We start from the raw sequence: 144,179 nt of genomic DNA on the forward strand, positions 1-144,179 counted from the left end.
TAACTTAGCTATTGCTTAGTTCTAAATAGAGCACACTTCTTTCATTGTTTTTAAAGTTAACAAAGTAATTACTCGTTCATCTTCGTTAAAGTAAAATATATTTTAAGCTGCTCTTCAGTCTAATTAAAGAGCATGTCTTATGACAGTGAATATTTTGCTTAATCAACTACTTAATCTAGAATAAACAGTAAGTATTTTTGATGACTTTCATACATTAATCTGTGAAGTTGTCCTCTTTATGTATTCGAATATAAATACTATGCTCAGGCTTTAAACATTTCTTGCTGTGATATTCCTGACTTCACCCCCCCCATTGTTTATGATAGATGTAATCATAATCTCAAAGCACATTTTCCTGCTAAAAACTTTGACTTATTTCTTAGCATTCTCTACATACAAACTAGAAATCAACAGGTATCTTACATTTTCCTCACTGTAGCATTGTTTCTACCACAGTTAAAAAAAATTGCCATTATAATCTAAATAAAATATATGGCTAGCTTGTTTCAATTTTAAACAATGTTAAAAAAATGATTTTTTTAAATGCGTAATTGTTCCGGGGGAAAAAAAAAAAAACAACCCACAATAAGCAGAAATGAGTATAATTGCCATTCCCATAATCAATGATTTATATGGTTTCCTTCCCAAATTCCCAGAAATGTGTTATCACACATTATCATTAGCAGCAGAAGCCCCTGTGTGGGCATAATAGACTCTCCAGGAGGTGGTTTCTTACTTAACTGTTTCCTAGCTGATTCTGATAAGCTTCCCTCCCAGAGGACAGGGGCACCTGTACATAGTGCTTTTCAAACTTGAACATGAACAAATTGTGGCTCTTGTTATAACGTAGATTCTGGTTCAGTAGGTTTGGGGTGGGGCCTGAGATTCTGCATTTCCAAAGAGCTCCTGGGAAATGCCAATGCTGCTGGTCTACAGACCATACTTTTCAGGACAAGGTTTTAACTACTTCTCAGCTCCTAATTGCCAATAGACACTGCACATTTGTGAACCCAATTATGGGTTTGATGCATTTGTCTTTATCTTGTCTGTGATTGGGTTCTGTTCTGCTTTTAGAGAATTTCCTCCAATCAAAGGGGGAAATTAAAGAATTTATAGATCTATTTGCCACAATTATAAAACTAGTGTTTCCTGAAAATCTCTTTCCTATAATTAGAAAATCAGGAATGATGGCAAGAAGAGAACTGGTCTCACATGCTGATCAGCTGTGGCAGTGATAACTCCTGCAGAGACTCTATGGTGGAACAAATGAAGTCGTAGAAGAATCCCTCTAACTCCCTGTGAACTTTTATTCTTCAGTGGGACCTAATCCCTAGATACCTGGTACATAGTGGTGCTGCTTCATATCTGCCTTATTTTCTCTTGCTTGTCCTCCCTTCCCTTTCTTAATTTCCCTTTAAAACCAGCTTTCATGTTTCAACGTACAAATTTTTCGGATCACCTATTTTGTGCAAAGTGGTCTAAGCACTGAAGAAATATGAAGGACCACAGTTTTAAAGCTATTTAATATTTATTTAGAAAAAAAGACATGAAAATAAGTAGTAAAGGAATTCCATAATAACTTTGTATTTTATGGAACTAGGTAGTAGACTAGGTACTGCAGGACACAATGCAGTACCTAGAAGCTTGGCATTTGGGGAGAACTTGAAGATCATCAAGTTCAATTTCAGAACATGAGCTGCTCCGACCACATTGTGGGCAATAGTTTGTCCAGCTTCTAAATTTTTTCAGGCACAGAAGGCTCACTGAGTTCTAGGGTAGCCCATGACAACAACAGTTAGAAAGTTCTTACTTATGCTGGATTATTCCTTCTGTTAATTGTCAGATATATACTCACTGTCTTACAGAAGAAGAAATGTTATGGCCTGACTGGTGGCTGGCCTCACTGCTGCCCTTTGTCATGGGGTTGTTTTTGGCTCTGAGGCCACAGCATTCATGATGAACTTACTTCAGTTTGTGTATGACGACTGAGTACATATACTTGTCCTTATGGGATATGTCTTTGGAAGGCAGAGATGCTCACCACTATATCACCAACACAATATGTCTTTGGATACTATCTAGATAGACAGAAAGAATGATAAAAAGTTAACTGCCTTCTGAAACAAGAGTCTATCATTTAAAAGGGATTTTGCATCCAATGAAGTTGCTTGGAAGAAAAGGCTATAGCTGAATTACAGCTTTTTTTTTTTCCTGCATGCATAGCATATGGAAGTTCCTGGGCCAGCTGCTATCTACGCCACAGCTGTGGCAATGCTGGGTCCTTAATCTGCTGTGCCACAGTGGAAACTCCACGTTCACACTTTTTTTTTTTAATTATGAGAGAAATAAAAACACATTCCTTATTTTAAAAATGAAAAGAAAGTTATTGTCTACTGGAAAAAGCTAGGAGGAACTCTCAGAGAAGGAGGCATTTGGGCAAAATCATAAGTGCTGCTAGAATTTAGGGAGATGGAGAAACGTGGGGAGGGTAGAATTCTCATTCCCTTAGAGTTATACTTTCATTTATTTATGTATTTATTTATTTATGGCCACACCCATAGCATTTGGAAGTTCCTGGGCCAGGCATTGAACCTGTACCATACTAGTAACCAGAGCTGCAGCAGTGACAACACAGGATACTTACGAGTCACCAGGGAACTTCCTAGAGTTACACTTTCTAATTGTTAATTTGTTTTTGTTTTTCTATTTTTAGGACTGCACTGGCAGCATATGGAGGTTCCTAGGCGAGAGGTTGAATTGGAGCTATTGCTGCTGGCCTATGCCACAGCCACAACAACGCCAGATCCCAGCCACATCTGTAACCTATGCCACAGCTTGCCACACCACTAGATCCTTAACCCGCTGAACAAGGCCAGGGATCGAACCTGTGTTCTCATGGATAATAGTCAAATTCATTTCTGCTGAGCCATGATGGAACTCCTCTAATTGTTGAATTGGATATTCTAAGGAATGCCCCAGCGTTAGGGGATGTCTCTATTTTTAAAACAAGTAGAGCAATCAACAATATGTCAGATACCATGTATCATTTATACATTTGAGAAAAGGAGTGGACTTTTCAGATTCCCCACTCTTATAAAGCAGATGATTATCCACCCACTATAGGTGGGCCTGCTGTAATCTAATTCTAAAAGGCCAGCTTTATCGAGAGTGCAAAGGAAATAGGCAGATAGCTGTTATTTGGAGAATAGTACAGGAGTTGAGGTAAAAAATTACAATGGCTAGAAATACACAATAGGGGCCTTTGGGAGCACAGCTCTAAGTCATGAGTGTTTCTTGGGAAACCACAGATGGAGCTAGTCCTTCTGTTACTCATTTGGATGGAACAGCTGCTATTTATGACATGAACCCATGCAAGGCAGAAGTCTTCTGAGCTTCTGTTTTTATGGAGAGTGAAGTCATTGAAAGTGCAATTCAGAATATCAATGACAGAGTACACATATGTAAGGAAATGGAAAAATATGGATGTGCTGACAACTTCCACCTGAACCCTTTGTAGGATGAGAATTGCATTTGTGTTGAAAATAATATAATGACAAGTTATGGGGTAAAGTGGAAAACAGGTCTTCTAGAGCCTTTGGGATGCTGGGACCTCACTGAGGATGTCAGAGAGAACTATCTGCTTGTTAATATGGAGAAAGTGGAAAATAAGGGGTAAAGGAGGAACTTAGGAGGTGAAGCCTAAAGTTGGTTGAAGGCCATGCTCCAGGATGTGACCCCTCCTCCTAAGCACTCTAAATTTTTAAAAGGTGGAAAAACAATACAATATACATACAATGCTTGATAGGAAGAGATTTTATGGGAATTATTGAAGGAAATGTGTTTTACATCTGGAGTATGGAGTTTTTCAGACACAGAGCAAAAGAACACAGGTTTACAGTAGCACAGAGAAGCAGGAGAAAGTAAGTCAGAATACTTTATCAAAATTATGGAATAGGCTCTTGAATATGGAATGGGGTTTAAGATCAAGTTTAACCATTTCACTTGAGGGTAAGGTGTCCTTAGCTGGCATTTAGGTTATACATTTAGAATCATCTGTTCCAAGGAAAATTTCCACCTGAAGCTAATATTTAAAAAATTTCTTAATCTATTGTTTAGAATGTCTACTTTGAAAGGTTAGATTGTCCTCTAATAGGCAGCATCTGTGTTTGTACAATTGAGTAGCCCCTTCTATAAAAATAGGGTTTCCTAAGCCCTATTTTTCTAAATGTTTAAAGTTAATTTCCTTTCTTGTCTAGTCTTACAGCTTTTAAAACAAATCTACATTAGTTTTGAAATGCTTTGAAACACAGAGCACATAAAACCCTAGTTCATATCACTCAACTTGCAGTTTGTCTATGTCTCGCACATGGAGAAACAACAGTTACAAGGTGTAACTTAGAAATTTAAGACTTTACAAAAATGCAAAATTGTGTAAGAAAAGTCAGAAGTCACTCAAAGGCTGCTGTTCTGGGATACAATAATCTTTCTTTTTTTCTTAGAAGATGCTTTACCATTTTTTTTCTCCCAGAATCTAAAGACTTAAAGAACAATACTGTTACTAGAGGGACCAGACAGTAAGAAGACTGGATTGGATTCATTTTTCTGGAATTGGCTGTATTGTCCTCTGGCAAAACAAAATTTAAAAATAATAAATACGCAGCCACCAATGTGCCTTGGAAATAAAATTTTTCAGTCTTTCAAATTTTATTTTTTATTTTTTAATTTTTTTGTCTTTTTAGAGCCACACCCGCGGCATATGGAGGTTCCCAAGCTAGGGGTCTAATTGGAGCTGTTGCCGCTGGCGTACACCACAGCCACAGCAACGCCAGATCTGAGCTGTGTCTGTGACCTACACCACAGCTCAGGGCAATGCCGGATCCTTAACTCACTGATCAAGGCCAGGGATCGAACCTGTAACCTCATGGTTCCTAGTCAGATTCGTTTCCACTGTGCCAAGACAGGAACTCCAGTCTTTCAAATTTTAAACTGCAAACTCATGTTGCCTGGGGTGTTTTTCTTAAGTTGTTGCCTGCATGTTCCCAAACCATCTCTTCATTTCAGTGTTCTATCAAATTACTGAGCTGTCTATTGAGATTAAACACACTGATAATTGTATCTGAACCATAAACATATTCTGTTTTAAAATTTTGACTTTTTTAAGAAATAGTATTAAATGAGGTAGTTAATGTAAGTTTTCCTGGTAAATTATAAATTTTAGTTAAATACATGTAAATTATGTAAATTCAAGCCAATAAATATTTATCAAGCATCTTGAATGAGTAAGATATATGAGTAAACACTGGCAAAAGTAAAACTGAATATGACATAGTCTTAGATCTCAGAGAGCTAATAATTAAGAAAAGGACAAGTAAATTTTTATTTAGCAGTCAAAAAAGTAAAAAGATATGTGCTGATTGGTATGCATTTAAAGAGTCCCTTTAAGAATATTTCAAACAATTTCTCTAAAGGTTCTATGTATAATAAACCAAGAAACTCAATTATCTAAATCAGCTTGTTGGATGAATGAAACTCAATTATCTAAATCAGCTTGTTGCATCACATTAACCTGCTACTTAATGACAACCATTATAGCTGGAAAAATCCAACAAAAGAATACATATGGCTGTTGGTATAATCAGCCATCTTCCCTAACACACCATGTATCTTACTTCGAAAACTCGTCTTTACTACATTCAAGGCACTGTGCCATGGGCAATGAAGAATAAAAAGAGGCTTAAAACACACTGTCCTCAAAGAGCTTTTAGTCTGGTTGGCTGGACATGGTTTCTTCATATAACAAAACTGTAAGAATTATGGATGAGGAAGAACTAACTTGAACCTAGAGAGTCAGGGATGGCACAGAGAGAAGATTGAAAGATTGACAGACTTTTGATGGAGGTAAGGGAGGAGAGTTTGGATATTTCACATGAGAGAATGGCAAGATTTCAAAGGCAATGGCAAAAGGGACAGCAATTTTAGTGTAAAGCAATATTTTAGTTATGTTAAAAAAAAAAGCTTCCTTCCTGCAGTCATGGGAAATGAGGCCAGAATGACATGTTGAGGCCATATTATAAAATCTTTGAATACAGATCATGGAGTTTGTGCTTTGTCCTATAAGTATAAGAGTCTCATGGAAAGATTTTGAGCAAGCATTTGGTGATATCAAAGCAACAATTTAATAAGAGGATTCTTGGAGTGATGCACAAATCTTCTTGAAGGGAGGAGAGCCTGAAGGCAGAAAGCTCAGGTACAAGGCCATGGTAGTAGTCTGGGTGTGAGTTGGTAAGGGCCAGAATCAAGTAGGTGTCAGGAATGAAGGGCAGACTAAATCTGTATATGCCTTTTATTTATTTATTTTTAGTGAAACATTTAGCATATCACTCTAAATGAACAATTATAATAAACATTTTAAAGCTAAATTTACTGATAGTCTTCATTGTCAATGAGAAAACATTACTGGAGTGATTATTGAAGTGTCTTGTAAAAGATAGCTACATGAGTTCTTTATCTGCATGGTGTTATTATGAGTATAACTGAGTTTTATTTGTGTTCGAATAAGGTTTTTTCCACGTGAGACAATATTGAGTTTAACCAAACTCATTTAGAAAAACTTGACATACTTTTGAGGAACCGTGTCCTCCTTCTCATAAGAGCTCTGAAGCTCACACAGTCTTCCCTGAATGCATCTAGGTTCCAAACCAGACTTTCAGCTTAACCACAGCAGCTGTGCTGACTTTAGACCATAATCTGTTTTCTTCTTCCCCCCCACCCCCAGCTCGGTGTCATTACTCTTCACTAATCTTACTGTCTTGGTTTCTCTTCTCCCCTCGGTAAGCTTCTCCAAGTGACTTTTCAAAGAGACAAAGGATAAGTACATTTAACGTGCCAATAGCTCTCCTCCTGGCTCCACTCTGTTTCTACCCTGACTCCAATGTGGTATTTCTGCACCTTGCTTTAATTTTGCTCAGGCTCTAAACAGACAGCCCCATCCAGCATCTCTCTTATGTCCAACTTCCATCCTTAGTCAAATGTGATCTTCGAATCAACAGCAGCTGCATCACTTTTCAAAAAATGCAAATTCTCAGGCCTTACCCCAGAGTACTGAACCAGAAACTCTGCAGATGGGGCCCAGTGATCTGTGTTTTACAAGGCCTCCAATGATTCCGACCCAAGTTGGTATCTACTCTGTTATCCTGGCAAATTCCTTATAAACTTTTGAGAATAATTACAAATTCTTAAAGAAGCTTATCTGATTGGTATAGCTAATTATTACCTCTACTAAAGTCATTTAAGCATTTATGGCTACCTTACCTGAAGGTTCCTGGCTGATCCATGCTTGAGAATGCCTGGTAGCTACCTGGTTCTGTTGGTGGCCAGCTCTACTAAAAAACAGACTAGCACCGCTTCCCTGAGAAGATTGGAAAAGATAAACCAGAAGGCCTGCTCTGTCCAATGAACTAACTTTTAATTAAGTAGACGTGTGCAGCATGATTCCAGCGGAGAACAAATTGGGATTTTCCTAGTTGGAAACCTGGATTTCAGATCCTTTTAGGAAAGACAAGAGGCAACAATTATTGCTTGGCACCACTGAAGCCAGTCAGAGGCAAGGCAGTCTACCTGTTCTGGTATTTGAAGATGGTCCAAGTCAGGGTTGAGATAAAAGATCCTATTATAAGTGACATGCACAAGGATACAATTTGTGAGTTATGCAGATGCCATCCAATCTATTTCCTTAAAGGAAATGTATTGCTAGATGTCTGTAGTAGTGTGTAAAAATACTATTCCCTCCCCTCTTTTTTAAATTAAGAACTTTATAGGGTAAAATGTAGAGACAACTTCAAAAACTGGATTAAATATTCAATTTGCTTTGTTAGGGGCAAGAAGTAGCAGGGGAGGAATGAGTTTCAGTGGTAATCTCATTAAATTGAGGCAGGAAATAGATGGAGGTAGTCCTTGAAGTTCTTCATGTTGGCAAAATAAACAGATAAGTATTCTTATGAAATAGATATGAGTTTCTAACATTTTATTCTATCATAAGTTAAAAGATGTGGATAATCCTTTTGAAAGATGTTGGTAACAACTGGGTCCAAGGCAATCTTGTTCTACAGTTGATCTGGAAAATACACACACACACAAACACACACACACACACACACACACACACACAAGCAAAACCAGAGCAAATATTTATTCAGCATTAATGCAGCACTTGGTTCCTACCCGGAGCTTTTCACCTATTTGATTCAAGGTTAGCGTATCTGAAGCAATACCAGAAGTGCAAGATAATAGAAGGTTAAGTATTAAATTACGTTATCCTTGACGTACTTCTCTTTATAAACCCTTGGAAATCTCATTTCTCATGACTTTATCTAACAAATATGTAGGTCAGTGTTTCTCCATCCTGAGTAATGCAGGGATGAACTGCTGCAAAAGTTTCTTACCCACCCTCAGTAGGGAATAAAAGTATTTTTATTATTACTTTACCAAAACATGTATTGATCTAAAAATGGACACAAATCACTTAACCTTATGATCCTTAACTAACTATAAAAAACAACTCTACAAATCAAATACAGAAAAGCTATATAGCCAATAGAATTTAAATTAATTCAGTAGCATGGATGATATTTTGCTGAAGCAAATACTACCACTCAAAGTCTGAGCATAGTCTTGCCAGTTAAGGTGCAGCCTCCTTTGTTTTCAATAGGCCTTTCTTATTATGAGTCACATAACGACTCAGCTCTTTATTCAAACTGCTATGAAACTATGCCTTATACACTTCCTGTGGGATTTTTTTTTTTTTTTTTTGCCTGTGATTTGTTTACATCAGTTCTGCATGTGATATTTTCTCTCTATTTGACAATAATTAATACAGCACTATGGATTGTCAACTCGACTGAAATACAAATGAAAAGGTGAGAAATGAAATCTTGGGTGATACTTGATTTAAAGGAGCCATCTAGATGGTCCCATCTTTTCTTGTTACTTTTAAAAGACTGTCATAGCTATGAAAACATGAAATTCTTATTACAAGACATTAAAAACTCCTCATTCAAAACTGAGGCCCGCTGTGGAAGAAACAGCTGCGCCTCCCAGATCCCCTGTGAGGAAGCATTAGTGTCCCGGCCACCTGCAGACCACCTCCAACTCTCAGTTCCCCTATGGTTTGCTCAGCTGCAAAGAGCTGCCCACATTTAAGGACTGATGGAGGCAGTGGATTTAAAACTTGGCTATTTCACTTGAACCACGACAACTCTGATGGGCCACGTAAACTCCACACTCCTTGTGGACTTGGCTGAGGCTTTATCAGCCTGCATTTCAGTTCCATTTCACCCATCTCATTCTGCTTTCCCTCTCTCTCCTGTTAGTTATAATCCCTAATAAATACTCCACAGGCCAACCTCCATCTTAAAGTCTGCTTCTGGAGAATCTAGTCAACATAAGCTCCCAAGAATCTCTCTGAGGACCCTCTGGAGTAGTGAGACTGCTTCTTTTGTAGCCCTGATTCTCAAGATTCCAGTCTGAAAGTTCAGCTTCAAGTCCTTTATTCCTGCCAGCACTTCACATTCAATAGGTCCAAAGCTGATGCCTAACTGATCTCTTGAGCTTGAGCCTCAGAACAACTTGTGGTTTTTCCCTGTTTTATAATTTATTTAATAGCACTACCATCATATTCCCACAGGATAAAAACTTAAGAGGTAATTTTGATTCTTCACACTCCTTGCTCTGTACACTCAGTCTATTATTCATGCTTCATAACATGGGAAGGACTTTACTCATTTCTCCAGGGATTCACTTCCTTCTAAATAAGGGATGCTGATAAAATTATAATGGAGAGCCTCACTTTGCTCTTGGGATATGTAGTTTCTGTAATAGTTCTGAGTTTTCCTTCCCTTTGATTCCGTAGACTTTAAAAGACAAAAGAAATGTATTTTTCCCATAAAGGACACATACACAAAATTCCAACCCACGATCATCTACTTATTTTAGAGCACAAGATATAACCTATAGCTCACATATTAAGTAAGAGAATAATGCTTTGAGAGGATGGAAGCACTTTTCCATCTGCATTTAAGATTAGTGCAGACAGTCATCAAAACAAAACATTTATTTTGTCCCAGTTTAAGATATAATATATTCAATTTCCTTTTCCTTTTTATCTTTCATACTGTACTAAAGAGTAAAGAAAACCAAGTCTTGATAAATGTCAAAGGGATAATTTTTATAATATAGAGATTAAAACATATGAATGTTATGTGTTTAGAAGTCTATGAAAAATACATATTTCTTAAAGCAGTTCAACTCATTGAAAGATACTGATGTTTAAAATTGAAAGTTGTGTTGTCAGTTGAAAATGAGAAATTGAGATGTTTGTGAGGGAGAAATTGTCAGAAAAGCAGTAGAACATTTCCTGCCCATGGGTGCAGTCTTGAGGATTTGTAATGGCCATGACGAATCCCACAACCATCACCACAGCACCAATGGGAAGCATGACACAGGACATAATCTTATCTGAGTGCGTCCTTGGTTCTTCAGACAGTTTCAGATAACAGGCTGATGGGATGATAAAAATTAGGGGAGCTGCGCAGAGCACACCCTGCGTAATGAAAACAAGAAACAAGATAATGTTATCAAATGGAGCATTCCTTGGACAGTTTTTAAAAAGCATTTACAAAATGCATTTGTTGTCACACATGCTAAAAGTTTCATAGCTGCAGTTAAATCAAACGAAGAAAAATAATTCCAAGAAAGACTTAGGAACAAGTTTTTACCTTACTGATGGTATATTTACACATGAGAAAATAAAATAATAGTATATCAGACTTAAGAAATATTAATCAGAAAACAATATAGAAAATAGAGTGGATGGTAAGACTGACTTGGCGAACTCTTAACATTGCCCATATTTTCAGTTGCATCGTATTTATTTACTCTGCGTTTCAAACTGCTGTGTCTACTATGTCATTCAAATCTGAGATGTCTGTCAGCTGTGTACAAAGAGGACGGTTAGGAGGTGAATATAGGGCACGCATCATATTGTTCTTTAAGTTTATGTGTAAATCAGTGCCTGTCTGTATGAGAAAGGAAAACTTTAACCCTGAGGGTACTTAGCATGAAATAGCATTTCTAAATCCTCTTTCAAATAAAACTAAGCACATTAATTACCCTAGAAAATTGACAGCAGAACTAAATAACTATGACTCATTCAACTTCCCCCACACTAGCTTATGGATAAATCCAACCTGAGGGGGAATGTCAGATTGAAAATCATGGGGAGTAGTGTTGTCTATTATAAAAAGACCAAGAGTTACTGACTTCAAAGGAAATAGACATTCCTCTTGAGGAAGCCATATCTGCACTAGTAACTTTGCAAATACAGTAAGGTTAAAATTTAATGTATTTAAGGTGATATATTTTTTAATCATGTTAGATATTAATTATGTATTAAACAAAACATAACCCATATTATTAACAAAATACATTAAATACAATTCTATAAAAAATTCTAACAAAATTTTTTTAAAACAGATACTCAATAACAAATATGATATGGTTTAGAATTAAAAGGAAGCTTTATATGAAACACATGTTTTCCAAATTTGAAAAAATTATTCTGGAAATTGGTAAATATATAGAAAGAATAGTATAATGAAATCCTATACACTATCGCCTATGGTTTGAAAGCATTTGACACTTTATTTTGGTAACTGTGCCCAGAGAAAAATCATAGAAAGCTTATTTTGAAAGTGGATGATGTTAAAAAAAAACAATTATGCCTTTAAAATAGTCTTAGAGTTGCCATGTGGCTCAGCAGAAACGCATCCGACTAGGATCCATGAGGATGCAGGTTCCACCCTGGGGCTTGCTCAGTGGGTTAAGGATCCTGTGTTGCCGTGAGCTGTGGTGTAGGTCGCAGACACAGCTTAGATCCCTCCTTGTGGTGGCTCTGGCATAGGCCAGCGGCTACAGCTCCGATTCGACCCCTAGCCTGGGAACTTCCATTTGCTGTGGGTACAGCACTAAGATGCGAAAAACAAACAAACAAAAAGCAAATAAACAAACGGAGTTCCGTCGTGGCGCAGTGGTTAACGAATCCGACTATCCGACTAGGAACCATGAGGTTGCGGGTTCGGTCCCTGCCCTTGCTCAGTGGGTTAATGATCCGGCGTTGCCGTGAGCTGTGGTGTAGGTTGCAGACGCGGCTGGGATCCCGCGTTGCTGTGGCTCTGGTGTAGGCCAGTGGCTACGGCTCCGATTGGACCCCTAGCCTGGGAACCTCCATATGCCGCGGGAGCAGCCCAAGAAACAGCAAAAAGACAAAAAAATAAAAAAATAAATAAAATAAAATATTTAAAAAAAATAAAATAAAATAGTCTTAAAAGTTTTCTCAGTATCCCCATTTACTGTGTTTTATACTAAGTACTATTCTCAAACCAGAAATATATAACCATGATTTTAAAAATATAATTTTTTAAAATTTTTTGCAAAGCCCCAAAAGTCTGGAGAAGTGTCAGTTAAGGGGTGGCATTATGAAGTCAAATAGACAGGTGGTATCTAAAAATCTGGGGAAGAATAGGAGGGCCCGCACTTCATGGAAACTATTTCTATAGTCAAGAGTCATAGGAATGAGAAAATACCAAGATGTGCCATATTCTAATTTAAAATATATAGATAATATAATTTTGCTATTAATAGCACCTGAACACCTATAAAAGTTCATAGGATATAAAGGATTAGTATTCATATGGCCAGAATCAAATAAATCATGGATTCCTTAGGCTCCATCATGACACTTGAAACTGACAATGTTTTTTGTTTTGTTTTGTTTTGTTTTTTGCTTTTTAGGGCCACACCTGCAGCATATGGAAGTTCCCGGGCTAGGGGTCGAATTGGAGCTCCATCTGCCAGCCTACACCACAGCCACAGCAATACGGGATCCAAGCCATGTCTGCAACCTACACCACAGCTCACAGCAACCCACTGAGCGAGAGATCAAACCCTTATCCTCAAGGATCCTAGTTGGGTTTGTTAACTGCTGAGCCATGAAGGGAACTCCCTGAAATGTTTTTTAAGTTATAAAAAAACTTTAGAACTCAAGCTGTGCTTATAATTATTATCTTTTGATTTCTAGGAACTAATTTTTGAAATACACACATACTTTGTGCGCGCACGCGCATGCGTGTGTGTGGGGGGGTGTCTCTTCAAAGGAACAAACATGTGAAGCTACTTATCTGGAACTGTCGAGTGTGAAAGTGCTATCAGGATGAAAACTGCCACCAGCTGCTGCTAAGAAGCTGTCATCAGTCAGCATTTTGGGACTCTTCCAAACCTAACTTGCTGGGCAGTGCAAAGCAATGGGTGTTCTGTTTATGCCACAATTCTTAAGAGTTGAGAAAGTAGCAATTAGTGGGAAAACTGTATAGCTGCTGTTTGTACTGGACGATGTCCAGCTGAGTATCTTGTCTAGATAGTGGTTACTTTCTTAATATTTGAAAGCTCTGTCTTGCTACAGATTGTTGTTAGGACCCAAGATCATCAGTAAAATGACAGAACAGTTCCATCTGTTCTATTCCCTATAAATTAGTCCAGCTGATTTGATTTATCTATTATAGCCTTACCTGAGGATACACCACTGGCTTTGGGATCATTTTTGAAATTTCTTGATAGGACATAAATACCGTAACTGTTTATAAAATGGACAATGAAATATAGCCTTCTTTATAATGGCGGGGCAGCACTAATCTTTGATAATAACACTTTTGAAGCCAAGGCATTTTATGGTTTTGCAGGAAGAAATAATAGAAGGTGTTAAGAAGATTTTTAGTGGTAGTGCAGTTTGGAAAAGTATCCGAATTCTCCTACCCGAACAGAAAACACTCATTAGATGCAAGGAAGCTGAAAACTAAATAAAAGAATACACGTCTTTAAAATTTCTACTTTGTAATCAGTTTGGACTCATGTAATGTGTTCCTGTAACTTAAAAAGAAATCTAGCTCAGAGGTCTTTGACAGCTTGGACTATGGCTTGCTCAATGTGTGTACCCTTTCTGGGTAACTGGTTTGCTTTCTTCCTTCTGCTGTTAAATTGCACACAGTGATTGTTGGGCTGGTTACTCTGCCACAGACACATGAAGCTTCATCTTTTTTCTTTATACTACTGCAAGTAAAAATCTGGAGGGCTCAATTACTGTAGATGCCTCTCTTCTCTAATAGCAACATCGCTACTGAGATGCTAAATTCTTATTACCAAGAATGGAATTTTATTTTATTTGTTTCTAAAATAAATCCTTTAAAATCAAGGGTGAATTTGCCTTGGAAAATATGTCATTGTTGTCTACTGCCATGAAAATAATGAAGGGAAGCTTAAGTTTTAAATGGGGTTTTGCTTTTTATTAAATAACTAATATAACCCTGAACAATTTATTCTACATTATTTCAGTTATACTAAGTAACAGCATTTCCTTAACTTTGGAAATTGAAGGCCTGATTCTATTACACAGCTCATCTGTAAAGATCCTTACTCAGTGATGACTCAGAAGCCACGATAAAAAAAATTGCTTAAGTACTACAATTATGAACTAAGTTAAAAGTTATTGGCTAAAAATTATGAACTTAGATGAAAAACTTTTAATTTCATCTCTTGGTATTTATTTTAACCCATTATTAGATACATACAATCCATACATATTATGGGTTATGCTTAATCTCACTTACAGGTAAACTCAATGCATAGATATTTAACTTAAAAAATGGGGAGAAAAAATGGATAGAGAAATGACATAATTTAAAGTCTTACACTTAGGAAACCTCATACTAGTATAATGATTAAAAATATGGGCTATAGGTTTTGGAAACCTGTGTTCATCTTTTGATTCTACCGCTTAAAACTAGTGTGACCTATTTAAGTGTCCATTAACAGATGAATGGATAAAGAAGGTGTGGTATGCTGGTATGTGCTTGTGTGAGTGCATGCATATGCGTGCACATACACACACAAACACACACACCCTGGAATATTTCTCTTTTTTTTTGGCCATGCTTCTGGCATGTGGATGTTCCTAGGCCAGAGAATGAACATGCACTACAGTAGGGAACCAAGCTGCTGCAGTGACATCACTTGATCCTTAATGCACTGTGCCTCAGAAGATTTCCCAGAATATTACTCAGCCAAAAATAAGAATAAAATTCTGCCATTTGCAACAATGTAGATGGACCAAGAGAACATTATGATCAGTGAAATAAGTCAGAGAATGACAAATACTGTATGTTATCACTTACATGTGGAATCTAAAAAATAAAACAAAATAAAATAGTGAATATAGCAAAAAAGAAAGAGACACAGATATAAGAGAACAAACTAGTGGTTACCAGTAGGGAGTTAGGGGGAATGAAGGGGCAGGAGGGGGAAGGGGATGGAGAGGTAGAAATTACCATGTATAAAATGAATAAGTTACAAGGATGTATTTTACAGCATAGAGAAATATAGCCTTTCTGTTACAATAACTTTAGAATGGAATATAATCTATAAAAATATTGAATCACAAAGTTGTATACCTGGAAGAAATATAATATTGTAAATCAACTATAATTCAATTAAAAAAACTAGTGTGACGTATTTAGCTGCTCTAATCACTCTGTGCCTCAGTTTCTTCATCTTTAAAATTAATACAGATTAAGGAAGATAATGCCTGCAAAACACTTGGCACAGAGTAAATACATGTTAGCTCACATTGTTGCTTGGAGGTGGAACAGCACATGCTTTAGTTACTTCTAAAGTGTTTCAGGATCTAGTTGTGTTACTGACAGAAATGATGCTTAAACTGGCTTCATTAAATATGACAAATGCCCACACAACAGAGTTGAATAAAGACCTGAATATGATATTGTGCATACTAAAAGATTTTGTTAATTGGAAAAATATACACTCATGTGGTCTGGAAGAGAATGGAGAGCTTTAGATTTTATTCCTACAAAGTGCTTTAAGACTAGTATGATTGAGTTATTAGATCACGGCAGTTTAGCACTATAATTTTTTTTTTTCTCTTTAGGACCACAGTTACAGCACATGCAAGTTCCTAGGCTAGGGGTCAAATAGGAGCTGCAGCTGCTGGCCTGCACCACAGCCACAGCAATGACAGATCTGAGCCTTATCTGTAAACTGTGTCCTGGCTTGCAGCAATGCCAGATCCTTAACCCACCGACTGAGGCTAGGGATCAAACCCACATTCCTCATTGATATTAGCTGGGGTCTTAACCTGCTGATCCACAAATGGGAACCCCCTCTAATTTTTTTTTCATGAATGTTTATATAACCAGGTTTTTTAAAATTCTAAGGATCTAGAATCATATTTTAAAAATTTTAAAAATAGTCCTCCAAGCCAGCCAGCTCAGATTTTGACTTTATAACAAATATTCACCAAATAGTATTATTTGATGACTTGACAATCCCAGAATCCATTAACCACAAAAGAATTCCAATGTAGGTACAACGGGGAATATTTAATATGATTACGTGCTTATAATTTTATTATGGAAGTGTTGGGGAAATTCAAAATTAACAGAAACTAATGGTCAAATTCACAAAAACATATTCTTGGATATTCCTTTGTGGTACAGTGGGTTAAGGATCTTGCGTTGCTGTAGCTGTGGTGCAGGTCACAAATGCAGTGCAGTTTGATCCCTGGCCCAGGAACTTCCATATGCATGAGTGCAGCCAAAAACTTCAAAAAATACAGCATTCCTGAAAAAGATAAGCAATATGTGTATGCTTGGTTAACTTAAAGGGAGCAAAAAATTGTCAGGCTATCAAAATAGTGAATGGTAAGGCAGTTGATAAACATGTTCTGTCACATCACAATCCTACAGTTTTCAAACAAACATTCAAACTCAAATGAGACAAAACAAGAATTAACAGAGATGGGAATCATGCTTATCATCTCTTCAGTGTAATTAAAGGATTACCATTACTGTCAACACCAACAATTTTTTGGTAACACTTAATTTCCCAGTGTTACACTAAAGAATGTCTCTTATGTCCAAGAGCATTTGAAGAAATCAGTCCTCAACTGTGTTCCCAAGGGGCATCACCACACAGTAATTTGAGCACTATAAGCTTAGCACTGTGCTATATACTGTGGAGGATGGAGAAGGCAGCTGAGTATCATTCTTATCTTCAAACAATTCATACTTTGGTAAGGAAGGCAAGCTTATGGATAGTCCAAACAATACATGATACAAGGTAATGCATAAATCAAGTTAGTGCATTAAGATAGCAGTGATCCATTTGCAAAGTAGATTAAGGTTGGAATATGAAATGATTTTGAGTGAAACTTCTAGCCCTTGGCCTGTGCAAAATTAGGAACTAGTTACCTTTAATAATTTTCCATCTCTCCTGTGAGCTTTCTTTCCATTGCTGGTGGAATAGATATTTCCAGAGTCGCTTGTGGTTTGAAGGCCTACTACCTACTTTCCACATACTCTGAACACACTTCCCAATAGGGTGTACCTGACTGAATCTCCCATTGGCTTTGTGTGGAACTTCAAATTTAAATGGTACCTGGAGGGAACAGTGCCTTGGGCACTGACAATAATACCTTCACCTTCCCCTTAACTCTCAACGGAGTGTAAATGATGACTTGGGATCCTATCTGTAAAAGCCTACCCTCCCTGTGGTGCATGATTAATAAATGCTAAGTGGTGCGTTTCTGAGTAGAAATTCCATAAGGATTGTAGAAGGGAAGATTAAAGACTCTATAAAGTCGTAGATTCTCTTCTATTCATGTTTTACCAAATGATACCATTAGCTTATTTCCACGAAATAGAATGGAGTCATTCTTTTTGGGGGGGGAGTGACATTTTAAAATATAAATATAGTTAACATACAATATTACATTAGCTTCAGGAATACTACATAGTAATTTGCCATTTATATGTGTTACAAAATGATCACCATGATAAGTCTAGGGACCATCTGTCCCAGAGCAAAGTTATTACAACATTATTGATCATATTCCTTATGCTGTACATTACATACACATGGCTTATTTATTTTATAATTGGGGGTTTGTACCTCTTAGTCTCCTTGACGTACTTCATCTCCCCCCCCACCCCTCCAGCAAACACTCATTTGTTCTATGAATCTGTTTTCATTTTAATTTTTTAAACTTTTTTAGATTCTACATATAAGTAAGATAACACACTATTTGTCTTTGTCTGACTTATTTCTCTTAGCATAATACCCTCGGGGTCCAACCATGTTGCTGCAAATGGAAGGATTTCATTTTTTTTCATGCCTGAGTGGTATTCCATTGTGTATACACACCACATCTTCTTTATCCATTATCCTCAATGGACACAAATTATTTCCTTGTCTTGGGTACTGTAAATAATTTTGCAATGAACTTCAGGGTACATATATATTTTCAAATTAGTGTTTAATTTTCTTTAGATAAATACCTAGAAGAGGAATTGCTGAATCCCAGGAAGTCATTCCTGATTTGTCCCTCCATCCCCCTGTCCTCCCAATTGAATCAGTTACCAAATTCTGTCAATCTTTTCTCAAAAGTGTCTTTTAGAAGTCCACACACATCATTTTCTGTTTATCACTGCCTATACAGCAGCTGAAAATTTAAGTTTATTTGTGAGATATTAAGCTCCATGAAAGCATGGATCCTTTCTAATTTACTCCCATCCTTGTATCTCTATTGTGTGACATATAGTACAATTGACCCTTGAATAAAATGGGTGTTAGGGGGCTTCTGAGCCATTGAAAATCCATGTATAACTTATAGTTGGCTCCCTACACACTCAGTTCATCCATATCTGCAAATTCAACCAACTGAAGATCAAATAGTACATATTTATTGAAAAAAATCTGTGTATAAGTGGACCTGTGAAGTTCAAATCTGTGTTGTTCAAGGGTCAATTGTAATTATTCAATATATCTGATCAACAAATAAAGTTATAAGTTGCACTCGATTTTAAATCTTTATAAGATTTGGACAGAAATTAAAGGAAAATAATAAAATACAGAAAAAGGATAAAAGAAAGAATTAATATGTCTTACTTATAGGTCAAAAATAAGATTAACTAGAGCTGAAGGTAGATTTTGGAAAGTAAATGGTAAATAACTTTCCATAGTAGGCATGGAGTCAGATTACAGAGGCAATAGAGTTTGTGCTTGTTGGTAGGAAAGTGGAGATTTTTAAAGCAGGATAGCAATAAACTGGAAGCAGAACTTAAATATGTGCAAGTTGAAGCAAAATGCCAGTATTAATTCAGATGTGATATGGTAAGGACCCAGATCTGGGAGGTAACAATAGAGAATATAAGGGAAAGGTCTAGGGAGAGAAAAAAAATATTTTAAAGAAAAAGAACATGTACCAGGAAAAGTGAATGTGTGGTATGGATATAACTCTCTTCTTCACATATTTTAATGACTAGTTCTAGACCTATATTCACTCTGTAAAAGAATTTCCAGATCCATTTAATTTATAGTTATTTTCAGTAATACCTATGTACTATAGAAAATAAAACATGAAAAAAGTGCTTTAAACCAGTATCTCAAACTCAGCACTACTGACATTTTGCTTTGGATAATTTTTTGTGGTAGGGGTTACCCTGTCCATTGTGGGATGTTTAGACACATCCTTCTCCTCTACCCATTCACTAGCACCAGCTTACCCAGTTGTGACAACCCCAAATGTCTTTAGACATTGCTAAATGTCCCATGGGGGTGGAGAGGGAAGGGAAATATTTCCCTCACTGGAGAACCACTGCTCTAAAAAATATAGTCTTATAAAGTACATAATGTTATCATTATAAATATTGCATATTTTCATTCCACTTTAGAAAGTGACATATTTATTAAGGAAAAAAACACATCTGATTTTAAATGTAATTATTTTATTATTATTATTATTTTGTTTTGGCCACGCCAGCAGCATATGGAAGTTCCCAGGCTAGGGATTGAACCTGCGCCACAGCAGCAACCAAGCCGCTGCAGTGACAGCATCGGATCTTTAAACAACTGTGCTATGAGAGAATCCCTGTAAACGTTTTAAGACATTTTTAAAATGAAAGGAGTAAATCTTTAAATGTACTTACATTGAGCTCTAAAACTATTCCAAGGCAATCAACCAGCAATGACACAAGTGTGGCTACAGTAATGATAGCCACTGTTATGATAATGTGGAGAACTGATGAAAGATTCCCACTGAAAAACACATTGGCAATTACCTGCCAAATATAAACAGATTATTTAGAAAGTGATTCTCAGAGTTTGCAGAACTTATTAAAAGAGTATTTTATATTTTAGTAATTAGGACTGTATAAAATACTACCAACAAGGCAATCAATCAAATCTTAAGCCATATGAATGAATGTTCTAACTTTTCCAAAGTATTTACACATAGACACACACACACATATCAATAACAAGTATTTCTGTTCAACTATTAGGCAGTAGATTACTTTATAGACTCAGAACATGGCATACTAATGTGTGAAAAAATATATTTCTCAAGTGTAAGAAAGACCTTGGGAAGTTACCTTATCTTATAAGGTTACCACTAACACAAATTACAGATGCTGTTTAGATTATTTCAATAACTTTTTTTTTTTTTTTGTCTTTTTGCCTTTTCCAGGGCTGTTCCCGCAGCATATGGAGGTTCCCAGGCTAGGGGTCTAATCAGAGCTGTAGCCGCCAGCCTACGCCAGAGCCACAGTAACTTGGGATCCGAGCCACGTCTGCCACCCGCACCACAGCTCATGGCAACGCCGGATCCTTAACCCACTGAACAAGGCCAGGGATCAAACCTCCAACTTCATGGTTCCTAGTTGGATTCGTTAACCACTGAGCCATGACGGGAACTCCTTGAATAACTTCTAAGAAAGGAGTTATCATAATATATTTTAATACTAATGGATATGTAATATTCTTTATTAATAGGAAATTAATTTCATATATCTAAATCCTATTTCATATAAGCTAAGTATTTTATCTTGCCATTCCTCAATAAAAATGGAGAAGAATTGATTATCATTTTCCATTGATACTCAGACTAGGTACCTATTTAATGTGTTCCACACAGTGTTATGGTTTGCTAGGAGAAAAGGTCTGGGAGATGATTCCTATTCTCAAGAATTAACATCCTAATTGAAGAGATCCAACCAATCTAATGAGACAGTGATCAATTTTTGACAGAAGAAAAAAGAGCAAATTTAAAATTAGAAGGTGATTTAGGTATCTAGATCTGTCTCCCTGAGAGTAATCAGCTTTGCAGCATTCCTGAAATGTACTCATCCTACCTTGGTTTGATGCAGAGCTTGAAACATGGGTGTGATTTAGAGAAGATCTATAGACGGAGGAAACTGAAAAAGAGCAAAGAGATAAGAACAGAAAAGGTAACTATCGGAGACAAGGAGGCGATAGCTTGATATGGTGGAACCATGAGACAAGAACTGGAAATGGTAGGAGAAGTTCAGATGCTGGAGGATCTCAGTGTAGCCAACTCCCCAACCTGTGATAAGTAACATTCCTAAATGAGTAACATTCCCCCATCCAGTGGATATACCATAACTCTGTGAATAATTTAATGGAGATACTAATCACTTTTACTCATTTGTGGTTTTACAATTGGTAATGTCCTTCCCAGTATTATCTCATTTAAAGTTCATACCTATAGATGACTCTAAGATAGGACTGTAATAGTGGAAAATCACTTAGTGTGGCAGGCTAGTGAAAGATATTTACTAGGGATAAACAGGCTTTATGCCATCCTTGTACATGGCTGGCTACTTTACCTTTGAATAGAAATGACTTTGATTATCCTGGGAGTTCCTGTAATGGCTCAGCAGTTAAAGAACCCAACTAGTATCCATGAAAACATGAGGTCGATCCCTGGCCTTGCTCAGTGGGTTAAGGATCTGGCATTGCCATGAGCTGTGGTGTAGGTTGCAGACACATTTCGGATCTGGCATTGCTGTTGTGGCATAGGCCAACAGGTGTAGCTCTGATTCAACCCCTAGCCTAGGAACTTCCATATACCAAAGGCACAGCCCTAAAAAGACAAAAAAATAAAAAAAATAAAAAAATGAAAAAAAGAAAAATGACTTTGATTACCTTTATGCCAAGTGTTTATTGTGTTATTGTGTGTGTGTGCGTGTGTGTGCGCGCTGGCTCACAGAAAAGAGAGAAAGGAAAAGGAAGTGAATGGGTGAGGTATATACAAAGTTCCTCTATCTAGTTCTAGCATAGCAGAAATCTTGATTCACTTCATCTTCCTGTCATGATAGCTAGAAAGGAAACACAAGTTCTAAGTACTGAAGGCATAAGCTGTGCAGGTGGAATGACTCAGACCATAAGCAGTTCACCAGAAACCACAGGAGAATGTACCATCTGTTATTGCTGATCTAGAAATCAGATTTGAACCTAAAGTACTGGGCAGAAGCTAAAATAAAACCATTTCCTGCATCCCACAGCCAGCAAAATTTTTAGGGGATCTTAGATTTTCAAAATGTTGATGAAGTTCAGTCTACTTCTCCCTGTGTTCAAGAGGAGAGTTAGCCTGTGAGTTATACATTTGTAAGGCAAGTCCTAATGGTAAAGGATATGCATAGGGCAGAACATGTCCTTATTCCTTTTCCCTATGCAGTTCCTTATGCCCAGAATTGGCATGAGGTAAGCACTAGTCTGCCTCTAGAAGCTTGCCCATTAGTTAGTGTATTTGAAGCGCTATAGGCATTTTGCCTCACACATTAGACCCATTGATATGGTGCACTGTGTAAACTGCCTCTAGGAGTAGATCCTAAGACTAAGCCTTTTCAGTGTGATTCCTGAAAGAACCACTATGAAACAGGATCATATTTTTCTGCTAACTGGTACAGTGGATTTTTAGCTTATTGCATAAGATATTCCTGACAAGCCATGTTATCCAATTTTACACAAAAAGAATTAGTTCTCTTTTCAGTCTTCCTTCACAAATCCAGGTGGACTTTGTAAGTGAAATATATCTACATATAGACACAGATACAAACAAGTAATATACTCTCTATCCTTTTATATAGAATTTATTTATATGAACATAAACATGTATAAAACATAAATAAATATAGATGAAATATATCTGTAAACTATGGTTTAAGTTGAATTTTGGTTTCTTGTGAAAAATCAGATATATTAGTTTTTTAAAAACAATAAAACTGATCAGAATCTGTCCTATGATGTCTTGAATACATGCTGAATTATAAAACATCTTAGCAAAAAGACAATTTTGTAAAACATGCTTTAAACCTTAGTACTTAATTTCTTTGTAAGAATGCTTTTTTAAAAAATCTTGGTTTGACTTTATTAAAGGCTGGCATTCAGTTTGGAATGCAGTTGAATAAATATTTATACTTATGTAAATATAAACTTAACTACCAAACACTATTCTCAAATCCACTCTTGAAAAAATATCTTGTAAACATCTGAATATAAATTTATCTTTAAACTCATTAAAAGAGAAATTTTTATAAATTACATTACTTGTGCACCTAGAAATTTGCAAAATCAAATTATTTATAAATATTCCTAAGTTAATGTAGTAGAGAGATCACCTATGTAAAGTGTTGGAAAGAAACTGTGCTTACCTCTCTAGTCACAAAGCATTCAATCGGGTATGTCAAAATGACAGTGATGCCATAACAAAACCTTCCAAATGTCACCAGGTCATCATTTCTACAATAATTTTCAAATAAGTCTCCTAGGAAAATAATGTAAAATAGATTTATTTAATAGGTACTGGGTCTTTGGGATAAATAATTAACACACGTTCCGCTTGAAAGTGAATTCATCACTAAAAGTTTTTCTCTTACTCTCATTGTTTGTTTTTAATTGAGTAGCCTAAAATTTGTATCGACTTCTGAAAAATGCTTTATCCATTGTCTTCTTACTCACACCAGAATCAACTCCTTAAATTCTTGTGCACTGGTTTTATAATCTTGCTTCTGGTCTTTGTTTCTGGTAAGCAAGTGATTTCATTATTAAAAAAAAAAAAAAAGTCTGTTAAAATAAACAAATTTCCTTTTGAAATGTTATTCTTAGATCAAGGACAATCCTGAAAGGAAGAGTAGACTAGTACATGTGGGGAGTAGAATTTCCTGTATATCATGCTATAGAGTTTAATTATAAACTCAGTACCACAGCAAGGAATCCCAAATATATCTTCTGTACTATCTGATGAACCCAAGTGTAAATGCACTAATTCAGAACTGTGAAGATACGGTTATTTCACAGGCAAAGTATTGTATTTAATTAGTTCCAACTAAATGATGGACCATATATATATATACCTTGAGCCAATTTTTATTTAGAGACTGTATTTTCTTAGACACTTATGAGGAAATACAGGGATCTAATGACGATACAGACATCATTCAGCCAAAATTTCCCAGTATAGAAACAAAGAATACTTGAGATTGTTTATTTCCTAAATGTAACATGCTAACATCTTAAAAATGGTGGTCACATTTTTCAATTAAACTGAATAGAAAATAAAATAAAAGTTACACACTACTGCACTGTTTGGAAAGGAAGCAAAAAAAATAATACTTCTGTACTTTTTTTCATTAAAAGACTAAACAACCTGCCTCTTCCCAAGACTTATTTTAAGTGATTCTTTTCCCCTCCCCCTATTAATTGGAATAAATTTTCATTATTTTCTAGTGTCTCTTCTGGGCAGGAGATTAAACCACAAAACAGTAGTGGTAGAGAACTGCTTCAAGGTTGATCAAAAGGGTTCCAACATTGAGAAAAAAGGACTGAAGCTCCCTGTTCACTAACCTCCACTAAAAATGTCTTGAAAATCTTCAAAAGTTACTGGGAAATTCAAGAACAATCTAGAGTTCTTACTGACTCACAAACTGGAATTTATGTAATGAAAGGGAAAAGAAGCATGCAGTTTGCATAAGCAAAATTAGATTTGCCTAAGGGAAAATAGCCTGAAGAAACAAAGTCAACTTATTCTAGCTTGAATCTAAATGTATTTTAGGGAATTATAGCTAGGAAAAAATAATAAGACAACCAAAACCAAAACCAACCTGTCAGCTTTGTTATATAAAGACTTAATTATATTTGAACAATTACTACTGATAAAAACACCAGGAAGGTGTGACTAAGAAAAAGGGTTTATGTCTTACAGAAAAAGTATTTAAAAGGTTCTGTACAGACGGTAGCCTATGGGCCATTTTGTCTTTGCAATCTATGTAACAATAGGGATATGGCAATGTTTGGAAAATTTTTTCCTTTTTTTTGGCTTTTTAGGGCCACACCTGTGGCACATGGAGGTTCCCAGGCTAGGGGTCCAAACGGAGTTGTAGCCCCTGCCCTAAGCCACAGCCACAGCAATGCCAGATCTTAGCCACGTCTTCGACCAACACCACAGCTCACAGTAATACCGGATCCTTAACCCACTGAGGGAGGACAAGGGTCAAACATGCAACCTCATGGTTTCTAGTTGAATTTGTTTCCACTGTGCCACAATGGGAACTCCCGGAAACAGTTTTTATCAAGACTTTTTTTTTTTTTGGCTTTTCAGGGCCGCACGTACGGCACATGGAGGTTCCCAGGCTAGGGTCTAATCGGAGAGCTGCAGCTGCCAGCCTACACCACAGCCTATGGCAATGCTGGATCCTTAACCCACTGAGCAAGGCCAGGGATCAAACCTGCAACCTCATGGTTCCTAGTCGGATTTGTTAACCACTGAGACACAACAGGAACTCCTTGTCAAGACTTTCAAAGTCACTTCATTACTGGCCTCAAATAGCACACACATGTATCATATTCGTATATATATATATATATATATTTTCTTAGGGCCACACCTGTGGCATATGGAAGTTCCTGGGCTAAGGATTGAATAAGAGCTGCAGCTGCCAGCCTATACCACAGCCACAGCAACACAGAATCTGAGCTGTGTCTGTGACCTACACCACCCCTCAGGGTAACATGGGATCCTTAACCCACTGAGCAAGGACAGGGATCTAACCCGCATGGATCTAACCCTCATGGATATTAGTTGGGTTCGTTACTGCTGAGCCACAATGGGAAATTCTGTATTGTATTGTGTGTGTGTGTGTGTGTGCGTGTGTCTTTTTTGTCTTTTTAGGGCTGCACCTGCGGCATACAGAGGTACCTAGGCGAGGGGTCTAATCAGAGCTGTAGCCACAGGCCTCCATCACAGCCACAGCAACGCTAGATCCGAGCCATGTCTGCAGCCTACACCACAGCTCACAGCAACGCCAGATCCTTAACCCACTGAGTAAGGCCAGAGATGGAACCCGCATCCTCATGGACGCTAGTCAGATTCATTTCCACTGAACCACAATGGGAACTCCCTGTATTGTACTTTTGATGGCACTGGAATTATGTTATTTATCACTCTTTTTGAAGCCATCTTTATTTCTTGAGAAAGCTCTCCCTATAATCACAGGCACCTGTAACCTCCATTTGGAACAATGCATTGCCAATACAAGAGTACCTCAATGTCATTTGGAAAGTAAGCTAAGAAGAACTAGAGGCTAAGAGACAGTTTTTAATGGGTCATATGTGACCAAAATGAGGTAGACAGCAAGGTGAAACAGAAAGAAAATGAGGCTGCAAGTTAGAAGATCTGTTTGTCACCAGCCAGCTTGGGCAAGTTACTTCACCTCTTTGTGTTTTAAGCAGGGGGTAAAACTAGTTATTCCACTTACTTTCTTGGGGTTGTCTGAAGGTCAAATGAGAAAATAGACCTGCAAAAGCTGTGAAATGCATGAATCACAGCACTTAGCAGACTGTCAGAATACCCTATCACACTACATAGGTGAGTGAAGGTAAGGGTCAAGGACGTAAAAGAGATGACCACTCAGTTGCTGGGCTGAATGAACAGTAGAAAAAGAAATAAACTCAGTGTGGGGCAGTGGGGTGAGAGTGGGAGCATGGAGGGAAGGGACTGGTTTTGTGGGAAAGATGATGTTTTGTGTTAAGGCAAGAGTGGAACGACTAAGTAGAAATGTCTGCAGGCAAGTGGCTGGAGATGAAAAGAACAATCTGGACTGGAGTTGAAACAATGAAAATCTCCAGAGAATTTGTTAAGAGAAAAGAAGCCCACTTGCCAGAGCCAGTTAATGGGGGTAGAGGAGAGGGGAGAGGAGAAAGCAAAGACAAGACAAATCACTCAGAGACAAAAAAAAAAAAAAAAAAAAAAAATCAAGGGAGTGAATGATGGTATGGTAGTGCTTTTTTCCCTGCAAGAGGAAAGCAAGAATGTTCAGAACTGTTAAGGGATTCAGAGAGGTCCATGAGACTCAGAACCAAGAAGAAGACTGTTAGCTTTGAAGAGTGGGAGGGCATTAGTGTCTTTGATGGTGAAACTGCAGTGGACTAGTAGAGAGGAAAGCCAGAATTCTTGTGCTTTGAAGTGAAAGTGTGAAAGGAGAGAGAATGGACTACAGAAAAAAGCTTAGCAGTTCAAAAAGGAGAAAATCAGGAAAATTAGGAGAAGCAGGAATGTAGAGGAGGGAAGGAGTTCTACTTTGAAGTAGAATATTGGGTATAATTGTACTTAAAGTGAGAAGTGAAAGCACCACTCCACATGAACACGAAACTATAGCAAGACCAAATCTCTCATTTTACCTTGGGTGAAGCCAGTAAATGTCAGGTATCCACATGTAGCAAAGAGAATACTGATAAATACAGAAATCGATGTGGACACATGGATGATGTGGGACCACTTAGTTACTGTGGGTTCTTCCAAAGAACCATAAACTAAGAAGCAGTTATGGTGGCAAATAAATGCTGCAATACAAGAAAAAAAGAAAAAAGCATTATTTAAAGCAAGCACCAAGGTTCTCTTTTTACTTCTGAAAATTCAGAGATGTATGCTACTTTGAAATAAGAATGAACTGAAATTCAAATATGCTAATTTACTAGATATGTCAGAAATAATCTTCCTAATAGCTGAAGGAATGAAAAATTTCACTCACATTAGGCTTATGTGATCTCTTCATGTCACTCTTGATATAAACCAGGCCTATCCAACTTCCTCTCCTATTTTCCATTTCCTAGTGGCCTTTCTAATCTTAAAGGAAATCTAAACACCACCATATTTTCAGTCTAGGGCTTCCCTTCCCATCTGGGATACAACGGAATTGCTTTAGACATCACTGGCCAATTCATAACACATTGTGTGCAAGGTTTTGAAGAACTCCATAACACTTGATAGATTTCAAGTTAAGAAACAAGACTTTAATGAATTCTTTGCATGAGAAAGAGACTTGTCCAAATTGAAGCAAATTTTAGTGATGAGTGAGGAAAGTTTGAGCCTAGTTTTATGTTGGCACAAATCAGATCATATGCTGCTAATAGGAAGTATGAAACTTAGGACATCTGCTTTCCAGACACAAATATGAAACATAAGTACTTTTTTTTTTATTGTGCAGAAGGCTCCATATTGAGAAAAGGCCTTTGAAACCATGTACTCACCAAATGACATCACACCAACAGCCTGAATGGCATTGGGCTTTGCAAATATCCAGGCATCTTCTGTTTTTGGTCTAGAAGAAAAATCAGTTAACTTGATGAATGATTAAACAAATGCAAGTATAAGCACATAAGAGAACAATAAATGATGCGCAATATGAATTGAATACCTTTAGGTTAGAAATTAATAAGGGGAGTTCCTGTTGTGGCTCGGGGGTAACGAACCCATATAGTATCCATGAAGATGTGGATTCCATCCCTGGCCTTGCTCAGTGGGTCGGGTATCCGGCATTGCCCTGAACTGTGGTGTAGGTCACAGACATAGCTCCAGTTGGGTGTTTCTGGGGCTGTGGTATAGGCAGGTAGCTGTAGCTCCAGTTGGACCCCTTGCCAGAAAACTTCCCTATGCCACAGGTGTGGCCCTAAAAAAGACAAAAAAAAAAAAAAAAGTTAATAAGGGACCCCTTTTGAATCTTTTTTAATTATAAATTAAAATATCAGGAATATCGACGTTATCTGTTAATCCCAGTCCTCCAAAATGCATGCCAAATACTTGGAAAGACTCTAGTTGTACATATTTAAAACTGACTACTTAATTTTGTGACTTTATTTGCTTATTGATTTGTTGATAACAACAAACATTTGTTATACACTTACCATTTGAGATACTCATTAAGGGAGAGACAAAAATTAATAATGCAATGTTCTTCCTCAAATAATCAATGCTGCCCTTTATTTTTCTTTAATTCATTCTTCCAGGCCCAACCTAACTAAATGCAATTGGCACTACACTTTATTGAGAAGGTGGACTTGAACTAATATTAATTGAAGAGGTATTTAACTATGTTCCAGGAAATATCCTATGCTATCTCACTCTTCACAACAGCACTTAAGTATTATTATCACCCATTTAATGCATTAGGAAAGTCAAGCTCTGGGTGGTGACATATCTTGTAAAGCTTCTGCAAATAAGAAGTAAAGAAGTTGAGATTTGTCTCTATGGTCTGTCCCTCTTTTCCGTACTGAACTGTCAGTCGCCTCAAATTCCCATCTGTGGATACACTTCTCAAACAGGTTTTGGAAATACATACACTTTAAATGGCTTGAATAACCCTCTATCTTAGTGGAATTAAAATATTTGCCAACCTGTCTATAGACAGGGATGGGTTTCCTTGAGTAATTGTGAAGAATAGAGGCTCCAAGTTCAGACAGCTTCTGTGTTGGTCTTCTGGCCCCATCCACTTACTAGCTGTGTGCTCTAAGGCTAATTATTTAACTTTTCTGTGTTTCAGTTTCAATATCTATAAAATGGGGATAATAATAATAGTACCTAATTCATTGAGTTATTGTGTAAATTAAATGAAAAAAAATTGTCAAACTTTGGAATAGAATCGAGCATAGAGTAAGGGTTCAATAAATGGTCACTAGTATTATCTGCTTATGTATTGATATTATATTATCCAGTGTTAAGTAACAGAAGGTAGCAAAATGTCCAAAAGTATGGCCAGCTTCTCTGAAAAGTAAAGGCTTGAGCGAGACCCAAACATATGACATATGAAGATAGAAGAGGGAGACAGGGAAGAAAGGATTGGTGTAAACCTATCTATTTCTTAAGCTGCTCTTCATTCTCAGTGTAGACACAAAAAAGTCTCATTTGTTTTGTCAAAGTGGGATTTATGTCTTTTATCATTTCTTTCCATATTTGAAATGAACAGTTACAGACGCAAAGGAACTGAATAAGCCTACAAGAGAGGCCTCCTGCTGTTAACAAGGCTTGTTCATATTCCCATAGTTTTTTGAGTGGGAGCTGCTGCCACCTGCTGCCTCCACTACTCTTATCGCAATGAACATTACCCATAGTAGCATACCCGTCAAATTCCAATGTTAATATGGAAAAATACAAATCTTGTCCTCAATCCTTAAACTTTTTTTTTTTTTTTTTTAAAGGTAGCATTAACAATTGTAGAAGCTTGAAGCTTTTTAACTTTCTAGTATGTTTTAAATTACCTACTTTCCCTTTTAGGGTATTTGCATATGAATAATATTCATTTTTTCCCTTCAGTACAGATTGTGGTGGTGCCCTCCTTTTTAATGCTTATATTAGTAATGAAAAGATAGGAGTTTTATTTTCATTTTTATTCTTTTATTTATGTTGAAAAATTTTTTTCCTGGTCCATATGGTTCCTTGATATTCCCAGGTAAGATGGAGTATGAAATAGTACCTACAGATAATTTTGGATTTTCTGTGTTCATCTTAATGATGCTGATTTTACAAGATGGAAAATACCAACAATATGTTACAATAGGAAAAAAAATGTGTAAAGAGAAGGAAAGAGCACTGAATATGGCTTTCCAATCTATTATAGACTGCTCTGACTTTAGAATATAGATGCTAAAATAGAAAATGAAATATCATCAAATGCAAAAAATTATAACTAAAAGAGTTTTTCCTATTATGAAAGAGTAGTTCGATAATAGAAAAATCTATTAGTATAATTTATAACAGATTAATGGAGGAAAAGGGCTTATGACCATTTCAAAATATGGGGAAAAGCCTATAATCCAGTATTTATCTTGACAAGCATGCTAAGCAAGCTATTACAACCTCATAAGGAATATCTACCAAAACCTATAGCTAATGATATATTTGAAGGCGAAAAGTTAGAAATATTATTGCAATTAAAGGCAGAACCTAAAGATGTTCACTATCACTGCTCCCAGAATACATTATTGAAATTCCTAGCTAATGCAATAAGGCTTAGTGATAAGATATGTAATCACTGGAAAGTGATAAATTATTTGGACACAATATAATTATGTATAGAGAAAATTCAGGGGAATCTACTGACAAGCTATCGGACTTATTAAGAGCATTCAGCAACGTCACTGGATACAAGCTCAATACATATAAATCAATTAGAGTTGATGTACATAAATAACCAATTAAAATGTTTTCTAAGTGGCAGTGGCAACAAAAACACTAAATATTTAAAAATGATATGCATACTATTAATGCATGACAATTTTTTGAAAGACAAATAAATGGAGAGATATACCATTTCCATATTTATGAATGGGAAGACTCAATATCATGTAGATGTCAGTTATCTTCAAGTTAATATTTAATTTCAGACTAAAATATAATATTGGTGGAGGAGAGAATTTTTTAAAACCTATAAAAGCAAAAATCATAAAGGTAAAAATTGATAAACCTTGTGAAATCAATGGAAGATAAATACAATATGTATAATATAATAATCCATAGTTGAAGTTAAAAAATAAGGAAAAGCTAAAAATTGGGAGTTGAGATTTGTCTTGCACATAACCTAGAAAGGGTTATTATCCAGTATATATTAAATGCTGCAAATAAAAAAAAGAGCAATAATCAACAGTTAATTGCTAGAAAAGGAAATGAGAATGGCCAAAAATATACTATAAGTTGCTCTTCCTTCTTAATAATTAGAGAAACTCAAATGAAATACAATAAAAGAAACATTTCACACCAAATTCAATAATGGCAATGTTGAGAAGTTATTAGAAAAGATACAATTATTATGGAAGGAATTGTAAACAGTAAAACACTTTGGAAAAGATTCTGGCAATATCTAGTAAAGTTGAAGGGACTCAGAGTTTGTAAGCAAGGGAAGTGCACAAAGAGAAATGGATAAGGATATTCACAGTTGCATTGTTTATAATAGCCAAACTTTGGAAACAACCTCTGTGTCCAGCAATAGAAAGTTGAAGGGACTCAGAGTTTGTAAGCTAGGGAAGTGCACAAAGAGAAATGGATAAGGATATTCACAGTTGCATTGTTTATAATAGCCAAACTTTGGAAACAACCTCAGTGTCCAGCAATAGAATTGATAAATAAATCCATAAGTAAAATGTGAAACAATCATCAGATTGTGTGCTGTAATTAAAAAGAATCACCAGATGCTAATTGTATCAAAATGGAAATATACAGAATACAATACTGAGGGGAAAATAGTGAGTTATATTAGAGAATGCACTTTTTTTTTTTTTTACTACAGTGAGTATTTATGTATATTTTACAACATTCTAATCAATACTACACATTATTGCCTATACATAAGTGTATAGTATAAGTATAAAAGCATGAACAGGAATGATTCAAACCAACTTAAGGATAACAGTTATGTCTGGGAAAAAAGATATGAATCCAGCATAAGAATAAGCAATGTAATTGCTTACCTCCAGGGAAAGAGAAATAAATTAACTTTTAAATATGGCAGTCTTGCTGATAGAGATTGGAACAAAATACAGAAAATCATTTCAAAAAGATTTAGCCTAATTAACTGGTTCCTGAACTTTACATAATCATACAATATTTTCTACATGAGATCTTTATGGATCTGTACTTAATTTTTAACCTTAAATTTCCATATAGTCTCTAATTAAAATTTCATTCTTCCTGCTCTCCACTTATTCAATTCATTAAATTTTCAACAGATTTTTGCTGAACACTACCAATGTGGCAATCACTGTTATGATCACTGGGAATACTACAGAGAAAGACAAAGAGGTCAAATATTTTTTTTCTACATCATAATCTAGAATATCATGGTACAATAGTGTGTCTGGGAGGAAGAAATTTTCCTCTATTCTATGTTCTTCTAGCTGGTCTAAGAATTAAACTGACATAAGACAGATTAAGAGGAGAAAAATAAAAAAAAAAGTTCAATGACCTGTATACATGGAAGAGACTTCCAGAAAATTGTGTAACTCAACTGGTAAAAGCCCTCACCTTAACTTGTCTTGAGCTAAAAACAAAAGAGAATGTTGGGGGTAGCAGTTTGGGACTTTACAAGGGAGGAAGTCAATTCACATGGAGATGGAAAAGTAAATGTTTGGTAAACAAATGTTTGCTGACACTTAGTGGACTCTGATCTCTAGCCCCTGGAGTTTCTCCACCACACCCAAGTGTCTCTGGTGATAGCTCTATTCCAGGAACAGGCCTCTTACTAAATTCTTCTAGGCATCGAGGAAGGTCAAAGGTACTTTCTGAGTCTTTGGGGGTCTTCATTGTTTACAGCTCGAAATGACCCATCTGCCAAAGAAACACTAGTCATGTGTGTCTGGCTGCTACTGCATTGGACAACACAGATCTAAAAGTAGTCATACAGGTAATTTTTGTTGTAGAAAACCTAATCATCTTCTAATGGTCTGGAAGAGTTGAAGAAATTACCTAAAGAGGTTTCATTTTTCCTGTAGTGTACCTTATGCCGTAAGTTTCAGCTACTATTTATTACTATTTACTATGGACTTTCTGAGAGGCAAGTAGAAGAATAGAGGAGATAAGTGTAACAAAAACCAAAAGAATACTTTGTTAACTTATAAAGAACCATGGCTATATGAGAATTTGCACACACAAAAAAAAAAAAATGAAAAAGAAGAAAAAAGCAAAAAAAAATAACTGGAAGAAGCAAGTCAAAACTGCCATTATGAATAGAGACATATGGGGAAAACATAGTACACAGTAGTCATATTGAAATATAAAATATGAATCAAGTAAAAACTTAATCTTTTATTATAAAATGATTAAATTATAAGATGAGCACTTTCCCTTTTTTTTTTAATTTTGAAGAATAATTCACAATAAATAACCTCTAAATGGGAAATGGTTTTCAAATGATTTTTCAAAATCAAATGTATTAATTAACATAGAATTCTTCAGAAGTGCTTCTTTTGTACAAAGAGAGGCCAATTTTCTTTTGAAGAAACCCCAAAGTAAGAACTACTCTTCTGATTTCTTCTTGTTTTAGATTGCTCCATTAGCTTCGTTGAAGTTAACTTCCCTGAGGCACCGAAACCTATCGCATTTATTGGTGTGTATCTAGAGTTTGCAGTGGAAGCCAACAGTTCCGAAATTAGTCCTCTGGAGCAGATAGCATCTCTTCAGCAAGTGTTAAGGTTACCTACTGATAAATAAACCAGCTCTTTACCCCCATTTGGCTCCTACCTGCTTCTTTCATTTAATGTGATTATTTGCTGGCTCTAGGTAAAACTGTGGTTAATATTATCAATAAGGGACAACTAGAACGATAATGCTCTTAATTTCCATTGTGAAGAAACAACATGTACAATACAAGATTAAAGAGGAAAAAAGAAGAAGCTTTGATGTCAGACAGACTTGCATTTAAATTTTAACTTTACAATATGCTAGCAGGGTGACTTTGGGCAAATTACTTAATGATACTGGTCTCAGTTTTCCTTGCTATAGAACAGAAATATAGAAATATTTTAAAGTTAGGAAGTTCCCGTTGTGGCTCAGGCTTAACAAGCCCAACCAGTATCCATGAGGATGTAGATTTGATCTCTGACCTTGCTCAGTGGGTTAAAGGATCCGGCGTTGCCTTGAGCTGTGGTATAAGTCACAGACACAGCTCGGATCCTGCATTGCTGTGGCTGTGGTGTAGGTCAGCAGCTGTAGCTCTGATTCAACAGGGAACTTCCATATGCCACAGATGCGACCCTAAAAAGAAAAGAAAAAAATTAGAATTTCTATTTTACATATCTGACAAAAGGTATATGAGAAAACGAATGAAATAGTGTGGTGTTTGGTGGACAATCAGTGTTGGATGGAACCTTCTTCAGCTCTTTTCCCCTTTCCTCATGTTACTACTAAATTAGCAATACATGTCTTGGTCTAGGAGTAAGGACCTGCAAGTACATGAAATACAATCTTCATCATTGTATTCATACTCTTTCTATTCTTTTTTTTTAATGGCTGCACCTGTGGCATCTAGAAGTTCTTGGGCTAGGGATTGAATCTGAGCCAATAAAAATATTTTTCTTTTGTATTTCACCATGAGGAAATACTATGAAAGAACACCTTTACATTGTTAAATATAAGTACAGGGACATGTAAGTTCATCTGTTGAACACTGAACATTACCTTCATATAGAGATACAGAAGCTACCTTACTTGATCAGAAAACTTAGAATTTCACTTTAAGGAATAATTTGGAGGTCCTATATCTTGTTTTAATAAGGTGAAATGGTCTTTCCATATAAAATCTTGAGGTGTGTATATGTGTGTGTGTGTTTAACAGTCTTTGGAAGCAATGGAAAATTAATCTCATGATTTTTAGGAAATTAAAGATGCAGTAAATTTCACTAAATATATAAATAACAGGCAGTAATAATCAATCAATTCCTAATTTTGGGTGCTAAATAAACAAATATCTAGCAAAACAAGGTAGAAATCATATATTAGTCATTATTTTTCATATGCATCTCTTCTCAAAGCTTTCAATTAAGTGCTAAAACAGGTAGCACTTATTCTTTTCTCTTCCTGATCTCTACATCAAATAGAGAGTAATGGAGGCTGTAAACTAAGAGTAAAGAAGGGGACTAGATAATCCATAATTGGATAAATTTTAAAAAAGGGTTCTCACACCATCTTCCTTCTGTGCACTGTTTGCTATATTTCATGGCATAGTGCAAGTCCCCACAAACAACAAAATAACTTCCCTAAGGAGGAAAATACATTTTAAATAAAATATTTGCATTTGTACTTAAGTCTGCAGGCAAATTTAAAAAATCAATTGTTAAACTTGGACATCCAAACAAACATGGTGGATAGGACACATAATTTATCTTCTTTCTCTCCTCTGATCTCACCAGGATATTCCTAAAGGACTTTAAAAGGGAGCTAAATCCACAGGGGAGGGGAAGATGGAAGAAGAGACATCAGTAGAGAAGATATTTTGAAAAAAGGGAAGTAGATGCTTACAAGGTAACTGCTGAGAACAGAGAAAGTTACAAAGACATAGTCCTGTGAGTTTGGAGACACCAGAAAGGTACTCAGGACACTCTAGCTAAAGGAGAAAATAAAGAAAAAAGAAAGATCTGAGAACCTGGATATAAGATGTCTAACACAAAAAAGAGGTGAAAGGAAGTCCTAGAGTGACAGTAGGGCAACAAACTGATAAATCACTCTATCTACAGAGGAGCAGAGGACAAAGGCTCTGAGGTCTCCAGGAAAAATAATAAAGTTGGGAGATTATCTTATGTTTGAGTCTTTGGAAAAGGAGTAACAAAAATAATCAAAATCAAAAGCTTAAGTAGGAGAAAATATTTAAAAAACATGCAACTCATGAAGGACTCATTATTTCCAAAATATACAAAGAACACTTAAAACTCAACAAGAACACAAACAACCCTATTTGAAAATGGCCAAGATCCACTGATACCTAACAGACCTCACCAAAGAAGATATCTGAGAGCAAATAGGCACGTGAAAAGATGTACCACACCATATGTCACTAGGGAAATGCAAATTAAAACAGCACTGAGATACCACTGCACACTTTGAAAGAAAAAAAAAAAAAGTACACCAATTAGAATGGCCAAAATATAGAACACTGACAACTCTAAATGTTGGTGAGGCTGTAGAGCAACAGGAACTTTCATTCATTTCCAGTGAGCATGCAGATTGGTCTAGCCACTTTGGAGGAGAGTTTGATGATTTTTTATAAAACTAAACATACTCTAATCATAGGGTCCATCAATCACACCGCCTGGCATTCACCCAAAGAATTTGAAAACACATGTTCAACACAAAAACCTGCCACAGGGATGTTTATAGTGGCTTTATTCATAACTGCCAAAGCTTGGAAGCAACAAAGATATCCTTTAGTAAGGTGAATGGATAAGTAATCTCTGGTATATCCAGATGATAGAATATTACTCTATACTAAAAAGAGATCAGCTATCAAGTCATGAAAAGACATGAATGAAGCTAAAATGCATATTACTAAGTGCAAGCAGTCAATCTGAAAAGACTATATACAGTATGATTTCAACTACATTTCATTCTGGAAAAGGCAAAACTACAGAGAGCAAAAAGATCAATAGTCTCCAGGGGTTAGAGGTGGAAAGAAGGGATGAACAGGGAAAACACACAAGATTTTTAGAACAATAAAAATATACTGCATGATAATGTAATGATGGATACATGTCATTATACATTTGTCCAAACCTACAGAATTGTATGGTACCAAGGGTGAGCTCTAATGTAAACTATGGACTTTAGGTGATTATGACGTACTAATCCAGACTCATCAATTGTAACCAACGTATGCTGCAGTAGGGGACACTGATAATGGGTGAGGCTATGCATGTGAAGGGGGGTTATGGGAAATTTCTGTATCTTTCTCTCAACTTTGCTGCGAACCTAAAACTACTTAAAAAAATTTTTTTTAAAAAGCTAAAATGAACATCCAACTAAACATGATTAAAAACAAAATCAAAAATGTCTTAATTATAGGAAAAATGTACAGGAAGGGAAATTTAACTATTTACTTTGAAATTTGTGTTATATATTCACACATTATGATATGGTAGAAGAGGAAAAATAATTTGAAAGGGCTAAATCCTCATGTACTGTATGACAAAGTGAGAATCTACAAACAGCAGTTATAAGCATATTACCTAGAAGTAGAAATGTAAATGCCAAAAGACACAGCTGAAATTGGAATGGACTACATAGGAGGCAGCTCTATTTCACTAAAAGCAATATGTAATATTTGATGTTGTAAAAGTATGTGAATACTCTTTTAAGAAAAATAAATCTAAGTGAAAGCAATATTAGGGAGAGGCAGTTATCTTTTAAAATGTCTTACAAAGCTTCAAATAAATCATGGCAACATAATGAAGGCTTATTATAAGGTTCAGCTCACTTAAGGAGCAATCCTTCCAGTGTTTTAACATATTTTAATACGAACAGAAATAGAGACTGTCTTGCAGCAGTTTGAAGCCTTGGTATGACAAATACTTTCAAAAGAATGATTGCTTCCCTAACTCTGAAAAATCCAGGCAGATGCTTAGTTATAAAACTTTTAGAAGGTTTTTCTTTATGTGTGTGAGGTGGGATTGGGAAGGTTTGGAGAGATTAAATTCATTTTGCAAATTATCTCAGTTTGGATACTTAGATTCAGACACTGCAGTATATTTTGAAAAACAGACTTTTCTTTTATTTATTTATTTATTTATTTTTTGCTTTTTAGGGCCACACCTGTGACATATGGAGGTTCCCAGGCTAGGGGTCAAACTGGAGCTACAGCTGCTGGCCTATACCACAGCCACAGCAACGCAGAATCTGAGCCGTGTCTGCAACCTACACCAGAGCTCACAGCCACGCCGCATTCTTAACACACTGAGTGAGGCCAGGGATGGAACCCGAAACCTCATGGACCCTAGTCGGATTCATTTCTGCTGTGCCATGACGGGAACTCCCAAGACAGACTTTCCTTTATCTTTACAAAAGCTGAACAGTAATAAGGCAGAGCAGTAGTAAGCCAAGTCTTACCAAATACATCTCCAGTCTTCAAAGACTGGAGAAAACAAGCCTCAGGGGGATTTATTCTGATCACCAGAACAGCAGACCTCTGATCAGGAGGATTGGGTGTCACATGTCTCCGTCATACCTGCCCAAACTCTTTTGACTAAACACAGCCACTTTCCAAGTCATACAATTTAGGCAGAGCCTGTATTTTTGTTAAGAGAGCTTTACATATTAACCTTTTCAGCCAGATACATCCGGGAGTTAAGTGCCCTGGCTGGCACACAAAAGCTTCACATTTCCTGTCCCACCATAAGCTATTAATGACATAAGCAGATCTGCATGTTTGCCATCAGCTGACAACTCTCTGCCATTTCCTTGCTCCCAGCTCACTTCTGAGTCTGCTCTATAGACAACTGTGGTCTATATGAATAAATACAGCTGTTCTGGAAAATTCTTCCTGGGGTATCACTTTAACATCAAAACTTTTCGTTTTTAAATGTAAGTCCTCAAGATTTACATTAAAATAAATGTAATTTCAAATGTAAGCTTCAAATAATTACAGCAACCCTTGAGCAATACAGTTGGGGCACTGACACTCAGAGCAGTGGAAAATCTGAGGATAATTTATAGTTGACCCTCCCTGAGTTCCTCATCCATAGATTCAACCAACTGTGATGGTGTAGTACTATAGTATTTACCACTAGGGGAAAAAAAAATCCACATATAAGCTGTACTGATGGTGGTGATGGGAGAGCATAGGTCAGTAGGTTAGGGAGGCATCATATTTGGCAGTTTTTCAAAAGCTAATATGGAGACATGACCATTGTTAAAATTATGATTAAAAAATATAGTTCCCTCTGTGGTTCAGCAGGTTAAGAACCTGACAGTGTCCACGAGGATGCTGGTTTGATCCCTGGCCTTGCTCAGTTGGGTTAAGGGTCCTGCATTGCTGTGAGCTGTGGTGTAGGTCTCAGACTTGGCTTGGATCCCACATTGCAGTGGCTGTGGCAGAGGCTCCTATTCAACCCCTAGCCTGGGAACTTCCATATGCTGCAGGCATAGCTGTAAAAAAAAAAAAAGGAAAAAAAAAAAACTTTTGGAGAAACATAAAAGCAAGATAGAATTTTTGAAATTCTCAAGGGAGGCCCCCTTATTTTATTTGATAGTTCTCCTAGCCAATGGCAGTGTCCCTTCTCTCCAAGTCCCTCCTAATGTTAAAACTAGGTCATTATACACATCAGACTGCTGGGCCTCACTCACTTCTGCCAACAGTAACTTCTGATGCCTCCCTCCTCTCCTGTTTTGACCCAACAAATTCTGGTACTTTTTTTTTTTTTTTTTTAAAGTAATAGATCTCACACTGTCTTATCTTGAAATATTATCTGCCTGCCCAGATTGGGCTAAAGGCCCTTCCTATTTCCATAGCACTTTGCCATAATTCTGTTAAATATTGTATTGAGACTAAATGTCTATTCTCCCCCTCCACAACCTATAAATATGAGGTCAGGGACTGTGCTTTCTTCATCTTCACAGCCTCAATACCCAGAAGAGTGACTGGCATCAGCAGACATTTAATAAATGCTTGTTAGCTGAAAGAACAGGCTACTCTATTTTTTGCTCTTTGGTTATTAATCTACACCAGAGACCTGTCTGGCTTCTAATTGAAAATAAAAGACAGGTGGCAAGCTTCACAAATGTGGCCATTTATAAAAAATAATTGATGATGAGTGGAATGAATTCTTAACATTGGGCAGTCTAGGCTGTTCCCCTAGCTCCATTAACATGAGATTTGTACTAACCTTCTCTGAGACTATATTGCCTTGCAGCTGGGTTTTTGTTTTTGGTTTTTTGTTTTTTTTTTTTCTATTTTCATGCAGACTCAAATCACTTGATGGTTCTATATGTTGCTTCATGTCAGCAATCAGTTGAGGAAATTTAATACTGGCTCTAGCAGTGCTGTAGAACTTGGAGTCAAATGGTATTTTAGCAAATGAGTTAGCAAATTTTGCTAGCATGGAAGTGGAGCAAAATTTTCTTTGACAGAGAATGTTTTTGTATGAAATTTTTATTGTCCCAAGATCATTTTTATTATCTCATTACTTAAATCCTCTCCAAGGATCACTCTATATCATAAATTCCAACTTTTCAAGATCCCCTAGGGCACTCTGGCTCCATCATTTGGCTTGGTCTAAAACATGTTCAATATCTCCCATTGTAAAAAAAGAGTATTTTTAGACTTCTTACTGCATTAATCTACTGTTTTGTCATGTGATTTTCATTCCCTGATGCTCTTAAAAAACAAAAGGAGAGGTTGCCAAAGTCACTTTTTTCTTCATTCTTTCTAACCTAGTTTCCACTCATATTATTTGATTGAAGCTCCTAAAGGTTACCAGTAACCTCCCATCACCTGAAAGTGAACTTCTGTGATTTGCACCATGCAAAGGCCACTCCCTGTTTTCCTGGCATCAGCCTTGATTTCCTTTGGGACACTTTTTCCTTTACTCATAGTCTATGTATTTTAGTTGAGTTGATCCTATCCTTAGCATCAAGGGTAAACATAATATCTTAACACAGAGAAGTTAACACAAACCATGATGAGAACTAATACTAGAAATGAGGTTGAAGTAAAGCAAAAGAGAAATTTCTTTCAGTATCTTATGGACTTGAATTGGTGAAGGCTGAGACTGCTATTGCCATCTTATTGAAATGAGGGAAAAGTCTTTCAGAAGCTGAGCCAAAACAGAAGGCAAAGTCAAAAAATCAAAAAAGAGAAACTATGATTTCATTGATTGAGTTCCTAAATCCAACTGAATATAATAACAGAAATACCCTGGTACTTTGTAGCTGTCAGAGTAATAAATATTCTTTTGCTTGAACCTGCTATGGTTCTATGATTTTATTGTCATTTGTAATCAATGAGGTAATAATTTATATATCTTCAAAAAAAATCAGAACTAATCATTCCCTTTTTCAAATATGCACTATTACTCTGTATTTACCCACTTTTTCTGATTCTTCTTTAATCACCTCTAGTTCTTTATATTTAGTTATAACTGCAGAATTTCAAAGTTAGAATGAATAAGGGGTGATGAAACTGTATGTATTGAGATCCTTGGAAAAGGCACATTTTATATGTATAAATACCTGTTAAAACTGTAGACACATTTTTAGTTTGGAACACTATAGTATTGATTAAAATGCTATAAAAGAGACATTGTATGGAGAGAAAATAGTTGTAAATTTGGACTGCATGCAATCATATCTATCCTGAATACAAAGAATTGAATATTAATGAGGCAGAGAATGAAGGTTTTCACAGTGATAATGCTTCCAATTTTAGTTTGAAAAAAAATGGGAGAACTCTGTTATTGCATTTTGATACTAGCACACTTTTCTGGAAAGCAATTAAATTGCCTTGCCACCTCAGTTTTTAGAAAGCAAAAGGTTAGAAAATACAATAAAACTGAACATTATTTCCAAAAAGAATTGAAAGTCATTGGACTGTGAGATATTTGAAATCATATCAAAAAGCAGAATTTATGGCCCTATGAGTTATGGAAAAGGAAATTGAATCGTGTGTTTTATTTTTAAAACACAACCACTAAAAAGGTGTTTCCATAGTAACAAGGTCAATACCAGTAGCCATTGCAGACCTTCCTCTTTTCTGATAGTGGATTTAAAGATCTTTTTCAAATACCACTTTAAAAGCCCTATGAAAAAGTACAGCTTTTCTGATCATTCATCTGAACAGAAAAATGGGGAAAACACACATGGAGTATTGAATTTCTCATGTTTTATGGATTATAAACATTCATGGCTGTCATATTTTCAGAAAGAAGCCTGCCTGACTAGCTATTATGGCAGCTTCTGAACATGGGATTTGATTAGCCTAATTGTAAATCTGGACAAACAGAAGTTGTTTGCAGTAGTATTCAAACAGAAATAAAAGGTGGCACAGTATTAAAAAACACACTTAACATCTAAATATTGAAAGAGTTAAGTAAATAATCTGTTTTTCAAAAGATTTTGAAGACATAAAATATGAAATCAGCATTAGAGGAAGGTTAAAAAGATATAGGCCACGTTTTGTTTATAGCAGAAATAAACAGCTCTTTGGCCATAAAAATCAATTCATTTAGCACCACCAGGAAGTGGCCTCTCCGTCCTCTTTCCTTTGTATCAAGATACACGGCCTATGTAACAGACATCTGTATTGTCTTATCTTCCCCACTGAACTGTGAGTCTCTTAGAGCAGAGATATTTTCTCTTTGTATTCACAATAGTATTTCACATACATTTTGAATTAGAGAAGATACTGAAAAAAATAAGTGAAGAATGAATCATGAAAAATAATGACATAACAGTAACTAAAATAACACAAAGCCTCTGGTCTATTTTTATTTTTTAAAATGTTTTCAGGAAGTTCCCACCATGGCGCGAAACAAATCCGACTAGGAACCATTAGGTTTCGGATTCGATCCCTGGCCTCACTCAGTGGGTTAAGGATCTGCCATTGCTGTGAGCTATGGTGTAGGTCGCAGATGCGACTTGGATCTGGCGTTGCTATGGCTGTGGCTTGGGGGCGGGCTATAGCTCTGATTGGACCCCTAGCCTGGGAACCTCCATATGCTACGGGTGCAGCCCTAAAAAGACAAAAAAAAAAAAATTTTTTTTCAATTTTTTTTTTTTTTTGGTCATGCCCACAGCATGAGAAGTCCAGACCAGGGAGCCAACCTGTGCCACAACAGTGACCCAAGGCACAGCAGTGATAATGCCAGATCTTTAACCCACTAGGCCACCAGGGAGGTCTTCCAGGTTTATTTTTAGAAATACATCAATTAAAATGTGTACTCATGATTTTAATCTCTTCAGCCCAAAAGGTTCTAGATGCTTGTTCATAGACTCACAGCTTTTAAGTGATAAATCCAATTGCCTGGTCCCTAGACCAATTCCTTCAGAATCTCCAGGAATGGCCCCGGTATGGGTATTCTTAAAAGTTACTCAGTAATTCTAATGTGAAGCCTGAGTTGAAAATCATAGCTTTAAACTGTTCTGGTGGGGCTCAACTAATGACATTTATCTATCTCCAACTTTTAGCTATTTGCATTTTTTCCCCCTCAAAATTGCCTTATCATACTCTATATACCAAATCCATAATACCTTTTATTATGACAATGATTTATTCTCTAGAATCACTTTTCATGACAAAAGCTTCAATTAAAAAGTTCTGTCTTATATAATTAAAAATTTAACCAAAATTTATTATTTTTTTGTATTCTGGTCAATGTATTTGTATTTTGTATTCTGGTCAATGAATTCAGCTTATCTTTTTGTGCTTTCATGCTTACCTTTTCCAGGCCAGTAAATGCCTTTTACACCCTTATTACCTGGAAAAAATTCAGATTCATCTTTCAAAACACCCAGAACTGCACGCCCCCTCCCTTTAGGAAGCTCTACTTAATTCAGACTATTAAGGACTCTCTTCTTTGGTGTTGCCACTGGCCCTCATTTAGGCTTTTATTTTGTACTCCTAATACTATACTGTCATTTCTTCTTTTTTCTTTTTTGTTTTAAAAATAAATCCCTTCCCCATACTTGATTGTGAACAACTTGCAGTAGGTGGTAACTTATGCCTCTCTGCTCTTTATCTTTCAGGGCACAGCAAAAAAGAGGCAATAGGCATTCAATAAGTGTTTAACAAATCAAAGAATAAGTGGCCATATTGAAGTGAACAAGGTACATCTCAAAGATGAGTTGAACTGTGTTTCCCCCACAAAATCCATATATTGAAGCCCTGACCCTCAAAGTGATGGTATCCAAAGATGGGGACTTTGGAAAATAATGAGGTTTAGGTAAATCTTGATGGGATTTTATAAGAAGAGATACCAGAAGGCTTGTCTCTCTCACTGCCATGTGAGGACACAGCAGGTAGCCATCTGCAAGTCAGTAAGAAATCCCTCACCAGAACCCAACCATGCTGCCAGGCTTCAGAACTATTAGAAAATAAATATCTGTTGGAGTTCCAGTTGTGGCTCAGTGGTTAATTAATCCGAATAGGAACCATGAGGTTGCAGGTTCAATCCCTGGCCTTGCTTAGTGGGTTAAGGATCCGGCATTACCATGAGTTGTGATGTAGGTCGCTGATGTGGCTCAGATCCCACATTGCTGTGGCTGTGGCATAGGACGGCAGCTACGCTCCAACTCAACCCCTAGCCTGGGAACCTCCATATGCCTCGGGAGCGGCGGCCCTAAATAGACAAAAGACCGAAGGAAAAAAAAAAAAAAAGAAGAAGAAACCTGATATAAGCATATATATGAAGTAATTTTGCAGAACAACAATTAATCAATAGGGAAAAACAAATTACTTTGGGGACAGCATTATCAGTTATAGCCACTCACCAGCTTTCTTTTTTTCCCTCACAGATAACATTAATTGAAGATCCAGCATGTTCCTTGAGCAATTATGTCTTATTTTTATTCATCTTACTTAGAATATAGAAAATATTTAAGGTCTCATGGAAACTTTGTAATGTATTATTTATTAATTTATTAAAAAAATATTTATTGTGCATTGTGGGAATCCAGTTTTGTGTTTAAAGCCAATGTAAGGTAGTTTCATGCCAATACTCTCTTAGGAATATGGTTATAAACTACCCAGTCTGTATCTGATGAATCTATTCTATAATCAAAGCATAAAATTGTGTCTTTATCAGTAGTATCCCCACTTTGAATTTCACAGATAAATAACATTTTTAGAATTTGGGGAACCAATACCAAGTTGCAAACATTTTATTTGACCAAATAATAATATAAACCCCCCCCAAAAACCCTATCAACTATCATCACCAGTTCACAAATGACAAAGTATTTTAGCACAAAATATTAACAAATATAATCTTAGAGAATAAAGGGTGGTTTTCCAAGTGACTAAATTTCATTCAATAGAGAAAAACAACCACTATATTCTTTATTCTTTTTATTTCAGCCTAGACTGGTGAAAATTTGTTAAGAACAAATCCGTGGGATGGACTGGGAGTTTGGGGTTAGCAGATGCAAACTATTACATTTAGAATGGATAAGCGATGAGATGCTACTGAACAGCACAGGGAGTATATCCAGTCTCTTGGGATAGAACATGATGGAAGATAATATGAGAAGTGATTGGGTCACTTTGCTGTATAGCAGAAATTGGCAGTGTTGTAAATCTACCATACTTTAATTTTTAAAAGAGGTTTTAAAAAAAGACCAAATCCAACTCTAGGATAGATACAGAAATTTCTACCATCTACCATGTCCCCTCCTTCTGCAATATACCACTGCTCTCTTTTGTTCCTATTTCTCACTATTCAAAATCCCTTCCTTCACCTGTGGCATTCAGAAGTTCCTAGGCCGAAGATCAAATCCTGTGCCAAAGGAGCCACAATCCCAGATCCTTAACCCACTGAGCCACCATGGAACTTCCTTCCTTTCTCCTTTTAATTATTTGGGCAGGCCATTAAGATAATAAGTAAAGTTAATTTAACCTCATCAGCCACTCAGGGTACAACTGAAAAATGCAGGTGTACTTAAATGAAATCATCTTCTCTCAATTTTTCAAATATTAAATATAAATGATGCTTCTGGTTCTATCATTATATTTCTGCATTTATAATATGTCTTAAAAACATGTAAATGATGGGTTTAAACCAAATATCAACCAATAAAGCAACAAAACTTACATGTGTGGACCCAGTGAAACTACCCTTGTCATTACAATTCCAAGAATTAGAGTTGTTAAAACTGTAGAAATAAGAGAGATCTGAAAAAGAAAATGTAAAGATATACTGTCAGTTTTGAATAGAGACTATTTTACTGAAAATATTAGGTGATTCATTTTTCACTTGTGTTAGTTCATGTACAGTTTTAAAAACACAATTCTTTAGTAGTATATTTTTATAGATTTGTATTGATAATATCAGACATGTAAGTTTTTTATCAGATCATAGTTTTAGTCCCCCCCCCAAATAGTATACATATCAAATATGACTATTTCAATAAAATGAAATTACGTTTTTTCTTCAGGCTTTATTTTAGTGTTGAGTTCTGATTTTTAAAAAAATCTATAATTGCTTTTTATGCTTCTGTCTTTATCGTACCCTGTCCCTTCCTATGTAACATCCTTCCACACCCACCCACTCACACACATTTTTGGGATGCCTCTGCTTTTTTCTTTCTGCTTTTTAGTTCTCTTATCTATTTTTCCTTTGTGCTTTCGCCCTCTGGTCTGTGTTTCTAAAGTTTTCTTTGCTACTTTCTCTCTTCTGTAATTATTTCAACTGGTTAAAATATAAACTGGTCTGTGTGTATGTGTGTTCTGTGCACTCATTACATTAGATTTGTGTTTCTATTCTTATTTTTTTAATGGATAAGCATATTTTAGAAATTTTTGTCTAAGAAAAATATAAAATTGTTTCTGTTTCATTTGATTGTCATAAATCTTGTTTCCTGGGTTATTAATTTTTAACTAGAGAGAAGGTCCTATTATGAGACCTCTGATCCACTGATATATTAAGAAAGAATCCTAAGGTCCCTTGGCTAGAAAGTGGCCAAGGAGGAACTCAGATGTGCAGCCTGACTCCAGATCAGGGTTCCTAACTATTCTGCTTTGCTCTTTGGGAGATTTATTTAGATACTTTAAAATGACAATTCAAAGGGACATTTAAGGACAAAATATCCAGGTAATAGTAATATGATAGAATATTAGCTTTCTTTTCATAAATGCCTTAGCTTCTGCTCTCAGAAGAAAGCATTTATGTCTATGTTGAACACGTGAAATGGAAATAAGTTCATCTCCAAAGCCCCTTTAAATATATTCTTGTTTATTTCTGGTTGCCTGTTAGGGAAGGAAGGCAGAGTAGTCAGAAAACTTTAGAATGCCATCCCCAGTCTCAGCTCTGCCTGGAAGGAGGAGCTGCACAACTGTGGCTACACATGAAACATCACAGCAAAAAGTAAAATTTATCAACTGTTGGATTTTTCAAAATAGAACATAAAAATACATGAATAACTCTTTAAAATGCGTTTTTTTAAAATCAGAATCCTTGGTATAATTGAGATGTAATACCAATAATATTTTGGGTAAAATACAAACATTCCATCAGAATAAGGAAATAAAATTCAGCCAGATAAAAGTTAATGTATGCAGATAACCATATGTGGTGATTTGAATACTTATTTGGTTTCATTAGAAATAAATCACCATTTATTTTTACCAATAAGAATCATAAGTGTTGGCCAAATTTCCAACAATTAATCAATATATTGAAATTTAAATTCACTAGATAAAAAATGGGCACAGTAGACATTGTAATTTACAAATACATTTTAAGCCAATGAAGTGATTCAGCCATACTTCTTAAAGTTAGTTTAATTTTAAATTGTTTAAACTACTGTCTATAAAACATGATAGAGCATATATATATATATATATATATATATATATATATATTCAGTAAATTAGTCTTGGTTTAAGTAGAATTCATTATATTTCCTAAAATTAAAGCATGCTGTCTGATGTCAGAGTATCTACGTTAAAAAAGGAAAAGGACATATTTATTTCACATTCATCAAGGATTTAACCATCAGTTCTCTCAAATAAGATGAAATATCAAAAATAGCTTACTCTAATATCATTATAAGTAAACTAAAAGAAACTAAAGATGAATAGTATAATTAAGAACTTGGCTATATAGACAACAGTTTGACAAAATTAATTCAGGTAACAAAGTGCATTTCTGTAACTATTTAAAATGTAAATATTACCTTTCCAAGCTTTGCTATATCTCGATACAAGGACAGAGGCAGAGTAAAGGCAATGGTGGAAAGCACAATAATGAAATGGCGACCAATAAGCAAGTTTTCAGGATCAACTGGAACACAATCAATGTTTTAAAGTTTACATATGAGTAATACACTAGTGACACAAACAGCCAAATATTTAATTACAAAATGACTTAAATAATATAAAATGTCATGTAAATGACAACTTTGAGTAAATGAAATTCCATAAAACTAATTCACAAAAATGTAAATACAAAATAACTTAAGGATGAACCTATAGTACAAATATGTTATAATATTTTGAAGTCAAATTATTTTAATAGCCTCAATCATTTTTTCTGCTACCTTCCTTTGTGCCCTTGGAATATAATTTTAGCCTGGAAATTACAGAGATCCTAAAGATATTATGTCACTCCTTGTCCCAAACCCTCTAGTGGGCAAACCCTTCATTCATAAAGTCTGCTACATGAGAACAGAGCATATTCTGATGCTTTTATTTTTTAACTTTCATATTCCAGATAGACATGACCAGTAAAACTTATCAAAAATCAGGGTTTTGATAAAAATATTCACTATACTTCTACCCTTCTGTTTAGAAAGAAGTGATTTCCCTGAAAAAAAAAGTAGACAAAACAACTTTTTGGATAGGAAACACATCACAGGAAAGAGGCTGAAACCTGGTATTCATTGCAGACTCTTGGCTCTCTTGGAAATAACAGAGTTAGCGAGTATGTTTGATCAAATGCAAACAAAAGTTGTAAACATAAAACATACAAGGATTTATCCACTTGCATAATCTCAGTTAATGAAAACATGATTTGGAGGTTGGGGGCTAAGAGAGCAGCTACAGATAATAGATAACAGTGTGGGGCGATCCTCCTGTATGCTAGGCTATGTATGTGTTCTCTGCCTTTTTGAATACAATAATCCTATAAATCAGGTGATACTCTAATTCATAATTCAGAGATGAAGGGCTAGAACTCAGAGGGCATTAATTTTCCCAAGGTCACAGAGCTAGCAAATAGTGGGTGTATGATTTGTAGCCCAAGAATCCCTGTGAGAGGAATAAGTGCAATGTCTAGTTTTAGGTTTTGTTTTATTTTGTTTGGATGCCTCTAGAACGAGTGATTCACTCACTAAAAGGAAAGGTTTTTTTGCATCCATTTCAATGATAAGAACAACTATAGAGTTAAAATCACTATGAATTGGGGATTATGTGGTTTAGGTGAGGAACTCTCCAAAGGAAAGACTCCTGATCTCTGAATTATTCAAATAGACCTGATATGGAGAAAGGATAAATGGGGAGTTAGTGGCACCTTGAAAGGTTTAAGGTTTAAGGTCTGCTTAAAATGTTCATAGCAGCTTTTTCATAATTATGGAAACAACCCGAAAGTTTCACAATTGGGTAAGAGATAAACTGTTTACATCCATACAGTGGAATGATCCTCATCAATTTTAAAAAAAGAGCAACTACTGATACACTCCAAAACATGGATAAATCTCAAAGGTACCAATCCAAGTGAAAGAGGCCAGGTTTGAAAAGCTACCTATTATAGGATGCCATTTATTTGGCATTCTGGGAAAAGCAAAAGTAGGAAGAGAAATCAAATCAGTGGTGGCCAGGGCCTGGAGATGAGGGAAAGTTTGACTACAAAGGGGAACAGGTAAATTTAGGGGTGATAATGGAATTGTTCCATATTTCGATTGTAACTGTGGTTCTATGACCATAAGCATGTGTCAAAATTCATACGACTATACTTTAAAAAGAGTGAGTTTTACCAAAGTGAATTATATCTTAATAGAAACAATGGGAAGAAAGGTCAGCTTACTTATTTAAGAAATGGTATAGTAAAAATAGTACATATGCAGCATAAGATATTTAAAATATAACATTCTAAGTATAGGAATAATAATGTATTTTTTAAATAGCTAAAAAAGAATTGCCCTATATGTAAAAGTAGATTAATACTTTACTATCAAACTGTGTCATAGATATTACCAGATATTTGAAGTCATTCAATGGCTCCATTTGCAAATATTTTATTTTTAAATTATTGTGAACCACGTTAACCATGAATTATATAAAATAAATATATTGACTTACCTCCAGGGAGTCTTTGGAAAACTTTGCTCAAAGTGTCTCCAGTTACTATGTTGTAACTTATCATAGCTAAAAACATGATTATAATAATATAATCACCAAACAAGCTATTCGCATACTTCATCATGAATATTTTGAAAGTAATCAGTTATCACTTCTCAAATACTTGCATAATCCTACTTCCAAACATATATTGTGATTATGAATATGTACAACTTTAAAAATAACTAGACAACAGATTTATGGGAGAATATCAATTTGTATTACAAAAAGATTTTCACTTTACAAATTGATTCTTTCTAGAACATCTTTAAATAGTGAGTTTTGGTAGTCATTTAAAATGTGATTTGTGGAGTTCCCATCGTGGCGCAGTGGTTAACAAATCCGACTAGGAACCATGAGGTTGCGGGTTCGGTCCCTGCCCTTGCTCAGAGGTGCGGTGTAGGTTGCAGACGCAGCTTGGATCCCGTGTTGCTGTGGCTCTGGCTGTGGCTACAGCTTTGATTAGACCCCTAGGCTGAGAACCTTCATATGCCGTGGGAGCGGCCCAAGAAATAGCAAAAAGAAAAAAAAAAATGTGATTTGTTTTGTTATTTCCAAATACTTTTTAGGAACACATGTATTCTCAAAGCAAGGAACAATAATAGAAAATTGTGCAGATTCCAAAATATCCCCTCATTTGCAAAAGTAAAATTTGGGGGAAATGTATTCTTTGTCTTCTGTGCAGATCTAAGAAACCAGTGGTTTGAACAAGAGCTTCTGTATTGCTAATTTTTAAAACGAAGCCAATTTGGCCATTGGTGAGCATTAACATTTCACTTTTTTAAGAAATGCTAGGTGCAAACTTAAAATAACATATTGGCCTTGTACACAACTTCTACAAATTCTTCAGTTTTTAGAAAAAATAAAATCAGCCTTAGAAGAAATTTATTATTTCTCTCATTCACTTTTATTCTGAGATCATTCTATTTTTCACTAAATTAGGGAATCACAAGTATTAAACCAATGAAAATTACCCTCATTTTATCAATGAAATACTCAGAAAACTGACCAAAAGGAACAGAAAACAAGGGAAAAATGGCTAAAGATAAATACTTAATGTGGAAAATATTTCAACTGCTAGTATTCTTTAATGACTATTAACACTATTTTATTCAGAAATGGCTATGTGTTTATGAAAATAACTACAATATTCATTTTTGCATTCATCCTCACCTATGAAAGGATACAAAAATTGTAGAACAGAGAGTAGGAGATATCCTGGAAAGCCGAAAGTTTTATTGACCAAAGACTGGTAAGTGTCTGTTCCAGAGAGGGCCCCTCCTTTTATCAATAAAACAAGGGAAAAGTCTGTGGAAAAAATAACCATTAAATAAATGTCAGATTACATTTAATACAAAAGGTTTTGTTTCATTTCTTTTTTGGCCTCCCAATGCCAGATCCTTTAACCCACTGCGCCAGGTTAAGGATTGAACCTGAAACCTAGCGCCACAGAGACTCTGCTGATCCCCTTGCACCACAGCAGGAACTCCCACAATTTTTTTTTTTTTTTAATGTTTTGACTTAAAGAAAAAGAGAAACTTTAAAGAATTTAATGTTACAGTAAATTAGCATGGCAAGGCTTACTTTCTTTTCGTAAAACATTACGTTCATGAAACTACTGTTTTCACTTATATATTTTTCAACTGAGATGTAAATACAGTTAACATGCCTGTAATGAACTGGACAAGAGGATGTGCATACGATAGTTAAAGCTTCAGTTTTCCATTTTACTTTCCTAAACTAACCAATGCAATGACTATTAAGAGGTTGTGGCTCAATTGTCCATGTAATAGAATGTAGGTAATCCAATATTTCATATGCATTCAAAGTGTGAAGACTGAGAATAAAAAATGCTGTAAGCATTCAGAAGAAGGTAATCAGAAGAGAATCAGACAATTTGTTTTATAACAAAATACAACTAGTAACTTAATAGTTATTATAATTAAGAATTTTTTTTGAAATTTACATTTTAGTGATTTAAGTTCCAATTTTAGAGTTGAAATCGAAGATACAAATATATAGAAAATATATAATTAAAAGTTAGTCTCTCTTTTTCATTTAACTCAATGTTCTTTGAACACCTAGTGAACAGACACTGTATTTATTTTGGGTACATAGATATGTAGAGGATGTAATTCTTGCTTTTTCTTTTTCTTTCTTTTTTTTGTTCCTGCTTCCATCACAGGTGAATTATTTATCCTTTAATTTATTTGGAAATGAATTTGAATACAAAGAAGAAATACAAATTATTGCAGTATTGTTTCCACCTTGAGCCCTCTCACTTCATTGGAACTTTTTCAACAAGTTCGTCAATGAGCTCCAAGCTGATAAAACCAATTGATACTTCCTAAATATTCATTGTATTTGCTCTTTCAGTAGCATTCCCCCCCCCCCATTTTCATTCCCCTCTTTCTCACTCATTCTCCCTCTACATTTGTGACATCATTTACTTTTGAATTTCCTTCTACTTTTTGGGCCATTTAATGCTCAGTTTTGCAACAGTTTCTTTAAAACCCTATTCTGTTCACCACTTCTATTCAAACCCTGGATTCTTGGACTTTTTCCTTACTCTTCAAGATGTCCTCCTGTAATCCTTCATACTTTTTCATACAGATGTTAGTAATTCCCAAATTTGTATCTTCAGCCTGGACTCTTCCAAATCTCCATATTTCTACATCTAGCTCTCTAATAAATACTTTAACTTGGATATTTCATAGGGATCTTAATTTTAAATATCCCAACTCTAATTTATATATTTGTTCTGGAACCTGCTTCTCCATTCATGTTTCTCTGAACTGTGAATAGTATCAAGAGAAATTTGAGAACCACACCAGACTTATTATCCATCACCTCTTTTTCTTTGGTCACCAAGTCCAATAACTATTGTATCACAAATCATTCAACCATATCTTCTTAGTTTTCATCTCTAACCTGCTTTATTTGAGGGCTTAGACTTCTATCATTTCTCACCTGGATTGCTGCAAAAATTCCTAAGAGTTTTCTCATCCACCAACTGGCCTCCCATCAAGACACTTTTTACCCCTGGCACACCTGGTATGTGGAAGTTTTGAGGCCAAGGATCAAACCTGAGCCACAGCAGTGACAACGCTGGATACTTAACTCACTGAGTCAAACAGAAACTTCCCCATCAAAACATTTTTGATATCCCTTTCCTACTAAAACTTTCTCGACATTTCCCCTCTACCAGATGAATTGGATCACAGAATAAATCTGGCCAGGTCTTCTGCTTAAAATCCTCCAGGGGAATCATCTAATGACTTTGGATAAAAAGCAACTCTTTTTCATAATTTATTCAGAAAAAAATATGTTTATTATTGTTCGAATCTTGTTTGGAGGATTTTGAGTCTCGTTTGTAAAATAAAGCAGTACCCTAACCTTGAAGAGTCTGTAAAGATGATGATGTTTAAATGCCTACCACAATGCCTGGCATGCTATAGAGGCTAAATGAATGTGAAAATTCATTTTTTTTTTTCATTTTTTCATTCATTCACATTCATTGTGCTATTTTTATTTATTTTTCTTTTTTAATTTTTCTTTTTTTTTTGACTCTACCCACAGCATGTGGAAGTCCCTGGGCCAGGGATAAAGCCCATGCCACAGCAGTGATCCGAGTCACTGAAGTGATGATGCCAGGTCCTTAACTTGCTGAGCCACAAGGGAACTCCTTCATTTTTAGTTATTTTCTATAGGCTGTAGGTGGGATAGAAAGTGCATTGTGTTTGGAGTCTGATGATAATGATGATAATGATGATAACCTCAAAAACACTAGCAAATACTTCAAAACACTTTCTGTATGCCAGGCCTTTTTCTAAATGATTTATGTATATTAACTTGTTTAATCATTACAACAACCCTAAGCAGGTGATATTATGATTCTCCATTTGATAAATGAGAAATGTGATGCACAAAAGACTTAAGTAAATTGCTAAACTTCACAGAGCTAGTAAGGAAGAGACAGGATTCAGACTCAGAGATTGCTGAACTTCATAAAAGTTCAAAATGTATTGCTTAAAAGTAACAATTTGCTAGCCCCAGAATCCATATACTTAACCAAAATCTCAACTCTGCTGCCAGTAACTGCAGACTTTGAGAAAATCATTTTAACCTACTGACATCTCAGTTTCCTCCACAATAAAAAGTAGAAAATGAATATCAACTTCATGGATTCAGAAGGATTAAATACATGGCTGCACTATGCTCAGTATCTAGCCAGTCTTCAGGAAATGGTAATGATTATCATTACATGGGAGCCTTCATAAATGCCTCTGCAAACCTCTCTAACTTCCTCTTTCCACCTACCAAATTCAGCCCTACACTTTAGCCAGACTGAATCACTTAAACACAGCTCTTTTTTGCATTTCCCCATTTCCATCCGCTTCAAGTACCCTTCCATTTTCTTTGCTCACTCACATTGTTTCATAAACAGTCAGTGAAGATGTGTTTTCCTCTTCAAAATATGCCTGCTCCTTTGAGGCTGGGTTAAATGTCAGTATCCTTATTGTCATGCACATATTCGTATTATGATATTTTTCATGAAGTATTATGATTATGAGTTTTTTTCTGCCTAACATAATACATTGTCAACTTAGTGTAGGCAGGAATAATGTTCTTCATTACTATAATCGCAGCAGTGTCAGTAAATATTTGTTGAATGAATCAATGATCAATATGCAGGATTGCTAGATGTCTACATACCTGATTCAAATTTAACATGATAAATGACCTAATATATATATTTTAAATTTTCTGCAAGTGCAAATGATAAAGCAATTAATCCTACATCCTTTGCTTAAAACTAGGAAAAGCTTCACAAAAGAGCTGAGTAGTGCCTTCAAGGATAAACAGGAATTAATCAGATAGAGAAGGAAAAAAAAAAAGTAAAGCAGAGGGAGAATCTATGGGAATTCAGTGTGAAGGCATATTCTATATGTGGTGAATGGATAGTCCAGAATGGATAAAATGTAAGTCCCACCTAGGGCAGTGTCAGTGACAGGGTAACAAAAGAGGTCAGGTTAGTGGGAAATAAGACTAAAAATGCAGACTGCGGCTGAACCATGAAAGAATTTAAATGTAGGATTTGTGTGTGTGTGCGTTGTCATTATAGAGTCTTAAAATGTTCTAACTGAGGGAGTAACAAATATCAGGCCCAAGTTTTATAAAGACAACTCTTGCAGCAATATGGAGAACTAATCAGAAAGCAGACAGCCGCTAAAGGTAGGAAAACTAAACAGCAACTTATTGGCCAAGGAAAACAATCAGTGAGGACTGGAGTAACAGGAAGGCCCCAATTTTATAGATGTAAAGTTTTGGTAAGAACTGTATTTTTGGATGAGATTGCTGAATTTCATAAAAATTCAAAATGTATTGCTTAAAAGTAAAAATTTGCTAAGAATATAGTCAATTATAAGTACTTTCATCTATTTGTAAAATACAGGCTATAAATAAATCTCTAAAGTTTTAGGAAACTCAAACATCAATCACTATAATATTTTGACCTTACTTTAAATATACTGTATGCAAATTTTGGATAATCCATGAATGAGTCCATGTTTTTCAATGAGAAATTTTTCTTTTACATCATTATGTGTACTTGGCCAATAAAAATTATTTTACTCCAACAAATATGAGAACCTGAAAGTAAATTAAAACAAAACTATTGTAAATATTTACATTCCTTCTTGTTCTCCAACATGTCTTAAACGTGAAAATGGAACTTAGAAACACTACTGTTGAACTGGACATATCTCATTAAAAAGACAAAGGGTTTAAAAAGACAAAAGAGGAGTTCCCGTCGTGGTGCAGTGGTTAACGAATCCGACTAGGAACCATGAGGTTGCGTGTTCGGTCCCTGCCCTTGCTCAGTGGGTTAATGATCCGGCGTTGCCGTGAGCTGTGGTGTAGGTTGCAGACGTGGCTCGGATCCTGCCTTGCTGTGGCTCTGGCGCAGGCCGGTGGCTACAGCTCCGATTGGACCCCTAGCCTGGGAATCTCCATATGTCGTGGGAGCGACCCAAGAAATAGCAAAAAAAAAAAAAGACAAAAGAATAATTGTAGACATGAACTACTGTGTAATTACAGTGTCAATTTAAAGAACAATTCAATATTATAACTCTACTTGCAGATTTTGCTCTTAAATGCCTAATTAAGAAAGAAAATGAATCATAGTCTATATTTTTTTTGCTTCTGTGCAATCAACTTTTATTAAAATTATTTTATTTCACCATGTAACTAAATTTAATAAGAGTAATTACTGATTAGTAATTTTGTAATATATGATTTTGCAAAGGATTGCTCACAGTCACTGCTATAACTGTGACATACAGCATCAGTTGAGAAAGTTATTTACATTATGATCTATGTATGCATAATCTTGGCTTTAAGAAACCATTCTTTTCAAGTATTGACTGAATCCTTAGGTGATATATGTTTTTGAATTTTTTCTATCTACTGGTTTACAATGTGTGCAAATGTTTGCAATGCAATAAAATAAGCCGTGGTTATTACGTCTGGGAGGAAATTAATTATTTGTCAGTACTAATGGACTGGGAAACAGGAAATTAAAAACATCAAGGGCAAATCCTTGAATGAGGTTTTTTAATGTAATAAACGCTCTAATGAATAAAATACAATTTTTAAACACCAGCAACTCTAAATAGGAACAAATTTATAGGTTCCATATTACAAAGTTATGGGTCTTTTTTGTGTGTTTATTGATAAAATATATAAGATGATGAATGAATATATTACATTATAAAACAAGGATTTTTTTTTAAGTCATTTGGGTTTCTTGATTAGGAGACAGTCTTCTCATACCTTTGCTATTAGGTTTTCTTCATGTTGATTGCTAAATGTTCTGTAATAGTTGCAAATTTTTCTCCCAGTTCAACATTAAAACATTTTTATGGCATTTTTCATGAAATAAAATTTCTACATTTTTATGTATCCAAGAATAATTATCTTTTCTTTTGGGTTCCTCTGTTTTGTTATTGCTTAATTCAAAAGTATGGGTCTTAAGCTACAATTAACAGCTGTAGAAGTTAAAAGCAGCTTAGCTTTGAGGAGTGGAGGTGGTGAGAAGAAAGCAGAGAGGAAGGGAGTCCAGGGCCTTTGCAACTTTGACTTTGGTATCTATTGCATGCTTTACCTTCTTCTTCAGCCTGAGGAAAAATATCAGAGTTATAGCCTGGTTTTGGAAGTCTACGATTTTATGAAGGCTGGCATCTTAGGGTCTCTAGAAGCAGAGCTAAGACAGGGCAAGGGATTTGAGGAAGTGCTCTCAGGAGAAGGAGAGTGAGAGGTTAGGGCAGGCAAAGAGCTCAGCAAGGACAAATCTCCAGAGGAGCCTAGCTGCAGCCTAGCTTTGCAGTAGTGGTCTGCTGGAGCTCCAATTGCCTCGAACATTGGACACTCCTTGGCCCAAGGAGGCCTGCTTTGGGGTTTCTGCCAGGCAGTCTTTGACTGCAGGCTGTAAGAAAATGGTGGATGGGGTTCAAAACCTGACAGGAAGGTGATACTGCTGAGGCCCAAGACAACACTCTGAAAACAGCTGAGGTGTTTTGCATTACCTGGTAAACGGCATCTAGGTGATCACACATTTGCCACCATAGCACAACCACGGCAGAGGGTATCTGTTTGTAATTGCTGCCTCTTTCACAGTGATCCCGAGATAGAGGAAAGAAATTGTGTTTGTCATGAGGTGAACTGCGGGGGGATGACAGGGCGGGGATGAGAACAACAGGAAGAGAAGATGATTAGGAGTTATAAAGCCTGCATTTAGATGGGGGTGGGGTTGGCCAAACATGGGTTGAAGGGACATGGTACATGAAAAGTGGGAAGCAAAACAGAAGTGATACAGAGGCATCTTATTGCTGCCCTCCAAGATTTGGCAGGCAGAGAGCCTGGGCAGGCAGGGGTGAGGTCAGAAGTGGGAACCCTCGATGGTTGAGCACCCAGGCTCTCAGTGACACCTGCACAAACAGAGCTGGAAAAGGTTGTTCATTCATGTGCACCTGCTCATGTTTTTTGTGGGAAAGGAATCCCTGATACCTACATTCTCAGAGTACAGCTCCAGCATTAATTAGTCTTTAAAATGACTCCCCCATCTACTACTTTCTGCATAAAGTGAAAAAGGCACATGAAAAGGATTTAGGCTTGGTAATGTACAATGCTTTTCTAATCTGTTCAGAGGATTAGCAAGAAAAGTAAATCTCCTCAGACATAAATGTCTAAATTCTTTAGGATTCTTCCATGCACTTTTTAATTAGGAAATTCATTTACAAGGTGTGTGTGTGTGTGTATAAAATAGTCATTGCACATTTTAAGTTGCAGGAATAAGCAATTACATAGTATTTTACCTGTAACATATGAAACCCAGAATAAAAGCAATATTCCCAGAGGAAAGCCAGCTTGCTTCATTGAATAAGGCAATCCTGGAAAAAATATAAAATGCCCCACCCATCACATTAATAAAACATACAGACATACAGACATTTTCCCTCTGACAATAAGCTAAGTAAATTGACATATTTATGTGACGTTTTAAACAGTGCATATGAACACTAAAATTAAATGGTAGCATATTAATACTTATTTCAGAATAAAATGTTAAGGCAATGTCAAGAGAGCAAGTTTATGAGGTGGAAAACTAAGAATAAGAAAGCATTAAATGAAAAATAGATTCCAGTTTGAACAAATAATGTTCAGTTCAGGGTGAGGGGGATGTATGACCTAGAATATGTGGAGCGTAGTGACCTAGTGGTCTCCTTAAGTGCTGGCTGGGAAAGCAAGAGTTATGAGAAAAGACCAGCTCTGGGGTGAAAATGGTGAACCCCGTAGGAAAAGGAGAGGAAAATGAGAAGGCAAAAGTATTTTTTACAAAGCTGAAGGAGGTAGAAATAACATTAGTTTTTATGAATTTTTTTGGCAATGGGCAATTTTAGATTATGGAAAATGAAATATTTAAAATATATTTAAAATATTTCTACACAGAATGTTTATTCTCTGAAAAATTTCCCCTTAAAAAGTCTGCTGCCTAATTAAGAGGTACTTTTTAAGCTTGCTGACATGGAGCAGCTGAAAGTGTTCATCAGGAATTAACTATGGAATTCTGCCTACAACTCCATGTTACATGGAGGCAGAATTTCAAACAAGTCTTGGCCCTTCCTTGCTACTACTTTACCTCAGGGTTCCACATTTTATCTATCATTTGAAAAAAATTCTCTGTATTTGGAAAGTAAAGTCAAGAAACACATCAACTTGAAAAAGTTGAGAAAACTGTGACTAAAATTTCAAAACATTACAGAAAAAGTAATATTCCCAATGAGTATTGTAGGATTTTTTTTGTCTTTCCTTTTTCTCAAATTGGATATTTTCAGATAACAAAAAGAATAATAAGCACTGAAAAACTGACTTTATTACTACATTGCAATGTATTTAATTTTATCAAAAAAATTTTCTTGCTTCAAATTGGGAAAATATGAGCATCTCATTCCATTCAATTCTGATTATTTGACTCCTTTGCTTTAAAAATCCATTTAAGCAATTTCTATTTATTAATTAGACTGCATTTTAAGTTAATATATCATAAAAATTTGTACTTTAAAATTTGACATTATATAAATGGGTAGGGAAATTTATATGGACTTGATTTTTCACAAGATTGTTAGGTTTTCACATTAAATTTTGTATCTCCAATATTTCCAACTATCTGGAGGTTTTGCACCTCTCAAAGGTCACAGAAAGGTGATTCAAGTCATAGTGGACACTCTAGGAAGAGGGGGAAAAGTAAATTAGGTAACATTATTGACTGACTGTGCAGCCTATGGAAAAAAAAAAAAACATTTCGGTATCTCCCATCTGCAGCTTCACCTGGATCTATCGCATATGGAGAATGCTCTCAAATGTGGAGAGAGTGAATTACCACCCCCTCTTCAGTATAAGTGAGACTGATATGTGCAAATTGTTATATTGGAAAAAAAAAAAAAGGAAGGCTCTCATAGAAAAAAAAATTACAAATTTTATCATTTAAGATTGTTTCCTTTGAAAATAATCTATGAATGCTAGCAAGATAACAAATGTTTTAAATGTGGCCTTTTCACTGAAAAGGTAAAAACAAAACAACTTACCTATTATACCAGATCCTATAATTGAGTTGACAACATTAAAAACAGCAGCAGACTGGCGACAAGCTTTCCCTTTGTGGCTGTGTTCAGAAACCAGGTTTTCTCTGTCATCTAGATCACTCTGTTTTAGTATATAAAATGGCAATTAAATATTTACTGTCTCAAAAATTCAGAAAATCGTAAGACAAATATGTAATGAAGGATATCAACACTATATTAATAATAAGTAATGTCAATAATGATAAGAAAGCAATTAGGATAATAATAAAGAGTAACAACATCTAGCAATTTAACAGAGCTTTGTGAACAATTTCATCCTAAAATGTTCTGATTGCAGCTGTGCCAAATTCACGGACTGCTGCACGAAATTCTAGGATGTAGATCTCTTAGGAAGCCAGTGATACATTTTTTGTGAAATTAAAGGGGTTATATTGAAAATTGCCTGCCAAGAAAAAAGTCAGATCAAAGCAGAACTTTTTCTCCAGGATAATTTTCCGTGGTGGTAAATCAAGACCCCAGGTGAAGGTAGCCAAAATCTGTTGCAGGATAAATGAAACGCGAAAGGACCTGCCTTCAGAACCTGCCCCAGTCTCCATCCAGTTTTACCTGTGGCAGGATGGCCGGCCTCTGCCCCTGGTAACCCATGGATCCTCAGCAGGTGGAAGTTTTGCGTGCGGTACTTGACTAGCAGGAACAGCCTCCTCTGCGACCTCCAAGTCTGAGGTCAGCTGCCGAGGGAGAGTTGGGTTGACAGGCTCCGAAGGCTCCTCCGCCCCACCTCCGCACCTCCCCAGCTGCGCGGACCGCCGCTGCAGTTCACTTGGCAGCCGCGACCTAGGCGGTTTCACCTTGGAGCTTGCCGGGCCAAATGCACCTTCCTCCTTCGGCGGAGAAGCTTCAGGGAGTTTCTGATTCGGGCAGCTCTCTCCCTGCACCTCACATTTTTTTACCCTCCCACGAAACTTCCAGCTGCAAAGTACAGTTTTTTCTGTCCACGCTGACCTGCCCAGATTGTACAGAGTTAAGATGGCCTCACTATTTCCAAATTAGCTGCTTCTTGGCTGAGTCTGACATCCGGGGAAGAATGCAGTAGCACTCCTGCTTCCAAGGAGTATCCTTTCTATTACCACCTCTTTCTGCTCCCTACACCTCTTTTAGGGCAGAGATGACAGTGGAAATATAAAACCTTTAAATGGAAAATAAACACAAAGATTTTCTAGAGTTTTAACTAACTTGATTCTGAGCATGCTTTGATCAAACATTTCCTGGTGACTTCAGAAAAGGAGACAAAGAAAAGGAAGATGGATTGATAATGGAGTCAGGTAATGAACTTTATAGGGGTTGGGGTGGGTGTCAGGGGATGGAAAGGGAAGGCACATAGGGTATTCAGCTGCAAAGAATCTTAAATGACCATAAGTTCACCCCTCTTACATTACAGATGAGAAAATAGACCCAGAAAACGTTCAATAAAAAGAGAATAGAGAACAGTTTCAGGGACAGTAAAAGTGGTAATACAACATTGGTACTACAAATACTACCAAATACTTAAAGAGGTTCTTTTTCATAAGCAGTTACTGAAAATTATGAAAAATTTAAAAAACATAGGAAAACCTAAAGAGAATTATAAATTTTATATATCCTCCACTATCAAAATAACAAGTACTAATATATATATATATATATATATATTTTTTTTTTTTTTGCTTTTTTTAGGGCCACACCCACAGCATATGGAGGTTCTCAAGCTAGGTCAAATCAGAGGTACAGCGCTGACCTCCACCATGCCACAGCAATGTAGGATCCCAACCATGTCTGAGACCTATACCACAGCTAACAGCATCACAGGATCCTTAACCCACTGAGTGAGGCTAGAGATGGAACCCACACGCTCATGGTTACTGGTCGGATTCATTTCCACTGTGCTACAACAGGGAATTCCAAATACTAATATTTTTTCATATTTTCCTCCAATTGCAAATATAAACATTTAATGTCACAATAGAAATCTCTTCAACCTCCCCCATTCCTTTCTCTTAATTGCTAGTTACCTAGTTCATGAAGTTTGTATCTTTTCTATCCATCCTTTATATTTTAACTCATTCATTTGTGGATATAATTTATATATAAAAATGATTTTAATAGTTTCAGGATTGACAAAGATGGCCCCACACCTCACTATTTCCCCTCTAGCATTATTGTTTGTTTAGCTAGGATACTGTATTCAAGATATATTGTATAGATAGATATATGCAGATATAGAGTATTCATTTTATCCGTCTCACAGTTCAATCAGCCATCCTTCCACTAAAAGACATTAAGATTGTTTCTAATTTTGCACTCTTTTGGAGCATATTAAATGACCACTTCTGGAGAAGTAGAATTGTTATGAAGTTGTTCATGCATATTTTCAACTTCACTAAATATTTCCAAACTGCTATACAAATTGATAGTCCCAATTACACTTCCACTAGCAGAGATGAATTCCTGTTCTTCTGCATTGTTAACAGTATCAGGACTTAGTTTCAAGTTTTGACATTCTGATGAGTTTTAAAATGGTTTATAATTATTGCTTAAATTTGTATTATCTTCCGGCGTTGCCGTGAGCTGTGGGGTAGGTTGCAGACGCGGCTCAGATCCTGCGTTGCTGTGGCTCTGGCGTAGGCCGGTGGCTACAGCTCCGATTCAACCCCTAGCCTGGGAACCTCCATATGCCGCGGGAGCGGCCCAAGAAATAGCAACAACAACAACAACAAAAGACAAAAAGACAAAAGACAAAAAAAAAAAAAAAAAATTGTATTATCTTAATCTACATTGATATTGAGGATCTTTTTAAAATGTTTAATGAATATAAATTAAATATTTTGGTTGTCCTTTTTCTTAATTTCATTTTTTAAATCCTTTGCCCATTTAATTTTGGTTGTTAGTCTTTTTCTCATTGATTTGTTTTTTATTTATTTATTTATTTTTTTCTTTTCATTTTTTCTTTTTTTTTTTCTTCTTTTTTTTTTTTTCATTTTTTTCTCATTGATTTGTAAGAGTTATTTATATATTTGGGAAGCCAACCCAATGTCAGTTACATATTTTGCACACATATTTTAGCTTCTTTCTTTTAAAATTGTGGTGTTTTTCAGTCATGCAAAGTTTATAATTTTGAGCTACTCAAAATTAATAACCTTTAAAATTTTTTATTTTTATATAATTTTAAGAAGTTACTTTCCATTTATAATTATTACAAAATATTGGCTCTACTTCCTATGTTGTACAATATATCCTTGAGCCTATCTTACACCCAGTAGTTTATATTTTCCGCACCCCTACTCCATTAATGCCCCTTCCCCTCACTGATAACAACTAATTTGTTCTCTTTATCTGTGAGTTTGCTTCTTTTTTGTTATATTCACTAGTTTGTTGTTTTTTAGATTCCACACATAAGTGATTTAATACAGTATTTATCTTTCTCTGTCTGACTTATTTCCCTTAGCATAATGCTCTCCAAGCCCATCCATGTTGCTGCAAATGGCAAAAATTTCATTCTTTTTTATGGCTGAGTAGTATTCCATTATAAACACACGCACACACACACCCATATCTTCTTTATCTATTCGTCTGTTGATGGATAATTAGTTGTTTCCAGTATTGGCAATTGTAAGTAATGTGGCTATGAACAGTAGGGTGCATATATCATTTTGAATTACTGTTTTTTTGTTTGTGTTTTTATTTGTTTGTTTGTTTTTCAGATATATACCTAGGAGTGGAAATGCTGGGTATATGATAGTTCTATTTTCATTTTTCTCAGAAAACTCCATACTGTTTTCCATCAAAATTAGAACTGCATTAAAAGAAAGAAAATTATAGCCCTTTCACTAGAAATATAGATTCAAAATCCCAAATAAAATATTAGTAAATTGAATCCAACAGTATATGAAAAAGTTAACAATTTATGCCCAAGTTGAGTATGTCCAAATATGGAAGGATGTTTGACTAAAAAAAAAAACCTATAAATTTTCTATACTAACAGATCACAAAAGAAAACCATGTAATTATTTTACTAAAATCAGAAAAATATTTGATAATATTGAATTCATGATTGAAAAAAGTCTATAAATTAGGAATAGAAGACAACTTCCTTAAATTGATAAATCACAGTAGAAATCTTCACTAATGGGCAAATTTTGGAAGCATTTACATTTAATTAAGAAATAAAAATATGCCCATCATCATGACCTTTATTTACTGTCAGAGTCCCTAGCCTAAAGCAATAAGAAGAGAAAAATAATTTATATGTATGAGGATTGGAAAAGTAGAAGTTAACTCTCATTTTAAAATGATAAAATTGTTTAGAAAGCAAAATTAAAAAGACTTTAGGAAGTTCCCACTATGGCGCAGAAGAAACAAACCTGACTAGTATCTATGAGGAGGCAGGTTCAATCTCTGGTCTTGCTCAGTGCATTAAGGATCTGGTGGTGTTGTGAGCTGTGGTGTAAGTCACAGATGCTGCTCGGTTCCCACATTGCTGTGGCTGTGGTGTAAGCTGGCAGCTATAACTCTGATTCAACCACTAGCCTGGGAACTTTCATATGTCAAGGGTGCAGCCCAAAAAAGATGAGAGAGAGAGAAAGACTTTAAAGAAAAGTATTGGAAGTAATAAGAGAATTTAGAAGCTGAATAGATGTATGATTGGCCTGAAATATATATATTAATTTTTTACAGCAACAACAAACAACTAGATATAATAATGAAAAATAATTTGATTACAATAGAGTCAAAGAATACCAAATACTTAGGAATAAATTAAACTAATTCATGTCCAGTCTCTTCAGAGAAAATTGTAACAATCCAAAGACATTAAATAAGACCTAAATAAATTGAGAGAAACACCAAATTCCTGGATAAGTAGAATAAATACTCTAAAGATATCGATTCTGTCCAAGTTGATCAATTTTTTAAAAATTCTATTCCAAATCTTTCTTTTTTTTTTTTTTTTTTCTGGCAATGCTTGCCACATGTGGCAATTCCCAGACCAGGGACAACCTGAGCCACAGCAGTGACCCAAGCCACAGTAGTGACAACACTGATCCTTAACTGCTAGGCCACCAGGGAACTCCTCCTCTGTACTTTTGAAGGATATTTTACAGGGTACAGAAGTCTAGGTTGGTGGGATTTTTCTCTCAACACTTTAAAGATTTCACTTCACTTTCTTCTTAATTACATTGTTTCTGAGAAGTTGGACATAATTCTTACCTTTGTTCCTCTATAGATCAGGTGTCCCCTCCCCTTTCTTCAGAACTTTATATTTGATTTTCTGTACTTTGAAAATGATATTTGTTATGTGTAGTAATTTTTTTGCCTCATCTTTGGTGTTTTCTGAGCTTTTTGTATCTATGGTCTGGTATCTCATATTAATTTGGAGAAATTTTCAGTCATTGTTTTTTCAAATATTACTGTTACTATTGTGCATATATTATACCTTTTATAGTTGTGCCACAGTTCTGTTCTGGGATGAGGGTTTTTTTTTTTCAGTTTTTTAAAAAATTTTCATTTTCAGATATTTCTATTTAGATATCCTCAATCTCAGAGATTCTTTCTTCAGCCTCATCTGGTCTACAAATAAGCCCATCAAGGCATTTTTATTTCTGTTACAGTGTTTTTCACCTGTAGCATTTTATTTTGGTTATTTCTTAGGATTTCCATCTGTCTCCTCACATTGCCCATCTGTTCTTGCATGTTGTTTACTTTATCCATTAGAAGAGTTAGCATCTTAATTGTAGTTTTAAAATATGGTTTTAAAACTACCTGGTCTGATAATTCCAACATTCCTCCATATTGGAGTCAGGTTCTAATGCTTGCTCTGTCTCTTCAGACTGTATTTTTTACCTTTTATTATGTCTTACAATATTTTTTTCTGATAGCCAAACAGACCTGATGTACTAGGTACAATCAACTGCTGTAAGTAGACCTTTAGTAGCATGACTGTGAAGAGGACGGAAGGTAAGCATACTGTGGTCCTTTGAGTAGGTCTCAGTCTTTTAGTAAGCTTGTGCTTCAGGATTGTGAACTCTACTCACGCCTCTCAGTACTCTCCTTCCCCTGAGGAGGGACAGGATGGTTAATAGTAGGCTGGAGTTCTGTATCTTTTTCCCCAAGTCTATTGAGCTCTGATAAAATCTCAGGAGGTTAGGCGCAGGTTAAATAGTTTAGCCTGAGGGCAGACCTCATTAGAAAGAACTGAATACTCTGGAGCATTTAAAAATGATTCCTTTTCCCTCCTCCTGCAAGAAGTAAGAGGATTTTCTCCAGTATTTTACTGTAAGAACTTGAATGAGTTCCTGGTAGTAAAATTCACAAAAGTGTGGGGACCCTTGGTGACTCAGTATTCCTGGACTTTTTATCTCTCAGACATGTGATGCTAAAGCTCCAGAAATTCATCAGTTACAGCTCAGGTTTCCCTCCCTGGCACTGGTTTCCCTGGAGGTTTGTGATTCCCTATATTTGTCTGTTCGTTTGCCTAATTTCAGAGGCAGCAGTTTGCCCTGTGTTTCTATTCCTCTGAAAAGTCTAAGAATAGTTATTGATTTTTTTTTTTCAGTTTGGTTAGCTTTTTACTTGTTTTTCAATGCAGAATAGCATATTCCAGTTTCTCATGTGCTGGACCGGAAGCTGAAATTCTTTTTATTTATTTAATGATCTTTCTTAAAGACCTTTTTTCCTCCTAACTTTAAAGTATTATTTGTTTAGAGTTCCCGTCTTGGCACAGCAGAAATGAATCCAACTAGGAACCATGAGGTTTTGGGTTCGATTCCTGGCCTGGTTCAGTGGGTTAAGGATCCGGCATTGCCATGAGCTATGGTATAGGTCACAGACATGGCTCAGATCCAGCAATGCAATGGCTGTTGTGTAGGCCAGCAGCAACAGCTCCAGTTAGACCCCTAGGCTGGGAGTGTGGCTGCTAAAAAGACAAAAAGAAAAAAAAAAAAAAGGTATTATTTGCTTAAAGTACTAAAATATTATAGTACTTTTAGTACTATAATATTATAGTACTTTAAAAGTACTATAATTTCAAAAGTACCATATTCTTAATTAAAAAAAATGAAGAAGAAAGAATAAAACACATAGTCACTGAAAATCCTCCCATGCACAAGTAAACACAGTTAATGTTTTAGAACCCTACAGTTTACTCAGATTATACAGTGCTTGATGTAGAGAAATACGTGCATATTTACATGACATAAACAGTCTTTTTTTTTTTTTTTAGTTTGTCTTAGCCCCAGATAAAGGCCATGGGAGTCAGATTTTCAGATTATTTAATTATGTGAATAATATACAATGCTCATGGAGAATTATTACTTTGATTTATTATTTGGTTACAGTTCAGACTAGGTGACCTCTAAGAGCACCTAGCTCTCTTAGAAATAGTCAAAGAAGGCTCTATCTTGGGAGAAGTCTGAATTTATAGAGCTCTTCCTGATGGCTAGCTTGACTTCTTTCTGACATTAAGGTTCAAGTTTGGATAAGACTAGAGACGACAATTTTCAATGCACATCCCTAGGGAAGTTACTTTATCCTTCACTTTGGGAAGACGTATAGAAGAGGGGTAATTTTTTTTTAACGAATATGGATGCTTTATATTTTTCACAGTATCAGATTATTCATTCTATTAGCATTAACAAAGCCTTAATATGCAGAATCTCAAGATATACCTTTCTTCTCACTTTTTTAATTTTCCAGAGGTGGGGGTCCTCACTCTTTATAGGCCTGCTCAATACTTCTGGCTAAATAATCAAAATGTGTTCTTTTTTTATGGATTTATTATCTTACAAAATCATTCTTATAAACATCTGCTGTGATCTCTATATTACTCATTATCAAGGAATATCTTATGCTTGATGTAAGTACCATGCTATTATTATTGCATAGTTAAGGTATTTTGGTGTTTTCTAACATAATTATTAGAATTCTATAAAGATACTATAATGACAATTCTGGTTAGGACTAAGGGTAGGTGGGGCGCTCAGGAGTGAGTTAAAATTAGTATAACAGTAAGCCTTGCTTTGCCCAAGATAGTTCTGATTTAGGCTTCTTGTTCTACTGTAATTATGAATAGCATCATTTTCATTCTCAAAAGTGTCCCAATTTGAAGGATAAGTTACAACATCATGTTACAAAGGTACCTGGGGGATAATAATACCACTTAATATTTGCCTATCACTTCATAGTTTTTTCTAGCAGAGTCCAAGCTGAGGAGGGATGGATGATTTAAAAAACAATAATTTTTGGTTAATCCTTTAGTTAGTATAGCAGATTATGAGCTGAGGGGCTGGAATCTGAAAAACCTAGGGGCATTCAAAGCTCAAGGAATCTTGGCTAGTTGCTTGATTTTTTGAGCCTTAAGTTCCTTATTTGCAAAAAGGGAAGAATAACAGTACCTCTTTCATAACATAGTAGTTGTAGGAATTAAATGATATAAACTATTTGTGTTAGTTTCCAAAGGATTCTGTAATAAATACCATAAACTGGGTGACTTAAAACAACAGAAATTTATATTCACAGTTCTGGAGGATAGAAGTCTAAAATCTAGTATTGTCAGAGCCATGCTCCCTCTGAAACACGTAGGGCAATTCTTTCTTGCCTTTTCAGAGCTTCTGGTGGTTTGATGACAATCTTTGGTGTTCCTTGGCTTGAAGATGCAGCACATCAGTGCTGCATCTTCATGTGGTGTTCTCTCTGTGACTCTTACTCTTTCCTCTGTGTGTGTCTGTGTCTTTGTCCAAGTTCACCTTTTCATAAGGACACCAACCATATTGGTGTAGGGTCCATCTTAATGACCTCATCTTAACTTGACTACACCTGGAAAGACCCTGTTTCTAAATAAGGTCACATACTATATCCACAACATATCCTAATTGAGGGACATAATTCAACCTATAACACTATTTTAAAAGATTTTAGTTAATTGCTTGGTACAGCATATGTTTTCAATAAATGTTTGCTGCTACCATATCCAAATAGAAGAATAACTGGTTTGGTTAGGCCAAAATTGTATAAGGTAGAGGGAATTTTGTCTATTGCAGTAGAAACTACTGTTTGCCTCTAAATACCCATTCTCCATTCTTCCACCATGATAGTCTCTGATTTTTGTCTGGACCATGCCCATTAGAAAGAAGAATAACATTTGTTTTCACTTGCAACTGGTTGTGGCTAAGCTATGATCAAGAATGTAGGTGGAATTTAAGTTCTTAAAGAGAAGGGTAGTACCTTTACTTCTCTTTTGCTCCTTTCTGCTGGCTGGAGTACAGAGACACACTGGATGAAGCTGGAACTTTATTCTGGACCAGCTACCTGTTGGAAACGTCATATTGCAGATGGCTAAGTAACAAGATAGGAAGGATCTGGGTCCCTGCTCATCATATCAGATCTGGATCGTTCAGGTGATGTGAGGTGGAAATTAACTTTGATCATATTTAAAGTGCTGTTATTTGGTATTTTTCACTTATAGACAAATCTAATACTTATTAATATACTTATTCTGGGTACTAACTATGATTCTAATAGTCAAATAAGATTTATTCAATTCAGATATTTCTCTATTATAGCACCTAATATGGTTCTTCCACATTATTCCTTGTGGAAGTAATAGGAGGATTTATTGTGCCTAATTAAACTCTCCCTGTGTGTGTGTGTGTGTGTGTGTGTGTGTGTGTATACACAGACATACATATACACACATATATAGTTTACCATTACCTGAGTATATAATTAACTATCTATTGTTAGATTTTTTTATTTTTAGTTTTGCCTTGCTAATGAACTGGTAAGAAGTCTTGGCTAATATGGCTGGGGAAGAGGCCCTCTTTAATATGATGTGGGTCCTCTTCTGTGTGTCCTCTGTTGGTCTTATCCTTAGATCCTTAGGTGCCTAGAAAGGACTGGTTGTCTATGTCTTGTTTCAGGACATGTATCACTCATCACAGAAATCCTTAGTCTTTGATCATTATCCTGAAAACTTACCCAGCAAAACAGCAGCTCTGACTCTGTCTTGAGTGTATGCTTAGCTTCTTCTACTCTACTGCCTGTCCTCTCTGCATATGTGATAGACAATTCAATTTTGTCTCTATGGAAATAATTCTTTCTATTGGGAATCCAGATTCAAGTTTTATCCTTAATGTTTGCAGTTCACAAAATACACTTTGTAAAATCGGAACCACTTTGCAAGCTCCAGAAGCTGGAGGTGAATGGCTATTACAACTTAGTCACTATGTGTCCACTACAATGTGAAGAACATAACTCATTACAAAGGTGAGAAAGTTGAGATTTATAATCAGAGAGTACCAGTTTTTATCATTCATTAATAAATATGCCCACATTTTTGGGTAAGGAAGCACATTCACGGTGACAGAGTTGAAGAAATGAAATTGTGTACCTGTGCCCTTCAGATCCTTTCAGTTAAGGTAATCTATGATGGTTACACTGAAATAAGTTAGTGCTCATTACCTATGCTGATTTTTCTTGTTTGTTATAATGAAGTTTCATTTGCAATATTTCAGCTCTGTATCAGTTGAATTAAACCTAGAGGAAGAATATTGTATACCCCTCAAATGGGCTGGTTAGGAAGATTAGAGACCTGGCACTATAATACTCTTGACTACATCAGCTCAAGAATTCGCAGAACTGGAGCAAAGAGTGGGGTGGAATTTTGGCAGCAGAAGTGTTAGCAACAACTGTGACTATGTATCCTCTCTCAGCTGGGGCATTGCTTTCTCATGCATGATGTGTGCCAGAAATATTCTTTCTCACCAAGAATGCAAGTAGGGTTAAAATCAGGAAATAGGAGCAAAGGGATCAAAAAGAACTTTATGACTAGAGCCAGAATTGTCCACAATATAGAAATATGGAGATAGCCAACATTTTCCAAATTTCCTAACCTGATTTATATCTCCTTCTCTCTGGTTTCGAGTAATTTTCTTTAGTCCTAAAATACAACACCCAATCCTTTACTTTCTACTGTTGGTAATTGTGGACTTATCTATGGGAATGGTAAGTTCTTTGAGGGAAAGGATCACATTGATTTTGTTCTGTTGGTGATGTTTTTCTTTGTTAAACTTAACACACTGATTCATACAATTACTGCTGCTCATTAAAAATGTACCAAATGGAAGAAACAATCTCAAGAGGAATCAGCTTGTAAAAAGCCTTGTTGTTAAGTAAGAATAGGTTTAATGTGGCCAGAAATAAAGGCCATTAGGAGAATATTTCAGTAATGAGATTATGATGCTCATTTGCCTCTAGGGCCTCTGTGGACTGAGAATGATCTGGCTCATCTCCATTCATTAATGCAACCAGAATATTGGAAAAAATAAAGAAATTATGGAACAGGATGATATAAAGTTGTGATGCAATTTTAAATATTTCCATTTAACAAATTAATGCTTTGCCCTTAATGCCAAAATATAGTGCATTATCTTTCTGTGATTCATACAATATTTATCGGATATATTAAAATATGTTTATTCCTAATGCATGAAAATGAGGTGGTGTTTTAATGGGACATAATTTTAAAATTTATTGTGAGTGACATAATTTAATTTCTTTATTATATCTCTATAGCTGTATATACAACTTCATTTACAGTTAATGTCTAAATCTGAGAATTTTGAAACATTCAAGAAGATTCAAGCCAAATGATCCTTTCAACCACTTGTGACAGGTACTGTTTTACAAATGTTTACTAGAAATATTTTAAATAGATGTAAAGGACATCCAAAATACTAACAGTTGAAGGTAAAATTTATCCACTCATATTTCAAGAGGATTTTTCACTTTTCCTCCATACTGAGGAGAAAGAATGTATGAGGCCCCAATGCATAACCCACTTCTGTCATGTATCTGTAAACTCTTAGGCATTGATCAGGGAAACAGTGTGGGACCCACGGGATATGCTCACAATATTCATTTTTTTTATCATTACTAGTTTCAAATAAAGCTTTTCATTATAGTACTATCCAGGTTCTGAAAATAAGATATATCAGCTCTGCACTTTGAAGTCAACCTTCACTAAAGAATAAATAACTTAAGTGATATAAATAATGCATCAAATGAATGAAATGATGAATTTGCTACAGCAATATACAGGCTGGAATGGGTGGTCACGGGCATTTGATTGAAAACTGGAAATTGATAAAAATGTAACCTAGCGAAGATACAATTTAACTCATAACAACCTGATCCTGGCTCTAAAAACCAACTACATAGGTCCATGGCGGGGGGAGGGGGGGACATGCTGGTTATCTGAAATTCATTTCAAAATAAGTTTTATTATTTTGGTTAACAATGAGTTTAAATAGATTCAACAATTTCATTGACAAAGTCTTAACCAAGAGTACTTGAAATATACTACACAGAACAAGGAAAGTGGTAGACTAGGCCATCTATTTTCAGCGATGGAAGCCACAATTTGGGAAATTTACAAACATATTGCAACATTTTCAGAAGAGAGTAATCAGAATGATGAACAGACTCATGAAGCTTTAAATAGTTAGAAAACATAGATACAGGGGAATAAAAAGTTTACTCACTGCAAGAAATGGCTTTATAATATAATTACAGAGCAATATGCTGGGATAACTCGAGTGGTAAATTTCTACTGGAGATATTTAAATATGGGCATGACCTCTGGGCAGAGACGCTGTATGATAGTGCAGTGGGGGATAATGAAGGATAGGAAGGATGGTGGGTGTTCTTTGCTTACAAGTAACAGAAAATTACTTGAGCTTCTTTAGGAATGAGGGGAGGTGGTGATTAGAATTTACATAGTGGATTTAGGACTAGAAAACTTGGCAGTGTGTAAGATAGGCCTGGATGTTTGCTTTCTCTGTTTATCATGGTCAATGCAAACTTTATTTCATGGAATTTTGGCTGCTTTTTGTGGATCTATCCATTCTTCTCTTGCATCTGACCAACTACTCACTCTGTCTTCCTGGGAAAATTCTGGAGGAAGTGAAATTGACAAGTTTGGCTAAATACCTTCATTTCCATTGAGCATAGATAGCCATTTGAACCACACCTCCTCCTGGGAAGCTGCCAGCCTTGAGATGAGTTCTCTTTGGGTTAGATTCTAATCCTTCATCCAGTCAATGGTCAGACCATTGGATCAGCTACAGTGGCTTCCCTGCCAAGTACTGGGGAATAGGATTGAGGAAAACAGTTTGAGCTAAAGGTGGGCCTGGACCATGACCAGTATAAATGGAAATACTGCATAGGTCTAAGTTTCCTCTGGAATGTGTAATTCCCCAATCCCATAATTTGAGGTAGGGTTGAAGTTGAACCTTGAACATTAAAAGTAAGATAAGAGACGATTATGGCAATTCCTGACATGAAGAATGAGGTAAAAACATGTATTATTGGGGTAAATAAAATAAGAAAGAGAGAAGGATGTTTGGAACTAGATAAAAGCATATTTTAGTTATTTTCTTATTATATCTCAATACTTTTCAGTTTGTAATATTGACCTTTACTAAATACTTTCCTCTTGTTAACTATGGAGGTATCCTATATATATTACTAAACAAAAAGTAGAAAAGGTACTCAGTTTGCCAAGATGTAAAATATTTTTTAAAAACATGAAGCACATGTTACTAGAAATATTTTAAATAGGTATAAAGGACATCCAAAATACTAACAGTTAAAGGTAAAATTTATCCACTCATATTTCAGCTATGGAAGCCACAATTTGCGAATAAGTTAATATGAGTGTTTAAGAACATTAAAAATAATACACTGTAATAAGTGGCTTCATTCTTATTAGTAGCTGAAATCTTTATATTGAAAGCCATGTGGGAAAATGAGGTGAAAGCAAGAATGAAACAGCGCATTTTTTTACTTGATCCTTTTTTCTTTTTTTGAAAAAGGCATTTGTTTTTAATTTCAATTCATTTTGCTTTAATTTTCCTTTCCTCAGCTGTGTTTTTTTCTCATAGTTATTCCAACCCATCTCCTTCTCAATATAAGACTGTAACATGTTTTCTAGAAAAATGTCAGTGTAAATAGCCAGTCAGGAACTCAGCCCAATTATAAAAAGAAGTTTTAAAATAGTATGGGCAAGAATGCTAAGAATCTATGCATATTTGTTCTAAATACTACTACCTTCTTCAATTTAATATCCAAAAGGACCTGCATTTCCCTAAGGACTAGAAAAAGAGCAATGCAGACAGTGGTCACATTCTCACGACCTTGCTTTGCAGGGACCTAACCCAGATGTGGTGGGAAACACAGGACAGCAAAGCTCTTACTGAACCTTTGTATGCATGATGTTGCCCAGACTTTAAGTGTCCCCACTACAGAGGCAGAAAAAAACAGTAATTTAATAATGTAAAACACACACTGCAATTAAAATGTAAATTATGTAAAGGGAAGAAACCACGACTTAACGATTAGAAATGTGGAATAGTAGCAACAACCAGAGTAGGTAGGCCATAATAAAACACTGTGATTATGTGTGTTTTAAAATTTAATGTCAAAATTAGAGAACATTTTTTGGTATGAAGTATGTCCTACAAAAAACCTATAAATTTTCCTCAGGAAAAATAAGAGCAATATAATAAATTTAATGCATCCCTCCCCCCCCACCACATACCCCAAATTAAATGGGGGAAATGAAAATAAATCATGTACACCTTCGCTCTTTTCTGCCTTATTCGTCACGTGAGGAATTTCTTTAACCTCCCCTTACCTTACTTTTAATGATCAAGATCCAATTCCAGTCCTACTCACATCATAGAATTGGGGAGTTATGTGTTCCAGAGGAAACTTAAAACTACGTAGTGTTTCCATTTATACTGGTCATGGTTCAGGCCATGGTCCAGGCCCACCTTTAGCTCAAACTGTTTCTTCAATCCTATTCTCCAGTGCTTGGTAGGGAAGCCAGAGTAGCTGACCAGTGGTCTGGCCATTGACTGGATGAGGGGTTGGAACCTGACCCAGTGGTTATCAGACACTGTAACTTTTCACTGATTTAGCTAGAGGGAAAAACAACTACATTTTTTTTCATTTGTCCATTTTCCTGTACCTTACTTATAATAATCCATTTGTGATAGGCTTCTGTGTTGGTTCAAATAACCTCTAGTCACTTTTCTAGTAAGCCATTAACTGGCATCTTTTTATGTGTGATGGGTCTACTGATAAGATTCAAGGGAGGCAACTCCTTCACTGATTCCAATGATAATACAAATCTTCATAGTCAGAGAAACATGGTCTTTGATACTTAAATTATTCACAGTTCACTTAGCAAGACCCAGTGATCTAGTCCTTAAAGAAGTAGGAAGCATAGGCCCTGGGATCAATGTTGTGGGGACATCAGAACATCTAGACTTCTATGCAGTCAGTTTGGCTACACAGCATCTCTAGAGAGTTGCATTTGGGGTCTAGAGGATGATACAAACATTAAAAAACTTATGTCATCAGCCAGTCCAAATAGTCTACCTCAGGTATCTGGGAATTCTCCTTTTTTATTCTCTCTCCTCTTTTTTATTTATTTATTTATTTTTATTTTTTTATTTTTTTAAATTTCTTCCCTCTACCAATCCCCTCAATCCATTCTTCCTTCCTCTTTCTTCCCAGAGGCCAGATTTCAGTCTAGATGCAGTGATGCCAGGTCTTTACTGTCTTTAGGAGGAATAACCGGGGTCTTTCTTACTGAGAATGGTGGAAGAAAAAAGACTACCTCTCCTAACACTCTCAACTGCTACTTACAGCCTAAATCATGTTCCCAGTTTCCATATGCTCTTTTTAAGCTCTGTAGCTTTTTTTTTTTTTTTTTTTTTTTTTTTTTTTTTTTTTTTTTTTTGCTTTTTAGGGCTACACCTGCGGCATATGGAAGTTCCCAGGCTAGGGGTTGAATTGGAGCTACACCTGCCAGCCTACACCACAGCCACAGCAACACCAGATCCAAGCCATGTCTGTGACCTATACCACAGCTCATGGCAATGTCAGATCCTTAACCCATTGAGTGAGCTAGGGATCAAACCTGCATCCTCCTGGATCCCAGTCAGGTTCGTTAACCGCTGAGCTATGAAGGGAACTCCGCTCTTTAGAATTTTAATTTTTACTATCCACACAATTCAAAGAAAGTAATAGAAGCATCTGCATTTTAGCAAAATGACTCCATTCCTAGTAATAACTGATTGATCAAGGTAATGGAAGCTTCAAGATTTCCTAGGCAATCTGATTGAAACCACTGATAAGGAGGTTAGTGGGCAGGGAATAGCTGGTGGTGTTTCCTTGCTTGTTTCCAAGTTGCACCAGTGTAGCAAACACTAATTAAAACACTTGCTTCCCTCCTTAAAATTTATTTAGTAGGAAAATGTTCCCTCATTACCAAATGGTATTTCCAACAGCCCCCATTACAATTAGGTAATAGACTCTTAGGATCTTGATTCAGTAATTGAAGCTTTCTTGGGAAGCAGGAGGGCACAGGTGGTTTAGAAGGCAGAAAGAGGATTTGTTGGCTTCTTTTTTTCTTGATACACCCCACCCCCAACACACACCCCCGGCTCTCTTCATTCTGCCAAAATCTGTTTGAGAGCCTAGGAAAGGTTTCACATTCAACCTCACACATGACTAGTGTCATTATAAACAGGCTTCTGCTCTTTGTACTTAAAGATTAAAGCTTTATCTTTCTCTTGTGGGTTGATTTCATGGATTCTGAAAATTCTTCCTATATCACTGGTGGTGTCTCAATTCAAGTTCCTGTAACTTTACTCCTTCAGAAGCTCCCAGCAATCTAGCAGAACACATTTTAAGTGTGAGTTTTCAATTTTGAAAAAGACACACATCCTTGTTACCATCTTGCCAGTCAGGGTATAGAATATTCCCGTTATCCCAATGAGTTTCTTTATGCATTTTGACAATCAATCTTCCTCCACCCATGAGCTCAGGGAATCAGTAATCTGCTTTCTATTGTTATAGATTATATTTTCCTTCATAAAATTTCATGCAGATGAAATAATATAGTAAGTACAATTTGTGTCTAGCTTTGCTAACTCAGGATAATGATTTTGCAATTCACTTATATCAGTAAATTCATCATTAGTTCATTCATTTTTATTGTCAATAGTATTCCATTAACTGATATAACATAATTTGTTTATCAATGTACTTATATATGTGAGTTGTTTCTAGTTTTCAGCTATAATGAATAAAAATACTATTGAACTACTCCTGGGCATCTATCCAGGGAAAACCACTATTTGAAAAGATACATATACCCCAATGTTCACTGCAGCACTCTATACAATAGCAAAGACATGGAAGCAATCTAAATGTCCATCAATGGAGGAATGGATAAAGAAGATGTGGTACGTATATAAAATGGAATATTACTTAGCCATGAAAAGAATGAAATAATGGCATTTGCAGCAACATTGATGGACCTAGAGATTACCATACTAAGTGAAATTTGTCAGACAGTTAAAGACAAACATCATATGGTATATGAGATGATAATTGCAGGCTTTAGTTCTGTGATAAAAATCTAACCATCACTCAGAATTTATTGCCCTTCATGAAAATGCATTTCAGGATTCAGATAACTTATTAAAAAACAAAACTTTAAAGCTGTGTTTATTTGGGGAGAACTATATATTATGTAGTGTCACTGTTTTCTGCCTTGTTATTATTATTATTATTATTGTCTTTTTGCCATTTCTTGGGCCACTCCTGCAGCATATGGAGGTTCCCAGGCTAGGGGTTGAATCGGAGCTACAGCTGCCAGCCTACACCAGAGCCACAGCAACGCAGGATCCGAGCTGCATCTGCAACCTACATTACAGCTCATAGCAATGCCAGATCCTTAACCTACTGAGCAAGGCCAGGGATCGAACCCGCAACTTCATGGTTCCTATTAGGATTCGTTAACCACTGAGCCACGATGGGAACTCTTTATTATTATTTTTAAGCAATCATTTTGTAAGCATCTCAGAGGTGAATTGTCTAAAAAAGATAGTGCTCTGTGTTCTAGCTCTGAGTTCTGTAATTGCATTTAGCCTTGCCCCCAATGAGCTGTCTGGATGCTATGTGCGACTAGCAGATAGGCCAGAACACTCCATTGCACAACTTAGGACATCAGTACATTTCGTGCTTTGTTAACATTAAGTAGCCAGTGAGAAACAATTCAATAAAAGTCCCTGGTTTTTACATAAAAAGTCCAGACAAAAAGTTGCCTGAAGCAAGATTCTATTTAGGCAAGGAAATACAGGAAAATAGAACATTATAATAAGGCTCAGATGTCAAGAACAGGAAACTCCTGCAAGCATCATTGATTTGGCCATTTTCATTGAATCATTTACCCCTAAACTCCCTCCTTTGTATTGTTATTTAACAGAAAAAAAATCTTGCTTAGCCCTTGAGGCATATTTTAAGTATTATTTCTAACATAGCACATTACATTGACAACCCATTTTAAGTCTTAATTTTCCTTATTCTGAAGTACTTGCATTGTGCATGCTATTTTTTTCAGTGAATTGCAGTGTACAATAAGTGGCCTCTCAAATCACCAGATAGTATATGCGGTCAGCAGTGTAATTTGTTGTTAATATTCATTAATCCTCCAGGAGTCTTTGGTAGTTTAATCACAGCTCTTTTTTCTTTTTTTTCTTTCTTTTTTTTTTGTCTTTTTGCCATTTCTTGGGCCGTTCCCACGACATATGGAGGTTCCCAGGCTAGGGTCGAATTGGAGCTGTAGCTGCTGGCCTACATCACAGCCACAGCAACGTGGGATCCAAGCCACGTTTGCGACCTACACCACAGCTCACAGCAATGCCAGATCCTTAACCCACTGAGCAAGGCCAGGGATGGAACCCTAAACTTCATGGTTACTAGTCAGATTCCTTAACCACTGAGCCACGACAGGAACTCCCTTAATCACAGCTTTTAACAACAGCCTTGAAATTTTGAAATTAAAAATAATGTCTAATTTTGGTATTCTATCTCTAGACTAAGGTAGATGGGTGAGTCCTCAGATATCATATTTGTACAAGTAGAAGAAAATTTTTTGTATAAGTAGAAGAAAACTTCTGAAAATGTTTCTCTTCCTCCTTACATTTATTAGGAGTTTGGGTTGGGTTGAGGAGGAGGGGGATGTAAGGATTAATTAACAGGTGCTTGATTTCTGGTAGATGCCTTACAGGTATATAATCTTAAAGGTATAAAACTTCACTGTTGCATCATGGATGATCTTCACTTGGGGGCTGCTAACTTAGTGAATGTAATTGAATAAGCCTCATTTATTGTTTACCATCTATCTAAAAGTTAGGTAATACCATCCCCAATTTAGAAATGATGATGAAGTTCTTCAGTTTAAGTAGATGACTATCCAAGGTTATATAATATGTGCTTAATTAAGCTGGTAAACCCATTTGGAGAATTCCAAAGTTCACGGTTTGTCTAATATACCTTTGCAAAAATTTGCACGATATCCCATAAAATGAGACATTTAACAATTGGGAAATCCACAGGGATTTAAGATTTAACATGTATGAAGACATCTAAAAATCTATAAGTAGAATAGATAGGTCTTCATAAATCATCTTTTACAAAAGGAATAATTAAAAATACTTACCTAGTGTTTGAATAGTTAAAATTGGGCTGTTAATATTTATTTGGCTTAAATTTATTTTAAAAATGGCAGAGCTATGGAGCTGATCTTGAAAACATCTTATATTAATGTTGCTCATATATTAAAATATTTTAAAAAGAAAAATGTAAAAAATTTATTTGGCTTAAGTTAATTGTTATATATACATATATATATACCATAAGATCAGTGCCATTTTGATATATTAGGTTATATACATATACACTGGAAGGTTAAAACTATGACATTATATTGAATGTTTACTAGTTTAATTTATACAGACTCTACAAATAAAAAATATATATAATCAAATCATAATCCTTAATTTACAGAGACTTCAGTATTTAATTTTGGGGTAAATACAATTATTTTGGTATCTCTAGTAGGACATCAGAAAACTTATGGGGAGTTCCTGTTGTGGCGCGGTGGAAACGAATCTGACTAGTACCCATGAGGATGTGGTTGGATCCTTGGCCTTGCTCAGTGAGTTAAGAATCTGGCATTGCCATGAGCTGCGGTATAGGTTATAGACGTGGCTTGGAGGCTTGGATCCCATGTTGCTGTGGCTGTGGCGTAGGCCGGCAGCTGCAGCTCCATTTCGACCCCCTGGGAACTTTCATATGCTGTAGGTGCAGCTTAAAAAGAAAGAAAAGAAAGCTTATGTAGGAAGTCAAACACAAACTTCTAAATATGATATTCCTCTTTCTTTGTTGTTCTGATTTCTAAGTATTATGAAGCTCTAGATAAGACATTTTCATTTTCACTTTAGTTTGTATAAAATCCATGAGTGAATATACACTACAATATGCTCAAAAACTCTGAGAAGTATGATAGGGGAAAACTTTATAATCCTCATGGGTTTACTTGAGGGTTTTCTTCTTCATTAATAAAATAACAATATGGAATTTGCTTTAAATTCTTTTTGAAAAACGGTGGGGGTGTAAATAAAATCCAAATGACATGATATTTTGCACTTTAGGCAGAAGGACTGACAAGAGTTGATTTTTCTGTTAGGTCTGGTTGACTTGAAGTAATCTTACCAAGTTATGAAAGAAATTCAAAACATTTGAGTGACCTGGCTAAAATATGTTATGGTGACAACTCTTGGGATAAAGCTCAGTTAATTTATTCTTTAGTGACATGTTATCCATTAGCTTCTAGTTCTTAGATTCTCTAAGATTAAGTTTTAATGTGGGGGATGTGCTGGGGTTTGGAATGGAAATGCTATAAATTGGGTTTAAAAAAAGAAAAAAAGGTTCTAATGAATAGTTGTCTTTAATTGACAAAAGGACAAATGTCTTATACAAAACAGAACTTTCCATTTTCCTTTCAAGAGAACACATATCCATGTGTTCTTCTAATAATTCTTTCTTATTCAAGTTGCTCAGAACCAATAAAGTTAAATGGAGAATCATCCATCTAAAACTAGTATAACTCTATAAAGAATTGTGGGGAGATCTTATTTATAGAAAGCCAAATTACAAGTATTATACATCTTGTAGTGTCTTTAATAATCAATGAACTCAGGAATCATTTAAACCAGGAGTTTTATGTTAAATATATAAGCAATACAAGTACTATATAGTAGCCATTCCCTTGCCGTATGATGGGCCAAATGATTGAAGCACACACCTTTTACCTTTGATGTATATTCTTTGGTTTGATTAATTTATCTATCACAATAGTTTAGCTAATTGTCTGATAACAAACCATCCCTAAATCTCAGTGCTTCAATAACATGAGGAATTCTTGCTTATCCTAGGTGGCCCACTTGCTCACACTACCCATTGTGGGTAGTAGGAGACCTCTGTTCATGGTAGTCATTTAGAAACTCACTTGCTAGGGCAGCCACCATCTGGAAAATTGCCCGCCTTCTGTGCTGGAGACAAAAAAAAAGAACTGTGGTGGGTTTCTCATCAACAATTAAAGAAGTGGCTTGTCATGTCTACTTATCACTTATCCTTAGCTAGGACTAGTCACCTAACCCACATACCTCAGGGGGCCAGGAAGTGCAGTCCTACTCTATGGATGCGAGACAGGAAGAATAGTTTCTCTGCTTTCTTAATTTATTTTATTTTGTTTTTATGTAACAAAGAGCCCAAGTTATTCCTTTTACAGATTATTCTTAATGTGGATTTGTCTTATTTTTTCTTATATTTTTTCTTCATGATTATATTTAGACAAAATAGTTTTAGTATGAATATTACATAGGGGATGATGTGTCTTTCTACTACAGACTATAAAATTTTCAAATTTTGGTATTGCCTTTCTTCTAAGAATTGACATCTTTTGGGCAATACTCAAGTGAAATAGGAACATGCCTTTTTAAAATGAATTTATCCTGTTCTATGCAAGTTTTGAATTTCCACTCCTGATTTTTCCTTGGTTGTTTACATACATGCAAGGTAATACAATTATAATTTTATTCATAAGAAAAGAAAGGGAAAACTCTCCTGTAGCTCAGATGGCCCTGATGTAGCTCATCTCCTATACCATACTTACTTTGAGGTCTAATATTAACCTTTTTTTTTCAGCTGAATCCCATTATATATATTCTCCTGACATGAATCCATTAACATAAACTGTTGGAAACAAAACTAGAAAAAAAATCCTAAATTAAAAAAAATATTATTTATAGAAGGGTCAAACTTACCATTGCATCTATCCCTAAAGTGACTTTTCTTAGAAAGTTCTAGTGGAATTTTACTTTGCAGTTTTGTTGAAACAGAAGAATTCCTCCATCTCCACCCCCCCCTCTTCTCTTTCACCTTTTTCTTTCTTATATGTTTGATTTTTTTTCTTCCTCTCACTCTTAAATGAGCAGTCAGTGGTAAGTGACTGATGGCTGATCTGAGTGTCAGAGATTCTCTCCTGATCCCTAGGAAGCTTCCTGAAAAAAAATCCCCCAATACTTGCAATTTCAAAGAAAACCCTTACTATTTATTTAGCCAGTCTCTCTATCTTTTGGGTTCTCTTCACTCCAAATTAAATAATATTGTATTTTCCCTTACATTTTTTCTTTTTTCTTTTTATGGCATATGGAAGTTCCCAGGCTAGGGGTCAAATCAGATCTGCAACTGAGGCCTAAGCCAACACCAGATCTGAGTCACATCTGCAACCTATACTGAAGCTTGTGGCGGCGCTGGATCCTTAACCCACAGAGTGAAGCCAGGGATCAAACTGACATCCTTACACAGACAGCACTGGGTCCTTAACCCACAGAGCTACAAGGAGAACTCCTTTCCTTAAATTTTGAACTGTAGTTTCTTTTGACTTCCATCAGGTGTTATGATATTAGTTAAAAGCATACTAAGTTTTTATGAATAAAAAAGTGAACTGATTTTAAATTTTAAGTAGCGCTGGATTTTCATTCATTTTACCTAAGGTTCCAGAAAAAAAATGAGCTCTTAAATATGTATATTACTGTTTGGCCAAAGGCAGGAAATGGGTTTTCAATTTGTATTCTCTCCAATTTCTACCCTTCCTTGGTTTCACCTCTTCTTCCCTCATCACTCCCTCTGTTTCTTTCACCTTCCCCTTCCCTTTTTCCCTCCCTTTCTTTCTCCCTCCCTTATTCCTTCCCGTCCTTCCTCCATTCCTTCCTTTTTTCTGCACTAGCTTTAAAGAGGATCAGTTAACAGAAGAAATCAGATCTCTAGCAGACTTGTCTCTTTTGTTTCCATACCACTGCTGACAGAAGTATTAGTCATTGCTCCCCTACTGTCCACCATGCTATTTAAATATACTTTTGGGGTATATTTTTTTCCTACATTTCCTTTTCTACTCCATAGTCATGGCTATGGTAAAACACTCTAGGCAACACCTCCCACACATGACCATAAAAATATTTATTAGTTTTTTATTTGTACAGTTTTTCATTGCTGACATCCTTGTTTATCACTGAATGCAGATGAAAGGCCAGTATGGTAGTTCAGAGGATCATGTCTTTGCCCCTGTCATGAATGGTAGAGAACTTAGTCCATCACAGGCCAATTAGAATGTGTGCTTTGTTTAAAACATTTAAGAGATGCGGCTTTGCGGGTTATAAACTTGACTAGTATCCTTGAGGATGCAGGTTCAATCCCTAGTCTTGCTCAGTGAGTTAAGGATCTGGCATTGCCACAAGCTGTGGTGTAGGTCACAGATGCGGCTCAGATCCCACATTGCTGTGGCTATGGTGTAGGCTGGTAGATGTAGCTCTGATTCAACCCCTAGCCTTTGAACTTCCATATGATACAAGTGCAACCCTGAAAAGACAAAAAAAAAAAAAAAAAAAAAAAAAAAAAGAGAGAGAGAGAGATGTGGCTTTGGTAGTCTCTTTTGTTTAACTTGTTCAGGAACACATATTAATTGGAAAATATTTTAAACTCCCTTAAATCAGCTGATGGGCTATGTTTTTTCTTTTAATTTGTATTAGTTTGATAATATTTTCTTGAGTGTTTTCTATACACCAGGTGTGGAATCAGATACTAGGGAAGAATAGGACATGGGCCCAGCAACCAAGCACTTTACCATGTGGCTTTAATTAAACAAAAAACAGCTTCACAGTAAATAGTAGATCCTAATAAAAGTACTCTGTGTGCTAAGACCTAAAAGCTTGCATTTGGGTAAATGGTTTAATCTTCCGGGACCTCATTTCCTCACTTGTAAAATGACAAGGTTGAATTAACCAATATTTTTTGTCTAACGCTGTAAAATCATTTTATCAGAGGTGTGCTGGTCCTGGGCCTAACCGCCCTCAGTTCTGTCCTTCACTCCTCCCGTGTACTCCAAGGGTTCAGATGATCACTTGCTGGTGACTTTTCTAGGCTCTAGTGTTAGCTGACTTCTAGAAGGATTACATCAAGGAGAGTCAGGGTTAAGTCAATGGTGGAAGTTTGGAGGGTAGGGTAACAAGTGTGTTTGGAGGAAGGAGAAATCAAGACACGCCCCCACCTTCCCCCCTCTCCCCTGCCAGGCTGAGGATGGCTTCTCTAGAGGTTTTATATCCTTTGTGGCTCCAGCCTCTACTGCATCCAGACTGACCAGTTTCCACTTTCCATAGGGTCATCCTAACCTCTCGGTTCCACGTTTTCCTGTTATCCCTCCCATGATGATACTTCCTGCTATTACCCATTGTCACGGTTTATTTCATAGCTCCCTCCTTAATGCTCAGCCTGACCATTTTCCATGAATTTATATTTTTCATTCTTTCTACTGTGAGTACGGGAAATGGTTTCTGTTTTTCTGGTTAGACCATGACAAATCCACAGTGTTTACTTCCTATTTACTATAGTGAACACGCTTTCAATAACTGAGGAAGAAAAATATAAGCATGGGTACACTCACTGAGCTGACCCAAACTAGTTCCCACAGAGGATACAGGCATAAAAAGAAATGTTTGTTTTGTGTCCCTTTTTGTTAAGTATTGAAGGAAATACAAGATCCTCTTTTTTTTTATTGAAGCTACCAACTTGAATCTCTTGAAAGTTAAGACTCATATAAATTAAAGTGAGGGAAATCTTTAAAGAAGTGCTGCATTAGATTGTGTGCTTCTTAGTTCTTAAAACAAATGGCTTTATTATAGCCTCTACATCTGTCGAAGGTGTTGCTTTTCCACTGAGAGTATTAATGAAGAATAAAATTATAGTAGTAAGTATTTTAGCAACCTAAAGTTTCGGTAAGAGGGGGAGATAGAAGAAATGTTTTCGGAGTTCCCATTGTGGCTCAGTGGTAATGAACCCAACTAGTATTCTTGAGTATGAAGGTTTGATCCTTGGTCTTGTTCAGTGGGTTAAGGATCTGGTGTTATTGTGATCTGTGGTGTAGGTAGCAGACACTGAGGGGCTTGGATCTGGTGTTGCTGTTGCTGCAGCTGTGGCATAGGCTGGCAGCTGCTGCTCTGATTTGACCTCTAGTCTGGGAACTTCCATATGCCACGGGTGCAGCCCTAAAAAGAAGAAAAAAAAAAAAAAAAAGAAAAGAAAGAAAGAAACTGTTTTAAAGGCTTGGCTAAGGCATTGTGCTTTTCTTCCATCTCTTTTATCTCCACTGCCTTTAGGTTGCTAAGATACTTTCTTCATTTCTGGGATTTTTACCAGGAGAGGAAAAGAATACAAACTGAGGTGATTTCACTTTTAAATGATATGTAGTTATGTCTTTTGGAGATTTAAAAAATTTAATCTATTCACCAAAAAAGAAGAGAATGGGATAAAAATTCACTTTATTTCTCCCCCATCCTCCAACTTTGGATACAAAGATAAGAAGGGGAGAAATTCATGATGATTGGGTGACAAGGAAAATAATAGTATCCTTGCTGACACATTGAGAATCTTAGAGAGAGGAACTAGGTAGATACCCAGTGAGAATGTCAGTGTATTAGTTTCTTGTGGCAAATACACACTTGATGGCTTAAAACAATACGCAGTTATTCAGTCATACTTCTGGAGGTCAGAAGTCTGAAATTAGTGTCACAGGACTGAAATCAAGGTGTCAGTACGGCCAAAGGGAGAATTTATTCCTTGTCTTTTCCAGCTTCTGGTGGCTACTGGCATTCCTTGGCATGTGGCCACACCACTTGAATCTCTGCCCCTGGGGTACCATTACTTTCTCCTCTTCTGTGGCAAAATTCTCTTTTGTCTCACTCTTATAAAGACACTTGTGATCACATTTAAGGCCCACCTGGATAAACCAAGATAATCTTTATATCTCAAGATCCTTTATCACAGTAGCATAGATCTTTTTGCCATATAAGGTAACTTTCACAGTTTCAGGGAATTAGGATTGGGACATATTTGGAGACCTTTATTCAGTCTAGTATAGTCAGGTCAAGTGTGTAAAGAGGCTGATGTGAGTTTTATGTACTTGTGGGCTCTAAGAGGCTTATGAGGCAGCAATAAAATCAGGTTGCCAAGATCCTTTAAAGATTGGAAATACTGATTATTTCTTAACATCCTGAGTTGTATGATGGATATGGAAAAAATATACTTTTTGGGGTGGACGAGTAAAAACGCTATTTGTGGGGAGGAGGCTGCATCCATGGCATGCAGAAGTTCTGGGGCAGGGATCAAACCCATTCCACAATTGCGACCTGAACACAGCCATGACAATGCCAGGTCTTTAACCTGTTATGCCACCATGGAACTCCTAAAAAATGCCACTTTATTAAAACTGATAGAGTCAGTTGTAATATTGGTTCTGTGGTTGTGAAAAAATGTATATTCTCTGTATAATGTCAAGATTAATCATGCCTATTACTGATATTTTATAATTTTAATAATTCTTGAAATTTTCACCTCGATCTACTTGTTAAAAGTTATGTTAAATTTTAGGTAAATTTTGTTTTCTTTCTTAATAGTTTGTATTTTATTTATTTCTATGCTATATAGGTTGTTCGCAATTGTTATATTTTTATTGTGCATTATAAGTTTGATAGATACATAATAATCATTTTTACTTTCATATTTTTGGCTATAATATATGACACTTTGAGTCTAATATTTTTTACCTCTTTTCTCCTCTAACTTTTAAATATTCATTTTGACTGAAGAAACTTTCTGAATCTCTTTGAGTCCCAAAGAAACTTCCAACATTTCTTTCTCAATTTGTTTTATGTTTCCTTTTTGTAATTAACAATGACGTCAATTTTACTTTTTGATCCAATCTGATGGTATTTTCCTCTTAAGCTGTTTATATTTATGTAGCAAGTGATATATGGTTTTATTTTGTCATTTTAATTGATAATTTATGGTTTATATTTATTACACTATATACTCTATGCATTATATGTCATTGAAAATTTCTTTTTTCCAATTATTTTTTTCCTTCAAGTATTTGTAGAATGTTATTTGTCCCATTTTTGTTCTTTGCTGTTTAGCTTTAATATACACATATTTTCCACATATTATTTATGTTTTTTACACATAGACACATTAATATATGTGTAATTTTAAGCCAATGACAAGAATAGAAGAATATTCTCAATTCTCCTGTATAACGACTCATAACCCTCTTACTTTCCTCTTTTTCCTTCTTCACATGTGTTTATAAATTCATAAACATGAATTTATTTAAATTTTTGATATTAAGAATTTTTTATTTCATGCATTCTGTTTACCAAGAAATTTTTTTTAAAGATTATGTAACACAGCTGTATTAAAAAGTACTAATAAGATTAATGCTAATTTTAATGGGTGCATTATCGATTTTAAAATACCGCATAACTTTGGGATTTTATAATTTTTTAATTTATTTTTTTAGTCAGCTGTAGTGGTTTTTTAAGTACCAAGTACATTTTTTTTCCAAGTAGAGTCAATGAATCCTTGCACTTTTTTGCTTTCTTCTCACTTTAATAAAAGTTTAACTAGTTTAGGGTTTTTTAAAAAACTATAAATCATTTCTCTGTAAAACTCAGTAGAATAGTCTTATTCAAATAATGATTTTTGGGCCTTCTGCCTCAGAATCTATGGAAATAAGGTCTAGGAATCTGTATTTTAAATAAGATTTCAAAGTAGTTTCAAATTTTAAAAGCTAATTGCACAGAATTTTCTCTAGTCACTGCTAAAATCTTGTATTGTAAAAAGAAAGTATAATCTCAACTTGAATTATTTTTTCCTTTGTATATTATTTGTAGTTTCTACCTTTAGGACTTTTATCCTTGAAATCCAAAAATTTCAAATTTATTTGTAGCTGTGGATTACATTACGTTGATTTTGCTTGAATGGCTCTTTAAAATAGAAACAAGTATTTCTTTGGCTTAGTATTGTTTTCTTCTATTTCTTCTTGACTGTTATTTTCTTCAAATTCTTCCTTCATGTATGTATATTCGATCTCTTCAATTTGGTGAGCACATCTATCATTATAAAGAACTTTATATTTTGAGGTGGTTATATTTATGCAGTATGCTGCAAAGGTAGCACAGAGAAATCTTCTGTATGCTTCATCCATATTCCCCCAATGGTTATACCTTACATAACTATATTACGATACTAAATTAGGAATTTAGTATGGTGTGTATGTATAGTTCCATGCCATTTTAATATACATAGATTTTGTGTAATCACCACCACAATCAAAATGCAGATTTATTCCAGCTAGACCCAAAGATTATAGTCACACACCTTACCCCTTATTATCCATAGCCCCTGGAAACCATTAGCCTGTTCTTAATCACTATAATTTTGTAATTTGACAATGTTATATAAGTGGAATCAAATAGTAGGTGAGTTTTTGAGATTGGCTTTACTCATCATAAAGCGCTTGGGATCCATCTAAGTTGTTGCTTGTTATAAATAGTTTATTCCTTTTTATTGAAGAGTAGTATTCCTGGGTGTGGATGTTCCACAGTTTGTTAAGCAAACCCCTTAACTTCTTTTATTATCATTAATTACATTTTTTTTCCTTTTAGTACCAGAAAAATTTCCAAGTTGATTTTTATAAATTCCCTTTCTCTATTTTAAAGGAGTTAATTTACTGCTTTAGTTTTTATTGGCTTTCTAAACCAATATGAACATTTTTGCCTTTATGAAACTACTTTTAATGATCTCGGATTTTCCTTTTTAAATAGATTTAATGACTCAAATCTTTGTAATATAATTGCTGATAATATAAATTGTAATTTGAAAAGTGCTTTTATGTTTCATCTAGGCAATATAGTGGAGTGGTTTAAAGCATAGTTCTGGACTCAGACTTCCCTATACAAATCCAAAATGCTTTGTTAAAGTTGGAGCACCTTTTGAACAGAGCTGGCTGTGATCATATTTGCTGCTAAGTGGATTAATGAGACTGACGTTTACTAGACAAAAGACAGATGGCTACTCAGTGAGGTGAGTAAATATAAACACCAGGTGAGCAAGTGATCACCAGCTAGGTTATTTAAAACTCTGTTGCTTGTCCTTTGTTATCTGAAGGTTTGGTAAGTCATTCTTCAATCTGTACCACTTGAAATTAACTATAGTCCATGACTGGATTTGAAATAAGAACCTAGATGTAGGTAGTGCGAATAGGGGTGTTTGAGAGGATAAGTATTTTGTTTTATGGGAAAACATTGTATCGGGAAGGAAAAACACACATTTGTCCTCAGATAGTGATATGGTATAAGAGTCATTCCCCCCCCCTTTTTTTATTGCAGTAAAACATATATAACATAAAATTTGCCATTTTTAAGTGTGCAGTTCAGTGCTATTAATTACATTCATATTGTTCTGGAAACATCACGACTATCCATCTCCAAAACTTTTTTCATTTTGGAAAACTGAAACTTTTACCCTTAAAAAAACAAAACAAAACCAAAAAAACCCCATCCTCCTCTCTGCCAGGCCCTGGCAAACACTAGTCCTTCTGTCTCTATTTGATTACTTTAGGTAAGTCATATAAACAGAAATCACAAAGTATCTGTTCTTTGGTGACTGGCTTATTCCATTGAGCATAATGTCCTAAAGTGTCATCCATGTTGCAGAATATGTCAGAATTCTCATTTTTAAAGTTGAAATTCTCTTTTTAAGGCTAAATAATATTCTATCTTATGTACCGGCCACATTTTTTAAATTCATTCATCCACCGATGGACATTTGGATTGCTTCCACATTTTATCTTTATGATAGTCATTAAAAAATATGGATTTAGAGCATTTTTTATGACTGAAATATGCTAAAGATAAATTAACCATTGCAAGAGCATAAATCATGAATATCTACAAACGAGCCAGAACTTGATGTCCTAGTCTGAAATCACAAATTGCAGGAGCTCATGGAATTAAATAATAACCCATATTGGTCAAAGTGTCACCTACTAAGAAGATGATCTTATAGTGTAAGAACACCAATTGTTTAGCTATAAAATATTTGGTCATTATGACTTGCAAGATTAAAACTGGTAGGGTCTCCCACAGACTTGTGGGATTCCTGGAACTAATCCTTTCTGCAGAAGTCGCTTCATATTACACATATCCTAAGTATAAAGTTACTCAAGTCCCAAGTGAATGCTTGTAGTTCTATAACAACCGAAAAAACAACTACTTGAGTGAAGAAAGATTCATAGCTCAAGCAAGGATTTCCTAAATGAAACACACCATGGACGAATGCATTGACCTTAAGGGGAAATGACAGTGACAATTAAAGCCTCTATCTAAGAGAATCATTGCTACTAATTCAGGATGAATGCAAGATTGCTCCCAAACTGGGTGACACTGAAGTTCTCTGGTAGCATCAGTCATGTACATTTTGCTTTTGGATTTCAAGACTGTTATTGACATATATCTGAAACTAAGAATAAATCCATGGTTGACTGTGATTTGCATTTTTTCTCTTTAATCTTGTTAAATGACTGGGTTTTCCTTCAAATTATACCACCAAGACTTTGCTGGGACCTTAGTTATTAGGTGCCTGCTCTTGTATATTTCTTCTTTATAGTGTTAGCTCAGTGTTATGTGGGTGAATTCAGGGAAGAAGTGAGCAGAGGATGCATCTGTCCTGGTCATGAAAAAGGATAAAATGCAAATGGCTCTTCTAAAAGGAGAATTTCAACCCTTCTTATTTCTTTTCTCATACACAAACTGCGGTCCAATGGTGATATCCGATCTTGATTAGCTTACCTCACCTCATTTGGGGTAGGTCAAGGTAATACTCACCTGGACACTAAAAAGTACTTTTTTCTCTTTGATACAAACTCCAGAAAGCAAGCAATCATAATGTCTAAACTTAGAGGGCTTTTCACAGGGAAGTTGCAAATATCACATGTTCTCCTTCCTTGAGTTAAGATGCATAACTTGCTTAAGACTGATTCTGGTGCACCTAAGGGAGGGACAGATTGTTCATGATGGTATTGGATGACTTTAAACTATGATGAGATTTCCTGAGAGTTTTAGTACTGAGATTAAAAATTGCCTACAGGTGTGGAGAAAAGGGAGCTCTCCTGCACTGTTGGTGGGAATGTAAATTGGTGCATTCACTATGGAAAACAATATGGAGGTTCCTTAAAAAACTAAAAATAGGAGTTCCTGTCATGGCTCAGTTGTTAATGAATCCGACTAGGAACCATGAGGTTGCAGGTTTGATCCCTGGCCACGCTTGGTGGGTTAGGGATCTGGCATCGCCGTGAGCTGTGGTCTAGGTTGCAAACGCAGCTCGGATCCCCTCTTGCTGAGGCTCTGGTGTAGGCCGGCAGCTACAGCTCCAATTAGACCCCTAGCCTGGGAACCTCCATATGCTGTGGGTGCGGCCCTAAAAAGACAAAAAAAAAAAAAAAAAAGAAAAAGAAAACGCTAAAAATAGAAATACCATATGATCCAGCAATTCCAGTCCTGGGCATATGTCCAGAAAAGACAAAACCTCTAATTCAAAAAGATACATGCACCCCTGTCTTGATAGCAGCACTATTTACAATAGCCAAGACCTGGAAACAACCTAAATGTCCAATGACAGATAAATGGATAACAAAGATGTGGTGTATATATATACATGTATATATGCACACAATGGAGTATTAGCCACAAGAGTGAAATATTTCCATTTGCAGCCTCATGGATGGACCTAAGGATTATCATACTAAGTGATGTAAGTCAGAGAAAAACAAATATCATATGGTATCACTTATTTATGGAATCTAAAAAATTATGCAAATGAACTTACTTACAAAACATAAATAGACTCAGATATAGAAAACACTTAATGGTTATCAAAGTCGGTGAAGCAGGGGAGAGAGGGATAAATTATCAGTTTGGGATTAATAGATACGCACTACTATATATAAAATAGATTAACAACAAGGACTGACTGTGTAGCACAGGGAACTATATTCAATATCTTGTAATAAACTGTAATGGGAAATAATCTGAAAAAGGATATATGTATTTACACACATATATATGTAACTGGATCTCTATAATGTACAACTGAAACTAAGACAACATTGAAAATCAGCTCTACTTCACATTTTAAAAATGCCTACACAGATCCACAGAATGAATTTATGGAGGGATAAACAAAAATAAAATGTAGTTTAAAAATTATATTTTGCAGCTTATTACTATGACATACATGTAAGTAATGGAAAGGACTTGGATCTATGGCATGAAGGAGGTAGCTTCTTACTTTGCTAGATGTCTAACTGTTTGAAAAGTCGTAACAGTTCCCCTATACCCATAACCTATGCCCTAGTTTCCATATAAAAGCTCCGAGTTCTGTCCTTAATTTGAGGACTCCCTTGTTCTAGAATGGTATAACAGCTGTCTATCACATTATAACTAGCTTTATTAGACAATTTCCTTCAGATGGATTCCTCTGTTTCAAGCCCCTTCAGTATCCTCAGCAACCTATTTGCTCATCAAATAGGTAGCTTTATATGGAACTCTTGGCTTTTGCTGAAACGAGATTTAAGACAGGAGAAATTGGAAAGCTAGTTTCCTATTCAGTGGGAGGGTGGTATGTTCAGTTTGTAGATAGGTTTAAATGTGCAGGCAAATGCAGAGGTTTTGGAATCCAGGCTTAGATGAGAGGTTAAGTCTGGGAAATGAATTGTGTAGTCATTACTAGGAAATGATCCTTGGCGTTAGAATGCAGGATAATTAGGCCAATGGAACATAAGTAGATTGATATTGGGACTGAGGATTGACTCTTGCAGCAAAAAAGAGGAAGAGGAGTTACTGAGAGAGATGTAGAAGCAGATAGAAAGGCAGGACATGCCTGTCACTGTCCTTTCACTGTGGGCCTTCACGACTTCAGGCTTAGATTTATGGTGATCTGAATGAGACCACACCACTGTGTTTTATATGTATTAAACTTTTAATTTAATAACAAGTACACATTTACAACGTGTTTAAAACATAACCAAATTGTTTGGACTATGGAAAAAATGGAAGTGGCTTAGACTTCTACTAACCAATGATTATTTGCGGAAGAAAATCAGGAGACTGTTCTGGGAATGCGTGATGTAAGATATCAGAAGTGTCAGGTGTTGAAGAGATGGCAATGAGAATAGGAACTGAGGAAAGATCATGGTATTCACCAAGAAGATCCCTGGAGTTTCTTGGAAGAATGGTCCCAGTATTGTGGTAAAAGGAGGTCAAATAATTAATGGTAAGAAAATGGTGCTTATCTCGAACATCCTTTAGAGGAGAGTTTGGCAACTGGAATTGCACTCATGTGTGTGCTGCTTGGATACATTGTGTGTGGGGGGCACCTTCTCTTAGTTTGTTCATTTTTTGCCTTTTATGTCCTATATCTTCCAATACCTCGTATTCTCTAGGAAAATGGAATCCTGGCTGAAAGGCAAGCCTGTAATCTATTTGTCACAGTGCCCAAGCAGAGCACAACACCGAATATTTTATTCACACTGCGGTGCTGAGAGCCAGATGTGGATAAGAAAAATTGCACTGGAGTCTGTTGTATTATGACTGAGACAAGTTATCTATAAAGAGCTTTTCAGAAAACAAGAGCTCACAGCTTAGAGGAATAGGACCAAAGATCAGAAAGCTTTAAACAACCTACAGTAAGGGGACAAGCAGGGTCTTATATGGAGAAGCATGGAGTCAAGTGTAAATACCTATGTAGAAATCCATTCATGCTTTCCCAGCTGGATCCTTCAAGGGCAAGTAGGGGCCATTTAAGCAGTCTGAACTGGGCAGGCTTTTAATATTGTTACATATTATTATATCACAACTGCCTATATCATCGACCATTTACAGAACACCTGAACCAGAAATGTCTGAGCCAGAACCAGGAGTTCGGGGATTGACTTTCTTCTGTGGTGCCTCCAGGAGCCATTGTTTATAACATTTCTACCAAGTTCCAAGGAAGAGTTTGACTTGTATATTTATCTCTGTGGCCCATTGGATGGCATGGGGAGGAACCTGCTCTAGCCTTCTCAAATTTTCTTCTCTGGTTTCATGCTCTAACAACTGCATAATCCTTGTAGGGCCTATGGAAGGAGCAGGCAGAGCCAGTGTCCATTCCTGCTGTCAACAGAATACAGTTGTGCTCCTAGGCTTGATTTGGAGTTGTTCTTGCCCGTATGTTTTTTAAAATAGCTGTGCACTGTGGCCTCTGAGCCAGAGCAGTGAGCCTCCTTGGAGGTATTTGTATTTGCAAAATGAATAGCATTTTTTTCTCCTTAAATAGGGTGATTGTCCTACTCTCTATCAATATCTATCTGTCCATTCCTCATTCAATCTCACTAATTCATTCAAATATTTATTAAGCACACCCCCCAAACATTTAAAAAAAAAATTTTCCAGCACTTGAGGGTTATGATAGTTTAATACCTAGTTTATATACTGCTTTTTGGATCTCTCACTTGTTTTTTTAAGTGTCTAATCATCAAGGCATCTCCTCATTCAACTGTGAAATAAGTCAAAAGCACAAATACTTAAATTAAGAAACCCAAAGATTTTCCGCAATGCTCAAAATGGCAAAAGAAGTGGAAATTGTTTTTTTAAAAAGCACACCCTAAATGCTAGACCATTTTAGGGAACACAAAAGGACTAAAATTATTTCTCGCCAAAGGACACAAGACCTATAAAATTTAGAAACAAGTCTTATTGGCATTCAGATCAGAGAAAGAGCATATTTGTCTAGGAACAAGAAGAGATGGGTTCTGAAAAATTTCCTATTGAAGAATTAGTGTAAATAATTCTCTACATGGTAAAAACTGGACCAGAAATTAAGATAATTGGATTTTAAGTCAAATTTTGAACTCCTTGCAGGAAAAATCTGCATATTGCAGAATCATGGTAATCAGAGTGCTGGGTCCCATTTTGAAACACTTTAATTTGGTCTGATTCAGAATTTAATTTCTTGAAGGGTGTACTTACATAATATCAAGGTGCTCTAGTCCTTTAAATTGCAAAACAATTTAAAACCTGAATACTGCTCTGTACCTAGGCCTTGCCATTACTGGATGGCAGTAAGGAACAATAAAAGTTTTCATCAATTTTGACCATTGACCACTAGAGGGTAGCATTTTACCTATTTTAAGATTTACTCCTACAAAATGCTGAGCTGTATCTGGAGGGCTTTGTGCTGTGGAAAATCTTCAGATATTTGCTTTAAAAACCACCACTGCCTGGTTGATATTCAAAGAGCAGAAGCAATAATTCCATATGAATCTCAGCAATACTTAGGCAGAAAACTAATTTGACCAAATGGTTAATCTTCATGGTTGAGAAATTATCATGGCATTTAAAATTTAAATTCATAATTACAGAGCCCCGTCAAGATTTACTTTTAAAGTACATCTTTTATGTACTTTTATCTCATCTATATTATCACCCTCTGGGGTGGGGCACTTGTAAAAACATGCTGCCTACTACAGTGTATACATATCACAAAATCTCATGGCAATGACAACAATGCAGGTTCCATTTCCCTTTCACTGTGGCTTGTCAGTGGACTCCACCTACTCTAGCTTCTTCCTCTGTTATCCTTACTACACTTATCTACTTTCTGTTACCGTTTGTTTTTTTAGCTCCTCATTGAGCATATCTTCATGTGTATTTGCCTGTATAATGTTATCTCCTCAATTAGATTGTAAGCTCCTTGAGGATGGGGACTATTTTTATATTTCTCATTCATACCCTACAGCATTCACAATAAAGCACAGAAGCCGTGTTCCATGAACATTTCCTGAATCAAGTGAAGAGAGAGGTGATACCAGAAAGACAAATACAATGTTAGATGATAAATTACCTGAAAGCCATCTTTAGGACCCTATAATTGGGTACCTAGACCTCCAATTATATTCTTAGAGCTTGTTCTTGCCTCTCTGTATCACTTTTCAATTTTCCTGTTTTGTATCTCATTTCGTCAGAACACTAATCAGGATACTAAGGTGGAGACTAGTCTCTGAACACAACTGCATGATTTCTTTTAAATTACTAAAGACACTGTACTCTTCTCTACTTCCTTTGTTCTTACACATGGTCTGTCCTAATGATGGGAACTTCTAGACTGGAATTCCCGAGAGAGATATTTCAGGTGACATTTTTTCTTAGAGACCTAATCCTTTTGGAGGGAGTCCATGGTGAGGAAAGTGGATGTATTTTTCTCTTTCCTCACTCTTCTAACGCTTAATATTGTCACTAAAGACTACATTTTACTTTATACTGTACTTTAATATTCTAAGACAGTCCCTTTGGTGGAATTATGGAAGATACATCGTATGACTTGTAGTTGGAGAAAGTAATTAGAAAGGCAGACACTAGTTAAAAAATGACTGTCGAATTTCTCCATGCAAGATTTAAGAGCCTAACAAAGGAAATGAAGAGAAGCATAGAGAAATATTAAGAAGGTAAAACTGTCAGGATCAAGTGATCAGTTGAATATGGAAGGCAAGAAGAAGGCAAGAAACTAGCTTCACTTTCAGATTCTTGAATGATTTAAGGAGACATCATAAATACAGGAGATAAAGAAGGAAGCATAGATCCAAGGCAAAGTAAAAGAATCTGGATTTATCATGACCTGTTTGTGAGTCATCCAAGTGGAGATGTCAGAAGGGCATAGGAGGTCAGAATGTGCAATATGAAAAGAGATCTGGCCAGGGATACAGAATTGAGACCATCAGTGCAAGTTGGATAGGAAACTGCCTACATTAAGTGACTAATGATCAAATGTCAATTCATAACTGACATTGACAATTTTGGACAAACCAAAATTCATGGGGCAAGGAGAGGAAGATAAGCCAGGAAAGCAAAGGGGTTCAGGATGGTGGTCATGGATGCCAAGGAGAATATAGTTTCAAAAGGAGGGTGTGGTTAAAAGAGTTCAGTTATAGTAAGTCTGAGAAGATGAATAAGACTTGAATTGCGCAACTAGAAGGCCAGGTCCATAAGAGCCATAGGGGGTAAACATGGCCCATAGTGAGCTGAGGCATGAACATGCTTTGGAATTCTCCACGCAGCTGAGCACAGTGCTAAGCATGTGATAAGTAAGCTATTAATCAGTTTTTGAACTGAGAAGGTCATAAAACAATGCAGTTTTCTTTAATGGGATGGAGCAGAAGGATATGCATAGATGACAGCATAAAACAATATCTGGGGAATTCTTTTCAAATTGCACATGATCCTAACTTAAAAATGCAGACCTCTGTGATCCCTCACAACTCATTTTCCCAGATGGGAATCATTCTTTGTAATTAGATGATATTGAAGGGGAGATGTGAAGTATGAATACTATGGACATTGGGGGGAAAAAGATGAGAACCACAACACATAGCTATAGAAAGGGTTAATTGTATATATATTTAATTATGTTAATATTTGTATATATGCTTTAGGTCTTTTATTATCAATGTGTTAATTGCAAATAAACATGTGAAATTTGCAGCATAATTTTATTATTTCTTAAAGTGCCTCATTGTACCATAGTTCAACACATACATAGATAGCCCTTTGCTAAGGGAATGGATTAGCACGTAGGATCCAATGGTTAGATTCAATAAGTAAATGTATATTGAGCACTAATGGAGTACAAATTAGGCACTGTGATTCATTTTTAAAAAATAAGCCAGTCTCATAAATAAAAAGCAGACCACTTACTTTGGCTGGAGAATTGTTCTCTTCTTTCATAAGGTTGACTTCTTAATCCTAATAGATGAAATATTCTCTTCCCAGACAGGTCATTCCTGACCACCTAATCTACATAATTAACTTCTCCCTCATTGCTCTATTTCAAAGCACTCTATTCATAATTTGTATTTGTATACTCACCTCTTTGTTTACTTGATCAATGTCTGTTTAGCTTACGGATCATGAACTCCATGAAAGTAAGAATCAAATCTGTTTTGCATCATGCCCACCAGCTAGGGGAATACCTGGGAAATGGGAGACATTCAGTAAATATTTGCATGGTGAATGTTTATATTTCTTGTTCTATATGTGAAAACTTTGTCATGTAAATCAGTTAAGTTCTATTAGTATAATTTATGGCTTCAAATAAATATTATGAAGCCATATCCATTAGCAGCTAGGCTCAACCAAAATGTTTGTCAAAATTGTTCTTTAGTAGGAAATTGAATTTAGTCTGGTGTGAGATTTTCAAGTACAATATTCTAATCCTTTTAAAGATATAATGTGTCAGCATATTTAAGCTTTAAGCATGGCTGATATTTCTTTTTCTAACAGATATTTATACCTGGATGACTGGTATCTCTTTTGACTGGACTGGTGTCTGAAGACTGATTGTTCAAGGCAGTATTATACCTGCTGATAAGTATTTTGAATATCACCTCTGTTCTTTATCTTTTGACAACAGAGATAACCTCATTTATATAAAGGAGTATTGATTTTTAACTTAACTTTTTGGAATTTTAACATTTTGTGCTAAGGAAAGAATGTGTGTGTGTGTGTGTGTGTGTGTGTGTGTAGTGTGTAAATCACACAAACAGATTCAAAAGACAAGTATATAGTAGTATCCAATGGCTCATAAGAATTTGTTGTAGAGTTAGCTGAAACTTACTTTCAGAATTTGATTTTATATTTTGGGTTGAAAGAGTACTGATCTGAGAGGCAAAACTCTCAATTTGATCATGGCTGCATAATCTTAGGCATCTCAACATTGGGCTTTACTTATCCATTTGTAAAATGAGGTGGATAAGATATCTTTAAAGTCAACTCTGGCCATAAATTTTTATGATTCTTTAGCATGTGTTCCTTTTAACAAGTCGAAAGTTTCTAGGATAAATAAAGGAAAAACAATAGCATGACTTTCTCTAGTGCCTCTCATCCCACCTCCCCACCACCACCACTTCTGCCAGGTAATCAACTTAATATATGCTGTACATCCTTCCAGGCACATACAAGCATATATAAATATATTTAAGTTTCTTTGCCTGAAAAAAAATGTAGAAAAACACAATACTCAGATGGTTTTCTTGCCTACAGACACCTAAATATCTTCAGTTTTTATTTTAACTCCATAAATAATACTTCAAAAAATTATCACTATATACAAATGCTTTAGGGTTTTTTTCCTGTCATATACCTTTTGTAAAAATAGGAGTTACAAGTATGTGAAATTTTAATCTTAATGGATAATTCTTGGTTTCTTTCTAAAATGTTTTTGGTAACTCAGCCTCTCAACATTGATATAAAAGAGTGTTTATTTTCCCTGCATCCTTGTCAGCATTGGAGTTACTTTTTTTTTTTTTTTAAGTTGCCAATCTGAAGGCTGAAAAATGATGCCTTTTTTTCTTATTTTGAATTTAAAAAAAAATTTTGTTGACACTGAATAACAAAAATGGATTCTACTGAGGGGAAATGGGGAACCACTGTTCAATAGGTATGGAGTTTTAGTAATGCAAGACAAAAAGTTCTAGAGATCTACTGTACAACAATGTGCATATGATTAACAATACTGTGCTGTATACTTAAAATTTTTTAAGAAAGTAGGTTTCATGTTATGGGTTTTCTATCACAGTCAAAAAATATATCTTTTGACATCTTATCAAATGGTTGGTCTATATATCATTTGCTATGAACTTAGAGCTTTTGTCATTGTCCAATTTTGAGTTCTTATCAATTTTTGAACTCTTTTATTTATTATGTGTATGCAAATATTTCTCCCAGACTTTATTCATAGATTCTATTTATGGCAATATTAGCCAGATACAACTTTTTTTCTACATTTATGGCAATATAGCCAGATCTAACTATTTTTTTCTTTCTTGTTTTTTTTGTCTTGCTTATGAAGATCTTTACTAAGGATTTTCTTCTGGTATTTCTATTGCATCATATTAAAAATTTATATTTTTTCTTTTTATGGCCACACCTATGGCATATGGAAGTTCTCAGGCTAGGGGTCGAATTGGAGCTGCAGCTGTCAGCCTATACCACAGCCACAGCAATGCTAGATCCAAGCTGCATCTGTAACCCATGCCACAGTTTGAGGCAACACCAGATCTTTAACCCACTGAGCGAGGCCGCAGATGGAACCCACATCCTCATGGACACCATATCAGGTTACCCACTGAGCCACAACGGAAACTCCTAAAAATATTTGATTAACCTGGATTTTAAAAAATATATTGTATAAGAGTCTATATTTGTATTTTTTCACATGGGTCTCTAATTAAGTAATAGTATTGAATTAAAATACTTTTTTTTAACACTTAAGAACAGGTGTATTTGGATATAATATAGATTCTCTGTTCTGTTATTCAAATTTATTCCAGTACCAATATTTTAATTTTCTAATTATAGTAGTTTCATAGTAAGTTTTAATGTCTATGTAATTATTTTAAATGTATTTATTAATTTGGAATTGTTATAATATGGATATAATATGTTGTCTTCCCATTCAGAATCATTTTTTGCCTCTTTATTTAATAATATATTATTATTTTCTTTACATAGCCCTTGTACCCTCTTAGGAACCTTATGCTTTTGTTGTTATGAAACTGTTTTTATTTAATTTTCATTTCTATCTTTATTTATGAGAAAAAGTAAAACTACTGATTGTAGCATATCTTGAATGCCCCTTATCAAATTTTCTTATTAATTCTAATTATTTTTCAATAGATTTTGGGTTTTCTAGCTACACAAGAATCTTATCTGCAAGTGTAGATGATTGTTTCTTTTCTTCCACATTCACGGCAAAATTTTATTTTTTTATAACTATTGGAATTGTTAGAAATTCCAAACAAATTTAAATAGTCATAGTTCTAGTGAGTTTTCCTATTTTGTTCTGGACCTTAATAAAAATGGTTTTAGGATTTTACCTTTTCCTCTTTGTTTTAGTTAGAATAGTCTTTAGCATATTTAGTTTCTTCATACTTTACTTAGAGTTCTTAATACAGGAATAAGTGTAGGAATTTCCAACTGACTTTTTATATATCTTATATCTTTTGCTTATATTTGTATGTGTGATATTATATAGTCCAATTATGAACAATAGCTTCATTTCTAATAGAAATTCTACTTTATCATCATACTAGTCTTTTAGTATACCATTGAATTTTGTTATTGTTTCATTTAAAATTTTGCATCCAAATTTTTAAAAGATGTTGATCTACCCATTTAAAAACTATGTTATCAAGATTTAAAAATTTTGCTCATCATATCTTCATAAAGTAAACTGGGGGAACTTTGTTCTTCTGTTGTATGGAATGCTTTAATTAGTAGTCAGATTATCTAATCTTTAAGGTTTTTAAGTGCAACTTATTTAAATAAAATTGGTTTTGTGTGTGTGTTTTGTTTTTTGGTCTTTTTTTTTAAGGGCTGCACCTGTGGCATATGAAGGTTCCCATGCTAGGGGTCTAATCCGAGCTGTTGCTGCCGGCCTATGCCAGAGCCACAGCAATGCCAGATCCAAGCCGAGTTTGGGACCTACACCACAGCTCAGGGCAAGGATGGATCCTTAACCCACTGAGTGAGGCCAGGGATTGAACCCACAACCTCATGATTCCTAGTCGGATTCATTTCCGCTGTGCCATGACGGGAGCTCCCTAAATCAAATTGTTTTAGTGTGTTAAAAAGAATGCAGAGGGATATTACATTTGCTAGAATAAAATATGGGGTAAATCTATGTAAATTTTTTCTTTTTATTTGTTTTTTATTGTTATTTCCCCCAACACACTTCCCCCCCCCACTGTACAGCATGGGGACCCAGTTACATGTACATGTATACATAATTTTTTCTTCCATTGTCATGCTATGCATATTTTATTGTAAGCACAAAAGTTGTAGAGATTAATACTTCGATTGAGATAAAAGTAGAGAGTGAAAATGACTTCTATCTAGATTCATTCCACTGAGACTAGTAAAGCACTATTTATTTATGAAATATCTACATCATTGCCTATACAAAATGACCTACTCATAACTGGCCCATTTTCCAAGACTGTGTATATGTCAGCATAAATGTGCATTTTGGAGCACTTTCCCTATTCACCCAGTTTGATTCCCTTTTTTTTTTTTTGTCTTTTTTTTTTTGCCATTTCTTGGGCAGTTCCCACGACATATGGAGGTTCCCAGGCTAGGGGTCTAAATGAGCTGTAGCTGCCAGCCTACGCCAGAGCCACAGCAACGCGGGATCTGAGCCGCGTCTGCAACCTACACCACAGCTCACGGCAACGCCGGATCGTCAACCCACTGAGCAAGGGCAGGGACCGAACCCGCAACCTCATGGTTCCTAGTCGGATTCATTAACCACTGCGCCACGACGGGAACTCCATAAGAAACCTTTTTTTTTTTTTTTTTTTTTTTTTGAGCTGAGCCTGTGGCAGGCAGAAGTTCCCAGGCCAGGGATCGAACCCATGCCACAGCAGTGACAACGCTGGATCATTAACCCGCTAGGCCACCAGGGAACTCCCTAAGTTTTATTAATTTTAACTTTACCTAGAAAGTAAAGCATTATGAGAGTGGTATTGATATATTTGAGTTACACAGAGGGGCTCATCTTTCTCTTTATATATTATTTATATCAAATTAACCAAATTTACAATACCCTATATTAATGATTGGCTTTTTCAGCATTTCATTGTTTAAGATGCTTCCACATTTCTATAATTCTACCATGATATCTATAAAACTTCAGGTCTATTCAGTAGAAAATAATATAAACTATATAAATCAACATGCTTAATTACACACTAATGAGCTTAGCTTTTTGAAAGCTTTTTATTTTGAACAGGACTGTGGAGGTGCTTATGTTTAAAAAGAAAAAAATCTCTACCAATAGGGAAAGATTGAAGCTTGCTAATATGGAACTCAGATCTAGTTGCTTAAAAAAGAAAAGTATGTAGGAAGAGCCTATAATTTTCATTACTATCTTTGGGCTTGGAGAAATGCCCAGGTTAGTGACAAAGGGAATTTGGGGGAAGACTCTAAATCTACCACATTGTAAGAGAGAAAATGGAAAATCTGATGGATAGCTTCATTTAAAACATAAGCCATGTAAAATCTTCGAGAGTTAAAGTAGTAATAGCAGGATTTCCACTGACTTTTTTTCCAAATTGAAATATTACTATGATTTAACAATTTAAATTATTTTGAAAATAAGCAGCAGTGCAGCTGTAAGCCATTAACTACAGTCAAACTCATTATGAATTTGCTTTTTAGGCCAGTTTTCACATATTCCCAGCAACCCGATCTTGAAAACTTACTGCCTTCTCTAATCTTTGTCATTTCTTTGAAGTAGAATTTCTCTTGCAACCATCTCTCCTTTTTTTGGATGCTATTTTATGATGTCTAGGAAACTGCTTCTCATACTTTAATGTACATATATATTCCCTAAGGATTTTTATTAAGATTCAGGTTCTGGATCCATAGGTCTGGTGTACATTTTAGCAAGTTCCTAGATTATGCCTGTGCTGTTGGTCTGTGGGTCATACTTTGAGTAGCAGTTCTCACCAGGATACTGCAGCAGCCTCCTACATGATGATCACTAGATTGATCTTTCTATAGCCTTTTTTTTTTTAATAAAAATTTTTTATTTGCTGGAAAACATTCCACCACTCCCCTTCCAGAATGCTGAGTTTTAGTCAAATCAAATTTTCTGTCTCTGTTGCAGTTCCAGTTCCATCCAGGGGGTAGATTTTACAGGACTACTGACTATTCCCCACCCACTCCCAGATCTTGGGGTTGGGGAAGTACAATCTCTTACATTTGTGAGGTGAGGAGTAACTAACTTGTTGTGTTCTAGTATCACCTTCTTTAGATTTTGTTAGCAATGTTCTACCTGCTTGAGCAAAAAAGTTTGGGGGTATTCTTTCTATTTTCTATATTCTAGAATAATTTAAGCATTAGAATTATCTAGTCTTTGAGCATTTGGTAGAATTCTCTTGTGGAGCCAACTGGGCCTATTGCCTTCTCAATAGGTTCATTTTTTTTTAATATTTTTTTTTATTTTCCCACTGTACAGCAAGGGGGTCAGGTTATCCTTACATGTATAGGTTCATTTTTTGATAATTTTTCTAATTTTTTTTCCTATGGAAATTAGTCTACTTGAGCTACCTATATTTAATGGGATCAATTTTGATCTATTAAACTTACTAGGAAATTTCTATTTCATCTCTATATTATTGGCATAGAGTTTTATAAAATAATCTCTTAAATATTTTAATTCCCTCTATTTCAGGGACTCTCTATTTCTGTCCTCTTTTTTTTATTTTTCTTTTTTACTAAGGCACCTGTGGCATATGGAGCTAGGGATTGAAGTGGAGCTGCAGCTCCAAGGCCTACATCACAGTCATGGCAATACTGAATCTGAGCTGCATCTGGGACCTATGCTGCAGCTTGAGGCAATACCGGATCCCTAACCCACTGAATGAGACTAGGGTTTGAACCTGGATCCTTATGGACACTATGTCAGGTTCTTAACCTGCTGAGCCACAGTGGGAACTTCTTAGAGATTATTTCTTATTGTGTGTATTTATGCTTCCCACCTTTTTTAATCCTTAAGTTACAAGAAGTTTGCCAATCCCCCACCAACCGCATTTTCATTTATTAATTCTAATAATTTCTACTTTTATTATTTTTGGTGCTTTCTTATGGTTTACAACGCTCATTTGTTTGCATGTTTTCTGTAGAATTTCAGATTGAGATTTAAAAGCATTAATTTTTACTGACGTAAGTGCTAAAGGCAATGACTGTCCCTCTGATCACAGCTTTAGTTATGTCTCATATGTTTTTATTATCATTAGTTTAAAAAGAAATTCAATAATTTAATCTAGCACTTCCCTTTTCACCAAAGAGATGTTTTTCATCTGGAAAAGACATTTTAAAAAGTTGTTATATTAATTTCTACTTATATTGTACCTCTGATTATAGAATATTGTATGAATTATACCTACTTTACGGAAATTACTGACGATTTCTATGTGATATGTTATATGGTCAATTTATGTGAATGTTCTATACGCACTTGAGAAGAAAACACATAAATTATTATTGGTGGTAAAATTAAACATAGATTCACAAGATCTATCTTATTCATGATGCGAGAGCATTTGATGTATTTCCTTGTTTTTTTTTGTTGTTCACTTGGTTTTCTTGGCCTGGGAAGGATAAAGTCTCATTATTATTGTGTTTTTGACCATTTCTTTTGGCATTTCCTGGAGTTTCTGTTTTATGAAGGTGGTGGTGATGCTCATGGCTATTTAAAAATATTATCTTCATTATAAATTATGACCCTTATCATTTCAACATGCCCTTCCTTGTCTTCTTCGATACTTTTGGGGCTGATTTAAGCCTTGTTTACTATCAAGACTATCAACCTTGCTTATCTGTTAGCCTGATACAATTTTGTCCATCTGCTTATTTTTAGCATTCCTGAATCTATTCGTTTTACATGTGTCTATAGCATGTAGAATACAGTTGGGTTTTGTGAGTCAATTTGAAAATCTCTATAATAGGTAAACTAAGTTTATTTTCATATGTTGATATGACATATGTTTGGTCTCAACCCATTATTTTTTATTTTTATTGTACATACTTATTGTTACAGTTAATATGTTTTTCCAGGCAGTCTGTTTCTTTACTTTTTTTTTTTTTAAGGGGCTGGAGTGGGCAAAGTATTTAATTTGGTATTTAGGAAATTTTGTATTTTTTCCTGTGGTTACAATTCTATTTGGCTTGCCAACTTAAACTGATATCCTTTTATTACTACATAATTTCAGTAAATGTTTCTTTTTTTCTCTTTTTTCCTTTTCTCCTATAATATTTTATGTTTTTATCAAAATATGTAATAGTTACATACTATTCTTTCATCTTTTCTCCATCTTTATTGTAATCTTAGATCTACAATTAAATATATATGTTACATATATTCAGCACTCATCATAGTCCAGTTCATATCTAGCTGGCTGAAGCTTTCCCTCTAGTAGAGCCTACAGAAGGATTCATGTGTACTGTTTTCTCTGGATTGTTACATATTTAAAATTATTTTCTATCACTTTTGATTTTCTGTGTGCAGAGATGAGAGATTTGAGTAGGTTGCTGGAAGTATTAGTTTGAGAATGCCTTATCCTGTTGTAGCACTTTTTGGAGAGGCCAGTTGGTGTATATTCTGGTTCTGATCTCTTTGGTTTCTTAGTTTTCCTCAGTTTCTAACACTTGTTCCTACTTTCCCTTTACCATCAAGCCTCCGAGGGATGCCTCCCACCCTCACTCCCCACCCTGTTCCCTGACTCCACCCCAGAGTCCATAGCTTCCTCAAGACTGCTATCTCTGCTTCTGTGCTCTTTTCTGTTCCTTCCTTTCAATTCTCTGTGCTCTGGTTCTCCATGAGATATCTCTATTCTAAATACTTCTTCAGTCTAGGTGCAACTTTCTCCTTCTGGGAGTGATTTTGTATCTTTTAGAGTTTTGTTGCTGCTGGGCTCTACTTGTTCTCTCTTGGCTTTGGCCTGGGCCAGGCCCTGGAGTGGTTCTACAGCTTTGGAGGCTTATTCCGTTTACATGTAATTTGAAGTTTGTCATATTCTCTGTATCCGGATTATGCTATAAGCATAGGTCTTATTAAAACTAATGGCCTTATTTACTCCCTTTTGGAATCTGTGTGGTCTTCGGAGAATGCCAGTGGAGATATGAATTGAGGTAGTCACCATCAACCTATGGGAACTCAAAAGGCGATGGATAACATTTTTTTTTATTTCAGTAATTTCAGCTCAACCATATTTTAGGAACTTTAGGGCACACCTAGTATAGTTTCAGGCATATATTAGTGACAATTAAGCATCTGATGGATAAATACATTAGTAGATACTACAATTCCCTTTAGCAAAAGAGATTATGGAGGAACTAGTCTAATATTTAGGATAAAATAATCATGTTTTTTCTTGTCTAAATTTGATTAGTTGTTGATTCAGTGGCTTAATTGTTGCCAGTGTACCAGTGATATAATGTGGAAAGTCTTCAACAATTGTTTTATCTATTTGGATGCAGTTCTGACAAAGTGAGGTGAAGCTACATCAGAATAGAAAATAATGTGGTAAAGATGATTCCCACCTAGTAATGCATTAAGTTAACTGAAATTTTAGGTAAAGAAAAAGAATAAGCTATGTAATTACATTTTGTTGGATTGGAAAAAAATTCACATATACTAAGTTTTCTACTTCTAGTTACTTGGAAAGATGTCACATATAAAAAAAAAAAAACTTGAAAAATCTGTGTAATCTTGCCAATAATTTTGATCAAGAAATGTTGGCAGACTAAATAAAGAAAATGTCTGATAAAGTAAAAGCTGACAAAGAATTTCAATGTTTATAGTAGTTTTCTTAAACTTAATTGTGTAGTTTTATGATGACGCAATAATAGAGTAACTCAGAAAAGATGAATCAGTACCACTTTCAGAGGACAGAAAGGGCAGTGGCTCCCATCTTTCTCTAGAGCAGAATTTTCTGTGGGTGAATGAATATCTGTACCATCCTACGAAGGCTACTAGCCACATGTATTGAATGGACTGAGGAACAAAATTTTTAACTTGCCTTTTTTAATGAATTTTTGTCACCACTTCTGTTCAGGCTGCTGCAAATACAGTTCTACACATTGCAGATGTTCAGGGAGATATTTATGAGCTCAGGCTTGAAAGTATGTCTAATGAGGGGAAGAGAAGAAGAACAAAAGAGGATTTTAGGTTGCATGAAGAAGTGGGGGTTGTCTCTATTGTCAGTTGAAAAAAATGCACAATCTTAAAGTTGAGAATTATGGTTTATTCAGTGAACAAAATTGAGGACTTAAGCCTGGCGCATAACCTTTCAGACAGCTCTAAGGAATTGCTCCAAAGAGGTACAGGAAGAGCCAGGATGTAGAGGAGTTTTTGCAATAAAAACCACGTAGTCAGAGTATTAAAAGATTATTTTTACTATTTTTATTATTTGTTTTTTAGGGTAGCACCTGCAGAATATGGAGGTTCCTAGGCTAGGGGTTGAATCGGGGCTGCAGCTGCCAGTCTACACCACAGCCACAGCAACACAGGATCCGAGCCATGTCTTCGACATACACCACAGCTCATGGCAATGCCAGATCCTTAACCCACTGAGTGGCCAGGGATAGAACTTGCATCCTCATGGATACTATTCAGGTTCATTACCACTGAGCCATGAAGAGAACTCCACAAAAAATTATTGTTAATTTAAGAAAACCAGATATCTCAACATAAGGACTTTAGCATTTTTCTATGAATGGGAAGATGCATGAGTCTGGGCCCACTAAAATCATTCCTTTGTTATGCACCTTAGCTATTTGGGACTAGTATCCTGTACTTTTTCATCCTGAATCTCCTCAGGCTGCAACAACTTTTGTTAATTGATATGGCAGGCAACATTTTTTTCATTGATACTATCTATCTGTCTGTCATCTATCTGAGGAAGAAAGAGAATGACTACTTTTCATAGGGGAAAAAGTAAATGCTGTTTCCTACTCTTGGGTGAGCCCAGAACTACATGTGGCAAAGGATCAAGGATCTTGAGCTATTGCACCATTATTTTATAGCAGGCTATGTTACACATCTTTACAGTCAACTCTCTTATTCTCTGCTTAGGATTTCACGTTAGTGAAATCCATACATAGGCTACATTTGGTGAATTGAATATGTTGAATACTAAGCTAAGAAACACATGTACACACCCATCCTTATGTTTATCCTGCTTTTGAGCCAAGAGTTATATGGGAGTTTGTTAACCAAATTCATGGTTTACTAGTTTGTTGGATTGCTTAAGGATTATGCTCTTGAATTTAGGACCCAGGCTGCCTGGGTTTCAGTCCTGGATCCTCCATTTATTACAGTGTGATCTTGGAGCCCTACTTAAACTTTTGTATAGGTTTCCCTGTGGGGGAATGCTATGAAGATTAAATAAATTTATATTTGTAAAATGTGTACAGTAGTGTCTTACACTGTTTATAAACAAATTAAAATTAAAAGATTAGGTGCTGCCAATATTAATGATATTTTCTCACTCATCTGCATTTGTTCAAATATCTGCCACATGGGGACATCAAAAACTCCCATCAGGTTGGTGCTAGTTCGTAAGGTTCAAATCTTATGCTTGCTCTCCATGTTCAGGGTCTCAAGATGGTAGCACAAACTCTGTTGCTCTCTGTCCCCAAGCAGCAAGAACAGAAGAAATGTTGAGGCTTTTGGTGAGATGAATTTGAAATAGCTACACATAAGAAAAACATGTTGTCTGACTTTGCCATGAAATACCTTCCAATTTAGCAATCCTGAAACAGATCTGTTTGCAAGATGTGAATAGGTACCCAGGTTAGGCTGATAGAGTACTCAATATTCTGTTGCTAAGAATCCAAGTCTATTCATGGTATCCTATTTTTAGAAGAGTGCAAGAATGAATCAGAGACCTATGATTAATTATTAATGATTGTGAAGTAACACTGTTGGATGACAGAAAGTTTTAATAACAGCTGCTTTGAGGATTACTTTTAACAATCACATAAAAGGATTTTTGAAGTTATATTTTACTTCTTTGGAACATTGCTTGTTTTGAATTTTTTTTTTTCCTAAATGTCTACGGCTTAGTCCTATATTGAAAAGACCTCGGCAATGAGAAGCTCTGAAAAGATTAATTATAGTTCTTTATTTATTGTCATGAAAGCAAGATTCTTAAAATTTGTGAATGTCTGACAGCCTGTCAGATTAAAAGAAAACTTTTTTTTTTCAACTTGGCTTTCAGTGTCTGTAATAATTAGTGATATTGATCATTTAGTATGCCAAGGCGCTGTTCTCTCTGGGTTAAATTATTGAGAAAACTCAGGGATAGAAAAGTTAAATACTTGGTCAAGTTCACACAGATAGTAAGGGATGGATTTGGTTGAGAGCAGTCTGACTTGAAAGCTTACCCTCTAAGCTTTTATTTATTTTCTGGTTCACATTAGAGACCTCTCATGCATCACTAAATAAGGACATGGGCAGATTATATCTTGTATGGATTTCATTCTTCCATATCTTACTATAGCCATTCATTTGTTTAAAAAATACTCAGCTCACACCAGTCTAATAAGAGATACACTTTACTGAGCATTTATTCACTAATGGTTTAAATGCATCAACCCTTGCAGCAACCTCAGGTAATAGCTTAGAGATCTACTGGTTCCCAGATGTTGCTGATACAGGCACTGAGGATATGGCGATATTCCAGGAGTCAAAATATTCTGTTCTCTTGGAGCTCATGGTATAGTGGGGAGAGACTGAATAATAAAGGTAATAAATAATAAAACATTAAATAAATAAGCAAGTGAAATGTATAGTCTTTCTAATGCTATAGTGCTACCATCAGACTTCAGGCAGGTAAGGGGGTAGTCAGGGACACGTGTTGATATTTCAACAGGATGAGAAGATAAGGTCTACCGAGGGGTTGACATCTGACCAAGGACTTGAAAAGGATGGAAGAGCAAATTTAAAGATCATGTCTTAGTGCATTTAACTTTGAGAACCTCATACCTTAGGGCATGTGCCAGATAGCTTCCTTTTACCCACTACCCCAAAACCCACTGGCTCTATCTTTCTCTACCCCTCTTTTTGTCATGAGACAGGCTATAGGAACCAATAAAAAGGCAAGTTTGCACTTTGGCTTACAGTTAGGTTCAGCTGATGAGGAGAGGAAAGAGAGCGAGATCAGAGTATTTATTCCCTCTCTGTCTCCAACTGGGGCCTTGAATGATATGAGGCATTAGGGAATCATCATTAGCCCTGTATTAGGAAGTAAAAATGGGATGCATTAAAAGATGAAATTATTTGACATAGGTATAACTGAGATGGTGTAACTAGCATAAGAATAAAACTTCAAATACCTAAGCTTTTGCTTACTGAAATTAGCCTACCGAAGGGTATAGATCTCTTTAAGTTTCATTTAAGCACTGATGACATTTATTGACCCACAGCCAAAAGAACGTATGTGTGTCTGTGCGCGTGTGCGTGCACACACATACAGTAGTTTGCAGTATTAAGGGGTTAACAAATTCCTTAAAGTGCTTCTGCCACTGAGTTATGGATTCCAGAATAAGACCCCTGGCTCCATGGAAATGAGAGCATCCTCCTATCTGCAAATGATTTGTTACATGAAATCTCTGAGCAGCTAATATTTAACAATGCTTAGTTTTGTGGTTTCAATGGAAAAGGTAAAATAAATATTCTCCACCATATTTCCAGACTAAATGAAGCCTTGATATGAATTTCATGTCTAGTCATACAAGTAAGCCACGCACTGTCAGGAAGCATTTCCAAATTAGTGCTTTCTACAGATTGCAAATTTTTATTAGGAGTTGTAATATTTTTTTCAAAGGCACAACGTGTCTAGAAATAATATTTTTCCAAGTAGATGTATATTATTGAAATGATGGAACATAGAATATTGTCAGGCAGATAAAATGCTACTTGTTGATGGATAGAAATAACTTAGAATATTATTCTGATACACTATCCTTATAAAAAATATATGAAACAGGTGAAATCACCCTCTCCTCTAGGATGACCTGAGTTCCTTGAGAGTATGGACTCCCATCTTCTTTGCCTCTGAATTCCTGCAACATAGGACCCCCACCCAATATTGATAGCTATAAATTACTTTTATTCAGAAAAAAATCCTTTATTTATTGGTGATAAATGGATATGGACAGCTCATGTTCCTATATTTCAAAACACCTAGATAATACTATCTTTAACAGGATAAGGGCAGTGAACAAAGTTATTGAGATGAACTGAACCCACTCTTGTAAAAATTTTGGGTATTCTCCATTTGAGTTAATTTAGGCACATAGACACTATATAAAGCACTATGATTCCTTGAATGAAAATCATTAACCGTGTTTATAATGCACTAGGATGGTGATGATTTGTTATAGTATAAAGAGGAAAAAAGTACACTTTTCTTTAAAATAAACCATGAAAAGACTTAGCAGAGCCAATTAAAAAGTGAGACACATACGTTCACATAATTCTGCATTTCCTCTTTCATTTTTTTTTTTAAGCTGTGTGTAGACGTGACACAGAAAAAGGCCAAATCAGTTTGTGGTAAAAATGTAATGTCTTACGAGCCCACATCAATTTGATCTCTGGTTCTTTTATTGCAATGTCTTCTTTGAGTCTGACCCTCCTGCCTCACTTTTATAAGGGCCCATGTAGTTATATTAAATCTACCATGATAATCCAGGATAATCTCTCCACATCAAAATCTTTAATGTAATCACATCTGCAAAGTCTTCTTTATCATGTAAGGTAACACAGTCACAGATGCCAGGAATTAGGATGCAGGCGTTTTGGGGAGGCTTTTGTTATGCCTCCCACACTCTGATAATGACCTTCTTCCCTCACATGCTGCTGCTCTTTCAGCTGGGACATAGCTACCTTGGTCCAGAGCTTTAATTTCTAACCACAGTATTACAAATCCTAGTCTTTCCTTAAATACTAATTAATGAGTAGGCTTTAGATCTTTTTATTTATTCATGAGTTCATTCCTTCATTTAATCAATAAACTAACTCTGTGCTTCTTTCCAAGAAATTCTATGAAATGTTAGCTGATTATTTTACACAGATACAAACTGCTACAAGTTACAGGTGTGAAATAATTGTTATTGTTACTAGAATTGTTGTTTGCTCTCTAATTAAGGGGCATTTTTTTTGGCCCCACCCATGCTGGATCCAAAACCCACTAGGCTGGGCTGAACAGGGATCTCCACAAAGGAAGCTGGATCATTAACCCATTGCACCACAGCAGAAACTCATTTTTTTTTTTTTTTTTGGATGGGAAGAGTTTAATGCTTAGAGTCTGATTTAAAGGCACATTTCCTTATTAGGTAGTACCATAAGACTATCTCTGGAATCATGATCAAACATTGCCTTTCAGCAAGCAATTCAGGAGTATTGCAGTTTCACTGCTTTATGTCCAGTATTCTAAAGGTGGCATAGGCTTTCCCCAGGAGGGACAGTGTGGCGCAGGAAAAAAATGAAAGCATCATTCAGCACTTTTTATTTTTCCTTCCAAATGCAAGGAAAGAACTATGACTTTGAAGATTATCACACTGTAGTAGCCATCTCCAAATCATAAAATGTCTATTCACCTGTAACCAGCCTCATTCTCAAAAAAGATTTGGACTTTACAACGAGAAGAAAAATAAGGCATTATTTGATCTATTTCTTGTGTGTGTGTGCGTACAAATGAGAACTCTTGAGACTCAGAGGGAAGTGACTTGCCCAAGGTCAAGCAATTAATTAGATCTATGTTAGGACTAGACTCAATTTAATGCTTCTGACTTTCTGAAGAGAATTCTTTTGAGCATATTTCCATTAAGAAACATATATTGAACATATGGAAATATGACTGAGTTTTAGCACAATGCTGTCACAGAAGTGACCTTTTGAAGACCCCTTGTCTTGTTTCTTGTTATCCTTTCTCAATATCCTTTCTCTATTGCAAAACATTACTTATACCTATGTGTGTAATGCAAATTGTACTCTGCTTAGTTTCTCCTTAGATATGGTGACCAAGAGAAATATGGTGCCTGCCTTTGGAGGATTTGGGTAAAGTCATTAGAAGTTCAATTGAAATGTAAATCAGTACAGTGAAGAAACAAATGCATGCTGTCAGGCTTCCTTACAGAAATCATCAGTGTAAGTTATGAGGAAATAAGAAGTAAACTTTGATGATTGATGATATGTCATGACATAAGTGACAACAGCTTGGGGAAGCCAGAATGTGTAAAGAAAAGAGTTTGGCTATACAGGGACAGAAGAGTAAAGAGATTTAGGTGAACATACAGCTGAGGTACGGCCAAATCCCCCATTCTGACCTGACTAACTTTGAATATCCAGAACCTCTTCTTCAGTATCCTCTGTAGTCACTGAAGATGTTTGCATGGAAAGGTAACATTGTGGAAGTAGTTTGTTATGATATGTAACTCGCCAAACTGTGCAGAGTGTTGAGGAGTAGAGAGTGTCCAGATACAGGGTGACCAGGTTAGAGGTTAGCAAAAGAGTTGAAGGTCACCAATGCCCTCCAGAGGTCACAGCCTAGCCACACTATTTTCTGTCCTGATTTGCCTGACCTCTGAACAGCTTTCAGCATGGTTTACTGCTTGTCCCATCTAGAAAATTTTCTTCTTCTGGTTTCTATAATCCCATATTCTCATCATTCTTGAGTCTCAGTCCTTTTTTTCTTGTTAATTTCTCCAAGGAATTACATTCTCTTTAACCACTTCAGTTACCATCTGTACAGTAATAGGTCCCAAATCTATACCTCCAGCCAGAATCCTTTGTTTGAGCTCTGCGACATGCATATCCATTTGCTTAAGCAAAAAATCTAATTCAACAACTCAAAGGATTTCCAACACCTGTTCAAAACTGAACTCATGATATTTTCCTGAATCTCACTTTCTCCCATGTATTTCAGTAAACTGAGCCACCATATTCCACTTTATCATGTTAGAAACCTGGGTAATCACAAATCTTTCTTGACATTTTCTTCCTCTACTCCCTGGTATCCAATCACTGAGTCAAGCTGATTCTATTTCCTAGATATCTTACACCTGCCTGTTACTTCCATTTCTGCGGCTGCCATTTTTGTTTAAAAAGTTTCATCTTTCACTGGAGCCACTGAAATTGCCTCCTAAAAATCTGCTAAACAACCTCTTCTACCTACAATTCCACGTAATAGCTTGAGTGTTACTGTAAAAGCCCGTGACAACCACCATTAATCAAGAAGACTTGGATATAATGTGATTCATGATTGGTTGTTATTCCCAGTTCTTCCCTCATTCTCAAACAAAGGTGGAGTAAAGTTCTCATCTTTCATTGGTGAGGCACAAAGGAGGAAAGGAAATTTCCACTGAGGAAATTTCAGAAACTCCTATTTGGGGAAATCGTTAAGGAACCTCCACTCTCCTGGTTTTCTCCTAGTCTTATTTCCCTAGGTGGTGTCAGTAAAACAAAAGATTTCTGAGCTCGCCACTACAATCTCAGAAATCTACGAAAATCCCATCCATAGCACTCAGAATCATCCCCACCAATATTTAGAGTGGACAACTGCCACTAGATGGTGCCAAACAGGCTGGGATGCAGACCCCGCCCAACTTGGAGGGATTTGGACAGCCCTCTGGACTCCCATGACAGACAGCCTGCTGTCCCTAGTGGCACATCCAGGTCACTTCATTGATCTAACAATAACAAAACACCACATTTAATAGCAGTGGAAAATTCTAGACCATATTTATAACTGTGTTATGGAAAGGTTTAGTGTGTTTTATAAACTCAAATCAGAATGTGTCATTCCTTTGTTTGTGTCACTTTAATATTTTTCCACAGTTTTCTGTTGTTTTTGTTTGTTTGTTTGTTTGCTCTTAGAATAAAATCTCTAATCATATGAGTTCTAAGGCCAGATTTCAATCTCAAATATTTATGGAGGAAAGGCGGCAGAAATGAATGTGCCTGCCTGTAAGATTATAATGAATGGTGGGGCCTGGAGTATTTGTCCCTGTATTTCCTATTTAAAGGTTTTCATATTCAATTACAAATAAGTCAGGGTAAACTATAAATATGCCAAAGAAGAGGAAAAAAATCTTTGGCCAGCACTGCACTCTGGTCACTTCTTCATCTTCTTGTCCTTCTCTTCCCTGCCCATGCTGCAGTTTCATGAAGATGTCTAGTTCCTTCCTGCCTAAGAATTGACCATTCCCTCTGCCTGGAATGCCTTCCTCTTTCTTTTTTACCTTAACATTCTTATCTTATAAACATTAGCTTAAAAATCAGAGTTTCCATTGTACGGCGGTAATGAACCCGACTAGTATCCGTGAGGATTCGGGTTTGATCCCTGGCCTTGCTTAGTGGGTTAAGGATCTGGCATTGCCATGAGCTGTGCTGTAGGTCGCAGACACAACTCGGATCCCATGTTGATGTGGTCCTGGTATGGGCCCATGGCTACAGCTCCGATTTGACACCGACCTGGGAATTTCCATATGCTGCAGATGAGGTCCTAAAAATAAATAAATAAACTAATAAGCACTAGCTTAAAAATCACTTCATTATGGAAGCCTATCCCTTTTATACTCCTGACTTGAATTAGATCCCATCACCCTGTTATAGCATACTTATCCTCTTAGAATTTTTTCAAAATTATGATTACTAAATATCTACATTTTCTTCTCCATCCATCCACTGAATCATTCATTCTATAAATCTTTACTAAGTATCCATTTTTTACGAGGAATTTTCAGTCTATTGGAACCAATCCCATAGCAGAGTTCCTAACATTGACTGGTTGGGAAATGAATACAGAGGAGAGGGAAAGCTGTTTGAAAACAGCTTTTGAGTGTTAAGCCTGGGAAAAAATGACAAGAATACCCTTAAGAATATAGGACAATCAGGATGGAAGAAGTTTTAAGACAGGAAGAATTATCCTTTTATTTAAAGTTTGTGATGAGGCATTCAAAAATTAATGTCTAGTATACAAGAGAAGCTGGAGAACCGTTTGAGAATCATCTGCAGAGGTATGATATATGAAGCTATGAGAATATTTACAATCTCTAAGGCACAGAATAGAAATAAAGAAGGAAGAATTGTCATATTTGAAGGGTACTCCATGCAAGTTAGCTGAAGAAGGTTTTTTTTCCCACATTTTATATGTAATACAAGTTAACAAAGTAGGCTTTTTTTTTTTTTTTTTTTTTTTTTTTTTACAGAAAATAGCTCAATTAAAATAAGAAGTCTGATAAAACCCTTGAGGTATACCATTCCACTAGCAAGAATTGTATAATACTTCTAATGTGAATTAAAAATAAAAGTAAGGTTTAGTTCTTGGCTAAGTAATAATTGTCCTATAATTGTACAAGTTGGAGCCTTAATTAGCCAATTAAATCTTGCTTTCCTCATCCTTACTATTATCTAAATATATATTTTGAGTTGTTGGAAAAACTCTACACTCTTTGAAACAAGACCTGAAAATATTATTCGACAGAAACCCATCTGCACAGTGATTGAGTCACAACAAATCCAGATTTCTGGAATCTGTGAGAAAGGCTTGCGCTTGTCACGTCATCCCTCCCTTCTAGTTCTACTGGGAGGACCTGGCAGGTTTCTCAGACATTTTCTGTGCTGCTATGCTCCGTCAACTCACATGAGGGCAGCAGAGAGGCAGAATAGATGCCTGCCCTGAAGAGCAAGTAAGAAAATCAGAAGCTCTGATTTTGGGTGTACTGTTTTCAGAAATGCCCCTTCAAAAAATATAACTGAATTTTTTATCTTTTAAAAAATCATAGTCAACTGATTTGCCTACTCTTTTCCCTTAAAATAAAAATCAGATCTGGGTTTAGGAATAGGTAAGTATTTGTGAATACAGACGTTTGCAAGCACTGTTTGCTCAGAATATTTTCCTATTTTTTTCTTGGGTAATTACAATTTGAAAAAAGATTTCCTTAAGGAAACACTTATTTCTACTGTCCTATATCGTTAACGATAATTATTTTGAGCATAGTCCACAGCCTGTCGCCTCTTTGGAGACATATGGAAGCACACTTTGATTAAATGTAGTTTGAATAAAAGACTGTTGAAATGCAACAGCTTTTTAAAAACTTAGATCTGTGAACTGTCTTTGGCTGTGTCCTAGGTTGCAATTCAAATTTATTGAGTCAATTTGACTCACAACTGAAAAATTATGAAAAATGAACTATAAAGATAGAGACTAACATATTCCCCCTGCCTCAGGATTCCTATCTCTAGAGGATGTCCTCTCTCGGCCAGATAAATACCTTTTCCCCACTTCCATCCCACCTGAGTTTGAAGCCCCTTCATTCTTTTGCCTAACATCTCCAGGATCTTCAGGTGACAGTAAAGGTACTTTCTCAGGAGTTCCTGTCGTGGCTCAGCAGTTAATGAACTTGACCTGCATCCATGAGGATGTGGGTTCAATCCCTGGCCTTGCTCAGTGAGTTAAGGATCCCACATTGCCGTAAGCTGTGGTGTAGGTCACAGATGCCACTTGGGATCCCGTGTTGCTGTGGCTTAGGCTGGTGGTTACAGCTCCGATTGGACCCCTGTCCTGGTAACCTCCATATGCCACAGGTGCAGCCTTAAAAAGACAAAAAGACAAAAGAAAAAAAGAAAGAAAGAAAGAAAAAAAAGGTACTTTCTCCAGGCAGCCTGCCCTACTGCTTCTCGATGTTCTTGGCTATTGTATGCCTCTTTTATTTCCTCCCATAGAGCCCTATAAGCCCCTATATTAGGAACTATGCCATGTTCCTAATTTTATCTCTAGCACCTAGCGCTGTATATTTAACAGGGACCCATTTTTTTTTTAAAAAGCGTGCTTAGAATCTTTATCAAGGAGGTGAGAGTAAAGGGTAAGAGGAGCAGAGGACTCTTCACACTGTGGGAAAGAGTGAAAAGAAGATTCTCTTCCCTGCCTATTGTAGGGTGGAGGTGGGGAATGTAACATCTGAGGCCAAAGCAAAGATGACGGAGATCAATTCTTTTCAGCAAACATCTGGCAGTAAGGTAAGATTAGATAGACCCAAGGGCTATAACTGTTATATTACTCAATATTGACGGGAGCCCGGGGCTAAAAAGAAATAAAAGCATGTTTGCAAAAATGCTTTGTGTAGTGCTAAGCACAGAGGAGTAGGCACGGTGTCGTAGGCATGGTGTCATCTGTTTAAAAACATAAGAAGCTTAGACCTTGTAATGATCTTAGCAAAACTCTTCTCCCGGAGCTCTCTGGTTGTTGAGGTGGTTCTCTCAAGGGCATCAGTTTGTGCTAGAGGTCATTGCAGTTTGATGGGGAGGGAGAGAGAGAGAGAGAGTTCTTTCTGGAGAGGACTCAGCTTGCCTTCTTAGCATCTTGTTGCTAGGCAATGGCTCCAGTGAAAGCTCATCTCCCTCTTTAAGGATGGAGTGAGGTCTTGTTGAGGGAAATGCGGTATTTATAAATTAGACCATATGCAAACAATATTTTGCTCTAATCCTCAAAATTGCCTTATTCTATAAGGAAGACAAATAATTCCTAAATTTCTGTTACTTAGCAACCTGATACTATAACTCTTTTTGTTGCAAAGCAATATACTTCCTTTTTAATCTTATTGATTTATTTTTACCTTTCCACCCATATGCCTTTCCAAATTGATTTAATGAGATTCAGCAAGGCATTGTTTTGTGATAGTATTTCCCTAGACTGCTGAATTAATTTCCATTTGAAAAATGACTTTGGATCTGCAGCTTCTAGCCAACACCAAACATATTGCTTTTAGTGCATATTACACTATGATAAAATATAATGGGTTGTCAATTCAAAGAGCCAATATTTAATATAATTGGTTTATTTTCAAATGAGGTGTAAACAGGTCAATGCCATTTGTATATATCTGAGAAACCTACACATGACTTGCTAGACTCTAAAGGTTCAAAAATCAATATAGAATAATTATCTTTCTCAGAACTACAAAATATCCATCAGACTTTAAAAGCCTTTTTATTTTTTCCGGCATGTGGAAGTTCCCTGGGCCAGGAAGTTCCCTGAGTCACAGAGGTGACAATGCCAGATCCTTAACCTGCTGCTCCACCAGGGAGCTCTTATATTAACCTTTCAATATTCCAAACTGTTGGTCAATTTAGGGAGCAAAATTTGCAATCACCTTATTCTCATCTCACAATAATATTACAAATTTTTGGAAGCTAGTAGCCAAATTAACATAGCCACATTTTTTTTTTAACTTCTAGAAGACTTCTGAGTTCATAGAGAAGTTTTAACTCAAAAGCAAGGCAGAGTTTTAAAATTCTCTTCTAACAGTTATTGTGTGATTTACATAGTAGATCTTTCTATTCATTAATTTTTTTTAAAAAAAAAAAACTCCATCCTGAAAGTTTTGCTACCAAAACCATGGTTTTTTGTTCAAAGTACAGCAAGCCAAACTCTTAGACACCAAGGTTAGCAGTAGAGAAAGGGTTTATTCACAGGGCAGCCAAATGTGTAGGCAGGAGAACAAGTCTCAAGTCTGCCTCCTGGAAAGCAAAGATCTTGGGATATTTATGGAATAAAGAAGCAGTGTGGCCCAAGACTTGGGGAAAGATGACTGGAGATAAGGTGAAGGTGATGTTCTTATCATCCTGTGCAGTTGCAGCTAAGCTACCTGCTTCTTCATGGGAAGTATGTTCAGAAAGTGACTGTGTTGGTATGTGCTAAGGGTGGAGCTTTTGCCCCTTTGACCTCAAAAGGTCACAGATTGGACACCTGCATGCCCAGTTGGAGGGTCAGTGATCTCAACCAGTCTTAACTGGTTTGAGTTCCAGTTGGTCAAGAGCTACTCCAAGTTCCTGGAATGTAACTTAGGCAAACATCTTAAGACTCCTCTGTCAGAGATACTATCTATAGAGGCAGTAAAGGGGTCTTATTACTTATTGTTTACGCCACATGACACTTGGAGTATATACAAGTTTTGTTGTAAACAACTAAAGCAAGCTGAAACAGTGAAGGAAGTTTACAGTTTATTGCTTATTAAGCAAGTTGTAGTTAATGTGATGACTACCCTCAGTTTCAGTTTGACGCATGATTGCTACCCAACTCTAATAATTCTGATTGAATTCTTGAGCAGGTTTAGTAAGGTTAAAAGGATTTCCTTTGCCATTTGATTTTTAAATTTTCTTTCCTCCCTTCCTTCCTCTCTCCTCTCTTTTCCCCTCCCTCCATCCCCAATTCAAATGTCATTCCACGTAAAAATTGTTGATCTTCTCTGTTAGCATTTTTTGGTCATGACAGAATTCCAACTGGAAGCAGCTTAAACAAAAAGCATTTGTTCATGGTGGAGCAGAATAACCTCACAATAGAGTCTGCAATGCCAGTAGAATGCCTTTCCTCCCTCTCTCAATTCTACTTCTCCCATCATGCATCATCTTCTTAAACTGATTTCATTTCTGTGTCTGTGTCCATGATTTCTGGTATCTTCCTGGACCATATGTTCCTAGTTTAAACAGAAAGGAAAGACCTCCAACTTACCAATATTTTTATACTAGGGAAAGACTCAAGAAGGCAATCTTGAGTCACACACTTACTCGAAAACCAAATCTTCTGGCCATAAAAGTAGAGAAATGAAAGGAAACAGCTCCAAGTGTTTGAAAAGGAGAGGGCAGGGATGGTGGTGCTGTTGATTTCGAGGAGAGGAGTACTAAGCAAAGAAAACTAAATATAATCACTACCCCATCATTTGCCATGTAATTCCAGAAAGAAAGATGAGTTAGACATACTGTTGGCTTATAAAAGCTTACCATCTAATGGGACAGCAGGTTTAGAAACATATTTTAAGGCAATGTTACTTGTACAATAATAAACGATTTCTCATGGTCCTCTAGGATCTTAGAGAAGGTGAACCATCTCGCCTAGGAATATGGAGAAAAAAGTAGGAGGAACTATGCTTGGTGAGCTATGGAGAAGGTTCTTGCCAAGAAAGCCTTTGCAGGGATAGTTATGTTTACACTGAATCTTGAATAATGTATAAAAACATGCCACGTTAACAAAGGAAGCAAACAAAATGGTAAAAACAAAAAGAACATGGTATATTTATGAAATGTTAGCTGTTCAATATGGATCAAGCAATGAGCAAATGCTGGGACTTGGTGGAGATGTTAGCAAAGAGAATAGGAATAGTATGACAGAGGGCCTTTGAGGCCATGGTAAGGTGTTTCAGTTTATTTTGTATGTTAAAAAGAATCTTGAGAGGTCTAAAATTGAATATAAAACATCTGGTTGTGCATTTGCATTGGTAAGTAAACATTGTGTATCAATATTTAAAGTGAAAATGGAAAGTACATTTGAGTCCTCATTTTAAACCTGCCTGAGGATACATGGAAGTGGAACCCATAGTCCAAACGCCTTAATAGTTATTAAAGTAATATTTCCAGTCTTTTCAAGATGCTGCAGACATAGAAAATATTAATATTTATACTGCAAAAAGCCTGAGGAGGGTGTTTCTAGTCAGGGTTACCAATCCAGGTGTCCTGGCTGCTCTAGGCTCCCATCAGCCATGAGAGATGAAGAGATGGATTCATCTACTCAGATGATGACCCATTTGCTGCACACTAGTTCAGAAACTCTAGTGTAGAGATCTGCATTAGAGTGGGGACATGATATATCTAGAGGAGCGATCACTTGTTCTGACAGGATGTCCAAGCAATAGTAGTTGTTGATGACCATGAATTAAGATGTGACATTTTGGCCCCTTACAAAATTTCACAGTAGGCATTTCTTAACAAGCAGAGAGTTTTTGTAAAGAAAATCATTCTATCTTCCTATCTAGAGCTCATGGGTATTCAATGGTGTTTCCTTCTCAAGCAGAATGTCAACACCCTTCTCAGTCATCACAGCAGGAACTAGATGAGCAAGAGGTAGGGCCTTAGGGAAAGCACAGCACCAGGCTCTAACCCTACCCCTGAAATTAGGTGAGGGCACAGGCTTTTCTCCTTCCCTACTCTGCCTGCATAGGGCCCCACTCCTGCCATACTGCCCAGCCCCACTTACATGACTGCTCCTGCTGAGGGACCCTAGCATGGTGCTCAGTGTTCCATGACCCTCTGCTAGGAACCTGGTATCCAGATTTGCGTTGGGGTTAGGAGAGGCCAGTGACCTATAGGTACTTTCAGCTAGAAAAAAAATGAAGTAAAATATATGAATAATGCAGATGCATTATTGTAATGGGACCTTTTTATATAATTTTACCTGTTATCATTCTTAGTTTAAGTATGTACCATAATTATCTCCCTGTAGTGATTTTTCATTCTGCCTTTGTTTTTCAGATTTTCTAAATAGTACACCCATCTTACACTTCAAACAAAGATATAGGCAGAGAAATATTCCAAACAAATCAGTCTTTGAACTAAACTCAGATATTTGCATTAAATATGCTGCTTAAAATTCATTTATTCAGTCTCTGAGGCTGTTCAGTGTAGTGGTACAGATATGAAATTTGCCAGTTTTCTAAAGTAGCTAGAAAAGTTCTGAATTTATGATGTTCACAATTTTTTACTGGCAATAGATATGCATCAATAAGCATATTACAAAAACTATTTGAATTTTTGTTCCATTTATTAGAAAGATGATAGCTCTACTAACCACATTCTATGAATTATTTTTTTCTGTACACTTTTTCTTAAGAAAAATATTTACTCATATATCAATCCATTTAATTAAAAGAAGAGAGAATTAAAGCTGTTATCATAGACTTATTATATGACTTTATGTCACATTTGTGGCTGAGGTACTGGGAACTCAATTAATGGAAACTTTATGTTAGTGAAATAAAAAGTTGAAGAAAATGCTTCTATCCTTGCCAGGGAAGTACCACCTAGGAATGGTATTTGGCAGTAGGGAACTTTAAATAAGGCACCTTGATACTCAAAGTTAGGTGTCTGCACATGATCCCCAGGAAGAGGAGGTTTCATCAGAGGGACATTAGAATGTATATGCAGGCAAATTAGAAAAAACTACAGTTATATAGACTGAATTGTAGAGAGTGTAAAGGAAATTGCATTAGTTAATAGCACAGTACCTCCAATTATGATGAAGCTTTAAATTGAATTTGTTTTGGAATCCACATGCATAATATTCCAAATGCAAATGTTTTACTTGTAATGGCAGAGAAGCAAATGTCCTGTTAGATCACCTCCTGCCAATGCAAAGTAGACTCCTGAAGTCTACTTATGAGGGCTTTGTCCATACTGCTTTAATACTGCTAGGTCAAACTTAATAGTGTTGGAAAAATACATTTTAATGTCGTAGTTACTTTGACTGACCCATTAAAAAACAGCATAGGAGTTCCTGTCATGGCTCAGTGGTTAATGAACCCGACTAGTATCCATGAGGACATGGGCTCAATCCCTGGCCTTGCTCAGTGGGTTAAGGATCCAGTGTTGCTGTGAGCTGTGGTGTAGGTTGCAGATCTGGCTTGGATCCCGCATTGCTATGGCTTTGGTGTAGACCAGTGGCTACAGCTCCAATTTGACTCTTAGCCTGTGAACCTCCATATGCCATGGGTGGGGCCCTAAAAGACAAAAAAAAAAAAAAAGCCCAGCATAGAGTAAAATATCACCATTGTGATTTTCAGATAACTCAATTGCATAGGAGGTTGACTCAGCAGAAGTGTCAAAACCAAAAGCAGCCTGCTAGTATGATAAACTGCCCATACAGCAGAGTGGTTCACAATTCTTTGATGCTATTTAGGTTGATACATAAATACTATAGCCCAACATGTTCAAAGAGTCCCTATGCAGCAACAGCAAAGATCAAAAGGAGTGTGAGTTGTTCTACTGAACTTCAAAGACTAATAGGAAATCATGAAGAAAGTTAAATGAAAAGTATTTTATATTTAATACTGGGAAATCTTGAAAAAATATAAGACAAAGTCTTGGCTAAACTAGAGCTATTCTAGTGGGTTCTAGTTTAAAATTTCTCTAGCTATTTCTTACTGCAGCCTCTCATGACTTCTCAACACCTATGGAGATGCAGATAAAGAGGAATTCTTTCAGTATCTAAAGACACAGACAGAGGAATACTAACAATGAAATTACAATATGAAACTGAAACTTAAACTATTTGCCAAAATCTGAAAGGAGTTTTCAGTAACTTCAAGAACCATAGAAGAAATTTTAAAGTGCAGAAAAGAGACTTTTAATCTTATGCTGTTTTATTGTGAATTTATCTAGTTGAAAAGAGTAGAAAAAATATTTTTTTCTCCTTTAGGTCACCTTGTCACGTTTTCTCTTCACACACTTCAGAAGGTCTGAACCAACAAAAACCCGGGGCAAAACTAAACAATTGTTTTGGTCTTCCCTCACCCCCAAACACACACCTACACACAGTAAAGGCAGTCAAAGGGATATTAGACAGAAGGAGGCTGGTGATGTATTTACTAGCAGTAGCACTGGGCATTCTGGCAGCTGTAACCTGCACAAGTGAAGTACTAAAGAGAGGATGCCCAGAGCCATGGTATCAGCACTCTCTGTACCTTTTTGAGCTCCTAACCTCACTGAAGAGGATCTGAGAGCAACGAGTGAGAATAGTCGAAGGTCCCATTTCAGAGCAGAGTAACCTCACTGGATTAAAAACTGCTAGTATACTGAGAAGGGGGCCATGAATGAGTTTATTTTCTTGCCATAACATTGTAGATCATAGAGAGAGAATGTGTCAAGCCAAGGTGGACAAAGTTTAATTCCCTCATTTGCGTCACTAAATGTTTTCTGTCAATAAATACTGGGGTCTAGAAAGTCATGGCTTAGTAACTGGGAAAAAAAAAAATCCACCTTGGAGCCTATGAAAAATTACTTGGGAAAGAATGAAGTAGGGGTTAAAAAAGTAGTCCTAAGAATTAGATTTTATAAAAATGATTAGCATTCCTGATACAATGCAGTTTGGATTTCAGTGTAGTTAAACTGCATATAAACTCTTCTGAACTACTTGTTAATGAATGTTGCAAGAACTTCAGATTTCTTGATTGCTGGAAAGAAACTAAAAAGATCCAGGGGAAGTATGGAAAAGCTAAGTGGTAACCTGGACTCTAAATCCACTGTAAACCCTTAATTCCATGAGATTATTAAATTTGAGGTCCATAAAGAATAAGGGCAGTGCCCTAAACAATTTTTTAAATTCTTGCTTAAGTATTTTTTAATTTAATGAAGAATAAAATAATGCCATTTGCAGCAATGTGGATGGACCCAGAGATTATCATACTAAGTGAAATCTAAGTCAGAAAGACAAATACCATATGATACCACCTACATGTGGAATCTAAAAAACTGACACAAATGAACTAATTTACAAAACAAACAGACTCACAGACTTCAAAAACAAATTTATGGTTACCAAAGGGGAAAGGTGGGGGGAGGGGTAAATTTGGAATTTGGGATTAACATATACTCATTACTACATATAAAACAGATAATAAATAAGGACCTACTGTATAGCACACGGAACTCTACTTAATATTTTGTAATAACCTATATGGGAAAAGAATCTTAAAAAGAATGGATATAAGTAATATGTATAACTGAATCACTTTACTGCATACCTGAAATATAATATTGTAAATCAACTATACTCCAATATAAAATATAAATTAAATTGGACTTTCTTGGTTAAGTCAAGTTGCTTGAAATTTATTTCTATGAGGAAGTTATTTACCCTGTCTGTGCTTTAGTTTCCTTATCTGTAAAATGGGAGTAACAATAGTATGTAGGTTACAGAATTACAAGAATTAACATATGTTGATGTTAGCTATTTTTATTTCAGATTTTGAAATAACACTTCATATTATACATTTTACATGTGTAAACTGGAGAAATGAATAAAAATAACAATCTTCTCTGATGGAAATAGAATAATATATAGTTTATAGTATGTAATATAGACCAGGTACAACATGAACCCTTCTCTGCCACTTTGCAGTAGTGTGAATTTGCATGTTATTGAATCTCCCTGAGACTCAATATTTTTATCTGTAAAAAAAGGTAAATAATAGTTAATGTAGAGGTAGAGTGTCTGGCACATCCTGGATTACTCTGCATGTTTCCAGGTTCCACTCCTAAAATTTTATATTCTAAAAACTTCTCAGTGCAGACAAAATGGGACAAGTGATCACTCTATTATAGGGTTGCTAAGAAGATCTCACTAGTGCTTAGAATATGATCTTAAAACATAAGTGTTCAATAAATGTTTTCCATTATTTATATTATTTTTGTAATAAATCTTCAAAATCCAGTGGGTATCTTACACTTATAGCACATAATTTATACCCACCACATTTCAAGAGCTCAATAGCCAGAGATTGCTTGTAGCTACCATGTAAGACAACACAGCTTTAGACTAATGCTGGAATAAGCCAAAGAAGATAAGTATCTGCCCCAAATTGGTTCTTTTCTCTCTACTAAGAAAATGATAATTTCACATCTAACTTATTTCATATACTCAAAATTTCCAAATCTATGGGTTCTTTTGTGAAGTCAAATTAGTAGTTAGATGATGAAGTTAAAGGATGTTAGTTTATCTCATATTTGGTTATCCATGGCATGGATAAATAACATGTTATATATATAAAATTTTATTCAACCACCAAGAGTAACCAAGCCAAAATGCATTGAGCTACGAAAGCCTATGCTTTATTCCATTCTACTGCTTATTTATTTCACATGGTTTAAACTTAGCCAATATTTACAAATTATTCTGGGCTAGAGAGAAATTTGAATAGTCACTCTTTTTTTTATTTTTTGTCTGAAAATAGTTTTTGCTCAAGAAATAAGAATTACAACAAGAAATATAAAACAGTGGCAGCTAAAGTTTAATGCTTCCATATTTTTGTATCCGTTGTCTACAACCCAGACAACTAAGAGTAGGTCATAAGAGATATTTGTTTTGAGATTCTAATTGAGATAAGAAATGGCTTTTCCTCAGCCATTGCTAAATTTAAGAAATTCTGCCTTAGACTTATAGACTCCACATAAATTATATAGTCAATAATATTATAATTAAAGAATGAAATGAAGGCAATTGGATTTTATCTTCCTCTAGTACTGAGTCTTGGTTAGAAAATGAAAAGAAGATAGTCTTAAAAATTTGTTTTAATATCCTATAACCTCTAATTATACCCATTAGATGTAACTAGGAGAACTAGCTCAAACTAGACTCAGTCTTTTCTACATAATATTTCTGAAAGAGAAAACCAAATTATATGACAATACAAAATCTATTCTCTGGTTATTTTAGAAAAAAGCTAGGAAGTAGATGTTGAGACCATCTGACCTGGGGTGCCAAACTCTATCTCAGATGCCAAGCCTAATTGATTATTAGTGGTTGTATGTAAGGCTGTGCTAAGGAGAACTGTGAGGTCTGGTACAGTTCTCTGTAAAAGATGACTGAAATAGGAGGCCATATGGGCATCCTTACCTCTCATTAACAGCAATCCTCACAGAAAGGGAGCTCCTTGCCCAGTAGGGGAAAGGTGAGAGAGGTGCTATCATTATTTTAGCAGACTGTCTGGAGCTACAGGCAGTGTTGCATGAAAAACTGGGTCAGCCGGATTCTAAGCCTAAAGCAGAATTTTGCTGTTGGAATTCTGCAAAAAGAGGTAGAGTCCTGGTGCAAATGCTCACAGGGGCCATTCTTAGGGAAGCAGCTTGCCTGAGCAGACTCTAAGTGCCAGCATGTTTGTTTATGTGAGGTAGGTATTAGCAGAATGTGGTGGAATGATGATGCCAAAGATCAATTTAAAAAAGTAGAATTCTCTTAAAATGCATATGGAAAACAATATCAAAATATTAAACAATCAATTTTATCAGCATTTCACTGGACCTATTTGGAGCTTCTTACAAAAGGATAATTTTTAAGTGTATAATTATAGACGATAAGAGCTCAAAGTAATTTTGCTTAATCCAACCTTGTCATTTAACAAATACACAAATGGTCCAAGGAAGTGGGTGAACTCCAAGGTCCAACAATTTATGTATACCAGAACTATGTCCAGAATAAGGTCTCCTGTTTCAAACAGGGTAGTTGATTTCAGTAAGGGATCAGGATCTGAGAATCAGAGACCTCCTAGGATCCCTTAAAGGTTATTTATTTCATTTTACTTCCCATGCATAGAAGCTTCCTAAAATTATTTTGGACAGGTAGCTTTTTAATGTCTTTAAAGAGCCCCAGTGGTGGAGTTCCCATCATGGCACAGTAGTTAACAAATCCGACTAGGAACCATGAGGTTGTGGGTTCGATCCCTGGCCTCGCTCAGTGGGTTAAGGATTCGGTGTTGCCACAGGCTGTGGTGTAGGTCGCAGACATGGCTCGGATTCCGTGTTGCTGTGGCTGTGGTGTAGGCCAGTGGCTACAGCTCCGATTAGACCCCTAGCCTGGGAACTTCCATATGCCGTGGGTGCAGCCCTAGAAAAGACGAAAACAGATAAATATTTAAGAGCCCTAGGATATATTTTTATTTCTACCACATAAATATAAAAGGGAAGTAATTTTCTTTATCTCTTATACTTCATGTCTTTCCTTGAAATACCTTTTTTTTTTTTGCAGTATCTAGTAACATCTTTCATCTAATACCTCATCTTTTTAAACATATAGTTTCAATCAAGTCATATTTTAGGTAAGGAAAATCTATAACTACTAAAAATTGTCTACTTGTAATATATAATTTAGAGCTCTCTGTATTCTTTCACTTAAGGTCTAGTGGCTGGATGACTCACTGGGGGGAAAACAACATTAATTATAACTATATGTAAAATTCAGTTTTGGGAGTGCTATAAAATGTGTTGCTTTTAGCCAAAAGATAATATGTTTATTTATTCACTAAACATTTTAAGTACCAAGTCCTAGGTACTGGGTACAGTGAAAAGTTGAACACAAAATGCCCATAACAAACTCATATTTTTAGGGTAGGAATGCACACATAAAACTTTAAAATCATATACTTTGTATAAACAATGTGGGTAAAATGCTATTGGAGTACAGAAAATATAATTTAGGAAGACCTCATGGATGAGATGACACTTGAGGATTTTGAGAATTTCCAAAGCAGACAAGACACTGCTGAGAAAGGGCATAAGGAAAAGCATGGAGACATAATGCTATGTGCCACTTTTAAGGAACAATGAATAGCCCAGTATTACTAAAGTATAGGGAATATAGAATGAAGTGGGAGATGTTTCTAGGAAAGTGGATATTGGAAATATATCCTTAAGACATGGACAGTCATCAGTGTTCTAAATGGGGAACTGGTATAATAAGATCCGTATTTACAAAGATAGCACTTGTGGCAGTATGGGGGGTAAACTGGAAAGAAGGGACCAATTGAAGGCTACAGGGAACTGAAGCAGGGAGATTTAAGGAACAAGGCGTTGCTCAGGGAAAGGGCCCCAGGATCTCTCATATTAGCTTCACTTTTTCTTCTATTTCTACTGATTGACTTTATCATCTTGATTCCTTAAGACAGCTCACAAGGGCTCATGATTTGGCACCTGCCTACTTTTCAAGGCTTGAAGCACCTTGCCCTTCACATTCTTCACCGAATTCCAGGATGCTGTCCATCTTTCCATTTTACTCATGTTGCAAATTCCTCCCCATCTCAGAGCTAACAGACAGCTAGTGTCACCTCCCTAAACTGTCTGCTCTCCCCCTTTGCCTGACCGACTATTTTTTTATGTTGTAGTTTGTGGCTACTTCCATGAAGGATTCCTCTCCTATAGTTCTTTCTCTCAAAACACACAGGCATGTGTACACAAATATAAACACCCCTGGTCCTTTTACATTCCTCCTCTCCTTTGCTTGAGGTCATATAAAAGGAAAGCCTAGCCTAGACTTTGAAAATAATTACTTGTACAATTGTTTGCTTATTGTTATTCTCCTTCACTAGAAAAGGTTTTGGACTCTACTTATGTTTTTATTGCCTTATGTACTCAGTAAATATTTTTGAATAAATGAACATGTTTACTTGTCTAGGGGCTACACCACATTATTGTCCAGTACCAACTAGCTTTAGTATTTTTTTTCTGTGAGACACAGGGAGTAAGAGAGAGAGAGAGAAGAGAATGGTTCTGAGTGATGTGGTCATCCTTGCATGATGTTTTCTTATATGATGATGGAGGTAGCAAGGCTATTAGGTGTTTGATGCTCACTTAGCAGGAGCTATGAGCATTGGCAAATTTTATGACACTGGCATAGCATGGCAGATACCCCAAAGTATATTTAACATGTTTGTAACCAGATAAAAAGAGCTGAGAAATTTATATATGGACATACAGAGGACATTTAAGAACAAAAATCAAACCATATAGATGGAGAATGACTGACCAGGCAAAAATAATAGGCTCAAAATTATTTGGATTCCATTCAATGACTAGCTGAGAATCAATAGCATAATGCTGTCACTTGGAATTTCAGAGACTGAAATATGTTAATAGCAGGCTATTATGTAATTACTTCTCATAGTAGTCATTTACCATAATGCATCTGTTCTAGGCTTCTCTCCTTTACCTACAAATGGTATAAGACAAAAAGACTAGTATAGAGGTGAATGATAGAAATTAATACTGTGAAAACTGGACTTAGTAGAATAACTCAAAAAGAAGAATATTGAGGAAAGATTTCCTTCTTTGATTGAAATATTTTTTATGCATAAAATATCAATCCAATAGTTTGAAGTACTACTAAGGAATAAGAGGAGGTAGGGTTAAATCATTATAATTATTAACAAGATTATAAGGATGAGGATAAGGACCTTATCTTGTGTTCATTGTCATTGCCTTGATGCCTAACATATCTTTTGGCAAATGGGGAATGCTGAATTAATATTAGTTGAATGAATGAATGAAGGTGTTAGTTATTTAGTACCCATATGCATATAATTCCATGGAAATAATACCAAACAAAATTGATGCTATTTGAATATTTACAATATAAGGAACTTTTCTAGGATGTTTATATTTATAAATACATGAATATTTATAAAACTTATTTTAAAAGGAGGTTTTATAATTGAATATAAATTTATATAATTTACAGTTGTATGGTGAGGTCAACAGATCAGGATATGACTTCCATTGATAAGATGCCTTGTTACCCACAGTTCCCAAGAGGAGGGGGTTCTGCACACTACTCAGGGCCACATGGAACAGTACCAGGGTCAGTCAGGGGGCAGAAGGACTGTGGGGAAAGACTTGACAACATTTTTTATTGTGGTTTTCACTAGAAGGAATATGCAAGGCAAGGTAAACAACTGAGTAGGTTTAGGATTGGAGAGCCTGAATAATTTCAGCAAGCTCTGGGCTATAGGGGGGTCCCTAGTTGTTCTTACCCAACCCTTTGGTGATTAGGGCAGACAGTATCCCTAACTGTGGGATTCTGATAAGAGAAGGTAGGTGGAGGTGGGTGGGTTAGTTTGCACATCAGAGCTGTGCTCACAGGCAAATTGTTTGCTATCCTTAGGAATTAGCTAACCCTAGGAGACTCAGTCTCTCCCTGGGTCCAAAAGGTCCCAAGATGACAAAGCATCATAAAACAATAGGGAAAAAAAACCCTGACAATTAAATCACAACCTCATGAGGTAAAAATTATTATTATGCAAAATTTCAGATGAGCATGGAGGCGTGGACAGTTAAGTAAATTTCCCAAGGGAATACAAATAGTAAATAGTCAAGCTGGATTCAAACCAGATAGTATGGCTTCAGAAACTCAGTTTTTTATTTTTTTGTCTTTTTAGGGCTGCTCTTGCACCATAGAGGTTCCCAGGCTAGGGGTTCAATCAGAGCTGTAGCTGCCGGCCTATGCCAGAGCCTCAGCAATGTGGGATCCAAGCAGCGACCAACACCACAGCTCATGGCAATGCCAGATTCTTAACCCACTGAGCGAGGCCAGGGATTAAACCTGTATCCTCATGGATCTTCATTAACTACTGAGCCACTATGGGAACTCCCACAGACTCAGTTCTTTAGTATCATACTATACCTCCCATGTACACAGTGAGCAATTATCAAATAAGACAAAAAATTCTGGATAATAAAATATACATAGAATCAAACAAGAGCTGAATTAATAAAACCATGAGTATAAAGGTACTTAGAGATTAAAATTTGGGTGAGAGGTTGATAGGTCATTAGAATCTGAAAGAACTTTTCTTTCTTTTTTTATCTTATAAGGAAGGCTTCATAGATGATAGACTTTTGTTTGTTTTTAAAATGAAAAGGAAGGTGGATAAAATAAAAGCTATATTTACATCTTCTATTTAACTTACTTCACTGAATTGTGATTTTTTTTTTACATGAATTTCCACATTAGACATTGGCCATGTATAGAGATTTATTTACCTTGGTATCTGCTCAATAGCCACTATATAACAGCACTGTACCAGAATATGTTAAATATGGAAACTCTGGTGGTAGAGTAGTTATATGGATAGATAAATGATGACATAATGATAGATACACATACAGACAGATAGATAGAAAGTGCAGGATTTTTAAAGACAATATCCTAGCCTGGGTTGTTCTGAACTCCAGGTTCTGAACTCAAATTTCTTCCTTATATAATAGCTCAAAAAGTACTATTGTTGTGAAATAGGCACCTTAGAGAGGCTGAGACTAACTCCTGATTGCACTTGGGTTATTCAGCAACCCCACATACTCCTCAGATCATTGTTCCCATGGTCTTTATTCATTAGTTATACAACTGGAAGCTAAAGGTTAGAGAGGCCCAGCTGTGCTGAAGCCAAGCTCAAAGAAATTGGAGAGATCGTGATGTGAGACAGTTAAATATTTAAAGGTAGTAAGAGGAACAAGGATTAGTATTGCAATAAAATCCCATTAAACTTAAAAAAAATCAAATCAGCATATTTTTCTGTAGGGTTGGTGGTTCGTTTTACATCCCTTGATCTATAGGATGAGATTTTTTTTCTCATGGGAGAACACTTCACCAAGCATACTTGAGTTAATTGCACTTAGGTATTTTAGGTTGTGAAATGAATGCACATTGAATATTGGACTGTTCATAACATAATCTTTTGCAGAAAGTAAAAAGCAAAAGGGCATATTCTCTCATGTTTGTTTAAATTTTAATTGCATTTTGAAAAAACCCAGAAGCTTGTAGCCAAGATTTGCAGATATAAGAATCTAGGTCATCATAGAAGTGCACAAACTCTATCTCTGGGACTGTACAAAAAGTGATTTAAATAGTTTTTTCCTATTGCCTTGCAAGTCAATAAAATATTTCAGAGAATTATTATGCTAGATTAAATATATTAATCCTGTTCATTAAATTCTATGCATTATTTCTTTTTGGTGCCTGCTTTGGTCCAGATGGTTTAAAAGCAGGTTTCATGAATAATTGCTAGAAGCTATTAATTTAAAATGTAGACTTTGGACTCATTTCCCTTATATTAGCCTGCAGAAGGCTTCAGCTTCCTGCTTCCTGTTTTATATCAAGCCAACCCAATTTGATTGATCATCTTTTTTTTTAATAATTACATATGGGGCAAGAAGAGAACAAAATCAAAGAAGTTTGTTTCTTTTTGTGACCTATGCTAGACCAAACTAGACATGGCCTATTATTTTTATTATTTATTAGTTTTTAATGTTTCTTTGTTTTATTTATTGGCAGTGGCTGAAGGTTGTGAACTTATTCAAATATCCCGTTTGATCAAAAAATCTTTTAGCAGGTAGCTAGACAAAGTGCACTATTATTTATTTGTTTAAATTATTTAACTTTTATACTCCTCTTGAGAGAGAATTTCAGTAAGAAATAAAGCATAATAAATTGGCTGGCTAAACGTATTTTAAAGGGATTTTTAAAAAACTTTTAAAATTTATACTAGCAATTCAATTCAAAAATAACTTATTGAGCACCTACTATGTAACAGCCATGTGCCAAATTAGGATTACTAATATGAATAACGCATAAGCCTTGCTTCCAAGGAAAGATTGACCAAGTCACTAATTTTATTATTTTTAGTTATTGAATTTTATAAATGTGAAATATGAGTGCAGTAAAAACTAATGACTATAAAGTTTGAAAATTTCACTTGAGCCACACTCCTAGATCTTATATTTGAATGTTTATGTTTACCTAATCATCCTGTTTCTAGAAAAAAATAGAAATACCACATAAGGAAAAGTTTATAAAGTTAGTTTCATCATTTCTTGAGTTTTTTTTCCTGATCATCCCTTCTTTTTTTTTTTTTTTTTTTTTTTTTGTCTTTTTTCTTTTGTCCTCTTAGGGCTGCACCCACAGCATAGGCATATGTAGGTTCCCAGGCTAGGGGTCTAATCAGAGCTGTTGCTGCCGGCTTCTGCCAGAGCCACAGCAATGCCAGATCAGAGCCGCATCTGCGACCTACAACGCAGTCCACAGCAACGCTGGATCCTTAACCAACTGAGCAAGGCCAGGGATAGGACCTGCAACCTCATGATTCATTTCCGCCATGATGGGAACTCCTGATCACCCCTTCTGAAATAAACTTTTCATTTTTTTTTTTTTTTAATGTGTACTTACTTTAAAGTAAAAGAGAAAGTGTTGTTGAACTGCTTGCTAGGGCCAGATTTTAAAGAAGGTCCATCATACCTTTTATTAATCAAAGTCATTAAAAGCTGGCTTTGAGCAATAAAAATACAATATTGATGTGAAGTTTTACATAGTCTTTCACTTTTAAGAATAATTACACTAAACTTTCAACAAGCTCTTCCTAACTCTACACAAGCCCATTATAACCATTATCATATTTACTATTCATAACACCCCTAGAAAGTATGGCGCAGTTTAACTGGTTGGTCTGATTGTGAATCTTCAAGGATATCCCCTATACAACATTTTCTAAATGGGTCACATTACTTTTGCCACCAGTATACCTTACCTGTATTTGCTGTCTTAAATATTGGTACTTCCATCTTTATCCAGTCACCAGCTCTGAAATTTGAAACTCATCTTTAAGCCTCTATTTCTTCAATTCCCAATTTGTAATACTTTTATTCACAATTAATCATTCCCTCTCTTCCAATCCCCATGCCCCATTTGTCGCAGCTCATCACTTTTGTATTGGCCTAACTAACTAACTAACCTCTTCTGTTGTCTCCAGTTCTCTCCTGCTCCAATCTATGTCCACAGAATCTTCCTAGAAATGTTATGTCAAATACAGCTCAAAACGCTTTGATGTCCCCTTTGCTTTTAGTTCTTTTATAGAAAACTTTAGGTGATTAGCTCTGTATACCAAAAATTAACTCAGGTGCTGGGCCATTCACACATCCAGAGTTTATTATGATAGTCATGTAACAAAACTATAACAATATAATTTAAGTGCAATCAAAGGTATGAATAATATACAGAGGTAGCATATTACTTGTCTTTGAAGACATTACATTGTGGAAGGATTCTGAGCTAGATCTCTCTCTTTTTATTTTTTGCTTTTTAGTGCCACACCCATGACATATGGAGGTTCCCAGGCTAGGGGTCCAATCGGAGCTGTGGCTGCAGGCCTATGCCACAGCCACAGCAACGCGGGATCCGAGCTGAGTCTGCAACCTACACCACAGCTCATAGCAACACCAGATCCTTTAACCCACTGTGTGAGCCCAGGGAACCAACCTGTGTCTCATGGATGCTAGTCAGATTCCTTAACCACTGAGCCATGACAGGAACTCCTGAGCTAGATCTTTAATGATCAGCTGGAGTTTGACCAGAAGATGGGGTCAAAGGACCCTTTCAAGTATATTCCAGGCAAATGGGTGCCAAAAAAAAAAAAAAAAAAAAAAAAAGTAATCTTTGATGGCCAACAAGCACATGAAAAAATGCTCAACATCACTGATTATTAGAGAAATGCAAATCAAAACTACTATGAGGTACCACCTCACACCTGCCAGAATGGCCATCATTAACAAGTCAACAAATAACAAGTGCTGGAGAGGGTGTGGAGGAAAAGGTACCCTCCTTCACTGCTGGTGGGAATGTAAAGTGGTGCAACTACTATGGAAAACAGTATGGAGGTGCCTCAGAAAACTAAATACAGAACTACCATATGATCCAGCAATCCCACTCCTGGGCCTAATCCAAACAAAACTTTCCTTGAAAAAGACACATGCACTCATATGTTCACTGCAGCACTATTCACAATAGCCAAGACATGGACACAGCCTAAATATCCATCGACAGATGAATGGATTAAGAAGATGTGGTATATATACACGTTAGAATACTACTCAGCCATAAATAACAAAATAATGCCATTTGCACCAACATGGATGGAACTAGAGACTCTCATACTAAATGAAGTAAGCCAGAAAGAGGAAGACAAATACCATATAATATCTGGAATCTAATATATGACACAGATGAAACTTTTCACAGAAAAGAAACTCGTGGACTTGGAGAACAGACTTGTGGTTGCCAAGAGGGAGGGGAAGGAAGTGGGATGGACTGGGAGTCTGGGGATAATAGATGAAAACTATTGCATTTGGAGTAGATAAGCAATGAGATCCTGATCTATAGCACAGGGAACTATATCCAGTCACTTGTGATGGAACGTGATGGAGGAAAATGTGAGAAAAAGAATGTATGTATATATGTATGACTGGGTCACTTTGCTGTATAATAGAAATTGACTGAACACTGTAAATCAACTATAATGGAAAAAAATAAAAATCATAAAAAATTTTTAAAAATTAAAAATTAATCTTATGGTCTCTGGAGGAGACAGTTTGGGGGGTGGGGGGGTATGCCTGGGCTGTGGGATGGAAATCCTGTGAAATCAGATTGTTATGATCATTATACAACTACAGATGTGATCAATTCATTTGAGTAATAAAAAAAATAAAGTAAAAAAATTAATCTTTAAGATAGAATGAACCAAGTTTTCCCATATATGTTATATTTTTCATTTTTCAATGTTCTTTTCCTTTATCATGAACCATCTAGCTAACTACTACTTAACTAATAGTATGTCTTCTTTTTTTTTTTTTTTTGTCTTTGTCCTTTTAGGGCCACACCTGCAGCATATGGAGGTTCCCAGCCTAGGGGTCTAATCAGAGCTGTAGCTGCTGGCCTGCACCACAGCCACAGCAATGCCAGATTCGAGCCAAGCCTGAGACCTACACCACAGCTTACGGTAAATGCCGGATCCTTAACCCACTGAGTGAGGCCAGGGATCGAACCCACAACCTCACGGTTCCTAGTAGGATTTATTTCCCCTGCACCATGATGGGAACTCCTCAACCAGTAGTATTTCTGACTCAGTAATTTTACTAACTACTTCCTCTCCCCCTAGCCCTACCACCTGCTCCCAGGATAAGTTGTTTTTACCCCCTGTGTGTTGGTTTTTGTCCTAGCACTGGTTCTTATTCCTTAAGATGCTGCTTGAAATCCAGGTGTGGTACCCAGATACCACGAGGTCCTGCAGATGAGCCTTCAACAGCTATGCTTGTGCAACCTGGCTCTGTCCATTCAAATAAGATTCTCTCTCTTCCAGAATTGGGATATTTTGAACTATGAGAGGCAGAGGCAGCCAATTCAAAGGGAGGTCTATAATTTTCTGCTGAGGAGGTTACTAGGATGTTCTGGTTTCTCAACTTTCTTAAACTTGCTTTTTCAGCACTTTTGAATTTTATAAGCTACTTCACCATGCTTGCAATCAATTTCTAGTCAATTTTTTGCTTAAGTCTCTGAATTTGATTGCCATTATCTACTACCAAAAAAACAAAACAAAACCCAAAACATACTAAAACCCCTTAATTGTGCAACTTGAAATTCACTACCTAAAATCATTTATTTTCTGCGTGAGTACTTTTATTCACCTACAAATTCACTAAAGCCAGTGACTGACATATAATGAGCCCTCAATAAATGCTGAATGAACTAGAATGGACCATTTTTGGCTCAAGTCTATTAATCTGGGAAAACATTATTTAAAATTAAGAATGAAAATCAACAAATCAAAATGTATCTGTTACTTGGAACTACAGAGTGGTCAACAGATGTCACATAAGCACTTTAGCAGATCCTCTTCTCTGCCAATATTCTCTTTGCGAGACCCTTGGATAGACTGCATAAAGAAGGCAAAGGAGAGATTGTGTTCTTGTGGATACAAACACTACAAAGTCAGGGTGGAGGGAGTAGGCTCTGGAAAAAGAATTAGAGAAAGATTAGTCATCTGGGACTAAAGTGGGACCCATAAAGAAAAAATGAACAAACAAACAAAAAAATCCCTCAAAACCCCAATAGCTAAAACATGAAAAATGGTGACAGAATATTTTTGACAGAGAGTAAGCTTATGGTCATTTTTGGAAATAGTTTATGTGATATTGGGTATTCTTAAACTACCATGTTATTTTTACTTGTTGGTAAAAATGTAATATTTATAGAGCAGTAAAACACTCTGAAATGTTGTATGTCATTTCAACCAAATATATTTACATTAAATCTATCTTTATTTTAGCTCTGATCTAGTCTTATACAGCCCTTCTTACTCCACCTCTCACAGCCATTACCCCAATTAGTTAAGAGCTGACTATGTTTTCTAATTTTTTATAAGGTTTAATTTTAAAATGGGTCTATTTTACAGTAAAATCAGTTATTTTAAATAAGAAAAGATACTCTTTCAGGTTTTATTATTTCAGATGTTACTTCCTTGGATAATCTGAGCTGTGCCATTGTTAGAATTATTTAACATTCACAGGGAAGCAATTTATTTTCCAGTGTCTGTGTAGATATGACAGAAGGAGTAGATATGAAGGGAGGAGGGGGTAATACCTACAGTGAGCTCTGAGAAACTTTAAGGCTATATATAGTAACATTTTTGTAATCAATATTCAGTTCAAATATAGTAAGTACTTTGTCAAAAACAGCATTCTTCTATTTTAAAAAAATGGAAAACAATTTTTTGTTTGTTTATTTAGGGCCTATGGAAGTTCTCAGGCTAGGGGTCGAACTGGAGTTATAGCTGTTAGCCTACACAGCAATGCTAGATCCAAGCCACATCTGTGACCCACACCATAGCTCATGGCAACACTGGATCCTTAACCCATTGTGGTGAGGCCTGGTAATTGAACCCAGGTCCTCATGGATACTGGTCAGATTTGTTACCACTGAGCCACAATGGGAACTCCCAGAAAACAGTTTTTTGTTTTTTTTTATGTTTTAATCTTTTTTTTTTTTTTTTTTTGTCTTTTTTGCTATTTCTTGGACTGCTCCCACGGCATATGGAGGTTCCCAGGCTAGGGGTCCAATTGGAGCTGTAGCTGCCAGCCTATGCCAGAACCACAGCAACACGGGATCCGAGCCGCATCTGTGACATACACCACAGCTCACGGCAACACTGGATCCTTAACCCACTGAGCAAGGGCAGGGATCGAACCCGCAACCTCAAGGTTCCTAGTCAGATTCGTTAACCACTGAGCCACGACGGGAACTCCCGGAAAACAGTTTTTAAAGTAATATAGTTCTTAGTCTAAAGCCTTAACATTCTTTAAATAAGTACACATTTGAAATAGAATTAATGATGTAATCATGGGGATTTTTAAGAAACATAAATTGTTTAAAGGTATGTCATTCCCCACATCTGTGGAGGTGCCATTACTGAGAAATACCCTTTACTTGCCAGGTGTTAGGAAAACATATATTGAAATATTGTTATTTTATCTTTTTGGAAATTAGTTCACACTCTTCATGCAACTGGAAAAAAAAAAAAAAAAAAGACTTGACAGCATTTCCTATAAGCCCCTCAGAGAAGGAAGATATCAGTCTAGTAGCATTTGAATTGGCATGCATGTATGCATTTATATTAATATAACTGAATATACACTTGAAGTGTTAATTCTATCCCCTCCCCTCCCCCTGCATTCACACAGAACTAGAAGCTGTATCTTTTTGCCATGGCAACACTATCTTGATGAAATGCTTCAGGCTTCTTCTTGAAATGAGTCATGCTCTGATATTGACAACATGACTCTCTTTCCAGAGCATTGCAGCAAGTGATTCTTGTGTTAGGAAAAGGGGGAATGTTTCATGTTTCATGAGTGTGTGGGCTGTAAACAGAACAAAGGGGTTATCTGTAATTCAGGCTAAAAATAAATTGCAGAGTTAGCAACAGCATTCTCACCAAGGGCCCTGTTCCAGAAAATCTTCAAATGAAAAATGTGTGTTAGAAATTTTCTTAAAGAAGAATCCAAGCATAACACAGAATTGCACATTTTCTTTTTTTTTTTTTTTTTTTTTTTTTTTTTTTTTTTTGTCTTTTGTCTTTTTTGTTGTTGTTTTGTTGTTGTTGTTGTTGCTATTTCTTGGGCCGCTCCCGCGGCATATGGAGGTTCCCAGGCTAGGGGTTGAATCGGAGCTGTAGCCACCGGCCTACGCCAGAGCCACAGCAACTCAGGATCCGAGCCGCATCTGCAACCTACACCACAGCTCACGGCAACGCCGGATCCTTAACCCACTGAGCAAGGGCAGGGACCGAACCCGCAACCTCATGGTTCCTAGTCGGATTCGTTAACCACTGCGCCACGACGGGAACTCCCACATTTTCTAATATCTTTCTCTAATTACTTGTTTTTTTCTACCCACACAGCCTATTACTGGTAGACTTACTCCTGCCACTCATGTAATATTATGACTGTAAAAATGTCCTAAGTGTCTGAACCTAGGGAATAGTAAAACAGCTCTCCATCCAGGATACTAACAGTAATTTTTATTTTATTTATTTATTCATTTCCCCAATACCTTACAGTAATTTTTTCAAGAGACATACTGTCAACTCAAGAATGGTTTTGCTATAAATGAGATGCTGGGGTTTATTATCTAGCTTTCTTGATTAGTGATAATAAACACAACCAAAGATAAAATTTCTATGTTAATATCTGATAACAACCTTGTGACATAACACTATATGTTTCTATGTATAAGTATAAATTGTGAAGTCTTTGTGTATAATGAGTATAAAGAGCTTATCATCCTTAAATAGCATTGTTTACTGCAATAATAAAAAGCATTACTGTAGATATGTCTATTATATGAGCATCAGATCATTCTACATTGAATATACTTATAATTTCTCTTATGATGCCATCTGTAGATGATTTTAAATAAAACTGTTTCTTATTCTGGGCTGCTACTTTGCTGCCTGAACCATATGATCTCTTACCTCATAATAATTAGATCAATAATTATCTATGTGTGTCGTATGTGAAGTAATATATTAGAGCAATGACTCTCAAACTTTTGACCTCAGGATTCCTTTATAATAAAAATTATTAAGAACTCCATGAGTTTTTTGTTAGTGTGAGTTGTATGTATTGCTATTCACTGTATTAGAAATTAAAATTAAGAAATTTTAAAAATATGCATTTATTTTAAAATAACAATAATAAAATTATTACATACTAACATAACTTATTTGGGTGTGTGTGTGAAAAACAACTCATTTTCCAAAAAAAAGAAATTTAGTGAAAAGAGTCACACTGTTTGAATTTATGAAAAATCTCTTTAATGCCTGATTTGATAGCCGATAGCTAGTTCCTATACCTGCTTCTACATTCAATCTATGTTAATACACTGTTTTGGATGAAGTGTATGAAGAGAATGTTGCCTCACATAGGTATGTAATTATAAAAGAAAGAAGCATTTTAATAGTTTTTCAGATATGTTGTGGCTATTGTTCTTTGATACTACACTAAAACTCAACAAGTGGGTGTTTCTTGGAAGTTAGTCATGGAATTCCCTGGTGGCTCAGTGGGTTTAGGATCTGGTGTTGTCACTACTGTAGCATGGGTTTGATCCCTGGCCCTGGAACTTCTCTATACTTAAAAGTACAGCCAAAAAAGAAAAAAGTTAGCTGCAATGTCCAATCTGAAATACTTTGAATACTCTATGACATTTAAAATCTGTTGCTATATCTTAAACTTTGAATGGATCTTTACTCTTATGTGATTTTTTTTTATCAACATATATTGGTCAATTGAAAAATAATGCTTCACTAACTTATGTTTATCTTCCCAATGTTAACACATTTCATTATACAGTACAACAAATTACATTTGTTAATATCATCACTGAACTCATCAGAAAAGTTTTTAAGTATTGGAAGCTGTCAAATCCACTGCAGCAGATATAAGTTTTCCAAATTTTTATTTTTGCTTCAAAGTTCAAATATTATCACTGGCAACAAGTATCAGTTTTCCTTGAAGTGACAGGATTATTTTGTTCATTTCCAAGAAAATACCTGTCAGATACCCAAGTCTGAATAACTAT

The 144,179-nt window shown here is 35.9% G+C and overlaps 1 protein-coding gene across 2 annotated transcripts; it reads right to left on the reverse strand.

Annotated features, from left to right (window-relative positions):
- Positions 10,094–62,249, reverse strand: SLC38A11 (solute carrier family 38 member 11). Of its 2 annotated transcripts, XM_021075298.1 has the most exons (12): positions 61,520–62,249; positions 60,917–61,034; positions 59,147–59,221; positions 51,945–52,079; positions 50,733–50,798; positions 48,611–48,717; positions 46,528–46,607; positions 28,504–28,574; positions 27,655–27,816; positions 23,631–23,743; positions 20,106–20,237; positions 10,094–10,597 (listed from the first exon to the last, which is right to left on the reverse strand). In XM_021075298.1, the coding sequence occupies exons 1-12, from the start codon at positions 61,556–61,558 to the stop codon at positions 10,304–10,306; spliced, it is 1,392 nt and encodes a 463-aa protein (XP_020930957.1). In that variant the 5' UTR covers positions 61,559–62,249; the 3' UTR covers positions 10,094–10,303. The 2 variants fall into 2 exon arrangements, with proteins under 2 accessions (XP_020930957.1, XP_003133486.6); XM_003133438.6 differs by lacking the exon at positions 27,655–27,816.

The sequence above is a fragment of the Sus scrofa genome, chromosome 15 (genome assembly GCF_000003025.6).
Source record: "Sus scrofa isolate TJ Tabasco breed Duroc chromosome 15, Sscrofa11.1, whole genome shotgun sequence".
Classification (NCBI taxonomy): domain Eukaryota; kingdom Metazoa; phylum Chordata; class Mammalia; order Artiodactyla; family Suidae; genus Sus; species Sus scrofa.

Coding starts and splice junctions, on each gene's coding strand:
- SLC38A11 (XM_021075298.1), bottom strand. CDS start 61,558: ATGGGTTACCAGGGGCAGAGGCCGGCCATCCTGCCACAG. Junction 50,799..51,944: donor ATTTTTGTATCCTTTCATAG/GTGAGGATGAAT, acceptor TCATGTTTTTAG/CTATGATAAGTTACAACATA. Junction 10,598..20,105: donor GAATAGTTTTAGAGCTCAAT/GTAAGTACATTT, acceptor TTCATTACGCAG/GGTGTGCTCTGCGCAGCTCC.